The sequence below is a fragment of the Geotrypetes seraphini genome, chromosome 11, assembly GCF_902459505.1.
Source record: "Geotrypetes seraphini chromosome 11, aGeoSer1.1, whole genome shotgun sequence".
NCBI classification, from domain to species: Eukaryota; Metazoa; Chordata; class Amphibia; order Gymnophiona; family Dermophiidae; genus Geotrypetes; species Geotrypetes seraphini.
In genome coordinates, this window is record NC_047094.1 from 73,616,095 (window position 1) to 73,760,273 (window position 144,179).

The window sequence follows — 144,179 nt, forward strand, 5'->3', positions numbered from 1 at the left end:
GATTAATCAAACTATATAATAAACTTGGAAACTTGGATAAAACTTGGTAGAAAACTGGAACGCTCTTCTGGAGTCTGTCATAGGGGAAAACACCCTCCAGGGATTCAAGACAAAGTTAGACAAGTTCCTGCTGAACCGGAACGTGCGCAGGTAGGGCTAGTCTCAGTTGGGGCACTGGTCTTTGACCAGAGGGCCGCCGCGAGAGTGGACTGCTGGGCACGATGGACCACTGGTTTGACCCAGCAGCGGCAATTCTTATGTTCTTAGGCTTGATTTAGGCGCCCTTTATAGAATCAGGGCCTCCTGGCTGAAGTAAGCCAACAATTTGTGTGAGACAAATGATATGAAATAAGTTTTGTTCATATGCATCTGTGTCGTGGCTATATATCTGCTGACCTCTCCTGCCAACCCAGGTCAGCCTGCCACAGTCTAGTTAGCATCTCACTCAAAACCAGCTACTTTGAGGGTGTTCTGGGGCAAGAGTCAGCTCTTGGCCATAAGTGCCGATATTCAGCATTTAAGCAGCCAAGGTTATTGCAGAAATATGGCTGCATAATGTCAGTTCTATCTTTATCCAGTGCCCCATAGTTGGTTAAGTGTTGACTATTACACTTAAATCAGCTTGCTATGGCTGGCTCCATAGAACTGGAAATTCAATGCTATAGTGCAAACATGACCACCACTAGTGGCAGTCAGCAAAAAGCTGAGTGCTGCTGGCTGAACATTAACCCCCCTATTCAGCCAGCAGCCATCAACATTATTTTGGCTACCATGAATGGGCACCAGCATTGAATATCTGGTTATTCATAGCCAGATTATAGTTATCCAATTAAGAATGCTAGTCAGACTTAACCAGATAAAGATAGGACTGTATTTTATGTGGTTCCATTTTTCTGGTTAACTTATCCAATTAAGTGCTGAATTTCAGCACTTAAACTGGATAAATGCCAACTCTGCCCCAAGACTGCATACAAAATAGCTTAGGCACTAAGATCTGGATTCTCTAGCCAACGCCATTGCTGGCGGCCACCTTAAAAGTGGCTGCCGAACACGTGTTAATCATGCAACGATGCCGGTTAGAGAATCACACCTCCAGCAAAGGTAGGCGCCATAAATGTAGGCCAGGGTGTTCCAGGCCTACATTTCTGGTGCCTACGTTTGATCTGAATTGTACCTCTTTAGATGCTTTATGGTACCTAACATCACTTCTGGCATTAGTAGTGCCTACAATTGCGTTAGGTGCCTTGAAAATCAGTGATAAATGTTATTTAAATGGCAGTTTTCACTGAGCTTGGGTACCTTCCGGCACTGTTTAGAGAATCCAGGCCTAACCCAGTATATTCAATGGCATTATCTGGTTAACTGCCTCAAAATAATGTATTGATTAGCCCTGCACAAGTGATTTCCTGGCCATTTAAATCGCTTTGTTTACTGATTCTCCCCACTCCCCCTCCCCCACCACACACAAATTTACAAGTTGTAAATACCTAAGAAAAGAAGCCCAAGTTAGGACAGTAACTGCATATTACTGATATCTGAACAACCTTGACTTCAGCTCAAATAATTCCTCACTTTAACAGCAAAACTTTTGACAATACAGCGACCTGGTTTGGCCCCAAAAATTATATATAAATGCTCTGGAAGTTAAAAAAAAAAATTGCTACTTTTATGGTAATCACTTATTGGTAATCATAGTTCATTTTTATTTGATTACCCATAGAATTTATTTGTCTAGGTCAGACATGGGCAACTCCGATCCTCGAGGGCCAGAATCCAATCGAGTATTCAGGATTTCCGCAATGAATATGCATGAGATCTATTTGCATGCACTGATTTCAATGCTTATTCATTGGGGAAATCCTGAAAACCCAATTGGATTCCGGCCCTTGAAGACCGGAGTTGCCCATGTCTGGTCTAGCTGGTTTACAATGAAATAAATAGGAAGAGAACATTGAACGATACAAGCTGGCCAATATTCAGAAACGTGGTCAGTGCTGCAATAACCAGATAAATTGAGTTGTGTGTACTGTATATAGACTTGCATTTTCAGTATCACAAGTTAGCCAGTTACTTTCCTGAATATTCACAGCCATTTTCTGAAGAGAAAAAAAAATGACTAGAAAAATCAACCTAATTGTGATAATAAATATTGGTCTTGCCACCTTCTAACTCATTCAGTTTTGAAAACGACAGTCAAAATCGTGATATGGTGGATGGTCAGTTGTGAATACCACATAGGACAGCAATAAGCTATGTAAGTTGTGACATGATAACAAATTTGGATCCTGGATGGCCTACAGGCCAAAATTGGGGCAAGTTCTGAGGTAGATAAGGTCTCACATACCCCTATACATGGGAGCTGATGGCATGGTGCCCAAATATGATTTCCCATGTCTCCGAGTACTGTTGCCATTATAGATGGTACATGGCCATGTTGGCGTAAAACAACCAGTTCTATGCATAAACCAAGTAAATTAGCTGTGGTAGCTGCCTTTCTGCTAGGGTCCTCTGTGGCTTGGAGATCCCTAGCACAGAGATCATGTTCCAAGATACCTATTATGTCAAAGCTTTACTACATTCCCTAACTGAATGTCTGAAACATTGTGTAATAACGGTTGGTATAGAGCAGGGAAAAGAAAATAGGAGCAAAGCAATGTGCACAGTTTGGCTCATCAAATAGGCTACCCAATCTAACATAAGAACATATGAGTAGGGAGGAGTCTAACTAAGATGGCGTCCTGAAGGAGCTTGCCAGAACGCCATTGAGTCTTTTTTCCTTACCGAAGGTGAAACGGAAATCGAAGACCCAGGTCTTTCCCTCTGAACCCGGATCACAACCTCAGCTAACAGGCCCGATGGACGCTTTTGTTGAGCGAGGGCCTAAAGAAGATCCGGAGGAGAAGACCTCGGCTTGGGGGGAGAGCATGTCGGAGAGCTCTCTAACCTCTCTCGAGGCGGCCAGCCTCTCACCGGAAGAGCGGAGAACGCCGGTGCGGCCACTCCCCCGACTAGTGCTGCAGAGCAAAGGGAGCGAGGGGAGCTTAGCAGCAGCCTCCGAGGGCTGTGAAGAGGAGTTAGAAGAACTGGCAGTGCAGAGGATATCAGCTGCTTCTTTAACACAACTACCACCATGTGTTACCTTAGAATTGGCAGAAGGTACTCAGGGATCCACGACGGATATTTTACCTTCAGGTACTGTGAAAACTAAAGATTTGGAATATAAAGTTGTAAGAATTATTGATATAGAAGAATATATGAATAGCCATACTGGGACAAACTAATGGTCCATCTAGCCCAGTATCCTGCTTCCAACAGGGGCCAATCCAGGTCATAAGTACCTGGCAGAAACCCATATAGTAGCAACATTCCATGCTACCAGTCCCAAGGCATGCAGTGGCTTTCCGTATGTCTATCTCAATAGCAGATTATGGACTTTTTCTCTAGGAACTTGTCCAAACCTTTTTTAAAACCAGATACATTAATTGCTGTTACCACATTCTCTGGCAACAAGTTTTAGAGCTTAACTATACTTTGAGTGACAAAATATTTCTCCTATTTGTTTTAAAAGCATTCCATGTAATTTCCTCGAGTGTCTCGTAGATTTTATAAAAGTAAAATATTAAGAAAGGTATAATGCCAGAAAGTGTAAAATCATTTGTAAATCATAAAATGGTGCTGTTTACAGAATCACGGCTACTAACTACAAAAACCAGACCAGCTCTCTGTTCTCCAAACACCTATGGGATTTCGGGCTAACTGGACCCCTTGTACCAAGTGGTTATTCAGGTATTACATACAGAGTGTTACATCAGTAAGTGGGAACTCGTGTGAAAGATTTTATCTGAGTTCACCAGGGTTCAGCACCGTCAAATGCACATACGTGCTTGAAAGACATTACCCACTCACATCGTTTTAAAACACCCTGTGGGCTAATCTAAAAATCTGTGATTCATAATACAAACATTTTTTTCACTGCTTTTTTTCTTTTTAAGTTATAATTAATACAAAGATTATTAACAATCACCCAAACCCCTGGTGTTTATATAATGTGGAGAATTAAATTTAAATAGAATTAAAATAAATAATTCAACAATTCAATAATGCTTTTAAATGGCATGTGCTTAAGGCCCCGCCCACAGGAGGAGCCTAAGACTCCCGGGCCTATTCTGGTTGGCCCAGGTGCTGCAGGCACCACCTATGGGTGGGGGTTTCAGCCGCCTGAGCCAATCTGGCCCCAATCTGGCCCCAGCTAGCCTTCCGGACGGGCGGGCTTGGCACCCATCCGTCTGGCCAACATTTTGAGGTATGGGGAAGGGGGGGTGGGGGCTGGGGGTGGGGTGGGGGGTCATGGGGTCAACGGGGGGAGTCATGGGTTGGCGAGGGGGCGATCGGGGGTTTGGAGAGCGGTCGTTGGGGGGGTTTGTGTCGAGGGCAGGAGGGCCTGGGATCCCTCCTGCCCATATTGTAGTGGGGGTAGGGGGTCCACCTGGATAGGAAGGGTTGGGCTCCCTCCTGCCTGATTGTAATCGGGGGTGGGGGGGGGTGTGAGCATGGGCATTGGACGCCAGCGCACTCATAAAGTTGCAGATGCCAATTAAGCTGCTAGCTTTCACTCAAGGTGTGAAAAATAACAAAAATATGGAAAATGAACGCATAACGCAAGGTTTTACCAAAATATTTAATTTTATTGTGTTTATTTTTCTATCATTAAACTTAAAAGAATAAAGAATAGTTGTGTTAGCGAGAGGTCGTTATAGTTGCCAAAATGCTGGCCTTCTGATAATGAGCTCAACTCGATACTTCAAAGCTCCCCATTATATACCTTAAGTTCAGTTTGACATCATTGGCTGTGTGGGCCAATCAAAACTAACAGAGGTGGTCTTAAAAGTTAGACAAAGAAAATTCCTCTACATGTTTAAAAGTTTCAGAAATCATATTTGTTTTGTTTACATTCATTTCTGAATATACATTAACATTTTATAACACATCCAATATTCCTTTTATCCTTTTCACAAAGTGTATATTAAGAGAATCTGCATTTGTTAAAAAGAGTGCTGAGATATTCTCAGCCCTCAGAGAAAAAGGCAGCCAAGGAGAAGGAGGGGCTGTTTCACCCTCTTCCTGAAACCTAACAGCTTCATGTTACACCTACAAAGTCCTGAGCGTGGGCCTCTCCTATGTTTGAGGCTAGAACAGCAGCCTCTGACTAATTATTTCCAGATGTTGTGCTCAGGCTTCCTTTAAATTTCTTTAGGTTGCAAATATATATAATATGTTTTTTCAAAACCAATTCTTTTGTTCAATACACATCAATACACATAATCACTCATTCAGGGGCCCCTTCCATTCATAATTTCATTCATACCAAATCTCAGGTTGGGATATGTAATCTAATATACTTTTTCTAACCAGCCTGAGGCACATCTGGTATCAATTAGAACCACGATGCTAAAAGCGGGAAAACTGAACAAAGAAAAGCAGAGAGAACAAAGAAGACAGAAAGACAGAACCCAAAATGGAGTTCTTAATACAAGATGGAGTTCTTAATTCTGATTTCCTTTATGATCTAGCCTAATAGCAAAGTACAAAAAAAGAATATTATTATGCTTTTCCTTAATATTAATCTGCAGTGAGTTTTTCTGGCCTTGGCTACATCCATATTCAGATTTTTATTCACCAATTTTTCGTACGCTTCTATTGGGCATAGACTTAACTAACACATATGTTTGTATCTAACTAGAGTTACCCAGAATCATATGAAAAACAGGCTCTTTTGTAGAAACATTCCACAAAAATACTGCACTATCATGTCCTGACATCTATTCCATTACCGTCCCATAGACATCACCCCCTATTGGCCATGAGCCACTACTGCTCAGGGGCTGTGGGGCAGGAGGGCTTGGGCTCCCTCTTGCCCAGATCATAATCAGGAGGGTTGAGGATCATGGGGTAGGAGGGCTTGGGCTCCCTCCTGCCATGATCCTGTCGGGGAGTTTGGGGTGCCCGAGGCAGGAGGGCTTGGGCTCCCTCCTGCCCGATGTCGTCGGGGAGTTTGGGGGTGCCGCGGGACAAGAGGGCTTGTCTCCCTCTTGCCCTGGTCTTCATCGGGGGTTTGGGGCTGCCGCGGGGCAGGAGGGCTTGGGCTCCCTCTTGCCCCGATGTCATCGGTGGGGGGGGGGGGGGTGTTGGTGATCACAGGGCAAGAGGGCTTGGGCTCCCTTTTACCCCGATGTCATCGGGGGGGGGGGGGGTGGATTCTGTAACCGGTGTTGTTTTTGACAGACACCGGTTACAGAATCAGCTTTTAGGCAAAGGACTGGCTCCTCCTTCGCCTAAAAGCTCTTGTTTTGGACGTTTGGGTCTTAGGCTTTTTTTTGGTTGATTATAGGGTATAAGTTTAGACGTAGTGGTGGTCTGGGTGTTTAAACAGCTGAACATAGAGGCAGGCCATTATAAAAAAAAAACTTCTTTTGGACGTTTTTTTGATTATGGACATTTTCCCTACTTCTACTTTCAACGTTTAAGGCCTTAGGCCAAAAGGGGACTTAAGACGTTTTTTTTATTATGCCCCTCCTTCTGTCTGTCTTTTTTTTGCTGTCTGTCTCCTTGGCCACTGTCTGTCTGTCTTTTTTTCTGTGTGTCTCTCTCTCCTTGTCCGCTGTCTGTTGTTTTTTTTTTTTTCTTTCAATCTCTCTCCCTGGCCCCCTGTCCTGTGTGTGTCTTTCACTCCCACCTATCTGTCTTTAAGTGTGTGTGTCTCTATTTCTGTCAGTCTGTCAATGTCCCTTCTGGTTTTTTTTTTTTCTTTCAATCTTTCTCCCTGTCAGTTATCGTGCCCCATCCTACCTTTTTTTATCACGCGTTGTGTTGGGAAGGGCAACCGGCTGCTGGATTAGGTTAAACCGCCACTTGAAGCAAATCGTCATGTGCACACGCGCCACACGCTTTACAATTTCTCTGCCGGCCACGGAGCTACAGATGCACGGAGCCACAAAGATTGAAGTGCGCATGCACGCTAAGGGTATTATTATATAGGATATATATCTCTGCTACAAAGCTACAAAGGGCTAAGACAAATTTGTCATGGGAGGATTTTTGTGGTTCAGGAAGAAAACCCCTATGATCAGGTACATATTGCGGTCCAAAATCCAAAAGTCTAAAGGTGTTCAATTGAATATGTTATTTATAGATTAGCAAACCATAACTCTATCATTGTCTTGTGAAAGATAATCAAATGTTTGTGTTGCTTGCCACGTGCCAATCTATAGCTTCATTCATACCATATGAGAAGTATGATTTTAAAATGTAAATCCAATATTGTTCTCTAGCAAGAAAAAAATTACTTTTATTTCCTTGAAATCCGTTCGTGACTTGCTCAATAATAGTCCAACACATGTCTGTGAATAGATGTCCCGTTTCCATAGCATGACTCACCATGGGGGCATTTTCCCTCAAGTTTTTCATGCAACTTCTATGTTCTGTAATACGCACTCTGATGACTTGAGTAGTAATCCCTACATATAAGAAGTTGCAGATGCATTGCATATGCATATACAACATATATACTGTATGCAAGAAGTTGCAGATGCATATACAACATATGTACTGTCACAAGAAGTATTACTTATATGTCTGTTTGGTACATGGGTGCTCCCACTGATCTCCTTCCAACGTTTGTTTACATGTCCACAAGCCTTGTGACCCAGAAAGACTTGAGAGATGTTAGACCTTTCCTGGAAATTGGCCCGTACCAGCCTATCTGCCAGATTTTTCCCCCTGGAATATGCTATACAGAATCGCGGCTATATGAAAGGTAGGTGCCAAAAATATAGACTAGCCTACATTTCCGGTGCCTACTTTTCATGAGAATTGTGTCCATGGAGGTGTCTTATGACACCTAACGTCACTTCCAGCTTTAACAACAATGGCGTTAGCATCATAACGTGTTTCCGTAGATGTGATAATGATGCTCTTTTTGGAGGTGCCTTTAGGCACTCTCATTTTTTATGCCATTTTAATTGGTTTATAATTGACACAACCAATTACTGTACTGATAAACAAATTAAAATCAATTAAGTTAGGAGGCGGTACAATGCCAAGCGCCACCTAACTTAGGGTGCCATTTTTAAAATCAGGGCCAAAATATATCACACTCATACTTTCATAATACGATGATGTCAGTGATATCATAATGCTTTCAAGCAGCATAACAGTGTTCTGTCAGCTAGTAAAACAAGTAGATCACAAAAATCAAAACTCTAAAAATTTGAAATAAAAATAGGTCCCCATTGCACCTCTTTACAAAATATTTCAATTATAGCACAGATATAAATACAAAAAATATCAATAATACTAACAAATATCACAAACAAATTAAACAGCTTCAGAGAAATGCTGTCATATCAATGTCCATATTCAACCCACCAAGCGATAGGATCCCAAATTTAAAAATAAATCTCTGCTCCATCTGTAGTCGATATCTTCAGTACTGAAAGGACACAAAATTAATTCATTTTTAACATTTATTTGGATAAATGACCTTTGACACTATTGGGATTTGAGCATATAACCACAACAAGGAAGATGTTAGTTATGTTGTCAGATGCTATTGAGTTGAGTTGCTATGGTATGCTGCCATCTTGTGTTATACTTTGAGTGTTGCTATTTTTTCTCATTGTGGACCCCTTTTACAAAGCCACGTTAGCGATGCTGCTGTGGTTATATACCGAAGCCCATCCAGTTCCTATGGGCTTTGGTATATTTACCGCGGCAGGGTCTTGTTGTGTTTATCATGGCAGCATCACTACTGCAACTTTGTATAAGGGGTCCTGTATTTGTCAGATTTTTTATAGCAGTCTATCGTGCATTTTTAAAATTTTTTTCAGATACATGCCAGCTTCATAATTTTTATTGTAAAGTTTGCTGAGTATGTGACTCTCTTTCACCTCTACTATTACATTAACTAGTAACTTTGTATATATATACTGTATACATCAGTGGTCTCAAACTCGCGGCCCGGGAGCCACATGCGGCCCGCCAGGCCCTATTTTGAGGCCCTCAGTATGTTTATCATAATCACAAAAGTAAAATAAAACCATTTCTTGATCATATGTCTCTTTAGCTATAAATGACAATATTATTATAAAGACTTAAGACTTAGCCAAAAGGAAAGATTTTTAAACTATAAAGAGTTTTACCTCATGCAAAGTTGTCATTTCTTTAATAAGACATTAACTATTTTTTTCTGCGGCCCTCCAAGTATCTACAAATCCAAAATGTGGCCCTACAAAGGATTTGAGTTTGAGACCACTGGTATACATGTATGTACCACATATATAATCTTGTACATGTTCTGTTTGGTGTATATTTCATTATGATTTGAATATGAATTTTATTATGTGATTTATTATTTGAACTAACATTTATTTTATTTTGTCATTAGTTGTTTTGATAGCCCCTGACAAAGCCCTTCCATGGGCGAAACAGGACCAGTGTTGGGCTTGCTGTATCTTTAATCTTTTTTAGTGAATAAACCTAAGCCATGAGTGTTGGAGCAACATTGGAATATTTAGCGCTTTGGGCCACAGCAGAAATCTCTATTGTGGCTTAGTAAAAAGGGGCAAAGGGGGTGGATAGTTTGTTTTGCTATCATTTTTGCCATATTGGATCTTGTAACATAACATAACATAAAACTTTATTTACGGATTGCAGTCATGGATCGATGTGCTATTCGATTTACAAAAGATATAACCAGTACATTAACTGTTGAATTTACAATCAATTAAGAACATAAGAACATAAGAAGTTGCCTCCGCTGAGTCAGACCAGAGATCCATCCTGCCCAGCGGTCCGCTCCCGTGGTGGCCCATCAGGTCTAATTGCCTGAACAGTGTCCATGACTAATTTTGTAACTGCCTCTAATCCTCTGATCCTATCCCTATTACCTACCTCTACTCCTATCTGTACCCCTCAAATCCTTTGTCCTCCAGGTACCTGTCCAGACCCTCTTTGAAGCCCTGTAGCGTGCTTCTGCTTATCACATCCTCCGGTAGCGCGTTCCATGTATCCACCACCCTCTGAGTGAAAAAGAACTTCCTGGCGTTTGTTCTAAACCTTTCCCCTTTCAATTTCTCTGAGTGCCCCCTTGTACTTGTGGTTCCCCGTAATTTGAAAAATCTGTCCCTGTCTACTCTTTCATGTCTCCTCTAAGTCTCCGCTTTTCCAGGGAGAAAAGCCCCAACTTCTTCAGTCTGTCAGTATATGAGAGGTCTTCCATACCCTTTATTAGCTTAGTTGCTCTTCTCTGGACTCTCTCAAGTACCGCCATGTCCTTCTTGAGGTACGGCGACCAGTACTGGACAAAGTACTCCAGGTGCGGGCGCACCATTGCACGATACAGTGGCAGGATTACTTCCTTCGTCCTGGTCGTGATACCCTTCTTAATGATGCCCAACATTCTGTTCGCCTTCCTTGAGGCTGTGGCGCACTGCGCCGACGCCTTCAATGATGTGTCTACCATCACTCCCAGGTCTCTTTCAAGGTTACTCACCCCTAGCGGTGATTCCCCCATTTTGTAAGTGAACATTGGGTTCTTTTTCCCTACAAGCATGACCTTGCATTTCCCTATGTTGATGCTCATTTGCCACTTTTTGGCCCACTCTTCCAGCGTTGTCAGATCTTTTTGGAGGTCTTCGCAGTCCTCCATGGTTTTGACCCTGCTGTATAATTTAGTGTCATCCGTAAATTTAATAACCTCACATTTTGTTCCTGCCTCCAGGTCGTTGATAAATATATTGAACAGGAGCGGTCCCTGCACCGACCCCTGCGGAACTCCGCTCGTGACCCATTGCCAGTGTGAGTAATGGCCCTTTATTCCAACCCTCTGTTTCCTGTCCGCCAGCCAGTTTTTGATCCATCGGTGGACCTCCCCTTGCACCCAGTGGTTCCATAGCTTCCTTAGCAGTCTTTCATGTGGTACCTTGTCGAAGGCTTTTTGGAAGTCAAGTTAAATGATGTCTATAGATTCCCCTTTATCCACCTTGCTGCTTACCCCCTCAAAGAAGTATAATAAGTTAGTGAGGCATGACCTGCCCTTGCAGAAGCCATGCTGGCTCGGCTTTAGCTGCCCAGTGTTTTCGATGTGTTCCCAGATGCAGTCTTTAATCAGCGCTTCCATCATCTTTCCCGGGACCGAGGTCAAGCTCACCGGCCTGTAGTTTCCCGGGTCTCCCCTTGAGCCTTTCTTGAAGATGGGCGTGACATTTGCTATTTTCCAGTCTTCCGGAATCGCTCCAGTTTTTAAGGATAGGTTGCATATTTGTCTAAGTGGCTCAGCTATTTCGTTCCTTAGTTCCTTGAGTACCCTTGGGTGAATGCCGTCCGGACCTGGCGATTTGTCTCTCTTTAGCCTGTCTATCTGCCTAAGTACATCTACTTTGCTCACCTCTAGTTGGACCAAATTTTCATCCTGATCTCCTTTTACGATCTCTTCGGGTTCCGGAACGTTGGTTGTGTCCTCCCTCGTGAAGACTGAAGTGAAGAACTCATTTAACCTGTCAACTATCTCCTTTTCCTCTTTTACCACTCCCTTTCTGTCTCCATCATCCAAGGGTCCCACTTCCTCCCTTACTGGTTGCTTCCCCTTGACGTACCTGAAGAATGATTTGAAGTTTTTTGCTTCCCCTGCCAGTCTCTCTTCATATTCTCTTTTTGCTTTCCTAACCACTCGGTGACACTCCTTTTGGTGTTTTTTTGTGCTCCTTTTGGTTGTCCTCTGATTTGTCCTTTTTCCATTTTTTGAATGCTGCCTTCTTGTCACTTATTGCCTTTTTCACTGCATTTGTTATCCACATTGGGTTTTTTGTTCTATTTTTTTTGCACCCTTTCCTGAACTTGGGGACACACAGGTTTTGTGCTTCGTGCACCGTGCCCTTGAGTAAGGTCCAGGCTTTTTCTACGGACTCCATCTTCCTTGCGGTGTCGTCGAGTTTCTTTCCCACCATTTTCCTCATGGCATCATAATTCCCTTTCTTGAAGTTCAGTGCTGTCGTTGTAGTTCTTTTCACCTTTGATGATCTAAATTCTAGTCTGTACTGGATTGTGTTGTGATCGCTGTTTCCTAGTGGGGCTAGTACCACCACCTCTTTAGCGGGTCCCCCATGTCCGGTGAAGATTAGGTCAAGAGTGGCATCTCCCCGTGTTGGTTCCGTGACCAGTTGTTCCATGAAACAGTCCCTCGTGACCTCCAGGAATTTGGTCTCCCTCATGCAGTTTGAGTGCCCTATACTCCAGTCTATTCCCGGGTAGTTGAAGTCCCTCATCATCACCACACTTCCGCTTTTGCATACCTGCCCCAGTTCAGCCTCCAGATCCTGGTCGATTTCTTCCGTTTGTCCAGTGGGTGATAGTACAGACCCAATTTTATGTCTGTTCCAGTTCCTCCGGATAGCTTAACCCATAGTGATTCCAAGTCATCCGCCCTTGCTGTTGTTTCCATCCTGAATGTATGGAATCCTTAATATATAGCGCTATTCCTCCACCTTTTTTGTGTGGCCTATCTCTCCTGTAGAGTTTGAACCCTGGTAAAACCACATCCCATTTATTGTCATCAGTCCACCACGTTTCTGTGACTCCGTTTATGTCTAGGCCCTTCTTGTTGGCTAAGACTTCTAACTCTCCCATTTTTGCCCTTAGGCTCCTAGCATTTGTGTATAGGCAATGTAAGTCCCGGTTGTCTGCCTCTCTTGCTGGTTTTCCTCGTGGTTTGGCGCTCCTGGTGACCCCCTCGTGAGTTGCCAGTCCCCAAGCCTCGTCTCGGTCAACCTCCTCCTGTGGTGTGTCTGTTTCGTCCTCAGCCTGCTTCCCCATTTTTGGTAGACCTTTTGGATTCCGTTGTTCTCTGTTAGTCCTGTTTGCCAATTTCATTTGTGCCCTAGACCCCTGCAATTTGTCCTTTGGTCCTTCTTCAAAAAATTCCCACTCAGTCCTGAGCCCTCCTTTACAGTGTCCTTGCTCAATGTCCTTGGCCCTGGGCCCCTGTATTGCATCCTTAGGTCCTTTTTCCAAAAATTCCCACTCAGTCCCGAGCCCTCTTTTACAATGTCCTTGCTCAGTATCCTTATTTGATACTTTTGCCCGATGTGTCAGATCGACTATCGGCTTTCCCCTCGTCTTCAGTTTAAAGCCAAATCTATGGCGCTCTGGATGTTGCGTGCCAGCATCCTCGTCCCAATAATCATTTTCTGAATCTACTGAACAAATAGGTTTTCATTAATCTTCTAAAATACATGTAAGAGAATGATAGTGAAATTAACGGTTGAATTATAGACCCCAATTTGGTCACTTAGTAGGAAAGTGGATTGGTTACATATCTTTTACACTTGCATTCCTTTACTGATAGAGAAGCGAAATAAGTAATATTTTGCAAAGATCATAAGAACAAAAGAATAGCTTTACTGGGTCAGACCAATGGTCCATCTAGCCCAGCATCCCATCTTTGTGGAGGCCAATCCAAGTCACAAGTACCTGGCAAAAACCCAAATAGTAGCAGCATTCCATGCTACCATCCCATGTCTTTTCCTCCAGGAATTTGTCCAAACCTTTTTTAAAACCAGATACATTAACTGCTCTTACTACATCCGCTGGCAACGCATTCCAGAGCTTAACTATTTTCTGAGTGAAAAAATATTTCCTCCTATTGGTTTTAAAAGTATTACTCTGTACCCTAGTCTATGTAAATCTTGATGCAGTAATAAAATCGATCCACTTGTACCCATTTTGGTAAAGAAAGTGAAAGATGAGCATATAAATAAGAAGGAACTAAACCAAACATGAGCTTATAGCAAACACATCCCAATTTGAATAATACCCTAGCCTGTACTGGGAGCCAATGTAATTTGTAGTAAAAAATAAAAAACAAAAAAAAACAACCAAAAGATGATCAAATTTCTTCAAATTACATATCAGACACACTGTGGAATTCTTAATTTGTAATTTTTGGAAATTTTTATAGGAACACGTTACGTATATTATATTGCAATAATCTAGGATACTTAATAAAAGAGATTGCACCAATATTGAAATGGAGAGGGTTCAGAATAAGAATGAATGGACCTTAACTTCCATAACATTACAAATCCTTTTCAAACTTTTAAAGCTACTTGTAATTTCATTGATAAATTCCAATCTAATTGAACCCCTACAATTTTTATTGTGAATCGACTGCCCTGTTTCTTTAAGAAAAGTGCAACCTCTTTAAACATAGCATACACTCTTTTGCAAAGGGTGCACATTCTGGACAACATTTTTTCCAAGTTCTTAATTTGTTCTGGAATAAAATGAGGAACAATAACAGTATGGTAGGCCACAGATGGAAGAACGAGACTAAACGTATGCACAGAAATTCTTGCTCTTTTCTTGCCCATGCATGTTTAGGCATTTTTAAATGATCAAGTTCCCTCTTAATGTTTTTACTTTTTATCATTGTTTTTCCTTTAATTATTGTAGTTATTCCCTTTTTCCTTTGCATTTCTGTGCATTTCGTTAGTATAAATGCCTGCATTTGTAATTATGTTTATCTAATATATGTTAATAGCATTTTCCCTTTGTATATCACTTAGAATTTTTTGATAAGTGATTAATCACATTTTAAATAAAACTTGAAACTTGAACCGAGGAAGCTGATTTTATTTGAGGACACAACATGGCCTCTATTTTGGCAAAAGGCCACACCAGGGGTCCAGTAATAATCACAGCAGTGCAAAACTTCTGGTGTTAATTTCACAATCACAGTATCAAATTTCATGCAAATGAATTTGTGCATCCTCCAATTCAAGTAGTGTAGAGATAAAATGAGTTTCATTTGTATGTACTGTATTTATGTATGTATCTATGTATATAATCTTGTACATCCTCCAGTTCAAACGCTGAAGCTAAAGCTCAAGGCTTAACTATTTTATACCTAAAGCATACAGTTGAAGCACATATGCAGGGGAATTTGCCTCAGAAGCTACCGGGCAGTCATTGAACATAAGAACATAAGAAGTGTCTCTGCTGGGTCAGACCAAAGGTCCATCGTGCCCAGCAGTCTGCTCGCGCGATGGCCCAACAGGTCTAGGACCTGTGTAGTAGTCCTCTATCTGTACCCCTCTATCCCCGTTTCCTTCAGAAAATTATCCAATCCCTTCTTGAACCCTAATACCGTACTCTGTCCTATCACGCCCTCTGGAAGTGCATTCCAGGTGTCCACAACCCGTTGGGTGAAGAAAAAACTTCCTAGCATTGGTTTTGAATTTGTCCCCTTTCAACTTTTCCGAATACCCTCTCGTTCTTGTATTTTTTGAAAGAACGAGAGGGCATTCAGAAAAGGTGAAAGGGGACAGATTCAAACCAATGCTAGGAAGTTTTTCTTCACCCAAAAAGATGTGGACACCTGGAATGCACTTCCAGAGGGTGTGATAGGGCAGAGTATGGTATTAGGGTTCAAGAAGGGATTGGACAATTTTCTGAAGAAAAAGGGGATAGAGGGGTACAGATAGAGGACTACTACACAGGTCCTGGACCTGTTGGGCCGCCGCATGAGCGGACTGCTGGGCACGATGGACCTCTGGTCTGACCCAGCAGAGGCACTTCTTATGTTCTTATGTTCAATGACTGCCCGGTAGCTCCAGAGCTAGGAAGGAGAACCTGAATTCCTCATTGGTTAACCTTCAATATTCTATCATAGGCAACCCCACTGTGCCAACTATAACGGTAAGGTGATTAAATATTAATCTAACAAAGTGCAGTGCGCACTTATCTGTTGCTTCATGGTAGACACGCTTGATAATGTGGTACAGGCACTAATGAAAACTTCCTCTCCAAACAGCCGATGATGTGAGACTCACCGGTCTATAATTCTCAGCCAAACTATTGATGTGAGACTCACTGGTCTATAATTCTCAGCATCTGTCCTGCATCCCTTTTTGTGGAGTGGAATGACATTAGCCATTTTCCAATCCAACGGGACTCTTCCTGTACTTAGGGAAAGATTGAAGAGCGTGGATAACGGTTCCGCCAGGATGTCACTCAACTCCCTGAGCACCCTGGGGTGTAGTTTGTCCGGTCCCATAGCTTTGTTCACCTTGAGTCTTGATAGCAGTGTCTATGAGGAGATATCAAGACTCAAGGTGAACAAAGCTATGGGACCAGACAAACTACATCCCAGGGTGCTCAGGGAATTGAGTGACGTCCTGGCGGAACCGTTATCCGCGCTCTTCAATCTTTCCCTTAGTACAGGAAGAGTCCCGTTGGATTGAAAAATGGCTAATGTCATTCCACTCCACAAAAAGGTATGCAGGACGGAGGCTGAGAATTATAGACTGGTGAGTCTCACATCGATAGTGAGTAAACTTATGGAAACACTAATCAAACACCAATTGGATACAATCCTGAATGAGGAGAATCTACGAGGTCATAATGCCATTGTACAGATCCATGGTGAGACCCCATCTGGAATACTGTGTACAATTTTGGAGGCCGCATTATCAAAAAGATGTGCGGAGAGTTGAGTCGGTTCAGCGAATGGCCACCAGGATTGTCTCAGGACTCAAGGATCTCCCGTATGAGGAACGACTGGGTATGTTGCAGCTGTACTCACTCGAGGAATGCAGAGAGAGGGGAGACATGATCGAGACATTCAAATATGTCACAGGCCGTATCGAGGTGGAAGAGGATCTCTTTTTCCTTAAAGGACCCATGGCAACAAGAAGGCATCCGTTGAAAATCAGGAGTGGGAAATTTCATGGCGACACCAGAAAATATTTCTTCACCGAAAGGGTGGTTGATCGCTGGAATAATCTTCCACAACAGGTAATTGAGGCAAGCAGCATGCCAGATTTTAAGAAAAGATGGGATTGGCATGTCGGTTCTCTTCATGGAGGTAGTTAGGGGGTGGGCCATTAGTGTGGGCAGACTAGATGGGCCGTGGCCCTTTTCTGCCATCATGTTCTATGTTTCTATGAAGGCCTACATTTCATTATTGAAAAATCATTTCTACAGGGCTCTGCAGTTTACTAATGTTAGATTAATATTTAATCACCTTACTGTTATAGTTGGCACAGTGGGGTTGCCTATGATAGAATATTGAAGGTTAACCAATGAGGAATTAGGTTTCTCCTTCCTAGCTCTGGAGCAATGACTGCCCAGTAGCTTCTGAGGCAAATTCCCCTGCATATGTGCTTCAACTGTATGCTTTAGGTATAAAATAGTTAAGCCTTGAGCTTTAGCTTCAGCATTTGACCTGGAGGATATAAGTGTTGTGTTTATGAATTTTTGCTCCGGTTCCTCTTTATTTTTCTTTTTGGTATAATCTTGTACATGCACAAATATATATAATGGCCAGAAACTGTGCCTGCTCTATCCATAGAGTTTAGGCCTGCCCTTTAAATATTGTAATTAGAACAATATAGAAATATATAAAATGATGGCAGATAAAAATCTTATTGTCTACCCAGCCTGCCTATTTTTATCAACTGCTCATTTCTACAATCTCTTCCTTCCTTCCCCCCTGAAACATCCTCAGCGTTTGCCCCATACATTCTTGAATTCAGATACTGATCTTATCTCCACCTTTCAGTAAAGAAAGATTTCTTGAGTCCGTATTCTTTCACTCTTTTATACCCCTTTAGATTCAGATCAGATCAATTTTCATGGCAGTTACAGATCACACTTGGCATCCCCCAGTTCACACTTGAACCTCATTTCTATTGAGAGAGAACAACTTCTTTTGCATTTATATCTTAGAGCTATTTAAATGTCTGTATAATATTTCTCTTATTCTCCCTTTTCTGCAGGACAGTGTTCTTCAGTGCAAGACCTACAGTGGTGTGCAGTCAGGGCCTTCAGGAGATTCACCCCACCCACTAAAGGCCCTGAGGGCACTGCTCTGAATTTGATTGGTCGAACAGGCAACAGGCAGATGCTGCTCAGCCAATCAAATTCAGATCAATACTGTAAGAGCCTTCAGGGGGTTTGGAGAATCCCCAGACCAAGAGCTCTACTTTTCTTTTTATGGGGGGGAGTAACTTTTTGTTTGATGCATTTTGATTGATTGAGTAAACTACCTACTCAACAAATCAAACTTCATCAAGCAAAAAGTAACCAAAAAAATAAAAAAGCAGGGCTGTAGAGCTGGGAATTCACTGAATCCCCTGAAAGCCCTCACTGTACACCACTGAAGGCCTGTATGCCAATGTTGGCCACCATAAATGTATAGGGTGGTCCCATTGACCCCTCCCCCCAGACACTTCCCAGATCACCCCCTTGGATACTCTTCTGATGTTCCATTCTCCACCCACATCTAAAGGCAGAAGCAATGCTAGGGGTCATGTTCTATCATTTTGAAAGATGGTGGTGCTGGAAGCAGGAGAAATTAAGCATCACTTCTGCCTTAAGAGGAGTGTCTGGGTCAGGGTTAGGGTGTCTGGTGAGGCAGCAAGACAGGAAGAAGAGGATAAGGATCTGATTGCAAATATCTAGAAGTTGGGATAGAAAGGGGAGGTGCTATTGCTGGGTGATTTCAACCTGCTGGATATGGATTGGACAGTTCTGTCTGTGAAATTGGAAAGAAACAGAGAGATCATAGATGCCTTTCAAAGAGCTCTGCTCAGGTGACAGAACCCATGAGGGAAAAAGTGATACTGGATCTGGTGCTCACAAATGAGGAAAGTATTTCTAGCATCCGAGTTGGTGCCCAGCTGGGCAGTAGTGGTCATCAAATGGTTTGGTTTGATATAACAGCTAAAGTGGAGGGTAGCCACACAGAACTCAAAGTCCTGGATTTCAAATGTATTGACATTAGTAGTACCTGGAGCCGATAGGATGGGAGAATATAAGAGAAGTGAAAAAACAGTGTTCCAAATTAAAAGAAACAATAAAAATGGCTACCGACCTTTATGTAAGGAAAATAAATAAAAGCAAGAGAAAAAGGAAACTGATATGGCTTTCCAAAAAAGTGGCAGAGAAAATAAAGGCAAAAGAGTTGGCATTTGTGAAATACAGAAAATGCCAAGAAGAGGAGTATAGATAGGAATACCGGATGAAATTGAAAGAAGCCAAGAGAAATAGATACAGCTGACGAAAGTGCAAGCAGAAGATCAAATGGCTTGAAATATAAAAAAGGGTGACTTTTTTTCAGGTTTATTAGTGAAAGGAGGAAGACAAAAAATGGAATTGAGAGACTGAATGAAGCTACAAACTGTTATGTGGAGAGTGATTAGGATAAAGCAAACTTGCTAAACAAATATTTCTGTTTTGTGTTCACAAAAGAAAATCTTGCAGAAGAACAGCGATTGGCTGCAAAGTTACACCTAAGAAAGGAGTGGATACTGCACTGTTCACTGAAGAAAATGCATATTAACAACTTGAAAAACTGAAGGTGTTTAAAGCCATAGGACTGGACAGGATCCATCCCAGGATATTGAGAGAGCTCAGAGAGGTTCTGGTGGGTCCTATTAAAGATTTGTTCAATAACTCCTTGGAGATCGGAGAGGTTTCATGGGATTGGAGAAAAGCGGATGTGGTTCTGATTCACAAAATGTTCACAGAGATGAAGTGGGAAACTATAGGCCGGTAAGCTTCACTTTGGTTACACTGGACAACAAAGTTTTTGCTTCTTGAACACTTTTGGGTGTATCTTACAGATTTTTGGCTGCTGATCACAAAAATCATGTTTAAAATTACATATTATGTACCATTTTAACAAAAAAGTATATTTTTATAATTTCTTGTTATACTTTCAGGCTAACGTAATTAATAACTTATGCCATGATTAAGGAAGGCATTTTTGTTGGTCCACAGATCAGACACGTCATCATTGACGAGAGATTTGAAGATCCGTTAGTTGGGCCAGAGAAAATTGTCTGGAAAGCATTCAAGGATGTCATTGAGAATTTTCTTGGCAGTTACAGAGCACTAAACTATACTCAACTGTTTGACAAACTTCTTAGAGCATTACTGAAGATGCACTTTCAACATTCACACTTGGACTTCTTTCCTGCAATTCTTGGTACAGTCAAGGCAAAAGGTTTCACCAGGACATTTCCACTTTGGAAAAAAAGATATCAGGACAACTGGAATCCATCAATGCTGACACTGCAATGAGATGCACCAGACACTGAGTACAAATGAAAATCAGCAGGAAGACACTTTTAGCCATGGTGAACTATCACAGCGTGCAATAAAACATGTTATAGTCAATTAAAGATATCATCGTGTTTCTCAAAATTCCTATGTGATATAGTCAGTGGGGAATTATATTTGTGTTTATTTTAAAGGGGTCTGTCATAATCACCAGTTTGTTTTAAGGAAGCAAAACTTTTGGAAAAATTTGTTGTCCAGTGTTATTGGAAAAATAATGTAAGTATTGCTGAAGGAAATTATAATGAATTCCCTAGAATGGGTTGATCTGAGACAACATGACATTACTAAAGATAAATTGAACCAAAGAAATCTGATTTAATTCTTTAATTGGGCAACTAGAGAATTTGATTGAGGACGTGCGCTCGATGTAATTTACTTAGACTTCAGTAAAGCCTTTGACAGGGCTTCATAGCAGGCTCTTGACGGGCTGAATTTAGGTCCAAAGTGGTGAACGGGATTAGAAACTGGTTGACGGAGAGACGCCAGAGGGTGGTGTTTAATGGAATTTGCTCAGAGAAAGGAAAGGTGAGTAATAGAGTGTCTCAAGGATTGGAGTTGGAGCCGATTCTGTTCAATATATTTGTGAGCGACATTGCTGAAGGGTTAGAATGTAAGGTTTACCTTTTTCTGGATTATACCAAGATTTGTAACAAAGTGGACACTCTGGAGGGAGTGGAAAACATGAAAAAGGATCTGTAAAAGTTAAAACAATGGTCTAATGTCTTGCAACTAAATTTCAATGCAAAGAAGTGCAGAGTGATGCACTTGGAAGTAGAAATCCAAGGGAGCTGTATGTGCTAGGCGGTGAGAGGCCGATATGCATGGACAGGGAAAGGGACCTTGGGGTGATTGTGTCTGAGGATTTGATAGTGACAAAACAGTGTGACAAGATAGTGACCATAGCCAAAAGTATTCTGGGCTTATAGAGAGCAGTATAGCTAGCAGAAGAAAAGAGCCGTTGATGCCCCTGTACAGGATGTTGATGAAGCCCTCTTAGAGTACTGTGTTCAGTTTTGGAGGCCGTATTTGGCTAATGATGTAAAAAGTCTTGAAATGGTTCAGAGGAAAGCGATCAAAACGGTATGGTACTTGTGACAAAAGACATACAAGAAGAGACTGGAAGGCCTGAATATGTACAGAGGAGAGGAGGGACAGGGGAGATATGATACAGAATGTTTAAATACTTGAAAGGTATTAATATAGAAACAAATCTTTTCTGGAAAAGGGAAAAATGGTAGACATAGGAGTAATGTTAGGAAATTTTCATGGAGAGGGTGGTAGATGCCTGGAATGTCCTCCCAACAGAGGTAGTGGAGATGAAAACAGTGAAGAAAGTCAAAAAAGCTTGGGATGAACACAGAAGATATCTAATTAGATAATGAATGCTATAAAACAAACTAAGGCCAGTATTGAGCAGTCTTGCACGGTCTGTGTTCCGTAAATGATGATTCGGTTTAGGATGGGCTGGGGAGGGTTTGATGGAGCTTCAGTGATTTGGAATAGAGAATGACACAGGGACAAAATTTTCCCCGTCCCCACTGGAACTAATTTTCCCATCTCGTCCCCACCCTATTCCTGCAAGCTCAGTCCTCATCTGCACAAGCTTCAAACATTTTAAAATCATAAGTGTTCGAGGCTTGTGCAGTTAAGACACAGCTGACAGGAAAGGGGCAGGGACGGTGACAAAACTTGCAGGGAACTTGAGTTCCTGCAGGGATGGGGACAAATTTGTCCCTGTGTCATTCTCTAATTTGGAACATGAGGGCAGTGCTAGGCAGACTTTATGGTCTGTATCTTGCAAATGACAGGATGGTTAGGATAGGCTAGTGTGAGCTTCAATGGCAACACTGGTGGACTTCTATAGTCTATGGCCCAGAAATAGCAAAGAAAAAAAACACAAAACAATTCAACCATGAATATATAATGTGTGTGACTATTGGTCAGATTGGATGGACCATTTATCTGCTGTCATTTACTTTGTTAAAATCCACTTCCTTAATGCGTAGCGCCGATTTTAGCGCTGGCAGCGGCAGTAACTGCTCCGATACTCATAGAATTCCTATGAGCATCAAAGCAGTTACTGCTGCTGCTGGCGCTAAAACCCACCCTACACATTAGTAAAGGAGGGGGTATATTAGGTAGTAACACTACAAGTGTCAGCAACATCAGTATAGCTATCGGCACTTGGACGACCTGTCTTTTAGGTTGTCCAAGTGCCAATTTAGGCGGGTTTTTAGACGTATTTCTGTTTCAATTATGAACCTCTTAGCTCTTAAAGTTAAAAACATAAATCCTTTGAATATTAGGTCCAAAGCTTTTATCTGCTCAGTGTATGTTAAAGTGTCTACGTGTATGGTATGTTGATTAACAAAGCAATAACACATGAATGATAAGGACAAAAGATTATAGTCAATCATTTATTTATTTTTTCCTTTGAGTATTTAATTAACTATTGATTTTAAGGTAATTCCATACAAATCTTGAGAACTGACAAAATTAGTCAGACTCCAGGATCTAGTACTTCAACTATGGCTGAGTCCAGTTGGAATGATCATAGTAGTTAATCTTAGTTTAATCTAATCAAAACAATTGCAAAGGGAAAGAAAAGGCAGCATCTGATCAAGATATGAGATTGCAGAGATGCTTTCTGATGTGTTACATACAGGTGAAATTCTTAATTTCAGTGTACGTCATTCCTTTTAGCAATGGAAGGCAAAACTCACAGCATCCAGTTGAAACGCATCCCTGTGAGGCATGTTTTCCAAATGGAAGACCTGTTCACAGAGAGAAATTATAAGTCATTTTTACTGCTCATAGCATGTTCAAATGGAAGTGTCCTCCTACCTACTGTATTATGTTACCCATCCTCTTATTTAATCATATGACCACCATGAGCTCACTGAACCAGTCGTTTAGAAGTCTTGTCAATGTGCTTGTTCATCCAACTACTATATATTCACCCGGCCAAGCTAGTGCATATATCATAACTGAAATCGATCATTATCATCCTTTGTTCCAAGATGTACAATAATGCTTGATCTAGCTTAATTATAGACCATCACTGGTACATTTTATTTCTACCAAAAATGTAAATGTGGCTTGAACTATGACCTATGTTTATAACATATAATCACCTTGATTTTCTATATAACAATTGTAACTCCTTTAAGCTATATGTTTTAAAAAGAATTGGGGGGGGGGGGGGGGGGGGAGATCTTCACATCGGTGAATTTTTAAATCCCAAAATAAGAACACATCAGGTTAATAATGAGTGAAAATATCAAATGGCCTGTGGCTTTTGTCAAAGGTGTACAAATGCTTTAGTTGGACTAGAATGGATTCATCCAAAACCAGGAAATATATATTGAAGTAATAGAAGAACAGTTTGTGACTCAACATATATAATTTATTTAATACAACATCCTTGTAAAAAAATATATGTTTGGTGCACTATCTACAGTAGAGTCTACACGGAGAATGATATAGCTCCTTTGGACCACCATTGGCAATTAATGGGACACTCTATGACATCAAATGGTGCATATTGGGTACGGTGGAAATCAGGTGGGAGGGTGGTAACACTGAGTAAATACTTAACTGGAAAGAACAACACTGGATTTTTCTGTGAAATGCCCTAACCCCGGGGGGGGGGGGGCTGAAAGAAGAGTTGGACTGATTGTCGCTGATTTAGATATCTGATTGGTCTGCAGTTCGCTGATGTTACAAATAAGGTGATAAGTTCTGAAAAATGCTGTGGCAATTTGTAATGAGTGACATAAGCAAGTGGGCTTATGATGTCTTTTTAAGCAGCAGTGCTTGTGCCGTCTTATTTAAATGTCTATTTAAAGGGTTATTTAAAAGAACATTAAAAGAACGATTGTTAGAATGAATTTATAGAAACATAGAAAAACAGAAACATAGGAACATGATGGCAGATAAAGGCCAAATGGCCCATCTAGTCTGCCCATTCGCAGTAACCATTTTCTCTTCCTCTCTCTAAGAGATCCCACAAGCCTATCCCATGCCTTCTTGAATTCAGACACAGTCTCTGTTTCCACCACTTCTTCCGGGAGACTGTTCCACACAGCTACCACCCTTTCTGTAAAAAATGTATTTCCTTAGATTATTCCTGAGCCTATCACTAGAGAATGACACGGTGGCTGTTACCCATGGCTAGCCGCCAGTAGCCGCGGGTAACCGCCAAAACGGTAGGGAGAAAGTGCTCACCACGGGTATGGGGACAAGGCCATCCACCACCACATAGAGAGGTGAATGGCTTCGTCTCTGCAGTTAAGGGAGGGAACGCGCGTGGTCACCAATTGCATGCAGCCCCCTCCCTCCTTTCTACCTACCAATCGCCACCATATCTATCTCCTTCCCTCCTACCTACTGATCGCCTCCCTACCTACCTATCGATCGCCACCGCATCTATCTCCCTACCTCCCTTCTCCTTACCTTCGTGGCATGTTTTAATTTAATTTGTTGAAGCAGCCCATTCCTGAAGTCGTGTGCATCTGCGGAAGCTTCTCCTCTGATGCAACTTCCAGTTGCGTCAGAGGAGAAGCTTTTGCAGATGCACACGACTTCAGATTCAGACTGCTTGAACAAATTAAATTAAAATGTGCCACGAAGGTAAGAGGAAGGGAGGGAGATGCATGGACTGCGCGAGGGCTGCTGAATGGGGGTGGAGAGAGGGAAGGGGTGGAAAGGAACAGAGGCTGAAGGGAAACGGGGAACAGAGAGTGGGACTGAACATCTCTTTCTCTAGTTCAGCAACCAGAACTTTGATTTATAAATGTCAATTGTACAGAATATTGTTTCTTTTTATACTTTAAGAAAATAAGTTCAGTATAAAACTATTCAAGGCTTGTGTGTATGGGATCAGATGATTTGCGGGGATGGGGACGGGGACTGAGCTCGCGGTGCCAGGATGGAGATGGGAACAAATTTTTCCCCGTGTCATTCTCTACCTATCACCTCTTAACTTCATCCTATGCCCTCTCATTCCAGAGCTTCCTTTCAAATGAAAGAGACTCAACTCATGCGCATGCACATTTAGGAAACTACTCTAGACGCAACTATTTGTAGATGCCTTTTTCTAATCAATAATTGCCCTTCCTGGCAAAGCTGATGAACTATTTACGACCTTTATTAACATGGTTTTAGTTTGTAGATATGATTTTTGAGGATTATTTGTATGTCTATGTCATGATGATTTTGTTTTTAAATTATGCACGTAATTCTGCAAACCATTTAGTTTTAAATGGTATAGAAAACTTTAAAATAAATAAAATAATTATCTTCCCTCTCCCACTTTTCCTCTAAAGTATACATATTGAGATCTTTAAGTCTGTCCTAATACGCCTTATGATGAAGACCATTTTAGTAGCCTTCCTCTGGACCAACTCAATCCTTTCTATATCTTTTTGAAGATGCGGTCTCCATAATTCACAATATTCTCTTGGGGGGCATGGCTTGGATGCAGAGCAAGATGGACAAGTGATCTTACAGCTCTTCCCTCAAGTTCACAAGTCAGTTAATTTATCAGTGAGTTAGATTCGATTTTCCTCCTAAAAACATAAGAACTTGCTCTATAACAACTTTATAACAATTTATGGCTTCCAGGAGGTAAACCAGACTGGATGCAGCTTTTGCTGTGGCAGGCACAGCCAAACGGCCTAAGCCAGATCTGCAAACGCCTTCAAAAGTGCCTCTCCTGAAAGACTTGGCTGAAATCCTAGAGCAAATGATGGTGGAGCTGCGATCCATAAAAGAAATGCTCTAGGAGAATTCAGCGAAGTTGAACACTCTTCAAGAAGAAGTGGTTAATCCCTCACAGCAAATGACGGTATGCAAAGCTCATACGGAGCAACTAGAACATCATGTATCAGAAACTGAAAGCAGTTTAAACCAGTGCAAATCTGATCATAAAATAGTGGTGCGTCTAACAAAGGAACTTGAAGATGTCAATAATTGAAATAGAAGAAATAATATATGATTATTGGGTCTTCCAGAAGGGGTAGAGGGTCCGAACACGATACATTTCTTAGAAGAACTTTTACCTAATTTGCTCTCCCTCAAGCTGAAGTTTCTGTTGGAAATTTAGCAGGCCCACCGCATACCATCGCGTGCAACTAACAAACAAAACGACACTAGATGTATGATTTTCAGAGTTCTTCGCTTTCAACATGCTTTGGAAATTTTAACTGCTACCAAGCAAATTAAAACCCTGAAATGGCAAGAAGCTAAAATTTTGTTGTTACCTGACTTTGCTAAATTTACAGCTAATTTGAGGAAACAGTTTCTACTCCTCCATCCTCAGTTGCGGCAGCTGGGAGCTACATATGGGTTATTATACCCGACAGTCATGAGGATCAATCATAACAACAAAACTACATTACAAGACTACATAAATCAACATTTGGAACCCATGACCTGAATAAATAAATTGTAAAGTTTATCAGGGTTGATGAGGACATAAATAAAATCTACAAACTTTGTCCTGCTTTTACAATTGGATTTCTCTGTTCCTGGGAATGCTTCGTTACAGCTTTAAAGCATAGATGACAGTTGGTCAATACTCGACAAAGGCAGCGATGCCCTACTGGTCCTACTTGACCTCAGCGCTGCCTTTAACACTGTCGACCATCACCTCCTTTTATCCAGACTCTGTGACCTCTGAATCAAGGACTCAGCCCTCCAATAGTTCACCTCCTTCCTTCACCAAAGAACCCAAACAGTCCTACTAGGGCCGACCAAATCTTACCTATCAAACACGGTGTTCCCCAAGGCGTCCTTTTATCCCTCCTCCTTTTTAACCTCTATTTCAGACCTGTGCTAGATATAGCCCAGAAGTATAACATCAAAATTCACTCTTATGCCAATGACATCCAGCTTCTCCTCCCACTAGGTGAAAACTGATCATCCCAAATTGATAACCTCCAACTCTGCCTCTCTGACATGAAAACCTGGATGTCAAACAACAAACTACAGCTGAACACCTCCAAAATCGAACTCTTATGGATTAGGAAAAAAAGTACCAAATACACACACCCAGCTCTATCGTGGGACTTTACCTCACTAACAGCAGCAGATCAGGTACGCAGCCTAGGAGTAACATTAGATGGACACCTGTCCCTGTCTACCTACATATCTCAAATAGCCTCCACCTCCTTCTACTACCTCCGCCAACTGAGAAGAATCAAACCTTACATCTCCAAACCTGACCTAGCCCAACTCCTCTATGCCTATGTTCTCTCCAGGATGGATTACTGTAACTCCCTATTTAATGGAATGGCCAAAAAAGATCTCAAATGCCTCCAGTGAGTACAAAACATAGCAATCCACCTCATACACAACCTCAACTACCATGACCATATCTCCCCAGCCCCCTACGCAGAGCACTGGCTCCCGATCAACCAAAGTTGTGCTTTCAAGGCCCTGGTGATAGCACATAAAAGAATCTACGCCACCACCCCAGCATACATAGGATCCAAGCTAACCCTGTACACCCCCATCTGCCTCCTTCACTCTGAAACATAGAAATGCCTATGTACTCCCAGGAAGGTCTCTCCTGTCAGAAATCACCTGCAAACGCTCCTACAGCCACTTCATCCCCCATCTCTGGAACCAACTTCCCCCACAAATCAGACTACAGAACTCTTTGATTACCTGGAAAGCAGTAAAGACCCTCCTCTTCAACTGAAATTCTAACTGCAAACTACCCCTTGACTCCCTTATATTCCCCCTCCTTTCTGCATTCTCCTGTACTTAAGTTGCTGTGTAGTCTTTGAACTGTCCAAATTGTTCTTAAGTTGCTGTATAGTCTTGTACTGTCCAAAATGTTTTCCAATATTGGTCACCGTACCTGAAGAAGGACATGGAGATACTTGAGAGGATTCAGAGAAGAGTGACAAGAATGATAAAAGGCATGGAAAACCTTTCATACGCAGAGAGGCTTGAAAGGCTGGGGCTCTTCACCCTGAAGAAGCAAAGACTCAGAAGAGACATGACTTACAAGACTTACAAGATCATGAAGGGCATAGAGAAGGTGGAAAGGGACAGATTCTTCAGCCTATTGGGAACTACAAGAACAAGGGGGCACTCGGAGAAACTGAAAGGGGACAGGTTTAGAACCAATGCTAGGAAGTTTTTCTTCACTCAGAGGGTGATGGACACCTGGAATGCGCTTCCAGAGGATGTGATAGGACAGAGTACATTAAGGGGATTCAAAGAGGGATTGGACAAGTTCCTGAAGGATATGAGGATTGAGGGATATAGATAGAGGTAGAGATAGGACCATGAAAGGGTATAGATAGAAGAAAAATGGGGATTAAAGGGTTTTAGACAAAGGATCACTTACAGGGATAGACCTGATGGGCCGCTGCGGGAGTGGACTGCTGGGCGCGATGGACCACTGGTCTGACCCAGCAGAGGCAACTTCTTATGTTTTTATGTTCTTAACCTGTTCTGAGCTACTGGGAGGATAGGATAGAAATTGAAATAAATAAATAACTATTAGTTTCTCTTCCCAGAACGGAACAAATGCATATAAAGAGAAATTATAACGATACTGTTGAAAAGATAAGAACAAGAAGAGACGAAGGAAAGATGCTATTCGAAAGGTTATCTGATTTTAAAAAGGGGCATTCATTGAAGCTCCATGAGAATTAGAAGGATTCCTTCGTTGTACTTTGATTTATTTTATCTATATCATTTGGTTAATATCTTTTGGGTATATTATTTGAGATACTTTAGGATTGTTTTTTTATTTTATCTCAATATTCTATCGCTTTTGTTTAGTAAGATATATGTATAACAGATTAATGTCTTGAGTTTTATTTAATCTGTTCATGTTATGACAATATCTTACATCATTGTAGTATTAGTAGTTTTCTTTTAATTATTATTCCTTATCTATGATTTATGATATACTTCTTTAGTTTAACCTTTCTGCTACAATATTTTCTAAGCTATCCTGTGTGATTACTACAGCTATTTATGATTTCAAGATCTCATCCTAATAGATTAATGTCTTATGCTCATTTAATCTATTAGTAACATTGTTAGCAGTAATTTGTTATTCCAACAATTTTTTTATTCTATTTGTTTAATTTACAGGCTTTCTTCATTATCATTCCTTGCTAGCAGATTAATGTCTAGCTTATTTAATCTGTTAGCATCAATAACACCTCCATTATTTTTTTTTTACTTTTTTAGTAATTATTTATTTCTTATTTAATTAGTTGGTTAAGTTTGTTAAGTTATTGTAGTTAATAATTTTAAGATATCTTCTTAACAGATTAATGTCTTAAATTTATTTAATCTATTATTAATAATAATAATAATAATAATACCATTACTAAGATATCTTTCATTTATTCATTTTATGAATCCTTGTTTATTCTTGTTTATCCTTGTTTATTCTTCTACTTTTTGTTATTAGATTTTTCTAACAGATTGATGTCTTTAGCTTATTTAATCTGTTAGTAGTATTAACATCATTTATTTAATTTTTCCTGGTTTATAATTTAAGATATCTTCCTAACAGTTTAATATCTTTAGTTTATTTAATCTGTTAGTAACAATAACACCATTACTAAGATATTTTTCATTTATTTAATTTATGGCCCTTGATTATAATTTAATTTTTCTGGGTTTATAATTTTTGATATTTTCCTAATAGATTAATGTCTTAAGTTCATTTAATCTGTTGGTAGTAATAACACCGATACTAAAATATCTTTCATTTATTTAATTTATTGTCCTCGGTCATCCTCTCTCTTATTATTGTATTCATCCTAATGGATTAATGCCTTTAGCTTTAATTATCTGTCAGGATTAATAATACAGTTATTATTGCTTTAGGTTATTCATTCCTGTTTAGATATAACCTTTTGGTATCATTTTAGATCTTTCCATATCAGACCAAGGTCCTTAATTTCATTTAATTTCTTAATATTAGCAACATTATTATTAATATTTCTTTTTTTTAATTCATTTATTTTAATTTCTGGTTATTATGTTTTCACTTTACATCTAATCTAATTATAGAATGATGAGATTTGTTCCAAACTGATTAATGTCTTTAGCTAGATTTAAGCTATTAAGGGAATAGAGTTTTCTCCTTATTCCAAACAGATTGTGTCCTTAGCTACATCCAGTCTATTTTGGGAATAGCAGTTTGTTTTTGATCTAAATAAATTAATGTCTTTAGCTTATTTAATCCCTATATTGATAATATCATATCATTATTATTGTTAAGGTTTTTCCTTGTTACAACTGGTGTAATTGCTTATTTAATCTAGTGATATAATGGTTATCATTACTACTGTATACCATTATTTCTTCTTTTTTGATTGAAGATCTGGATGACTAAATTTTATTTGGTGTATTTTGAACTGTGTTCAATTTTGCGGTTTGTGGGAATGGCATTCATTGATTGTTATATCTTTAAGCAATGATTGAGTAGACTCAGCTCCTTAAAATTTAAAATTTAGTTTGAATTTAATTTTATGAAAAGGGCAAGATTTTTGTAGACTTCTTAAGGGAGGATTCCTGGTGTAAGGGGGAAGATGGAGAATGCGAGTCTTCATGCATGCACCAAAGTATACGGGTTATTTCAGAGGGGTGGATAAGGGTGGGAAATGGGGTTTTAAAAGGTTGGGGTCTTGGATGCGTGTGGAATTATATTTGAAGCTGGTGGGAACTAATATGCGTATTAAGATTCTAGTTCCTTTGAATCTAACTAAATGGTTTAAAAATTTTTCTCATTAAATGTTAATGGACTCAATCATCTCATCAAAAGGAAAAATATACTTACCTTTTTGAAAAAACAACAAGCTGATATATATTTTTTGCAAGAGACTCATTTGTCTGCAGGAGAAGCATTGGTTTGTTTGGGTTTTTTTGCTTCAGCTATAGAAAAAAAGGCTGGTGTGGCAATTCTGGTTAATAAGAAGATATCTCCTAATTTTGATGACATTCATGCTGATCCAATGGGTAGATGGTTCTATGTTACTATGGCTTTAGGAAATGATACTCTGATGCTTTTTAACCTTTATGCTCCTAATACTAATCAGGTGGATTTTTTCAAAAAAACTCCAAGTAATTCTTTCACTTGCTACGCTTAACTTAATTATTGCCAGATACTTCAATGCTGTAGTGGACCCATATATGGATAAGCAGCTTAGTAGACATATGAAATCTTTGGGTTTAGATCATTTTATGAATATTTGTGGTTTAAGAGATATGGCGGATTCTTAACTTTAATGCTCGAGAGTTCACATTTTGCTCTCAAGTACATAAATCATTCTCAAGAATAGATTAGATTTTTGTATCAAATCATTTAATTCATCAGGTTTTAAAAACAAATATAGACCTTATTATTATTACAGACCATGCAGGTATCTGAATCAAATATCAATTTACTAAAGAAGAGCCTCAGATACCTGTCTGGAGATTTAATAATACATTGCTTGCTGACTCAAAATTTCTTGACGAAATACAAATAAAAATTAATGAGTTTTTCAGATTAATACCTCTGTGGAGATATCTTTAGAATCCTTGTGAGATGCCTTTAGGGCAACTTTAAGAAGGCAGATCATAGCTTCTTCAGCTCATGTTAGGAAGTTCCTTAGACTTGAGTTTTCTAACTTAGAAGAGATTATTTCTGACCTAGAATCAAAATTGGCTTTACAATGGAATCAAGTAACTTTAAATGCCCTGATGGCTTCTAAATATAAATATAATACTATTAGCTCACAATTGGCTAGGAAAGATTTGTTCCTTCAACAAACAGTGTATTATAGAAGCTCAAATAAGGCGGGGAGATTGTTAGCAAACTATCTTAAGGCTAGAAAACTTAGAGAAAAGATCATGGTCATTAAAGATGAAAAGGGTAAGATTCATACAAATATTTCTGATGCTCTGAGCTCCCCCTTAAAAGGGGAGGCAACGGCTGACTAAAGAAGCAGGAGCCAGCACTAAGAGAGAAACGAGTAGGAAGCAGAGAGAGAGAGAAAGAGAGCCAGCAGTAGCGAGATAAAAGCAGGGAGCAGAGAAAGAGAGGAAAAGTAGAGAGAGATCCAGGGGCAGAGGCGAGAGTAAGCTCCGTCCACCACCACCGAGTCATCATCCGAGCTCCCCCTTAAAAAGGGAGGAGCCAACGGCTGACTAAAGAAGCAGGAGCCAGCACTAAGGGAGAAACGAGCAGAGAGCAGAGAGAGAGAGAAAGAGAGCCAGTAGTAGGGAGATAAGAGCAGGGAACAGAGAAAGAGAGGAAAAGCAGAGAAAGATCCAAGGCCAGAGGCGAGAGTAAGCTCCGCCCACCCCCACCGAGTCATCATCCGAGCTCCCCCTTAAAAGGGGAGGAGCCAATGGCACACAGCCATTTGGCACGCGGCAAAGGCGCTCATCTTAGCGAGAGCGCCTTTGCGAAGGAGCCTCAAGAAGGAACCAGGAAATCAGGCTGCCCAGCAGAGTGACCTAGAACGTAAGCTACAAGTTCTATTTTTTTCTTTTTTTTAGCTAGCTGCACAGCAGACACCACTTTTCGCACACCACACACCAAGAGAGAAACCAAGCATTCACCCATAACACAGCAGCACCAGCAGAGGAACCAAGAGAGGACAGCAAACAGGAAACCAGGTCACATCCAGCCGACAGAAACTGAAGGTTCGCAACAGATAGCCCAGACAACTCAGAAGGGGAGCAGGAAATGATAGCCTAAGGAAGTCAGAAGATGAGCTTTCCAGTCTTCTGCACCAGCTGCAATATGTATGACTACTTCCCCTCGGGGATTCGGGCATACATTTGCAGTCGGTGCATGGAGCTGGATAGCTTGAAATGGCAAGTCCAGCGGCTAGAGGAGACAGTGATGGAACTAAGAGAACTCCTCACCTTTGAAGAGGAAATCCGCGAACAGAAGTTACTAATGGAGTCCACTACCAATGAAGAGATTAATGAGCTAGAGAGATTCATTGAGGAAGCCCACCAGCAACATGTGGAGGCCCCAGGGCTGGAAAACTCTCAAGCAACCCAGGAAGAAGGCCTAGACGAGACAAGAGGAGACATCACTAGAATTACTGATGGGTCTGAACCAGAGATAGAGGGCGACCATTCACTTAGAGGAAGAAGGAGACTGCATGGGGATGTATCACAGGAGAGAGAAGATCAGCCCTTCACCATGGATGTGGACTTACGACCCCCAAGGAACCCCCAAATAAAGAAGATGGGGATCATTGTAGGAGATTCCATTATACGACATGTGGACAGCCACACCTCAGGAGGAAGAGAGGATAGATTCGTCACTTGCCTGCAAGAGTGAAAGATGTGGCCATCACCAAAATCATAGACAACGCAGGAGGAGAGGACACTTCTGTGCTTATCCACATGGGAACCAACGATGTGAACACTCGGAAGAAAACTGAAAGTCAGGGAGGTGGGGGGGCGCTATTGAACCAGAGAACAAGGTGGCTGCATAATCTCTTCTCTCCTCCGCTGATTTCTAAATCATCGACACGGAGCAAGTTTTAAACTTTACTGTTTGAGGCTATAAATATCTTTTCTTCTCGCTGAGATGTCTGCGAATAAATCTATCAAATCAGATTCGCAATCGGCACAATCATCAGGATCGAAAAGATCCAAACATGATCCTTCGACCCCAGAGAAGCTGTCGGTGAGTAAGCACCCCCAGGATTCCTCCGATATAGTGCTGGACGAGATTCGCGCTTTAAAAGACCTGATCACAAAGCAATATGACATTACCTGTGAGATGAGAGGTGAAATAAATTCACTTTCTGTCTCCTTTGCGGCATGCAAAACGCGTGTTGAAGCGCTGGAAACCAGAGCAGACATGGCGGCGCTTTCCTTTGCACAATTTGAAGAACGGGTTCAACAGCGCTTTAAAAAACTTGATCAGGAGCTGGAGGACCTTTGTAACCGCAATCGTCGAAATAATATTAGAATTATTGGTCTAGTGGAATGTGCTGAAGGGTCTGATATTATCAAATTTCTTACAGACCAATTGCCAAAACTTCTACACTTAACATCTGACTTGCCCTTGCAGTTCGAGCGTGCCCACAGGACGCCATCTTCCTTGAAGCAAGGTTTCACACGACCGAGGCCCATTGTAGCAAAATTATTGCGCTATCCTCAGGCTCTGCAAATTCTAACTGCTGCAAAGTCAATATCGGATCTGAAATTTGAAGATAAGAAATTTTTGATCGTCCCGGACCTGGCAAAAACGACCGCCCGCAAGAGAAAGTCCTTTCTAGACATGAGAGCATGACTCAAATCGATGGGAGCGAGATATGGGCTGCAATACCCTGCCCGGATGATTGTGACAATTAACAACTCAACTCGGCATTTTGAATCTCCTGAGCAACTTCAATCCTTTTTGGATGGTCTACAGTCACAGGGCATGTCCTCATCCTGAGGATTTCCAGCTTTTCTCCAGCTACATGCCTGCTCTTTCTTCTGAGGAATGAATGTCAATTTTTGAACTTGAACAGGCTTTCTGCTTATTCTGGCCTCTCCTTATCTGATGTCTTATTTAGTTACTTCATTTGACTTATTATTGCTAATCGATATCTCTGCTTTTCTTGTTTTCATTTTTATTTCTATGATTGAGACTGGTTTGATTATGGTTTAATATCCCTTGATTGCTTTCAGATTTACTGTTTCTCTCCCCCACATTGTTTTTGATACCTTGTCTATAGCAAGATGTATGTCCTCTCTATTGATAATATTGTTTTCGACATCTTATTTTATTTTCGACATCCCTGTTATTGTTAGTTATGTTTTCTCTCTGACAACATTATATGGGGGATTATGCTTCCAACATGTGAAGAAGAGAGAATGGGAGGGGTAGGAAATCAGGGAATAAATTCAAGGGTTTTATAAACATTTTTATAAACATAGTAATAATTATATATATAAATAAAAAAAAATATATATAGGGGGAACAAACCCTATCTGTATGTTCGTTTGGAAAATATTGTATGTGGATTCTGTTTCTCTCCCCCTTTTTATTTTAGACATCCCTGTTATAGTTAGTTTTATCTTCTCTCTGACAGCATTATATGGGGATTCTGCTTTCAATATGTGACGAAGAAAGAATTTAAGGGGAGGGAAATAAGGAAATAGGGGAATAAATCTTAGGGTTTTATAAATATAAATATAAATAAAAAACAGGAAAAAAAAAGTTATAAAAACAAAAATAATAAAAAAATGATATAAAAAGTAGGGAATAAATCATAGGGGATTTATAAATAAACACAAAAAATTAAGTAAAAAAATTAAAAAATAAATAAATAAATAAATAAATAAAGATAAAAATAATAAAAATTTAGAAAATTAATCACAAACATTTATTATATCATCTTAGAAAAGTAGTAAGATTAGTTATGCATACACTCATAGATAGGGCTAGGATCTCTATCGAGATGCAAATAGCTATTTCATTTTGATCTTTTGTTTTTGTATAATCCATAACATTTTTCTCATGATTGCCTTGAATTGTGCTAGTTTCCTATGGATGTTTAGCCTATTCTCATTTATAATTTTCAGCTTTTCATAAGGTTTGATTACTCACATATGCTGGTTTATTACGGTAATGTTTTAACTACTGGTTACCATTGTTCTATCTCCTTTCGAATGAATTTTATTTTTGTACACATGAAGGTTGATTAATATGTTTATGACTCCATATTCTGTTCAATTCAATGTTACTCTGTGCTCTCTTGCTCCTTTTCATACTGTTTTTCTTTAATGGAAGAGGAGATTTGTGCACCCTTGTTACTCTTTGATTAATGGCACAAATCTTCTTTCTTCTTACTGTTGGCTGGACCGTTTTGGTCCTTCATGCCTTCTTTTTTGAATTGCATTTTGCAGTTGGGTTTTTGCTTTTTACCGTTCTTTTCCTTTATGGCACTTGGCAGTACTCATATGTTATTGAGACATTAACCTATAGCTTTTTATCCCAAAACCCAGTCTTAATTTTTATAATGCGCACATATGCCTTTGGATAAGAAATTACCTGTCACTGTTGTCTCCTGGAATGTTAATGGGCTTAATAATCCTATTAAGAGAAAAAAGGTCCTAATCCACTTAAAACAGAAATCACCTGATATTATAATGTTACAAGAAACATATCTTTCCTCCACTTCTTCTTTGCTAAAGTCCTGCAACTGGATTACTTCCGGGGTTGACTCACCCACTCTAGGTAGAAGAGGAGGGGTATCTATATTATTTTCTAAATCTATACAACCAAGGATCATTAGTCAAGCTATTGATACTAATGGCAGATGGATAATATTGCAGATAACTATTCGTAATGTTCCATTTCTTCTGATAAATGTTTATGCACCTAATAGTGATTCTCCAGAGATTTTTCTGGATTTATTAACTACTATCCAGACGTTTGAATCCCTACCAATTATTATGGCAGGGGATTTCAATCTTCCTTTGGATCTTTACTTAGACAAACAATCGAATCCCAAACTGTCTCCACAAAAATCTCATGTTTCCTTTCATTCCCTCATTACACATCTACAATTATTAGATATATGGAGGCTTCAGCATCCCTCAGACAGAGATTATACATACCACTCCATTCCACACAATAGTTTCTCACGCTTAGATTACATTTTTGTTTCTCCTCCCTTCCTCAACTCAATCGTTAACACTTACATCTCCCCAATTCTCATTTCAGATCACTCGTTAGTGTCTGGTACTCTACTATGGACTACTACTCCTGCCCCTAGGTCCCCTTCATGGAGAATGCAACTTTCCCTTCTTGAGGATGATGCAATAGTAGATCGTATTAAGAAATTTATTCAAGATTTTTTTGTCACTAATACCATCTCTGATACCGATCCACTGACTACCTGGAAAGCCTTTAAGGCCTCACTAAGAGGCAAATTCATTTCTATTGCTTCTCATAAATCCAAAGCAGATAAAGCCTCTATAGCAAACTTGGAAACTCAAATTTTAACTCAGGAACATACATATATCACTACGAAAGACCCCCAGCAATATAATACTTTATGTCAACTTAAATATCAATATAACCGCCTTATATCTAAGCAGGCGGGGATGCAAATCTTCCTAAATGAGGCCAAATATTATGCGGAAGGAAACAAAAGTGGCAAAATGCTAGCTTCCTATTTGAAGAGAAAGCACCGTAAAATTCAGATCCCTGTGATTCATAATAGTAATAATACTCCTATCACTTCATATTCTGGAATTTTAGAGGTCTTTCATGAGTACTATCAGCGCTTATATCGATCTGAATCTTCATCTGATTTGACCTCTCTGAATTCCTTTTTATTGAATTTGGATTGACCAGTTTGGTCTGTATCGGATAATATTGCTTTGAATCAAACAATTACTGCAGAGGAAATTCTTACTGCATTGAAGCAGCTACATTCAAATAAATCACCAGGTGCTGATGGTCTTCCTGTAGAATTCTATAAAATTTTTAAAGACGAGCTGTTACATCATCTTTTGGAAATGTTTCGGTATATCTCCCCAGATCTAGTCCAACGGAGCCGTTTTAATGAGGCAATTATTACTGTTATCCCAAAGCCTAATAAAGATCATTTGAAAGTACAAAATTATAGACCTATATCGTTATTGAATGTAGACTAAAAGATATATAGCAACACATGCAGCTAAATTGGACCCCTCCATCACCAACCTACTGACAGCTTCAACTGACCTCAAAGCTTTTCGAAAAGAAATCAAAACCATACTATTCAAGAAATTTATCCTAATTTCCTAACCCCACTCTTCTCCCCTCTCTCCCCTTCTTAGGATCCTCCCTTCAAAATGTGATTTAGACCTAACGCCTTTAACTGTATTCCTCTTCCTGAAAACGTCCAGCTATCGTTTAGATGTATTAGGCCCAACGCCGTTAATTGTATTCCTATTCCTGGAAATGTCCAGTTATCTTTTTGTTGTAATCCGCTTAGAACTGCAAGGTACAGGCGGAATAGAAGTCATTAATGTAATGTAATGTAATGTAATATATGCTAAAATATTGGCAAGCAGAATTAAAAAGGTTATTCATAAAGTTATTCACCCTAATCAAATTGGCTTCATGCCTAGTCGACTTATTGCAGATAATTCTAGACTCTTCTTCCATCTCTCGCATGTAGCCAGAAACCTCCCAGACCCTGTTATAGCCTTATCTCTTGACGCCGAGAAGGCATTTGATAGCATTGAATGGAATTATCTTTTTCATATTTTAGACTGGTTTGGAGCTCAGTCCCCCTTTCTCCAAATGATTAGAGTGCTCTATACTACTCCATCGGCTCGTATAACAGCGAATAATTCTCTCTCCTCCACTTTTCAGCTCCACAGGGGAACCAGACAGGGCTGTCCTCTTTCCCCATATTTGTTTAACCTTGCCCTAGAACCTCTACTCATCCAAATTAGACAGAACCCAAATATTTCTGATGTTCTATGCAATTCTCTTGAAGTTAAACTTTCTGCTTACGCAGACGATGTTCTCCTCTATATGTCTAATCCGGAAACCTCGATTAGAGAACTTCTCAATACTATAGCTAGTTACTCCTCCTTTTCAGGATACAAACTTAATCAGGATAAAATGGAAGCTCTCCCATTGAATCCTTATGCTACTTCTGCTATGGTTCAACCTTATAACTTGATATGGGCCTCAAACAAATTAAAATATCTAGGTATTGAACTCACTCAGTCCCTTTCGGAAACTATTGATGTTAATACACAGAAAATACTTCAACTTGTGAAAACCTTAATTCAATCTTGGCATCCTCTATTCCTTTCATGGTAGGGACGTTTGGAAACAATAAAAATGATGTTCATGCCCAAGATAAATTATATTTTACTCATGATCCCCTGTCTTTTTCCTCCTGCTTTTTACAAAAAGATTGACTCCCTCTTGTCCTCCTTCCTCTGGAAAAACAAACAGCCCAGAATAGCACTCAAAAAACTCAAGTTAAAAAAAGAAGACGGTGGAGTTCTTTTCCCTGACTTCTATACCTACCACAAAGCTTTTATTACTCATCAGGGATTATATTGGTTCTCCGATCAAGAACTCTACTCACCAGTTTGGTTTGAGGTTGAGAAACAACTGTTGCTACCTATTCCTCCTTCTGCATATATAACTGCAACACGTAGCCCATCTATATCTCCTCTACTACAATCGACAATCAAATGCCTCTCTGACTTCGATTCATACTTCAAATTTTCTTATGCTACCTCACTATACACTTATTTATGGTTTAATCCGAATATTTTCATCGACAAAAAGCCTTTCCTATGGAAAGAATGGATAGACAAAGGAATCTTTATACTGAACGATATTGTGGATACTAATATTAAACTACTTCCTTTTCACACCCTCCGAACCACATATGCTCTTCCATCCTCGGCTTACTTTAAATGGGTACAGCTTCATCACTGTATTTCAAACACTTCTTCTCTTCATACTATTAATGCTCATCAGCCGACTATCTCTAACCTCGCTAAGGCTCTATTGGCAACAGGACACACTGCTTCCAAAATTTATAAACTTGCTCTTACCTGGGATACTCCATCTAATAACACACTTAAGGGTATATGGGAAAAAGATTGTGACCATCAATTAGATAATAAAGCATGGGCGCTTCTATGGTCTAAATCTCTGAGGTCTCTTTCATCAGCTAGTACTTTGCAGTCTATGTACTTCTTATACCATAAGGCGCTATGGACCCCCCATAAATTATCTATTGCCAGTCTCCTATCTTCTAATGTTTGTTGGATTTGCAAGACTGGTCAAGGTTCATTGATTCACATGATCTTTGAATGTTCATTTGTATTTTCCTTCTGGCAAGATGTCTGGTCTATAATGAAATCAATGTTTCGCATAGACTGTCAATTATCTCTTTCTATTGTAATGTTTAAATCACATTCTATACACGTTGAATTATTGGATACTCAAAGAAAACTGTTTGACATATTACTCATACTTGTTCAGAAATTGATTCTCTCTCATTGGAATTCTACGAACTTACTTCATGTCCATCATTGGTGGAATTTAGTTTTACAACATCACAAATTTGAAATAGCGTTCTCTGAATGTAAGGGTCAGCTTCGGTCTGCCAACTCTTGTTGGTCCCCTTTACTGACCTATTTGCAAACATCCAATGTATGACCTTGTCTGATTTGTGCTCTTTTATAGCTTTGCTTGATTTTTCTTTTTTGTACTGCCTTGTGCCTCTGTTATGCTGGTTTTACTAAAAGCAATAAAATTTTCATGGAAAAAAAAAAAAAAAAGAAAGTCAGGGAGATGAAGGTGGCCTTCTCTGAGATCCTCCCGATACCAAGAGCAGATGAGAAGAGGCAAGAGGAACTCCGAGCGATCAACGCCTGGATGAGAAGATGGTGCGAAGAAGAAGGTTTTGACTTCATGCACAACTGGACGGCGTTTTGGGGAAGAAACAGGTATTACAGAAAAGATGGATTACATCTCACCAAGGAAGGAGCAAGAGTATTGGCAGGCAACATGAAGAGGGCCATTGAAAAGGCTTTAAACTAAAGGTCAGGGGAAAGCCGACAGTCGACCACCAGTCGATGGCCCGAGCGACGAAATGCTCCAAAGAAGAAACTACGGACAACTAACATAAGAACATAAGCAATGCCTCTGCTGGGTCAGACCTGAGGTCCATTGTGCCCAGCAGTACGCTCACGCGGCGGCCCAACAGGTCCAGGACCTGTGCAGTAATCCTCTATCTATACCCCTCTATCCCCTTTTCCAGCAGGAAATTGTCCAATCCTTTCTTAAACCCCAGTACCATTCTCTGCCCTATTACGTCCTCTGGAAGCGCATTCCAGGTGTCCACCACACGTTGGGTAAAGAAGAACTTCCTGGCATTTGTTTTGAATCTTTCCCCTTTCAACTTTTCTGAATACCCTCTTGTTCTTTTATTCTTTGAAAGTTTGAAGAATCTGTCCCTCTCTACTCTCTCTATGCCCTTGGTGATCTTGTAAGTCTCTATCATATCCCCTCTAAGTCTCCTCTTCTCCAGGGAAAAGAGACCCAGTTTCTTCAATCTCTCAGCGTACGAAAGGTTTTCCATCCCTTTTATCAGACATGTCGCTCTCCTCTGAACCCTCTCGAGTAACACCATATCCTTCTTAAGGTACCGCGACCAATATTGGACGCAGTACTCCAGATGCGGACGCACCATCACCCGATACAACGGCAGGATAACTTCTTTCGTTCTGGTTGTGATACCTTTCAAGATTATACCTAGCATTCTATTCGCTCTTTTGGCGGCCGCTGCGCACTGTGCCATCGGCTTCATTGTCATGTCCACCATTACCCCCAAGTCCCTCTCTTGGGTACTCTCATTCAATATACTAAAGTTCCCTAATGGGAAATAATTAGACAAAATAATATGAATCAAACAATTCCCACATATATGAAAGAGTGCACTATATTACTAATTCAAAGTGTATATTTTCTATACAGGAAGAGGCCTCAGTACTGGAGCCTATGCACAGTCGCATTCACAGACTGGGCTTATCAGCGTAGTTGCTCTGCTCCTTTGCTCCAATCATCGGCCATGTTCCTTTAACTCTTTGATTTAAACAACTTATTTTAGCCTATTTTATTAAATAATAAATATTCTAAAAGCTCATGCTATCATTTTTTTGGCTTATTATACGTTTTACTTATTTGTATATATTTATGTATATTAATAACATGCTCTACAAATTTTTTAGCTTCATCTGCACTATTTCATATGATTGAGACATAACTGAAAAGTTTCTAATAGTCAGATAATTTCATTACCAATCAGCGAAAAACATTCTTAAAAATTTCTGTTTCATTAGGCTGTTACTGAAAGGTTGTTACTGAAAGATTACTTAACTTCAGACAGTGCTTGTGTATCAAGGAAGTACTTCCTTGATGTGTTTCTGTTTGGTTCATCATTGAGACCTAAAAGCCCAATTGATAATAATAAAGATAGACTTTTTATTATGACTGGTGTGGCCATACAACTAATTACTATAAATTTGAAAAATTGGGATAGTTTAAATTCTACATCTTTGTGGGAAACACTCTGTTTATATTACTGGAATGTTAGCAGAGCAATCAGGCAGGATCAAGAATTTTGAAGAAATTTGGAGTCCATTGGATTCATTTGTTAAATACCTTAAGGATTAGTTAATTAATTACCAGATTCAATTTGTCTTTTTATTTTTCCACACACATCCAGGACGGGAAGGGGGGGGGGGGTTGGGTAAATTGATGATTTATGATTAAGCAAGTATGCAAGTGCTGTTTATTGATTATTGAATGTAAATGTTGCACTTTTTTAAAAATTTATTCATTTATTATTATTTCAACAAAATAAACTTATTGAACAAACAAAAGCTTTTCCAAAAATAAAAATATTCAAAGAAAATGAAATTGGCTCCATCGCTTTGTCTACCTTTAATTTAGCTAGACCCTCATGAATACAACCCTCTGAAAATCGATCAGGGTCTACCACTCTTCTGTCCCTATTCTCATTTGTCTTCTGCGGTCCCGCTCTCAGCACTTCAGTCAGAACAGAAATATTTGTTAAACAATTCAGACTTTTCTTTATCAGCTTCTACATATTCCTCCGCTTCACTTTTGAGCCTCACAATGACACTTTTGCACTTCTTCCTATTACTAATATATCTAAAAAAAATCTTGTCTCCCCATTTTACCATGTCAGCTAGTTTTTCTTCCATTGGTATCTTTGTTTTCCTGACTTCTTGACCAGCCTTGCTTAACTTTTCCAGATATTTTTGCCCGTCTTCCTCTTTCTGCAATCTTTTATAGTTTATGAAAGCTAACCTCTTATTCTTTACTTTTGAGAACCAAAGCAGCTTTCTTTTCTTCTTACTTTTAATTACTTGCCTCACAAATAGGTTTGTCGCCCTTACAATAACTTCTTTCAGTTTTGCCTATTGCATTTCGACTCCTTCCAGACATTCCCATTCAGATAACAATTCCTTGATGTAATCCCCCATCTGAACAAAGTTAGTTTTTTTAAAAGTCTACAACTTTTTCTTTCGAATGATTCCTCTCTATAACCGTCTTAATATTAAGCTGTACCATGCAGTGATCACTGGATGGCAGATGATCACCCACTGTAACATCAGAAATACTTTCCTCATTTGTAAGCACTAAGGGGCTCATAATCAAAATTTTAAAAGGTCCAAAAACCAGCCTAAGTTAGCACTTAGACGTCCTAATAGTAGGGATGTCCAAATGCCGATAATCAAAATGAACTTTCTGGATGTGCAGCTGCACTTCAAAGCTGCTGTGCATCCAGAGCAGTGGTTCCCAAACCTGTCCTGGGACCCCCAGCCAGTCAGGTTTTCAAGATATCCCTAATGAATATGCATGAGAGAGATTTGCTTATAATGGAAGTGACAGGTATGCAAATCTCTCTCATGCATATTCATTAGGGATATCTTGAAAACCTGACTGGCTGGGGATCCCCCAGGACAGGTTTGGGAACCACTGATCCAGAGAGCAAAAAGGAGTGTTGGGAGGTGTGTTATGGGCGGGAATTAGGCAGACTTCAACCTGGACATACCCTAGCCATAATCAAAGCTTTCGTAGAGAGAACTTAGAAGCTGGCAGTTAGATCTGTACCTGAGCCAATCAGGGCCTTAGGCTCCTCCCTGTGCATCACAGGATGCACCAGGGCGGGTCCTAAGGCCCAGGCAGATGCATCGCTGGAGTCAGGAGGAGCAGGAAGGACTGAGCACCCCTCCTGCTCCCAACTTTTAGGTACGGACGGTGTCATGCCAGGCTAGGGCTGGGCCGTGCCAATCACAAGAGGGAGGCCTATGAAGCAGGAGGACTGAGCACCCCTCCTGTTCCCTACTTTTAAGTACGGGGGTGTCAGGTCAGGCCATGCTGGTCAGAGGATGTGCCAGTAGGGAGGCTTTTTTTTTTTTTTTTTTTTTAAATAGGCCTGATATTTTGCGGCCTATTAAAAAAAATGAAAAAAAAAAAAAGCTGGCAGAAGCCCTGACAGTAGTGACAGGAGTCTGCTTTCTAGCGATCCATGCCGTGGGTGGGGGGCGTGTCAACGATCGTCCCCATTTGCATGCAGGCATTTTGTGAATTTGTCAGCCTGCATGCAATTGGGATTGGATCGGACACGGAATCGGGGGTTAGTAAATCTAGCCCTAAGCTAGGCCGGAAGTGAGTTCCATAACAGAGGTTTGCTGACAGAAAAGATCTTGTTACGTCTGGTGCCAATGATCTTTAAAGAGGGTACAGAGAGGAGATTTTGATTGGTCGACCATAGGGATCTAGGAAGTGTATGAGGTATTAACAGTCTGTCTAAGAAAATAGGAAAGTTTGTTTGCCGAATCTTGAATGATAGTAGGGCAATTTTATAGGAGATACGGTGAGGGATTGGCAGCTAGTAGCACGAGAGGTGAGGCAGCAGTTGTTCAGAATCACTGCTCTTTCTGCTTGAAGGAAATCTTTGCTGGTGGGGCTTGCCACTTGCGTCCCTGTCAGCCATGCCAACAGAGCATTGATTTTGGGTGGGCCTGAGAAAGGCCTCATGGACCTGAACTTTGGTAGATAAACTTCTTGAAATGAGTAGAGCATAAAGTTATACAATATTTGTTTCTCATCTGAATGTGAGGACTGCAGGGATCAAGTGAGCATGTCTTCAAACCACATCCTGAAATCTGCAATACATACCTGGTCTCCTGATAGTAGCACTAAAATAGTAACATTGTTCCTCTTTCCCAGTACACTTCATGATTCCATTTGGACTACATTCATACGAACTATTAGTATAGCAAGTAGGGCACTCCAATCCATTCTCAGTGAGGTTTAAGGGTGGCACTAAGAATAAATAAAGAAACAAATTTCAGTGGATTTATGTGTTATAATATAAAGTAACTAGTGTTTAAACCTGTTACATTAACGGGTGCTAGAATAGATGTGTAAACTTTTAGTACAATGGGGCGCTGAGGCCTTTCTTTCTTTCTTTGCTTCCTTCTCCTCCTCTCCAGCATTAGCCCTTCTACCTTCCTTTTACCTCCCCCCCTGTCCAGCAGCACCCCTTCTCTGCTCACCCTGTCCAGCAGTAGCCCTTCTCTCTTCCCTGCTCCCCCTCTGCAGCATCCGCTAGCACACAGGTTTTGGCTTATTTGAGAAGTCTCCCGTGTTTCCGGAAGCAGCTCTGGCAGGGCTCGCCACAGGCTCCTTTTTCAGCTGGGGAAACCGCTGCATGCAAACCACCGCAGGCTCCTTATTTCACAAACCGCAACTGCCACAGGCTCCTTATGTTGCAACACACAAACTGCCGTAGGCTCCTTTTTCAGCTGGGGAAACCGCTGCACGCAAACCACGTCTGCCACAGGCTCCTTATGTTGCTGGAGAAACCGCCGCACGCAAATCGCCACAGGTTCCTTCTATTGCGCATGCGCGGCACAGCACTATGGAGGCACGGAGCACAGAGATTGAAGTGTGCATGCGCGCTAAGGGTTTTATTATAGTGGATATCTATCCAAAGTTTCTTAATGTGAAGGCCCAAATCTTATTTAAATGTTAAGACTATTTTTTTGTGTGTGTATTCAATATTTTTATTGTGAAAATTATTTGAAAAACAAGAAGCAGAAATAAAGAAACATCGTATAAGCGGTAAGGAACTGAAATACAGTAAAACCTTGGATTGCAAGAAACTTGGTTTGCAAGTGCTTTGCAAGACAAGCAAAACATTTTATTAAATTTTAACTTGATATACAAGCAAAGTCTTGCAATACAAGTACATACAGTATACACATGTCACAACTGAGCCGATGGTTCTTCTCTCTCTGACGCTGCAAGAGTGTAGTGACTGTTCTAAATGAACAAAGTCTTGCAATACGAGTACATACAGTATACATGCTTCACATCATCACAACTGAGCCGATGGTTCTTCTCTCTCTGACGTTGCAAGAGTGTAGTGACTGTTCTCCTAGGACAAGCAGGATGAGTCAGCCACATATGGGGTGTTGTCCCAACAGCTCCCAATTTACAGATAAGCTCTCCAATAGCTCAGAGAGATTTTTTTTTCCCCTTCTCTGAGCACGTGCAGTGCCCGGGCACCATTGGGCATGCCTGAGCCCTACCCATTCCCCCCTGCTTCCCCCTAATCCCCAGTCTTTAGTTTCCGCCCGTTCCCATCAGTCAGATTTTTTCCACAGCTCTCCACTTTTTCTACAATCAAAACTCGTTCTACTTACCATCTTAAAGATGCCAGAAACATCAAAGAAATATCCGGGATGCAGGAAAAGGATGAGTACACTGGACCCTCACGACCTCTGCGTTCGCTGCTTGGGCACAGCGCACGAGGAACAGTGTTGCGTGCACTGCGTCCGTCTGTCTCCACAGGCACGCAAGCTGAGGAAGAGGGCACTAACAGTCTTCTTGAAGAGAAGTGAGACCCGAGAATCTTCCTCCAGCAGCCATCCTCATCGGAGTGTAGCAGCGGGGGATCCACAGATGAATCCGGTAAGGAGCCTCCAGGATGCCCTGGCTCAGTCGACCCCCCCGCCTGCAACTGGCCCAGTCGAGAAATCTCTCCCGGAGCTCCTGCATGCTGCCGCTTACCGCCAGCCTCTGTAGGAAGTCGATCGGGGTTCGCCCTCCGGCCCCCCCCCCCTCCTGAAGACATCGGGAGCACCATCGGCTTCTGCCCAAGCGAGCACATCGCTGGGGGCGCCTCCCAGTCTCGCACTCACCCCCACGTGTGGACCGGAAGCAACGCCATCTCCCTGCTCCTCCACAAGTCGATCCTGCGTGAAGCCATGCCCCCAGCAACGAGGGAGCAGCGAATGGAAAGGGAGCCCGGGGAAAAACCAGCCTGCATGCAGCCACGCCTCCCACCAATGGAGGAGCAGCCAGCTACCGGCCTAACACGCCCCTTAGCAACGGAGGAGCCAATCCCCGATCGGCCATGCCTCCCAGCAACAGAAGGATCGTCGCCCAGGTCCGCCCCTCCGGCACAACCAGCCAACCAGCAGCCAGACCCGCCTCCCCGAAGAGAGAACTCGTCGGGGAACCCCTCCTGACGTCAGCAGGCCAGGAGATCGCAGGGGCACGCCTCCCCGATCAACTCAGGATGCCGGCTCAGCTACAAGTAGCCTGAGAACGGGGCACAACGAGGTGCGCTGCAGGGCTAAGAATCGGCACTCCCCCCACCAGCACACTCGGCATCGGGATGCTTCCCGATCTCCCCGGGGGGAGTTCTACCGCCACCACCACCACCAGCGCAGCCGCAGCAGGGGTGACAGAAGGCACAGTCACCACTCCCCTGCAGGACACAGATCCAGAGGGAGAGGCAGCAGGCGACCATACAGCACACTATCTCCCTCCAGCCCTTCTGCATCCTCACCATCGACCAAGCGACACAAGAACTGCACGGAGGGAATGCCCCACCTGGAGCGTCAGACGACCGGCCAAGGGGTGGAGCGTCAGACGACCGGCCAGGGGGTTGACCATGAACAACTGGTCCAGCTTCTAACCCAGCTTCTCGCTCAGCAGGGGACCCCCCAGTCACTGCAGCAGCCCAGCACCCAGATGAGCAACGCCCAAGCTCTACAAGTTAACAGAGCCACTGACATTGACACGGGGGACAAATCCGACGACAGCTTCTTGAGCGCCTACAACTCGGACCGATCCCCTGCGCCATCGCAAACACAGATGACAGTGAAGCCCCCTGCACAAGCACCAGAGGACCTAGCCTATCCCAAGTTCATCCAGAAACTCGCTGCCCTCCTTGGGATCCATGTGGGGGGACCACCAGAACCCACGCCAGAGGATGACGGCCTCCTGCAATCCCTGGACTATCCCAAACAGCCAGTAGTGATCCCAGTTCACAAGAACCTCCTTGACTGCAGAGACAAGATTTGGCGGACCCCCTCCTCAGGGCCTCCCACATCTAGGAGACTGAGCGCGAAGTACCAGGTCCTCCCGGTCCCGGGATTTCACAGACTGCAGCTGCCACACAACTCCATCGTGGTAGCCTCAGCGCTCAAGAGACACAAGATGGCGCGATCGTCCTCTAACGCTCCGCCTGTGAAGGACCTGAAAACCCTAGATTCCATGGGGAGAAAGACCTTCGAGGGCGCGATGCTTAACGCACGAATCGCCGCGCACCAGTTCCAGATGATGCTGTACCAGGAGGTCATACAAAAAAAGATAAAACAGGCTCTACAGCTCGCCTCCAAGCCGGTACAGGACTCTCTCTCATCCCTCCTCCATGAGCAAGGGAATTGCAACAAACACCTCTTCAAGGTGGTTTTTGACGTCTTCGAGACATCCAGCCGCATCGGGGGAACGGCCTAACCCTAACCCTAGCACGGCGCTTGGCTTGGATCCGTGCATCGGCGCTGCGCGAGGACCTTCATGAGCCCCTGGCGGATGCTCCATGCACAGGAGAACACCTGTTTGGCGACAAGGTCAAAGAGACAGTCGACAGCATTAAAAACGATTGCACCACCCTTCAAACCCTCGCTTCTGACGGCCTAGAATGTTGGGCCCCTCCACGAAGACAGCAGAGGAATCGCACGCCCTTCACTGCCAACAGACGCCACTCCGCAACACCACGCTGGCAGCAGTCCGGGAACCTATGCTCCCAGCCATATAAAAACTCCTACGTGGACAAGCGACGCCCAAGGGACAGGGGCATTCAAAGGCTGACTGCCCCCCCAAAGCAAAAGCAGAACCTTTGACTACCCCCCGAACCAGCAGGGGCCGGTGGGGGGCAGGATCAGATTGTTTGTGAGTGCCTGGTCCAGAATCACCACCGACCAGTGGGTCCTCAACATCATCAAACGGGGATATCGCATACGGTTCGACTCCCGCCCTCCAGAAAAACCACCGCAGCGGGCGGGGCACCCAACTTCAGACGAGTCTGTTCTCCTGCGACTAGCAGACGACCTGCTTCAGGCAGAAGCAATAGAGGTGGTGCCACCAGAGGAGAACAACATGGGGTGTTACTCCAGGTATTTTCTCGTGCCAAAGAAGGACAAGGGCAAACGCCCAATCCTGGACCTCCGTCATCTCAACAAGTGCATACACAAAGAATGCTTCCGGATGCACTCCCTGGGCACAGTCCTGCGCCTGATACAGCCCAATGACTGGCTAGCCTCGCTGGACCTACAGGACGCCTACACTCATGTTCCTATCCATCCAGCTCACAGGAAGTATCTTCGCTTCACGATCAAAGAGAGACACTTCCAGTACAAAGCCCTACCCTTTGGACTCTCGACAGCCCCAAGAGTGTTCACAAAGTGCATGGCTGAGGCAGCGGCACATCTTCGCCTGCAGGGAATATGCGTCCTTCCCTATCTAGACGACTGGCTGATAGTGGCCCGCTCACCAGGGGAGGTCCAGGCAGCCCTGACAACCACCATAACCCTCCTCCAAGAACTGGGGTTCCTCATCATCTACAAAAAATCCCACCTGATACCCACCCAGAGGATATCATTCATCGGGGCAGTCATCGATACCACACAGTCCAAGGCCTTTCTACCGGACGGACGGATCGACACCTTGACATCCCTGGCCCAGCGCATCTCTGCCAGCAGCTCATCGTCAGCACGCTCCTTTCTGCGTCTCCTGGGCCACATGGTGGCCGCGGTCTTTGTTGTCCAACACACCAAACTACACATGAGACCCCTGCAATGGCACCTCAGACGTCACTGGAACCAGCATACCCAACCACTGACCACCAAGATTCCCAATCGCCGACCCATACACAAGACGCTGCAGTGGTGGATGTCCCGAGAAAATTTAGCGAAGGAGAAACCATTCAGACCACCCCCCCACCAGCTGGTGGTCACCACGGATGCCTCCAAACATGGATGGGGGGCACACCTTCTCCATCTTCGCACAGGAGACACATGGTCTGCCCAGGTGTCCTCACTCCATATTAACCTACTGGAGCTCAGGGTCATAGGGAATGCCCTCGAAATCTTCAATCAATGGGTAACAGGCAGGACAGTCCTCATCCAAACAGACAACCAGGTGGCCATGTACTACATCAACAAGCAGGGGGGCACAGGGTCAGCCTCGCTCTGCAAGGAAGCCTGACGCATTTGGGAGTTCGCCATCGCCATTCAGTGCCCCATCCAGGCAACTTACCTCCCGGGGGAGCAGAACGACCTGGCCGATAGTCTCAGCCACCAGCTGGACCCCTACGAGTGGTCTCTCAACCCAGCGGTGCCGAAGAAGATCTTCAGCACCTGGGGCACACCGAGCATCGACCTGTTTGCAACAGAACTGAACACAAAATGCACGATCTTTTGCTCAAAGAGATCGACCCATCGCCGTCTCAGTCCCGACGGCCTGTCCCTGAGTTGGAACCACGGACTTTTATACGCCTATCCACCAACACCTCTCATACCCAAAGTCCTGCAGAAGATCCTCCAGGACAGAGCAACGGTGATCATGATTGTCCCGTTCTGGCCCCGGCAACCATGGTTCCTGTTCCTGCAACGGATAGCGGTTCACCCACCTCTCCGCCTCCCGATCAACGCAGATCTCATAACACAACACGGGAGCGCCACCCTCCACCACAACCTGCGCTCCCTAGCCCTGACCGCATGGATGTTGAGAGGATGAACCTACCACAAGACGTGGAGCACATTCTCATGGCAGCCAGAAGACCTTCAACCAGAAAATGCTACGGATTGAAATGGAGAAGGTTCCGCCACTGATGCACGAACACACAGCGAGACCCTTACAACTGCCCCATACCGGACATCCTGCAGTACCTACTGAGCCTATCTCAGATGGGCCTAAAACCTACTTCCATCAAGGTCCACCTAAGCGCGATCGCGGCGTACCACGCTGGCTTGGACAACTCACTGGTGTCGGGACACCCGGTATTCGCAAGATTCATGAAGGGACTGTCCAATCTGCACCCACCGGTCAGACCACCACCGCCCGGTTGGGACCTGAACTTGGTGCTAGATCAGCTCACCCTCGATCCCTTCGATCCCTTGGGGGAGGCAGACCCCAGATTCCTGGCTTGGAAAACCCTCTTCCTGACCGCCATTGCATCGGCCAGACGTATCAGCGAGATCCAGGCCCTGGTCCATCACCCCCCCTACACACTGCTCCATGAGGACAGGGTGGTGCTCAGAACCCACCCCCGATTCTTGCTGAAGGTGGCATCAGCATTCCACATCAACCAGTCTATCATCCTCCCTGCACTCTACATTCACTCACAGGGGGGCTCGCAGCCACTACAGCGACACCCCGTGGACTGTGTGCGGACCCTGACCACCTACATTAACAGGACACAAAAGACCAGACAAGCCTCACAACTGTTCATCTCCTACGACCATAACAGGCCAGGACGGCCGGTCACCAAACGCACGCTCTCACGCTGAATATCCCAGTGCATCTCCTTCACCTACAGAAGAGCGCAGCGTGAACCGCCAGTGGGAGCCCACGGCCACCAGCTCAGAGCCGTAGCCACCACTCTGGTTCATCTATACACCAATAGAGGACATCTGCAATGCAGCCACTTGGTCCTCCTTGCATACCTTTACCAAGCACTACTGCCTCGACATAGCATTCCACGCCCCAAATGCATTCAGCCAAACAGTCCTGCAAGTGGCCCTCCCCTCCCGGGAGGGACATCAACCACTACCACTGCCTTGACAAGCACTGATCAAATAGGGGGGCATAGATACTGATTAAGTGCCAGCCAGTACTATATGTCTAGACTAGAGGTTCAATATGCAAGTACTAATTGTTACATGCTATTACGAATTGTTACTGTTGACCAGTTGGTTTTTCTCACTGTTCTTTGACAGTTATTGACCAGTTGCACTGTTCGGCGAGTATTATTGCCCAGTTAACACAGCACTTTATTTAAAAAAAAAAAAACCTGTTTGCACAACTGAGCCTGCTTTGCCTGATTACCCTGCCCGGCTCGGCCTCTACAGCCAGGCGAGGGATGCACAGAGCGCTAAATCGTAGGTCCATTCGGTACATCCCACCCATATGTGGCTGACTCATCCTGCTTGTCCTAGGAGAAAGTGTAGTTACTTACCTGTAACGTAGGTTCTTCGTGGACAGCAGGATAGTCAGCCACACAACCCACCCGCCTTCCCATATGGCCGACCCGGCCACAGCTAGGAACATCCTGGGGATTAGGGGGAAGCAGGTGGGAAATGAGTAGGGCTCGGGCATGCCCAGTGGTGTCCGGGCACTGCACTAGCTCAGAGAAGAAAAAAAAAAAAATCTCTCTGACTCTCTGAGCTATTGGAGAGCTTATCCGTAAATTGGGAGCTGTTGGGACAACACCCCATATGTGGCTGACTATCCTGCTGTCCATGGAGAACCTACGTTACAGGTAAGTAACTACACTTTCTAAAAGAGCGATGTCTTGCAATACGAGTATATACAGTATACACTCGTCACATCATCACAACTGAGCCGATGGTTCTTCTCTCTCTGACACTGCAAGAGTGTAGTGACTGTTCTAAATGAGCGAGGTCTTTCAATACGAGTATATACAGTATACACTCGTCACATCATCACAACTGAGCCGATGGCTCTTCTCTCCAATGCTGCGGGAGTGTAGTGACTGTTCTAAATGAGTGAGGTCTTGCAATACATGTACATATAGTATTTTGTATTAAAGTTTTTGGGTTGTGGAACAAATTGTCTGAGTTTCCATTATTTCCAAAGGGGAAATTTGCTTTGATATATGAGTGCTTTGGATTACAAGCATGCTTCTGGAACAAATTATGCTCACAAAACCAAGGTTTTACTGTATACAGCAATAGTTATCTAATGTCTATCAATACAATACTAGTCAGCATTCATGCATACAAGAACACAATCAGCAGGCATATACAATCACAAATACAAATAAAAGAAACATCAGTAGAACACCCGGTGAGTAGCTAGTAAAGTCCAAAAGTCCAGCTGCTCAATATTACAGCCCCAATCTTAGTGCCTGTCTGACATACAGGGAGAATCCAGCCATGATCTTCAAAGCGGTCACGTGACCACTCAATATTACAGCCCCAATCTTAATGCATGACAAGCAAGGAGAGTCCAGCCGCAATCTTCAAAGCAGTCACGTGACCGCTCAATGTAAGCCCGGTTCGGGAGGCATTTAAAAAGGAAATTGCTCAGCAGCTGGGTTAGCAGCTTTAGTCGAGTTCTGATCGGCAGGGTGGAGGTTATAGGAGGGTGGAAACAGGTAAGTATACAAGATTTTTGCTATTAATTGTAGATCAGTAAAGAATAAAACCGCGGGCATTATTTGTTAGTAAATAAAGAGGTGGAGATTGTATGTTTTACGGAAACATGGATTAAAATAGATGAAGAAGCTTATTTATATCAAGCACTCCCGTCGAATTTTGAGCTTTTCTCTCGTTTAAGTTCATATAGGAGAGGGGGGAGGGATAGCTATTGGTTATAAATTGTCGCTACAATTGTTTGAATTGAAGGTAGAGTCTTTTTTATATAAGGAATTATTGTTGGTTCAAATTGGGAGGAGAAGGCAGACTTATTTTATTGTCCTCCGTGATTGCCAGTCAAGACATGGAAAAATATATATCAAACTATAGAGAACTTATCAGTGAGATTCAAGGTTAATGATAGTGGGAGATTTTAATATTCAGGCTGATATGGTGAATGACTGTAAAACAAAGTATTTTCAGGCCTTGTTAGTGGATTTGAAATTGGAACAATGGGTTAAGGTGGCAACACATCAAAAGGGACATATATTGGATTTAGTTTTGACTTCTCATAATATAGGAGATAATTCTATACAGGTAAAGAGTGATCTAATTTCATGGAGTGACCATTATGTAATTAGTTGGAATATAAATTTGGATATTCAACCTGATAATAGTTCTAGTTTAGAAGGGTTTAAAAAATACAGATCGATACTCTCTTGAGTTAAATGAAATTTCACCTCTCTTTCTTAAATTCCCTCCGGACTTTAAAGTAGAGAGCTGCACGGGAACGGGGATAACGGGAATCCCGCGGGACCCGCGGGTTCCCCTTCGGGTCATGGGAATCCCTTGGGGATGCCTCCGAGGGTCGCGGGGTTCCTGCAGTGTTGGATGCGAGGCTCGTCTTCTCCCTACCTGCCCTGCCGCAGCACAAGACGATCGGAACGGAAGTCTTCGACGATGTCAGCGCTGACGTCGGAGGGAGGGCTTAAGCAAAGCCCTACCTCCAACATCAGCGCTGACATCGGGGAAGACTTCCATTCCGATCGGCTGTGTGCTGCGATCGGCAGTGGCGTACCAAGGGGGAGCGGAGAGGGTGGTCCGCCCCGGGTGCAGCCATGGGGGGGGGAGGTGCACAGCCGGCCAGGTCCCCTTACCTTTGTGGCACTTCTTCCGACTGACCAACAACAGGCCCGGTCCAACAAACCTCCCTGCCCTGTAGCCGCAAATCTAAATTACTTTCTTACAGCAGCTTCAATACTCCAGCTGCTGTAAGAAGGTAATTTAGATTTGCGGCTACAGGGCAGGGAGGTTTATCGGACCGGGCCTGTTCTGTTGTCAGTCGGGCGGGGAAGCGCCACAAAGTTAATGGGCAGGGAGGCAGAAAGCGAGGAAAGGTGGAGTGGAGAGAAAAAGACGCTTAAGGTAAAACTGAGGGGTGAGAAGGACGCTGAAAGCACTGGGGAAGACAAAGGGATGGAGAAGGACGCTGAAAGGACATGGGGAAGATGGGGGGGAGAAGGACGCTGAAAGGACATGGGGAAGATGAGGGGGGAGAAGGACGCTGAAAGAACATGGGGAAGACAGAGGAGGAGAAGGATACTGAAAGGACATGGGGAAGATGGGGGAGGACGCTGAAAGGACAGGGGGAGGACAGAGGGGGGAGAAGGACGCTGAAAAGACATGGTGAAGACAGGGGGGAGAAGGACGCTGAAAGGACATGGGGAAGATGGAGGGGGAGAAGGATGCTGAAAGGACATTGGGAAGACGGAGGGAGAGGACGCTGAAAGGACATGGGGAAGACTGGGGGGAGAAGGATGCTGAAAGGACATGGGGAAGACAGAGGGGGAGAAGGACACTGAAAGTACATGGAGAAGACAGAGGGGGAGAAGGACGCTGACAGGACATGGGGAAGATGAGGGAGGGAGAAGGGCGCTTAAAGGAAATGGGGAAGAGAGAGTGGGGAGAAGACACTGGCAGGGAAGAAGACAGAGATGCCAGAATATGGAGGGAGCGGAGGGAAGAAGATGGGTGCCAGACCAATTTGGAAGGGGGGAGAAAGGGAGAGGCACAGTAACAGAGCAAATGGAAAACGCAAAGAGAAGAGAGATAGTGGATGGAAGGAATTGAATGAGAACATGAGGAAAGCAGAAACCAGGCAACAAAGGTAGGAAAAAAATTATATTTCTTTTTTTTTTTTTTTTTTGCTTTAGGACAAAGTAGTATATTAGTTGTGTTGATAAAAATTTATAAACATTAGAGGCTCTGGTAGAGAAGCCCGTTTACAAAGTATGTATTCTTCCCAATTAATATTTCCAAATTAATAAAGTCCTTTTGCTTATTTGTAAATGGGTTTCTACCAGAGCCTTTAATTCAGTAGCATAATTAAATGAAATAACTATTTCTGTAGTTTATAGGGATGGGTGGGGACGGAGGGGATTCCTCGCGGGGATGGGTGGGGACAGAGGGGACCCTTATACCTCCCCTCGCTTATACGTAATCTGATCAGAGTGAGAAAGAAGGGAGACTTGTAAGTAAGTATAACAGTTGTCAGGAACTTCCGCAAACAATGTGTAAGTTGCAGCCATCTGAAGAACTGATTGAGGGGGGGAGAGGCCATGCTGATGGCAGATATCCTGGAATGGAGTCCAAGCATTATCCTTGTAGAGCTCATCCACATGTCAAATGCTGCATCTTCTCCAGATAAGCCAAGAGATTGGCAGTTTTTGAATTCGTATCATGGGGTTATTCCATAGCAGGATAGACTAAGTGCTCGCCCATCAAATTATGGATGAGGAATGCACGTCTATGATAGCTTGAATAGTAAAGTCTAAAACAGGGGTAGGCAATTCTGATCCTCAAGAGCCGGAGCCAGGTCAGGTTTTCAGGATATCCACAATGAATATGTACGAGATGGATTTGCATGCACTGCCTCCTTGAGATGCAAATCTATCTCATGCATATTTATTGTGGATATCCTAAAACCTGACCTGGTTCCGGCTCTCGAGGACCGGAATTGCCTACCCCTTGTCTAAAATAACAGAAGGGGAAGTTGAAGCTGTTCTTTCCATGAAGGGGTGATAGCGCAATGGAATAGTGTCATTTTTTTATTCAAGCAAGGACCAGGTAGAAGACGGCACCACATGAAAAAACCATCTTGCGCCATATCTAAGTATATAGGCCAAGTGATAGGTGTAGAAGCAAAGAAAACCAATTCCCCCTTTTGATTTGTGACATTTCAGTTTATGGACACTAATTTTAGGGGTCTTGTTAGCCCAGAGGAAGGAGAGTAGTAAAGATTCCATCTGTTTATAGGTAGCAAGTAAGGTAGCATGCTGAGGACATAAGTGAATATTAGAAAGACCATCATCTTGATAGTATCAAGTCTGCCCCACCATGTGAGCTTGAGGGGAGACCATGCAGCTGTTAGACGTTTAATGTTAGACAAGTTGAATTCAACATTGTATGATACAGTCTCATCCATGGTGGCTTCAAAGAGGACACCAAGATATTTGATTCGATTAGCAGTCCAATGAAGACCAACAGATTCACAGTACTCAGGGCAAATGATAGGCATGATCTCGGTTTTAGATAAATTAATTTTATAACCGGAAACCAGCGAGTAAGCTTGGATGGTCCTTAGAATATGCTCAATTGAAGTCAGAGACCTATACTGTACATGAAAATATCATCCGCATAAGCAGAGAGCTTCACTTTGAGTGCATCCATGCGAAGTCCCACAATTTCAGGATTTGTCCTAAGGTCTATCAAAAGAGGTTCCAGGGTAAGATTGAATAAAAAAGGTGACAGAGGGCAACCCTGTCGCATGCCCCGTTCTGGGTGAAAAGGAGTCAAAAACATGCTATTGATGAAAAGTCTAGTTGTAGGTTTAGTGTACAGTACTCTCACCATAGCAATGAATTTAGAGGGAAACCCAAATCAGGCAAGTGATGAAAAAATAAATGGCCATTCAACATGATTGAAAGCTTTTTCGGCGTCGATCCCCATGACAACTAGAGGTGAGGTATCACTGGAGGAGTGCTGTACAACATTAGATAGAACTCGTGCGTTGTCGCTGGACAGGCGACCAGGCATGCAGCTGGTCTTTTCCGAGCTGATAATGTTAGACAGACATTTTTTAATCCTGGTGGCCAATAGCTTGGTGAAAATTTTTGCGTCTGTGTTGATTAAGAAAGCGGATGGTAACTTTGTACCCACAAGGGGTCCTTACCTTCCTTTGGTAGGACAATAATGAATGCTTCTGTAAAGTTGCCCTGTACTAGCCCAGTGCAGATCTTATGGGAGTAAAAAGAATGTAGTCAGGGCACTAGTCGAGATTGAAAAGCCTGGAAGAATTCAATTGATAAGCCGTCTGGGCCAGGGGCTTTGTTTTTGCCAAGGCCAGAAGGCAGTGTAAATCTCTGAGGCTTGCAAAGGTTTGGTAATATCTACAACCTCTTGGTCTGAGATGGTATCATGTGCACATCAATTTTGAGAGGTCAGTTCAATTTGAGTATAAGTTCTTGTAATATTTTTGAAAGAGATGACCATTTTCTACAGAGTCTGTAGTAATAACACCTGAATTGTCAGTGACAACAGCAACTGTGGTTTTACCATGCCATCCCTTGAGATACTGGGCCAGTTGGTGTCTGAACTTATTCACAAAATTTTACTGTACTGTTACCATTGTAGTATTTGCACTTCCATTCTCTCTTCGTCCACTGTTTCACTGCTGTACTAAGATGTTGTACATTGTTCTTTCTTTTTGTACCATACTTAAAACAATAAGAACATAAGAAATTGCCTCCACTGGGTCAGACCAGAGGTCCATCGCGCCCAGCGGTCCGCACCCACGGCAGCCCATCAGGTCCATGACCTGTTAAGTGGTCCCTGACTTTCCTATAACCTATCTCTACTTTCTATCTGTACCCCTCAATCCCCTTATCTATCTGTACCCCTCAATCCCCTCAATAAAACTTATTGAACTTAAAAAACCTGGGGGTCTTCAAACAAACTTCCTAACATTCACTTTATAAAATTCTATACTCTGAATGTCATTCCATTTCATGTTTTATTTAATTACTTTTATTTGCTAAAAGTTTTTCCAACTATGTCTACAATTTATACCTAAAATAAACAAACAAATACAATTATAAAGTGCAGATATAAGGTACAACGTGTAATCATGTGCAAAAGGAAAAGCAAGACTGAGCTGTGGTTATGGTAAATTCATACAGTTCACATAGTTCATTAGTTAGTCTTCAAATGTTCTCTCCAAAAGTCTTTTGTATCAATAAGCACTTACCTCTCTGCTTGACCAATTCAAATCCTCTTCTTCTCAAATCACCGCAGCTCAATAGCTTGTGATCAATAGTGTCCAAAACCCATGAGGTCAAACAATGTTAATGTTCACTGCAAAACGCCAGTTATATGTTCCACTCTCATTAATCGCCAAAAGCTTCCAACTCCAGATGAGTTTCAGTTTAGTCCATCATCAGGGAGGTTTAGAATGTAAATACTATCATAATGATAACATCCATAAATATTCTAAATTGCACTTCATTACTATAATTCATATGCTACAATAAAACCTATCTAACAATTTCTATAATTTAATTTAATTCATTTTACTTGACAATGCTTCTAATTCACTTCTTCGGTTGAGAGTCCCAGCTAGGTTAATTTTTGAAATGGGTAACCACCAAGGAGCTCCTTTTCAGTATAGAGACTCCCGATCATTTGATCATCAATGGACCTATCCACTACTATCATTTTTACCCTCAGGGCTGTAATCCAATGGGGTTCTAGCTTATTTTGGCAGGCCATTCAACTTCATGGTTGAGGACCCATGGTTGTATGGTGTGCCAATTAAAAGATAGCTTCTGTTCCTTATAGAGTAAAGACTGGAACACATTACCACCATGAGGTAAAATTACCTTAATCATAACTGTATAATGTAATTCACTTGACGTATGTGCAGCAGTGATCCAATGTTTAGTTAACGGAGCTTCCATTTTTCCTGTTCTAATGGTGCTTAAATGTTCTGTGATTGTACTCTTAATTTGGTGTTGGGTATGACCTACATAGTATAAGCCACAGGGGCACACTATGGTGTATACCACCCCCCCAGAGGGGTGCAATCTGTGCGTGATCTTAACTTAAATGTTTTTTGCGATCGTGGTATTTTTATCTCGGTGATATGCATAGATACTGAACACACTGAGCACCGCCAACAAGGGGCGTATCCCAGATTCTCTTCTTCTTTTAACAGTGGTGTTTTAAGTATTTCACCCAAGTTTCTAGCACGTTTATATGTGAATTTCGGATATTTATTCAAATTAGGGTGAAGGCTTATTACTCGCTGTATATGTTGAGCCTTGGTGAAATAAGGTAATACACATGTAAGGGAATTCTGTGTGCCTAATTCTCCTATCCTATTCCACTGGGCATGTGTGTATTTGGTCCTCTTATATGCATTTTTTACTGTTTGTGTGGGGTATCCTCTTTGATTGAACCGTGATGCCAAACTTATAGCATTGTACTTAAAAGAATCTTGTGTGGTGCATAATCTCTTTATCCATACTTATTATTCTCCATGTAGTAAGTAGCATGTTGAGACAAGATCCGAGCAGAGGCCCTTTTGCTCTATAGGAGGTTGTATTCCAGTTTATGAGAGCGAAGTTTTTCTAAGATCGGATAATTAAAAGGGTCATCTACGCCGGACAGAAAACAAGATGGCTGATGGACGCTGACATTTTACTTTTAAGCTCCTTGATGGTGTGGTAATTTTATTACCTGCTTTCTTCATGATGCCTCATTCTAAAAGAAAAGGAGCGGTGAGAGCGGCGATGCCACCAGTGCTCTCATCCTCCCCAATTCAAACAACTTTGCTACAATATTTGGAGCGGCAGCACACCGAGGGCACTCAGCTACAGATTCAGAGGGCAGGATCCATGGTGGAATTGAGCGAGGGAGCGCTCAATTCTCTGGAGCAAGTTTCACTCTCGCCCCTGATATTGGCCGCACCTCCTTGTCCAGCGGGGATGAAGATCATGGAGTCGAGTCCCGGATGTGAGGAGGAAGAGACCCCGGAGTAAAAGGATACAGTTCTGAAACAGGGCAAGGTCAGCACACTGATTTTCTAAGCCCCTGTGAAAGAATAATGAATCATTCTCTCTCTCCCCCTTACCTGTCACAAATTAACCCTTATCTTATTCGAGTAGTCATTATATGGGCAGCAGACAGACATTGCCTACGTGCAAAAGCAGGCCTCTGTCTTGCACTGAGCTTTAGGGTGATCACAAGGTGCATGCATTATAACCTTTAGAATGTCACGTGCGATGGTAAGCTTTTTAGAATCATTAGATGTGTAAACAAGGGAATCACTTTATTGTAACCCTTATAATGTATTCAGATGTCACGTGAGATGGTAACTTTGGTAATCACATTAGATATGTAAACAAGGGAGTTACCTTGGTATAATCCGCACTGTAAATGCATGTTGAGACTGTAACCTTGCAGGTCATTAGATAAGTAAATAAGGGAGTTAAGAATTCAATAAAAGGGTTAGAGACCTTCCATTTAGGGATGTCTCATCCCGATCTGAGTCCTGTGTGAAGCCTCATCCTTACAAGTGGCGCCGGGAACAGGGACCCTTCATCCTGCTTGCTCCGTCTGATGATAAGACTTGGTGCACCTCATCCTCCGGGATCCTCTCGAGTAAGTATGGGAAATTCCCTGTCAGATTTACAGTGTGCTCATGTGAAAGAATTGAAGTATATTCTGAGACATACAGATAAAGAGGTATCCGATTCGCAGTTACAATGTTTAGTACAAGAAATAGGAGAGCACTGCCCCTGGCATCCAGAAGAGGGATCCCTACAAGTAGAAAATTGGCTTAGAGTCGGAAAAGTTTTGTATGCTGAGCCTAGAGCATCAGCAGCCATCTTAATGTTATGGCATAAGTGCAAGTGTGCCTTGGAAATGGTAGGGACAGAGGCATCCTCCAAGGTGTCGACAGTCTCATTAACCGTTCCCCCGACTCTTCCAGTCAAAACACATACCCAAAAATCATACCTTCCACACTGTTACCTCCAGCTCCTTTAAGTGCAAAAAAGAAAGAAAGATTAGCACACCCTTTAAGTGCGTTTCAAGCAATGATGAAAAAGGCCAGAGAGGAAGGGCAATTAGAAGCCGAAGATATGAAAGATTTAATTCAAGCCTCCCCAGTCACATATGGCCGAGATCCTAATGGGCCAGGACAGATAGCTACTTATCAACCATTATCGTTTGCAATATTGCGAGAAATTCATTTCAGAGATAGGTTTAAGAAGTAATTTCACAGCTGGATTATTTGAAACCATGGCTGGGGCGCACACTTTAATACCACAAGATTGGAAAGACATTATGTGCATGGTATTGACTACGGGTCAATATGTTATGTGGGATAGTGAATACCAAAGGGAGGATTAACGGAGAGCTTTACAGTCTGGAGGGCTTTATACCCCAGATCAGTTATATGGAACAGGAAATTTCTCTACTATTCCCCAACAAGGTGTACTTTCAACAGAAACGCTGACGATAGGGAGTCAGTGTGCCTTCAGAGCATATCATAAGGTACCAGCCTCAGGAACACAAGTTAAAAGTTATGCAAGCATCAAACAGGAAGCCACTCCGTTACATTAACGGGTGCTAGAATATATGTCTGTCTGTCTTCAGCATACACCTCCCCCCCCAAATGTCTCTTCATGGCCCTCTTCTGTCTTCCCCCCCAGAGCAAAGCTGTCTGTCCCCAGCTCCCCCCAAAGCAGCCCCCTTTCCCTATCTCTCCATGGCCCCTTCTGTCTCCCCCAGCACACCCCTCCCCCCAAAGCAGCCCCCTTTCCCTCTCCCGCTGACTCTCTCTCTGGCACCCTTTCTCTGTCTGTCTTTCTGTCCCTCTCCCTGTGGCCCCCTTTCTCTGTGTCTTTCTTTCTTTCTGTCATTTTTCCCCAGTTCCCTGTGCAGCAGCATTTCCATCCCACTTCCCTATGCAGCAGCAACAGCATTTCCCTCCTGTGCAGAAGCAGTAGCAGCATTTTCCCCCCACCCTCCCTTTCCCTTCTCTTACCTTCTCTTCCGTGCTCCGTTCGGCCCCTCCCCCTTTTTTTTACTGCCGTTGTCGATCCGGCCTGCTCCTGACCCTCCCACCACCGACAAACCTCGGGGCTCCAGCCGCGTAGGCAGCACTTTAAACACGCTGCTTCGTGGCCTTCTACTGGCGATTTCCTCTGCCGCATCTGTCTCCGATGATGTCATCAGAGATGCAGCAGAGGAAATCAGTAGAGAAGGGCGCGAAGCAGCGTGTTTATAATGCTGCCTACGCCGCTGGAGCCGGGAGGCGACGGAGAGGGCTGGGGGTGCTAGCGGCCGGCAGCTGCCGCTCCGCAGGTGGAGAGCAGGGAAGGAGCAGGGAAGGGAAGCATGAGGCCAGACCGTAAGCCGCGCATGCGCACTTCCTATGGGTCGCTACAGCTCACGGAAAACCGGCGCACGCATAGGAAGTGCGCATGCGCGGCTTACCATTTTATTATATTAGATAAACAGGTTACAGGAAGCAAAACAAAGCCAAGTAGATAATAAGGAAGATCAAAGTGATTTAATGATGAAATTAGCCAAAGACAATGCCAATTTAGATTGCCATAAAGCATTGCAAGGCTTAGGCAACAGGGCAGATCTTACCTTAGCCGATATGCTCCAAGCTTGCACTGACATTGGTACTCAAACATATCAAATGAGCTTTGTAGCAGCTGCAGTACAAAAAAGTTCCACTCCAAAAGGCACTTGTTATGGCTGTGGGAAACTAGGACACTTCAAAAGAAACTGCAAGGCATATATTAATAAACTGCCCATATTGAACAGAGGGCGACCACCTAGTATTTGTTCAAAATGTAAGAAGGGATATCATTGGGCTAACCAATGTCGCTCAGAAACAGCGAGACACAATCCTTCGGGAAACTTCCCATCGAGCAGGCCTCTTGCCCTGGTACAAACAGAGACTACCCTACCATGCCCCTTGAAATTTCAAGCGCAAAGCCAACTGTGTTAAATTCAAAATCTGAAACAACTCAAAGTGCAGGCATAGACTTATATATTCAAGCAGAACAGGAATTGAAAATAGCAGGAGAAATATATCGATTGGAATCTCAGCTTTCGGGACCTTTACCTCCTAATTCTGTAGGGTTGGTATTACCCAGATCTTCTGCCTCCCTAAAGGGTATGTTTATAATTCCTGGAGTGATAGATGCTGACTACATAGGAAAAATAAAGATGCAAACTTGGACTAACATTCCCCAAACTGTGTGTTCAGGAGAATCATTTGCACAGTTAATCTTCTTGCCATTTCTCTCACCTGCAGGAGGAAAAGAGGTGTTGCGTGTGAATCAAAGATGTGGTTCAACTACAAAGCAAGTATATTATCTTACACAAATAATAGGTAACAGTCGTCCTTTTGTGAATGTCTATCTCAATAACATTTTGTTTCAAGGGTTATTAGATACTGGAGCAGATGTCATGGTAATAGCTCTGAATCAATGGCCATCAGAGTGTCCCATTGATCAAGTGAAGCAAGTGTGGGGAATTGGGGGAAGCCAGGAAGCGAGGCAAAGTAAATACTAGCTGACAGTCACGGTAGAAGGAACACAGCAGACAGCCACTGTCAGACAATATATCTTGCCAGTCCATTTAAATCTCTGGGGAAGGGATTTGTTATCACAATTCAACACTTTGCTGCAGATACACTAATGAGTCATACAACCTTGCCCTTAAAGTGGCTTGCTGAAACTCCATTGTGGATTGATCAATGGCTATTAACCCAGCCAAAGTTAGAAGTTTTACATCAATTAGTTTAAGAACAATTGAATGCTAAACATATAGAGCCTACGACAAGCCCCTGGAATTCTCCGGTGTTTGTAATAAAGAAAAAGATCAGGTAAATGGCGATTGCTGCATGATCTTAGGAAAATAAATCAGTGCATTCAGCCGATGGGCCCTTTAGAGTGTGGGATTCCAAATCATGACATAATTCTGATAAAATGGGAGGTTTTGGTAATAGATCTTAAAGATTGTTTTTTTACCATTCCTCTACATCCAGATGATAAAGAAAAATTTGCGTTCACTGTGCCTGTTCTTAATCATAGTCAACCACTTAGAGGTATCAGTGGACAGTATTACCACAAGGGATGTTAAACAGTCCCACTCTGTGTCAGATATATGTTTCACAGGCATTACAAAGCTTCAGAGCAAATACTCCCGAAGCATTAATTTATCATTTCATGGATGACATATTAATAGCAGCACCAAAAATAAAAACAGAATGGATTTCTGAATTGATTACACATTTAAAACATTACGGATTGTGCACCTGAAAAAATTCAGAAGCAGTATCCTTATATCTATTTGGGTCACAAATTACTACAATCTTATGCAGCTCCGACCATTATTACTTTAAAACTTAATTCTACAATCACGTATGTTGAACTGCAACAAATTCTGGGCACTCTTAATTGGGTATGCCCCTATTTTAATATACCTACTGATCTTCTCAGCCCCTTATTTCATCTTTTGACTAAAGGCAAACAACCTTCAGATTTGATCTATATAATACCAGATATTCAAAAAGTGATAGCAATTATTAACCAGCATTTATTAATGCAATGGGCTGATAGGATTCAGGACAATATAGCACTTTCCTTATTAATCCTTCCGCAGAAACACTAACCTATTGCGGTTTTATGCCAACTAACCCCAGATGATCATTTTCATATAGTGGAATGGATCTATTTACCACATAGGCCCCCTAAGAATATCATCTCTCCTCAATACATGTATAGTTCGTCAATTTGTAAGGCAAGAAATAGAGCCTTAGACATTATGGGATTGGACTTGGGAACGGTGATAGATACCATTTCACAAGATCAATGGGAATTTCTTTTTAAATATAATGAGGCATTGCAAATTGCATTAACAAATTACATTGACCATATTTGTCATCATTATCCTAAAGATAAATGATTAATTCTAGTTGCAGAAGGCATTTTGGATTTTCATTCTGCCCTAAGCTTAACACCTATAAATGACACTCTTACTGTCTATACAGATAGCAGCAAGACACATGGAGTTGTGCACTGGACCCAAGAAAATACTTGGCTGCAAGTCCGGGGTCGTGGCGAGAGTTAGCTCCGCCCCCCCCCCCCACCTGCGTCACAGGTTGCATCGGGCCCGGGCTCCCCCTTTAAGAAGAAGGGAGCCAGGGCACGAGGCAAACCTCGGGAAGTGCTTTTTTTTTCTTTTTGCAGGAGGAGAGGCAGAGGGGAAGGCAGGAAGAGCAGCCAGAGCAGGCTGCAAGTCCGGGGTCGCGGCGAGAGTTAGCTCTGCCCCCCCCCACCCGCGTCACAGGTTGCATCGGGCCCGGGCTCCCCCTTTAAGAAGAAGGGAGCCAGGGCACGAGGCAAACCTCGGGAAGTGCTTTTTTTTTTCTTTTTGCAGGAGGAGAGGCAGAGGGGAAGGCAGGAAGAGCAGCCAGAGCAGGCTGCAAGTCCGGGGTCACGGCGAGAGTTAGCTCCGCCCCCCCCACCCGCATCACAGGTTGCATCTGGCCCGGGCTCCCCCTTTAAGAAGAAGGGAGCCAACGGCGCCCAGCCGTTCGGCGCACGGCGAAGGCGAGCGGCAAAGGCGCTTGCCTTAGCGAGAGCGCCTTTGCGAAGAGCCTTGAGGAGAGCCAAACTACACTCAACTAGGATATCTTAGAGCAGCAACCTATCCCTTTAACCTATACCCTCCTCCTAATCTCATAAACCCTCGTACTTAACTCGCTACTCTCACACTAACTCACAAACAGCCACCCCTTCATACACCCTCAGCTCCTAACTTTTTAATCTCTCAGACAATCCAAACCTTCACAATCTCGCATTAATCTCTCAGACACCCTAATCTCTCAGACATCAATATCTCTCGCAATCTCACACTAACTCTCAGTCGGCTATTTCTAACTTTCTCTCTCTTTTTTTTTTTTTTTTTTTCTAACAGGCAGACCTAAATCACAACTTGGAAATGGCAGGGAGGACTAGAAGCGCCAAGGCTACAATCAATTCCAGCATTCCAGCCACCATGGGATCCAGGAGGAGATCACGGACGGCGTGCAGAGGGAGGAGGATCCAGGACGATGGACAGAGGTCTCCATGCAGACCGAGTCCATCCCTCGGCATTACACTACAGTCTCCACGCAGACAGAGGAGGCCGCTCAGCTGGATGGGGCCCTCATGCAGGAACTGTGGAGCCTCAGGGAGGAGGTGGAATGCCTGAGGAGCATCCGCGAGGATGAAGCCTACATCGATGGAGTCGTTCAGGAATTGTCTCAAGTCACAGAACATGCCCACGACAAGTCCATTCTCGAGACGCCCAAATCATCAGCTTTGAAACCGACATTTGGGATACATGCAATGGCCAGCGACAATGACACCTGGCAGCTGGTGACCTCTTCCACAGGCAAAGGCAAACAAAGGAGATCCCCCCCTTTTTCAATCTCTTCATCCTCTTCTTTTTCTGCCCAACAGGCCAACCCTACGTCAACCCCTCACCTCATCCTGAGGAACAGATTCCATATTCTCCAAGAAGAAGCTGCCCATGACAAACAAGAACAGACCCAACATGAAGAACAGGAGCAGACCCAACAAGCAGCTCCATCTGATGACCAACTCCCCCCCCACAACGAAAGAAGCGCAGAGTAATAGTCATTGGGGACTCCATGCTGAGAGGCACCGAGAGACCAATCTGTAGACCGGATACACTCTCGAGAGAGGTTTGCTGTCTACCTGGAGCCAAGATATGGGACGTCACCACCAACCTGGGTAAACTACTCACACCTCATGACCATTTTCCTATGCTTCTTATCCACATAGGTACGAACGACACTGCAAGGAACACCCAGGAGACCATCGCCAGAGACTTCGGAGCCTTGGGTGTGAGGCTGAAGCAGACGGGTGCGCAGGTGGTCTTCTCTTCAATCCTCCCAGTCAGAGGCAAGGGAAGAGCCAGAGATGAATGTATCCTAAGAACCAACGAATGGCTACAAGGATGGTGTCGGGATATGATCTTTGGATTCCTGAATCATGGAGAGGCATTACAAGGACTTCTGGGACCAGACGGACTCCACTTGACCAGCAGAGGTAAGAACATCTTCGAACACCGACTAGCCCGCCTGCTTCGTAGGGCTTTAAACTAGGTAAGTTGGGGGAGGGTACCTACTCATGTACTGGTGCGGAAAGGAACTATCCTGATGGGATGAGTCGACACTCTGCTTCCAAGGTAAGGGCACACATAGCAAACAGTTCTCTAGGAGCCACACAGACTCAGGTGGAAAATGCCTTACAGCGACCTAGCAAACACAATGTGTGGAGGGCCATGTATATTAATGCTCACAGTTTAGGCAATAAAATTCTAGAACTGGAAACTGAAATAAGGGATGCCAACCTAGACGTGGTGGCAATAACCGAAACATGGTTTACGAACTCACATGGGTGGGATATGACTATACCGGGGTACAATCTACTTCGTCATGACAGAGAGGGCAGGTTAGGTGGTGGGGTAGCACTATACATTAAAGAAGACATCAAAACCACCAGGATCACAGATGTCAAATACACCGGGGAGTCCCTCTGGGTTAACCTGGCAAGAGGTGGCAATAAATGCCTGTATCTTGGTGTGGTATACAGACCCCCAAGACAAATGGAAGACATGGACACAGAATTAATTGAGGACATAGAGAATATCACTCTACGGGGCGACACTGTACTGCTTGGGGACTTCAACATGCCTGATGCAGACTGGAACACATTTTCAGCAACCACCAGTAGCAGCAAGAGACTTTTGGCCTCCATAAATGGTGCACAACTAAAACAGATGGTAACGGAGCCCACTATGGCCCAGGCGATCCTTGACCTGGTACTCACCAACGGGGAAAGTGTCTCAGAGGTCTTGGTAGGAGATACGCTAGCCTCCAGCGACCATTACATGGTATGGTTCAACCTTAGGAAAGGATTCCCTAAATCAATCACAAAAACAAAGGTACTTAACTTCCGGGGCACTGACTTCACACGCATGGGAGATTTCGTCCATCAGACGCTGCAGGACCAAGCAGAGACCGGTAATGTGGAAGCTATGTGGTCGTACCTGAAATCATCCATACACGAAGCTACTAATCACTACATAAAATCGGTAGACAAACGGCAAAGAAACAATAAACCCCAATGGTTCACTGAGGAGATCTCGCACCTCATTAAGGAGAAGAAAACAGCATTTCTTTCCTATAAATGTACGCAGAGAAGGGAAACTAAAGTAAAATATAAGACCAGGTCCGCAGCAGTCAAAACAGCAGTTAGGGAAGCCAAACTTCGAGTGGAAGAAACTTTGGCAAAAAACATTAAAAAAGGGACAAATCTTTCTTCAGGTATATTAGTGATAGGAAAAGGAACACAGACGGCATAGTACGCCTTAGAAGACCGGATGGAAACTACGCGGTGGCAGATTCTGAAAAAGCCGAAATACTAAGTGAATATTTCTGCTCAGTCTTCACCTGTGAGGCACCGGGACACGGACCACAGTTGAAGGCAAAACAAATTGCGAAAGACCCGTTTCAGAATTTTAAGTTCACACCTGAAGACTGTCAGTTTCAGTTAGTGGCCCCTCCCCAATGTATGGTGGTAGGGGTTAAGTGAAATGCGCACTGACCAACACCAGGTCCCAGGTTCAGTTCCCTCACCGATGACTCACCAGGTAGTAGAATAAACGAGCACAGCCAGAGGTAATTATATAAAGAATATATTATAGAAATAGGCTTACAGAAAAGTAATATTTATAAGCATTACAATTAAGCATTACAATTAAATAGAGAGCCCAGCAGTTTCCCTGCCTTACAGAGTCCAGAAGGAATTGAGTGTGAAGTTTCAGGGAAAGGCAGAGAGAGAGAGAGAGGGGGATGGGGTGATGTTTCGTGTTCCATAGATAAAGAGAAGGATAGACAGAGAGATAGAGAGAGCTCAAGAGAGAACCAGAGTGCCAAGCCAAGAGATAGCTAGATAGATTGAGAGAGAGAGAGGGCCAAGACCCCTCTCCTGATAGCTTGATAGGAAAAGAGATATATTGATAGAGCAGAGAGCAGGCTTTTATACCTTGGCTCAATATAGAAACCTGTATGCCCCAGTATCTTTCTGTTTAGAACTTGCAAACTGTTTGAAACAATGGTTAATTTAATTGACAAAGGAGGGTGTGATACTTTCAAGCATGGTGATGGGATTAGTCTCTGGCTTCTTTGTCCCATTCAAGCAGGCCATTGTCCTAAGCACCCTCTTAATCAGACATTAACACCTTTTAGCTAGTCATGATTCAATCAGGGCTACTTGAAACTTAAAATATATCAATCAGGGCTACTTAAAACAGTTTCCCTGCACACAGAGTCTATCTGCATTCCCATGCCAGAGTCAGATTGATATAATTTCCCAGAGGCCTCGCTGACATACGTAATGCCAACTAAAAATGCTGAATGATAGCGATAGCTAGGCTGACAAAGACGTCTACAGCGAGCTGACAAGGCTCAAGGAGAACAAGGCCATGGGACCGGACAATTTACACCCAAGAGTGCTTAGAGAATTGAGAGATGTTCTGCCGTGCTCTTCAATCTCTCACTAAGCACGGGGAAAGTTCCGTTGGACTGGAAAACAGCCAACGTCATTCCTCTGCATAAAAAGGGTTGCAAGGCTGAGGCTGAGAACTATAGACCGGTGAGTCTCACTTCAATAGCGTGTAAACTCATGGAAACACTAATTAAGCATAAATTAGATACGGTCTTGAATGAGGGGAATCTCCGGGACCCCAGTCAACATGGATTCACCAAGGGTAGGTCCTGCCAGTCCAATCTTATCAGCTTCTTTGACTGGGTAACAAGAAGGATGGACTCAGGAGAGTCCTTAGACGTCGTATACCTTGACTTCAGCAAGGCTTTTGACAGCGTCCCACACCGCAGACTGCTGAACAAGATGGAATTGATGGGGTTAGGAGTAACACTAACTGCATGGGTTAAAGATTGGCTAAGTGGCAGACTTCAGAGGGTGATGGTTAACGGTACCCTCTCCAAAACATCGGAAGTGACCAGCGGAGTGCCGCAGGGCTCAGTTCTGGGTCCACTCCTCTTCAACATATTCATTAGGGATTTGACTCAAGGGCTTCAAGGTAAGGTAACCTTATTCGCTGATGATGCCAAACTATGCAATATCATAAACGGCTACAATCTGCAAAATACTATGGAACAGGACCTCCGTACTTTAGAAAGTTGGTCCTCTGTCTGGCAGCTGGGCTTCAACGCCAAGAAATGTAAGGTCATGCATCTCGGAAATGGAAATCCATACACCTTGAATGGAGAAACTTTGACCAAGACTACAGCAGAACGAGACTTGGGAGTGATCATCAGTGCAGACATGAAGATTGCTACTCAAGTGAAGAAGGCTTCATCTAAGGCACGGCAGATGATGGGTTGTATCAAGAGAAGTTTCGTCAACAGGAAGCCTGAGGTCATGATGCCATTATACAGAGCCATGGTGAGACCTCATCTAGAATACTGTGTGCAATTTTGGAGGCCACATTACCGTAAAGATGTGCTCAGAATTGAGTCGGTTCAGCGGATAGCCACCAGGATGGTCTCGGGGCTAAAGGGTCTCTCGTACGAAGAGAGACTGAACAAATTGCAGCTCTATACTCTCGAGGAGCGTAGGGAGAGGGGAGATATGATTGAGACATTTAAGTACATCACGGGACGGGTCGAGGTGGAAGATGATATCTTTCTTCTCAAAGGACCCTCGAACACAAGAGGACATCCACTCAAACTCAGGGGAGGGAAGTTTCGTGGAGACGTCAGGAAGTACTTCTTCACGGAACGAGTGATAGAGCATTGGAACAAGCTTCCAGTACAGGTGATCGAGGCCCGCAGTATCCCAGACTTCAAGAATAAATGGGATACCTATGTGGGACCACTGCGGGAGTCATACCAATGAATAGGGTCGCTAGGATATAGACTTAATAGAGCAGGTCAGTAGAGTTAAAGGGGCCAGTAGACTTAAAAGGGGGTCAATGGTATGGGCAGACTTGATGGGCTGTAGCCCTTATATGCCATCATCTTTCTATGTTTCTATGTTTCTATGTCTTATTCACTCCCCTGCAACAATCATCTCAACGATCAGAAGTAGCCTCTGTTATTCTTGCACTGCAAACCTTTTCCCACTGTCCATTGAACCTGAACACAGTCTGTACATTCGTAATTTAATTTACCAGCTTCCAAGAGCCTACATCACCCCGTCAATTGATGACAACTTGCTATCCTTGTTTCTTGAATTACGCTCGTTATTGTCGACACGTAAACACTCTTAGCGTGTTTCATATTCGTAGCCATCAAAATCTTCCTGGAGTCATTTCCACGGGAAATAATATTGCAGACGCTGCAACCAGGAAGGTTTTTGCACAATTTACTACCCCCATAGACAGTCATGCATTCTTCCACCAAAATGCTAAAGCCCTGGTAAAAATGTTTAAAATTCCCTTAAATCAAGCTACAACTATAGTTCAATCTTGCCCACAATGCTCACAGCTTCATTTGGCTGCTGAGTATGGGGTAAACCCCAGGGAACTTGCAGTAAATCAAGTATAGCAAATGGATGTCACACAATATCCCCTTTCAGGAAATGGAAATATCTACACGTTACTATTGACACCTATTCTGGTTATCTTTGGGTAACGTCACAAACTGAAGAAAAAACTAATCAAGTAATATGTTACAATGTATTGCTGTTATGGGAAAGCCGAAAACTTTAAACAGATAATGGTGCTGCATATATTTACAATGCTTTTTCTGAGTTTTGCTTACAATGGGATATCCAATTGATTCACGGTTTGCCTTATAATTCTACAGGACAAGCTATTGTAGAATGTGCAAATGGTACATTAAAATCATATTTATTAAAACAGAAACCGATGAAATATGCTGTTCCTGGGAAGAGAGATCCAAGATGGCGAAGGAGTGAGTCGCGTTTGCAAGTCACTCCTGCACTTTACCGGCAATTTACATTTCAATCAAACATTTTTACCTCTTGTTATGCCTAAGTGCAGGGGCAAACAGAGGAGTGTTCTTCCAGCCTCCTCTGCTACTTTGCTGTCGTGGCAAGTGGCAATAACATACTCCGTCCCGGTTGGAGCGGGCTTATCTGCTGACTGAGGTGGGCAGACCTTGGTCTTGGAGGGCGAGGGGATGTCGGGGATGCCGTCAGCAGCACATGAGGCACCGGAGTTGATGTCTCCGTCGGCGATGCAGATTTCACCCCTGACCCCGGATGAGGTCCACAGCTTGCCAACTTCCTTACAGCCGACAGAGGACGGAGGAACTGAAACCTGCATTGAAGCAGGGAAGGAGGAGGTGGAACCCATTGGGGTAGTTCCCGTAATATCTTTTCCTGCTCCTTTAACAAGACCTGAAGTAATCGACATGGAAGCGATCTGGAGCGGTCTGGAATCTTTACATAAGGTATGCTCTCAATTTGTTACCTCAGTACAGAACACTAATACTCAATTTAAATCTTTTGAAGAGAAATTTCAAAAACAGTCCGATAGAATGGACAATTTAGAAAAATCAATGGCCGAAGTAAAGGTTTCCATAAATTCACAATTGAAGGAAAAGTGTTTGCTTACTAGGAAAATGGAAAATTTGGAAAATGCAAATAGAAGTTTGAATCTTAGACTTTTAAATTTCCTGTCTCCAAATTTCAAACAGAGAGATTTATTTCATTCCTTCTTAAAATCAGTATTGAAATTTCCTGAAAACAACATGCCATCATTACAAAAGCTATATTATTTTAATATTCCTAAAGAAGATAAAGGCAAAGGAACTGTACCAGGAGATTTGGATCTCACTGGTATGTTGGAAACATCTCAAGAAGAAATAGTTATTATTATTATTAATAATAACTTTATTTTTTCTATACCACCACAATCTTGCGACTTCTAGGTGGTTCACAGTGAAGAGAGCTGTACAATCAGTGAATTACAGAGTACAAATAGGGAAGATGTCATTGAGCAGTCAGTGATTACAGAGTGCAAATTGGTGAGAAACATAATAATATGTTAAACATAATATTAACATGTTACAGTGAAGAGGGCTGACAACTAGCGAATTTCAGAATACAAATGGCGAAGATGTCACTGAGCAGTCAGTGAATACAGAACACAATTAGTGAGAATACGCAGTATCAATATGTTGAGTGATAGTTTTTAAAAGGGGGGAGAGGGGTTATGTGACTAGGAGAGAAATCTATCAAACAGAGCTGTCTTAATTTCTTTCCAAAAAGTGCCATAGGTTGACCTGGCTCTATCGATGAAATTGCCTAGCCAGGTTTGCTGTCTGCTAGCTTGAAACTTAAAGGTTCTGTCCAGAAAGGACCTGTATTTGCAATCAGTGATCTTTGGATAGGCAAAGAGATTGTGATTTCTGGTTGTCCTCATGGGGATGTATAGTTCGAAGTGTGGTAAGAGATAGGTAGGGGCCATTCCCCACTCCAGTTTATAGCAAAAGCAAGATAATTTGAATAATATTTGTGCCTCCATTGGCAACCAGTGTAGCAGTTTGTAGTAGGGACTAATGTGATCGCTTTTCTTTAGACCAAATATTAAGCGGACGGCCGTGTTATGCACTATTCTTAATTTTTTCACATTTTTTTTAGGTATACCCACATAAATGATGTTGCAGTAGTCTAGGGTAGATAGAATCATTGACTGTACCAGTAGTTTGAAAGATAGAGGGTCAAAATATTTTTTGATTGGTTTTAATTTCCAAAGTGTGGAGAAACACTTTTTTGTCACCAAGTTCGTGTGTTCGATCAAGGTCAAGTGGGTATCTAAGGTGACTCCTAATATAGTGTACAGTTAGGTCTTTGAATGTATGACATCATTACTTGTCAACAGATTAGACAAATTATTTTAAAGCATTGGTCAGTGTTGAAGGTTCATGAGAGCATGAAGGAAATTCCCTTGTTTGCTTACACTCGGGGCCATAATTTGGGTCAAATTCTCAAACATCGTGATCCTTCCCAGTAGGTTAGAGGGGGTCCTCATGTATGTTGCCATCAATGTGTATATTGCTCCCATGTCCTCATCACTGACCAAGTGTTAATTCCTCAATCTGGAGGTAGGAAATTTTATTTGAGAACAGGCACTAATTGTCTATCTCAAGCAGTAGTGTACTGTATTATATGCCCTTGTGGGCTATATTATATATGGCACACTCGGCGGGCAGTTAAAATTCGCATCGCCGAGCATTTGAGTAACATCAGATATAAATGGGTGTCGGCTCCTCTGGTGAGCCATTGGCTCGAGCAGCAGCACTTGATAGAGGATTTGAAGTACACTGTATTAGTGCATGCCTACAGAGAAACAGGAAATGTTACTCAGTATCTACTGTATTTGGAGCAGAAGTTCATTTTTCAGTGGCATACCTTGGCCCCCGCAGAGTTAAACAACAAAATTGATTGGTTTCAACTGTAGGGGGAGTGTCTCCCCGCTTTGACGTTGTTAGTGACGATTCAGAAGGCGGTGTGTATATTAGGCGTGGCCTGCTGGTGTGCAATCCGTTGCCAGTAGCGTGTCTGTGTGCAGTATGGAGTGCCTGTTCCGGTAAGTCGTAGAGTGAATGTTTGTAATGTGTATTTGAAGAGTTTAAAAGTATATTTAGGAGATAGTGTAAGCTGATGTGCTTAGTGTTGATTCTAGTTATTTTGTATTTCTAGCACCCCTCCTGAAGAAGCCAGCGGGTGAAACCTAGGTTGGAGGGTCAGCAGTGTATGTGCATGCAGTAATATGAATAAAGAAGGAGCCCGGAGCAGTTGTGTTAATTACCCACATCATTCAAAGCTAAGTTTGGTTTTTTGTTTTACTTCATTTTATGTTATTTAGTATTTGTATGGTGGGTGAGACTGTGAACAACAATGATGGTCTCTCATACAGCTGCTCCGTGATTTTTTCACTGGGACCTTAGCTGTGGGTCTGAGTGTTCACTAAGCAACATCAGCTGACAGTGGATTTAAGTAAATATTGTTTCATATAAAGAAACAAAGTGATCATTGAAAGAGTTTATCATTACTTGTCAGCCAATCCATTAACAGAGGCTGCCTTAGCTTTGGACAAAGGAAATTCCTTTACAAGTTTTTTCCAAACTCAAAGATGTAGAGGGGCATAATCAAAAAAAGTGTCTAAGTCCCCTTTTGGCCTAAGTCCTTAAACGTTTAACGCAGAAGCAGGGAAAGTGTCCATAACCAAACCAAACGTCCTTGTTTTGATTATGGCCTTCCTCTGCCTAAACGTCCAGCCACTACTACGTCTACACTTTTTAGCCATAATGAAACAAAAAAATGCCTAAGCCCCAAACGTCCAACAGAAGGGCTTTTAGGCGAAGGAGGAGCCAGTCCTTCGCCTAAAAGCTGGATTCTGTCAAAAACAACACCGGTTACAGAATCTCCCCCCCCCCCCCCACAACCATTCAGGCAGGAGGGTGCCCAAGCCCTCCTGCCATGTCAAACTGCGACCCCCCCCCCCCTCCTGACAACATCGGGGCAAGAGGGAGCTCAAGCCCTCTTGCCCCGGCCAACCGCGGCACCCCCGACGATATCGGGACAAGAGGGAGCACAAGCCCTCTTGCTCCGCCGATTAACATGGCGCCAGGAGAGAGCCCAAGCTCTCCTGGCCCCGGCGTCCACCCCCCCGTAAGTACAAATCATTTTCTGACATCTCATTCATTGCATCCATCATTCATTCGGGGCCCCATTCACACATCCAACATGGTATATTGCATTCATACTTAATACATGTTATACTCCATTTTGGGATACGTAATCTAATATGCTCTTCCTAACCAGCTCAAGCACATCTGTTATCAATTAGAACCACGAGGAAAATTGAACAAAGACACAGAAGGGACATAGGCCGAACACAAAATGGAGTCAAGCCAAGCAGAAGATACAGAAAGACAGAGAACCAAAATGGAGTCATTAGAGTTCTTTACCTGATTTCCTCTATGATTCTAGCCCCCTAACACCTTACACAAATAGCGAATTCCCCTTTTCCTATGCTATATATCGATTTCCTGGTCTTTTGTTAATTATCCTGATTTTTTCAAAGTTTTAAATGTGTTTGCATGTATATAAGACCCTCTGATCAGAACTAGGGATGTCTCTGTCAGGTCCTGCTAACGCTTCTGTGTAGTATGCGCCAACCCAGGCATCTTTAGAAGGTACTTACCTGTTCTTGTTTTACTTTTTCTTAAATGAGAGTCAGCTTGTGCAATATAACAAGTTTTAATAAACTATAAATAAACCAGTAGGTTTTTAGGTGTTTGTGGAAGGCTCACAAAACAAAATAAGGGTGTTGAAGTGGGATTTGTACCTGGATCCCTTTATGTGAAGTCCACTACACTGACCACTAATCTGCCCCTCTGCTCTGCTGGATGTCTGTGGCCAGTTTACTAGGATAGTGCCACACAGTTATCCCTATGGTTTAATTTTGTGTTTCTTTTCTTATAAAAAAAATTTTTGGGGGGAGGAGGGGGTTGAAAATGATACCTAATGAAATACGTATGGAACATAAAAATATCTGGAAAATGGCAATTTTTGAAACATAAAAGACATTTTTCTGATTCAATAATTGCTATGTTCAGGATGAGAATTTTAGATGTTTTCAGCAAAATGTCTTCAATTAGACTTAAATGTCATTTCAAAAATGTTCCTCAGCAATAAAAAACAAAATTACTGAACACGAAGACAAACATGGTTTAAAGGGACAGAGTCAAAATAGATTTAGGTAAGGGAAGTTTGCCTCAATCAACATTTGTTCGAAGGTATGAGTAAACACCTCAATAAAAGTGAGCCAGATGATGCAGTTTATCTAGATTTTCAGAAAGCTTTTGACAAAGATCCTCATGAGACTCCTGCGACAATCAAAAAGTTGTGGTATAAAGGGCAATGTCTCATTGTGGATTGAAAAATGATTAAAATAGAAAAAACAGAAGGAAGACTTAAATGGACAATTCTTTCAATGATGGAAGATATGTAATGGACTATCACAGGGATCTTTACTGGGATTGGTGCTTTTTAATATACAGTACAGCCCATTTTCTGTATTATTGACCTTTAAAATCCGACAATCAAATACACCTTTATTTCTCGACTGTCTTCTTATACCATATATCCCAGTTAGGACACTCAGATCAACAGATCAGCATCTTTTGATGATCCCCTCCCTAAAAGTCATAGGCACTAGGAGATCTTCCATTTTTTCAGTTATAGCTCCTCAGCTCTGGAACAACTTACATAGTAACATAGTAGATGACGGCAGATAAAGACCCTAATGGTACATCCAGTCTGTCCAACCTGATTCAATTTAAATTTTTTAAATTTTTTTCTTTTTAGCTATTTCTGGGCAAGAATCCAAAGCTCTACCCAGTATTGTGCTTGGGTTCCAACTGCCAAAATCTCTGTCAAAACCTACTCTAGCCCATCTACACCCTCCCAGCCATTAAAGCCCTCTCCAGCCCATCCTCCCCCAAACAGCCATATACAGACACAGACGGTACAAGTCTGCCCAGTACTGGCCTTAGTTCAATATTTAATACTATTTTTCGATTCTAGATCCTGTGTTCATCCCATGCTTCTTTGAACTCAGTCACCGTTTTCTTCTTCACCACCTCTTTCAGGAGCGCATTCCAGCCATCCACCACCCTCTCCATTAAGTAGAATTTCCTACCATTGCTCTTGAATCTACCACCACTCAACCTCAAATTATGTCCTCTGGTTTTACCATTTTCTTTTCTCTGGAAAAGATTTTGTTCTACGTTAATACCCTTCAAGTATTTGAATGTCTGAATCATATCTCCCCTGTCCCTCCTTTCCTCTAGGACAGTGGTCTCAAACTCGAACCCTTAGTGGGGCCACCTTTTGGATTTGTAGGTACTTGGAGGGCCGCAGAAAAAATAGTTAATGTCTTATTAATGAAATGACAACTTTGCATGAGGTAAAACTCTTTATAATTTATAAATCTTTCCTTTAACAGTTAAAGGAAAGATTTATAAACTATAAAGAGTTTTACATTATGCAAAATTGTCATTAACTATTTTTTCTGCGGCCCTCCAAGTACCCTATTTTTTCTGCAGCCCTCACATTTAAAGTTTAATATCTTTCCTTTCTCAAAACTGACACATTTCAATCACTATATTGATAATAAAATCATTTTCTCTACCTTTGTTGTCTGGTGACTTTATTTTTCTGTGCATTTAACTATGTTTCCAGGGTCTTCTTGTCCTTTGACTGATTTTCTCTCCATCTTCACTTTCTGCCTTGCATCCATCTTTGGCATTAACTTAATATTCAGTTTTTCTGCTTTCTTTTCAAAATCTACGTTTCCATATCTTACCTTCCCTTCTATCTCTCTCTTCTTCTGTCCCTATTTCCATGGTCTGACATCTCTTTCTTTCCTTTCTCTCCCTCCTTCCTTCCTTCTTTTCCCCTGATCTGGCATCTTTCTCCTTCCCTCCCCCAACTTTTTATTTCTTTCACCCTGCCCCCTTCTTTCTTTCTCTCTCTCCATGCCCCCTTTCTTTCTGTCTTTCTGTCTCCATGCCCCTTTCTGTCTGTGTCCCGTCTCCCTTCTTTCTTTCTGTCTCCCTGTCCCCCCTTTCTTTCTTTACTTCTCCCTGCCCTCCCCAAGCCACTGCCATCGAGGAACAGGCCACCACCGCCGCAATCGGGGAACAGGCCGCCATCGCCGCAATTGGGGAACAGGTTGCGCAGAGGTCTTAACTCTCCCTGCTTATCTTCCCCAGAGCGGGGCCGACCAATTCTCGCCACCCGACGTCAATTCTAACGTCGGAGAGGATCTTTCGGGCCAGCCAGGCAGTGAATGGCTGGCCCGGAACTTCCTCCATGACGTTAGAATTGATGTCGGGTGGCGAGAATTGGTCAGCTCCGAGCTGGGGAAGATAAGCAGGGAGAGTTAAGACCTCAGCGCGACCTGTTCCCCCATTGCGGTGGCTTGGGGGAGGGCAGTTGGAAGGGAAGTAGATTGGAGACCCCTGCTTTAGTCAAGGACAGATTGCGGGCCACAAAATAGTCCCTGGGGAGCCACATGCGGCCCGTGGGCCGCGTGTTTGAGACCGCTGCTCTAGGGTATGCATATTCAGGGCTTCTAGTCTCTCCTTATACTTCTTCTGGCGCAAGCCTCCTATCATTTTCATCACCCTCCTCTGGACCGCTTCAAGTCTTCTTATGTCCTTCACCAGATATGGTCTCCAAAACTGAACACAATAGTCCAAGTGGGGCATCACCAATAACCTGTAAGGGGGCATCAACACCTTCTTCCTTCTACTGGCTACGCCTCTCTTTATACAGCCCAGCATCCTTCTGGCAGCAGCCACTGCCTTGTCATACTGTTTTTTCACCTTTAGATCGTTGGACACTATCACCCCAAGGTCCCCTTCCCCATCTGTGCACATCAGCTTCTCACCTCCCAGCATATATGGTTCCTTCCGATTATTAATCCCCAAATGCATTACTCTGCATTTCATTTTAGTTGCCAGGCATTAGACCATTCCTCTAACTTTTGCAGTTCTTTTTTCATATTTTTCACTCCCTCTTCGGTGTGTACTCTGTTACTAATCTTGGTAACATCTGCAAAAAGGCACACTTTTCCTTCTAACCCTTCAGCAATGTCACTCAAACATATTGAACAGGATCAGCCCCAGCACCGAACCCTGAGGGACTCCACTTTCCTTCCTCCGAGTGACTTCCATTAACCACCACCCTCTGGCGTCTGTCCGACAGCCAGTTTCTAACCCAGTTCACCACTTTGGGTCCTAACTTTAGCCCTTCAAGTTTGTTCAAGAGCCTCCTATGAGGAACCTTCCTGAAATCTAAGTAAATCACATCTAACATATATCTTCGATCCAGCTCTCCGGACACCCAATCAAAAAATTCAATCAGGTTCGTTTGGCACAATTTACCTTTTGTAAACCCATGTTGCCTCGGATCATGTAACCCATTAGATTCAAGGAAGTACACTATCCTGTCTTTCGGCAACACTTCCATTATTTTTCCTACAATTGAAGTGAGGCTCACCGGCCTGGGGAACCTCGTTAGAAAAATTTAAAGGCTGTTTAAAAAGTTTCCTTTATAAGGATGCATTTGAAGCATAGACAAGACAATCAGTTTGTGTAAAACCTTATCTTATATTCTAATCAACTAATTCTAATCAGTCCTTACTTATAGGACTCAATCTTCCTCTTATTCTTCTTTTCATTTCTCTCTTTATGTTTATTTTCTTTTTTAATTCAATCTTCCTTTTCATTCTTTGCCCCCTAATGTGTTACTCGTATATGTCCTCTTTCTACTTTAATAATTGTAGTTCACCCCCCTTTCCTTTTGTGTCTGTATTGAATTTTGTATGTATATATTACTTGGTAATAAATTGTTGTAAAGTTTATCCCCTATTTTAATCTGTAATACGCTTTGAAATATTTGACATTGCACACACATCAAATTTTAGTAAAACTTGAAAACTTGAAACTTTGCCTGTTCCTGATTTGCGATTTCACTTATCTGCAATTAGAATGTTCAAGTGCTGATTTAGGACAATTTTTTTCATTTATGTTTTGATTATAAGCTCCATAGTTGTTGGTGTTCTGTTATAGAATTTTCCTCCTTAAGCCACAGGCCCTAAGGCCCTAAGGCAGGTGAGATACAATAATTGTACTAATGCAGACTAGCTGTTGGTAAATGACCCCAGACTTCCCAGTGTTTTTCCAGTGTTTTCCTTTCTACTACTCTCTTTGTTTCTTTTTCCCACCTATAGATGGCCAGATCACAGCAGTCAAAAAAGTTGTATAGTGGAGCTGATAGGAAGAAAAAGAAAGTGAAAGCCTAGTATTTTCTGCAGCTGATGAACTGACTGCACAACATGTGTTAATTATACATGCCATTTTATGCATATAAATAGGATCTTATATAATTATCATATAAACTTGCATGTAGGATGCAAAATATTTCACCATTTCTAAGGTCAAAAATCAGATGGGTGGCCAATACACAAGTCTACTGGCCTTACCCACCCCCCTACCCACTCATGGTAGTTTCAGTATCTTCCCTTCACATTCCTGATCCTGCAGGGTCTCCACTGATCCTGCTGGCAACAGCCACAAGCACAGTATCCTTCTCCCTTCCCCACACCATTTTTTTCATCTATACCTATTCCTGGAACTCCCATGATGCATTTCCTTTTGAAAAGAGCTCATAGCCTGACAGTACGTCTGAGCACGTGCCTGTATGGAAAGGGCCACAGTGGTGCTGACACTGCTTTGCAGCACCAGGAAAAGGTATGAAAGCAATAGTGAAGGGAAGGGTGGGCATAATATTGCCAGTGGCATCGGGGTAGTCTCTTGGGGGAAAGGGAAGAGGAGATGCTGGAAATGGCAGGGGAGAGTTGAGAAGGGAAGGAAGAGCACAACCCAGTAGTATAGCGAGAGAGGGAAGCACCCGGGGCTTCACTGTGCCATGCACCCTTCCCACTCTTCCCTGCCACTCGAGTGCCCCACCCTCCACATACCTCTTGAAATGTTCACCGGCATGAGAAGCATCTTTCACCTCCTGCTTCCACCAGCCTCGGCTCGAGTGCCCCACCCTCCACATACCTCTTGAAATGTTCACTGGCATGAGTAGCATCTTCCACCTCCTGCTTCCACCAGCCTTGGCTCCTTTCTGATATCACGTCCTGGGCCTGCTACCAGGAAGTGATGTCAGAAGGGAGCCGAGAAATGCAAGAGATGAAAGATGCTGCTCGCACAGGCAAACATTTCAAGAGGTACATTGTGGGGCGGAGAGGAGGATCCAGCAGCACTGGGACCCCCACTGAGACAGTGGCTGGGTGGGGGACCCCCCCCACCAAGACAGCGGCAGGGTGGTCCACCCCCTACCCTACCCACCCCTTGCTACATCACTGGTATAATCTATTTGAAAGTCATCACAAGGCTATAGAAATTAAGGGGGAACATAGTGATGTGTCCTATGCCTGTGAGTAAAAGGTTATGCCTAAAACTACATATCATGCAAACTAGTGAATAATTGTATACAGGGGAGGAGTTTAGGTAGAGTGTAATTAGAATTTTTATTTATGTGTTCACAGTGGCGTACCTAGGGGGGAGGTCCGGCCCAGGTGCACGCCCCAAGGGGGTGCACAGGAGAGAGCTGGACGGGGGACCCGCAAAGTTAAATACATCTCGAGCCGCGAGGCTCGTCTTCTATTCCTACCTGCCCTGCCACTCACATATAGCCGATTGGAAGTCTTCCCCGATGTCAGCGCTGACGTCGGAGGGAGGGCTTAAGCAAAGCCTGCCTTCCGATGTCAGCGCTGACATCGGAGAATACTTCTGGTCGGCTATTTGTGTGCGGCAGGGCAGGAAAGAAACAGAAGACAAGCCTCGCGGCTCGAGCTCCGTTTTGCTGAGAAAGTTGCAAAGATGGGCTGGGAGGCAAACACGGAACACAAAACGGGGGAGGGAGTGCGTTTTGGACATAAGGCATGAACTTGGGAGAGAGGAAGGAAGGGAAAGAGATGCTGAGGTGGGGGATGGAATGGGTTTTTGGACACAGAAGGCATGGGAGAGAAGACGGGAGGGAAAGAGATGCTGAGGTGGGGAAGGGAATGGGTTTTTGGACACAGAAGGCATGGACTTGGGAGAGAGGAAGGGAGGGAAAGAGATGCTGAGGTGGGGAGGGAATAGGTTTTTGGACACAGAAGGCATGGACTTGGGAGAGAGGAAGGGAGGGAATGAGATGCTGAGGTGGGGGAGGGAATGGGTTTTTGGACACAGAAGGCATGGACTTGGGAGAGGGAAAGAGATGGTTGTGTACATGGGGAATAGAAGAAAGGAGAATTTTTGATCATAAGGAGTGAGTGAGGTACAGATAGTGGCATACCAAGGTAGGGGGGTGGTGGAGTCAGTACGCCCCGGGTTTATGTCTCAAGGGGGTGCACAGCTGGCCACCTTCCAGTGTTCTCCCTAGGCCGGCAAACTGCGGCTCTTTAGCCACTTGAGTGCCACCGCCGCCATCGGGAACAGGCCGGCGCCGAGTTCTCCCTGCTTTTCCCTGTGGGGCTGACCAACTCTCACCACCCGCGTCAATTCTGCCATCGGAGAGGACATTCTGAGCCAGCCAATCGCTGCCTGGCTGGCCTAGAACGTCCTCTCCGACGTTAGAATTAACGTCGGGTGGCGAGAGTTGGTCAGCCCCGTGGGGAAAAGCAAGGCGAACTTGGCACCAGCCTGTTCCCGATGGCGGCAGTGGCAGCCTATTCCCCAGTGGTGGTGGCATAGGGGAGGGCAGGGAGAAAGAAAGAAAGGGGGGACAGGGAGCCAGAAAGAAAGAAAGGGGGCAGGGTGAAACAAAGAAAAATGGGGCACGGAGAGAGAGAGAGAAAGACAGACATACAGAACGAAAGAGGGTATGGAGAGAGAAAGAAAGAAGGGGGCAGGGTGAAATAAAGAAAGAAATGGGGCATAGAGAGAGAGAGAAAAACAGACATACAGAAAGAAAGGGGGTATGGAGAGAGAGAGAAAAAAAGAAGGGACAGGGTGAAACAAAGAAAAAGTTTGGGGAGGGAATGAGGTCTGGAGGAGAGGAAGCATACAGGAGGCTGAAAGAAGAAATATTGCACAGTCAGAAGAATAAAGTGCAACCAGAGACTGATGAAATTACCAAAGATAGGAAAAATGATTTTATTTCCAATTTAGTGATCAAAATGTGTCTGCTTTGAGAATTTATATATGCTGTCTATATTTTGCACTATGGCCCCCTTTTACTAAACCGCAATAGCGTTTTTTAGCGCAGGGAGCCTATGAGCATTGAGAGCAGCATGGGGCATTCAGCGCAGCTCCCTGTGCTAAAAACCGCTATCGCGTTTTAGTAAAAAGTGAGGGGGAATATTTGTCTATTTTTGTATAGTTGTCACTGAGGTGGCATTGCATAAAGTCATCTGCCTTGACCTCTTTGAAAACCCGCGGAATATAAATGATAATTAACATTTTCTCTGCGCACAGCGTGCTTTGTGTTTTTAAAATTTTATTGTTGGTAGATCATTTTGACTTGGCCACAAAGGTAAGGGGGAGGGAGGGAGGGGAGCTGCTGAAAGACATCTAGTATTCCTTGCAGGGACTGTGCAGGGAATTATTTTTGTAAAATCATGTTTTGTTATGTGACTGGCATTATTTAGACTTTAATTTCTATGAATGAATAGAATGAAAATGATTTCAATTACTTGCTTGTTTTTATGTGCGTGCGCTGAAGGAAAGTGGAGAGAGAGTGGGCTGAGGATGCTGAAGGGAAATGGGGAAGAGAGAGTGGGGAGAAGACACTGATTTATAAATTGACAATTGTACAGAATATTATTTCTTTTTATACTTTAATATAAACAATTCAAGGCTTGTGTGGATGGAATCAGGTGGTTTGTGGGGATGGGGACCGAGCTTACGGGGATTAGTCCAATAAAATGGTATTTTTTTATTTCTCATTATTTGTTTTATTTTTATTTGTTAATTTGTAAAGTGGTGATTGTTATGTATCAGTTTTTTCAAATTTACATTTACTGTCTTTATATTTTGCACTGTATTAGAGGACATGTGTTACTGTTTTTGTGGTGTTGCATTATATCCAGGGTCTGGTTTCTTGGCGGTTCAGTTTAACTTTTGTCTACATATTTCTATTTTTAGTTTGTGATTATTTCATATTGGGTGAGGGTGTATCTCTGTTCTGTGTGTATGAAAAGAACATAGTTTTCAGTTGGCATTGACTACAGGATCAATTGACTGTGCGGGATCTGGCTTGTTTAGTTTTACAATGTATGTGTTGGTGTTCTAGTGCTCACTGAAGTGTTTAAGATGCTGCCTTTTCCTAGGTACACTCTTGTTGTGCGATATGTGGATTGTTACTAAAAATCATATTTTTCATATAGATGGGGGGGGGGGGGGTCAAAAAATGTTGGGCCCCGGGTGCCACATACCCTAGGTACGCCATTGTGTGTTCAAATATATTTTATTGAGCTCAACAAGAAAACAAGCAAATACACAGGGTGAATCAAAAACAAGCTCAAGTTACAGCAAAATCCCCACAACACCACCCCCCCTATCCAACCACCCAGCCCCCAAACAATCCCCCCACCTCCCGTTCCTCCTTACACTTACAACCCCTAAAATGAACTATAGTACAGTACAAAAATACTTAGACTTACATAATATATAAGAACAAGATATCAGCAGTTAAGCAAATTGCTTCGAGCCAAGGGAGTCATGGTGGTCCAAAAGGGTTCACAAGTGCGCTGAAAAGAGCGCCCTGGGAGGGAGGAAAAGTCCAGCACATCCCATCGTTCCCATATCAGGAGAGTAATCATCCGGCATCGCCAAAGAGAGTAGTCCAGCGCCTCCCCCTCAAGCCATTTAAGTAAGATACATTTCAAGGCAAGGAGGACTGTCCACTTGAGGAAGGCAGCAGCCCCCCTTTTACAGGGGGAATAATGGGGGACAGCTCGAAAGAGAAACAAGGGAGAACGTTGAATAATAATGTTCCAAATACGCTCCACAAAGAGAAATATGGCATCCCAAAGGAGCGAACAGGGCAGGTCCAGAACATGTGTCCCAAGCCCGCCTCAGGGGTCCGACATCTAAGACAAGCTACTGATTCATGAAACCCAGAAAGGTAAGCTCTCCTAGGAGAAGTGTACAAACGGAGGACCAGCTTATATTGTTCCCAAAAAGTAGTATATTTACGAAAAGCAGGCAGATTGCAGACAGCTTGTAAAATCACATCTTCAGGTAATTCTACAGCAAGGTCCCAAGCCCAGGCATCCCTTAATCTAGAATGGTCAAACAAGGGGGACTCATCTTTCAAGTGACGATAATGGAATTTGAGAGGAACAGGAAGCTGGGAGCCAATGGTAAAGGCCATGGATAACAACTCTTGACAAGAAGTTGTTAAAGAACCAGAGGGTAGAGAATTAAGGTAATGTTGAATTTGCATATAAGCAAATTGAGAGAAAGACCAGAATAAAATCCAAATTCAGAAATGAGGTATAACGCCATCGGCAAGGAATCTTCAGGCCTAGTAAGAATCAGAAACATATCATCAATGAAGGCCAAAGTCTTCAATTCTACCCCATCAACTATAAGGCCCTGCATCTCTCCAAACCTACCAAGAGTGCAGAGTAAAGGTTCCAAAGAAAGGAGAAAGAGTAAAGGCGAGAGGGGCACCCCTGTCGAGTGCCCCTAAGAATAGGAAAGGAGTCCGTACACGTCCCATTAACCAGCAAAGAGGCCCTCGGATTAGAGTACAAAGAACAAACTGCATTAAGATAGAAGCCTCCTCCAGCCCAACATATTTGAGGGTGCGAAACAAAAAGGACCAATGGACACTATCAAAGGCCTTAGAGGCATCCAAGCTGACAAGCAAAGCTGGAATACGGTGATATTGACAGTGAGCTAATGCAAAGAGGACCTTACGGACATTAGACGGATTGGCGACCATGGACAAATCCTACTTGGTCCTCGTGAATAAGCATGGGGAGATGAGGAGCAAGACGATCGGCTAACAGACGAAATAGAAGCTTAAGATCAACATTAATCAAAGAGATAGGGCGATAAGAACTGGGAGCCTCTTTACCAGGTTTCAGCAATAAAGTAATAAGCGCCTCATTAGCATAATGAGGAAATGAGCCTCGAGTAATAGCTGCGTTGAAATAAGCCAGCAAAGGACCACAAAGACGAGAGGAAAGAATGCGGTAAAATTCCCCTGAAAAACCATCCGGGCCCGGGGCCTTACCGAAGCGAAGAGCTTTAATAGCAGATTCTAATTCCACCGTCCAGAAGGGACTATTGAGAGAAGACACGACATCCTCTGGGAGGCGAGGGAGTCCAGAAGACTGGAGATAGTCCGCCAACAATTCCGGAGAAGCATCATCAGGAGCTCCATACAACTGCTGAAAAAAATCAAATAAGACCCCCAGAAACTTCTGACGTATGGGTCACCCTACCCCCACCCGGGGCCCGGAGAATCAAAATTGGTTTCCTATTGGTCTCAGCTTGCACTAATCGCACCATAAGGCGCCCTGGCTTATTACCAAAGCGGTGGAAGCAATGTTTGTGATAGGCCACCCATTTCTGAGAATGCGAGTGAATAAGCGTATTGAGAGCATCCTGGGTAGACAAATAACGTTCCCGAGTTTCCCTCAACGGAGCCGAGTGGAATGATCGCTTAGCAACACGAAAGGCCCGTTCCAAGGTGATAGTTCCTCTATGGAGACACTTATTTCTTGCGCACAAGAAAGAAATAATGACCCCGAATCACCATCTTAGCCTCCCAGAACAAAATGGGATCATCCATATGAGGAGCAATATTGGTGGAATAATCATCCCACTGGGTCTGCAAAAAAAAGTTTGAAAATCCACATCCTGAGCAAGATAGAATGGAAAGCGCCAAGGCGGTGAGCGGAAATAGACGGCTTCCAAATGAACATCTACCCATATCGGGGTATGATCTAAAATATTCAAAGGGCCAATCTCTGCTGATACAATGGAAGGAAAATGCCGAGGACATAAAAATATGATCAATCCGAGACCAAGTATTGTGAGCCCGAGAAAGATGAGTGTAGTCTCGAACCTCAGGATGGAAAAGGCACCAAGGGTCCACCACAGAAAGAGTATCACAAAAATTTGAAAGGAGATGACCTTGGGCCCCCAAAGAAGTAGAGAAAGTACCTGACTTATCAGAGGCAGGATCTAAAACCAAATTAAAATCTCCTAAGAGAAGAAGCAGGTCCCCAGAGTAATGAGAGCAAAGCTGAGTCAGCTTCTGCAGAAAAGAAGAATCCCACGAGTTGACCACTAGTAGAAGGTAGCACTGGTCACCCAACGTCAGGCGCAAAAGAAGATATCTACCATCAGTAGCTTTATCAAGGACCTGAACTCCAAGCGGTGAAGATTTGCAGACCAACAAGGCAATGCCACCATGATGGCCCAGTGAAGAAGCAAAATAGACCTCCCCCTCCCAAGAGCGACACAACTTAAGATGTTCTGCGTCCATTAAACGAGACTCTTGTAAACAGGCAATATCCGAACAATATCGCTGTAAAGCTGCTAAAATTTTAGACCGCTTAACCAGTGAAGTTATGCCCCCTACATTCCAAGAGGTAAGTCTAAAAGGAGTTCTCAGGTTGGAAAATCAGGGAAAATATGGAAAAAAGAATGCAGAAAAGAGACAGAACAGTAACCCCAGGAGCCCAGCCTCCAGCCGGGTAATACGTCCATGTAAAATGTACAACCAAAAAAGTATTTAAAACAGTTCAATATACCAAGAAGCCAAACACTAGAACTAAAGGAGGACTGCCCACCCCCCACCCAGCATCCCAACCTACCAACCCATCCCCCACAATACTACCCCCCCCAAACCTATACTTTGGAAACTCGCTCCGCACCAAAGTAGCACGAAGTGAGGGAGTCACTACATCGTGAACGGGGCCCCCAGTTCCTCCCACCCAACACACACAGTGTAAGTAAATACAAAAACAGCAATAGCAATTCCCCAACACTTTAGTAACACACCACACTGAAAACACCCAGCTGGCCCCCCTCCTTGTCACAAAGGAACATAGGGGGGCGCCCAAAAAATAGAAAAAGGCATTCCCAATGCCTTAAATGCAGCCAAAAGCCACTGTCGGTAATCAAGTCAGGCCAACCCATACTGAATCTAAGCAGACCCACACAAAGCACCAAGCATATAGAGCCCAAAGCACAGCTGGGGAGATAAAGACAAAGGAACCAAAAGCTATATACTTAAAAGCAACCAAAATCCAAACAAACCACTGTCACTCCCCACCCCTACATACATACCAGTAATGCCAAAAAGAAATATACCCTGAAGAGACCCAAGATAGACTACAAACACACAAGACACACACATACGCCCTCCCCCTCTCCCCCCCCAGCATACAAGCCACCAGATCCAGGAAGAGGTATAACCCAAAAAGACCCAAACTAGAGTAAACACACACAAATTTCTATTTATAAGAACTGCCGCTGCTGAGTCAGAACAGTACCTAATCCATCATGCCAAGCAGTCCTCTCAAGCAGTGGCCCTCTGGTCAAAGACCAGCACCCTAACTGAGAGTAGCCCTACCTGCGTATGTTCTGGTTCAGCAGGAACTTGTCTAACTATGTCTTGAATCCCTGGAGGGTGTTTTCCCCTATGACAGACTCCGGAAGAGCGTTCCAGTTTTCTACCACTCTCTGGGTGAAGAAGAACTTCCTTATGTTCGTACAGAATCTATCCCCTTTCAATTTTGCGGAGTGCCCTCTCGTTTTCCCTACCTTGGAGAGGGTAAACAACCTGTCCTTATCTACTAAGTCTATTCCCTTCAGTACCTTGCATGTTTCGATCATATCCCCTCTCAATCTCCTCTGTTCTAAGGAGAAAAGGCCCAGTTACTCTAATCTTTCACTGTATGGAAACTCCTTCGGCCCCTTAACCATCTTAGTCACTCTTCTCTGTATATATTTTATAAAATATGCTTATTTGCAGAAAAAGCTTCTGCTAGTATTTACATTTCTCTTGAGCAGGCATGTTTCTACTTTGAATGCAGACATTGTTGTTAGATATTCACAAATATGTGATCATGAAGCTCATTTTCAAAAAAGAAAAAACATCCAAGAAATGGCAAATGGATTTTCTCTTCAAACCCTTCCAATTTGTTGTTTTCAAAACCTATTTTCTACACTAATTTTAATGCTGTTCATCTGCAGTGTGTATAAATCTCAAGGGGCGTGTTAGAGCCAAGAACTGGGCAGGAATAGGATGAGTTTATGAGGGACATTTTTAAGCAATAATTGAACATTTTAGAATATATCCAGGGCGCAATTTGTAAATCATTCCCTGTTTATTTAATTGCTGTAAACCGAGTCGAGCCTTCTCAGAATGATGACTCGGTATACAAAGTTAAGCTTTAGTTTAGTTTAGTTTGGGGGCTAGACCCGTTTTAATAACAAGTGCCAAAAAGGTGACCAAACTGACCAGATGACCACTGGAGGGATGTAAGCATCACCCCCTGTACTCCCCCAGTGGTCACTGACCCTCCCACCCCCAAAAGAAATGAATAAAACAGTACATACCTGCCTATATGACAGCTTCAGATGTTATGGCCAGAACTATTAAAGTATAAAACAGGTTCCTGGAGTAGCCTAGAGTGCAGTGTAGTGAACCACAGAGATGGGGACTCTGGCCCATACCCCACTCTACTACAATTATGGTGGAATATATGAGCCTTCCACAACCCACCTAAATCCAATTGTTCCAACATATAGGTGACATCTGCAGGTATAAAGTACAGTTAGGCCCAGTATGTTATGGGTGGGTTTTGGAAGGCTCACCATACATTATAAGGGGGTTATGTTGATATATACCTGGGACTTTTTTTATGTGAAATTTACTGCAGTGCCCCCTAGGATTCCCCACTGCTCTGCTAGGATATCTTTGTAGCCAGTCTACTAAAAATTCTGGCCCCTCCTATATTCCAATGGCTTGTTTTGTACAATTTTCTTTAGGAATTTTTTTTTTAATATATATATATATATAATGGTTCAAAAAGAAAGATAGATGCACTGAGGACAAGTGGCCATTTTGTAACCCAAAAGATGGATGTTTTCTTGTTTTGAAAATGGTTATTATTTGCTATTGGATTTTTCTGCATGTTCCGCAAAATGTCTAACTCAGATATAGAAATCAAATCGAAAATGCCCCTTCACCTCTGTCAAAAGTTAACTAAAGTCACCAGAAACAGTAAATTAGGTTTTAATTAATTCTGTTAGAGCAAGCAATTTGTAATATCCTTCATTTTTATGAGAAAAAAAACCCCAAGATACAGATGTTCAAACATGTAACTTTTTCAGACTGTTTATGGACCTATGTCATGAAAAATTGGCCATTAACATTTTGGATTTGCTACTTTAATCACATTTTTCTAGAAATGGTCACTTATTTTATAGTCATATATATGGGGCCGCTGAAAAGTTCTCAGCCCAACCAAGAAGAGAATGATGTGGAGCCAGGAAACCTACAAGTTATTCCACACTTTTGATACTTTTCATATCATTGAAACAAAATGTGTCAAGAATAACTTGTAAATTTCTTGGCTCAACATCATTCTCTTCTTGGTTGGGCTGAGAACTTTTCAGTGGCCCCTAGTAGGTGCCTTTGTGTCTATATATCATAGTGCCAAAATAGGCATCTTCTTCCCAGTTAAATCTGGCACATACCTGTAGTTATAAACCTACTACTACTATTTATAATTTCTATAGCACTGAAAGGCTTACAATCTAATTTGGAAAGACAGGATATATAGGGCTGGGACGTTTCTTAGAGAGAATGATAGGATAGACATAGGTGAGTGGGAGTTAGGAGTTTAAAGCAGCTGTGAAAAAATGGGATTTTAGCTTGGATTGAATACTGCTAGAGACGGAGCTTGATGTGTTGACTCGGGCAGTCTGTTCCAGACATACAGCTCAGCAAGATAGAAGGGACAGAGTCTGGAGATGGCAGTGGAGGAGAAGGGTACAGATAAGAGGGCCTTACCCAATACACAGAGGGAGGTGAGATATTTGGGGTTGCAGAGTGGATGGACTTGTAAGTCAGTAAAAATAGTTTTAACAGTATACAGAAATGGATGGGGAGCCACTGAAGTGACTTGAGGAGAGAGGTAACGTAAGTATGGTGACTCTGGTGGAATATGTCGTGCAGCAGAATTTTGAATAGATTGAAGGGGGGGAAGAGATGGTTGAGTGGAAAACCTGAGAAAAGCAAATTGCAGTAGTCTAAGCAAGAGGTGATAAGAGTGTGGATCAGGGTTTTGGTTGTATGCTCGGAAAGGAGCTGCTGGATTTTGGTAATATTATAGAGGAAGCAGCAACAGGATTTAGCAGTTTGTTGGATCTCTGAGTGGAGAAGGAGAGAGGAGTCAAAGATGACCCCGAGGTTGCAATCTGATAGGACAAGGAAGAGGAGCGTGTTGTCCAGAGACAGAGAACAGGAATAGTAGGGATGTGGGTTTAGGTAGAAATATAAGGAGCTTGGTCTTATCCATATCTAATCTAATCTTTAGTCTTATATACCGATTCATCCCTACAAGAGGGCTTGACTCAGTTAACAACATTTTAATAAAATATACAAGAGATTAGAGAAAAAAACTTAAACTTTTATGCCTGAAATTTTATTTTATAGTTGTTAGTTTGAAGAGGAAGAGCCATTAATACATTTCTGAAATATGTATGTCTTCAATACTTTAAGGAAAGTTGATAGATGAGGGAGAACTATAGAAGGAAGGTCATTCCAAATTTTTACAAACAAAAAGGAAAAAGTTCAACAGAAATTGGCCATAGTATTTATTCTCTTTACAAGTGGGAAAGCCAAGTTTAAATTTCTGAGAACTCCTAAAGTTAGAGTTTTCATGAATTAAACGAAACAGACCAAAGGAAAGAAAATCCTATGTAGGATTTTAAAAATTACAGTTGCACACTTAAATTGGATTCTCCAATAGACAGGAAGCCAGTGAGACATCCAGGTGGCAATATTGGACAGGCAGGTTGAGATTTGTGCCTAGATTTCTGTAGAGATGTCTGGTGTGAAGGGGTAGATCTGGCAGTCATCAGCATAGAGATGATATTGGAAGTTATTGGAGGAGATCAATGCACCGAGGAAGTAAGTATATATGGAGAAAAGCAGAGGGTCCAAGACAGAGCCTTGAGGTACACTAATAAAGAGTGGGATAGCAGTGTAGGATCCACATATGCAAACAGTGAAAGTGTGTTGGGAGAGCTGGGAAGAAAACCAGGAGACAGCAGAATCCTGGAATCCCAGCAAGGGCAGCTTATCGAGGAGTAGGTGGTGATCAACAGCATCAAAGTCAACAGATAGATTGAGAAGGATGAGGACAGAGTACAGAATCTCGCCAGGAACAGGTCATAAGAGACTTTAGTAAGGGTAATTTCTGTGGAATGGAGTGATTCAAGTGGATCAAGAATAGCTTGAGATGAAAGGAAGTCCAGGCAACGGGATGAACACATTCAAGTTGCTTGGAGAAGAAGAGGAAGAGGGAGATAGGGTAATAGTTGGAGGGGGCTATGGGATCTAGTGAGGGTTTTTTGAGGAGAGGTGAGACTACGGCATGTATGCAGACATCAGAACAGTTGCAGTGGAGAATGATAAGTTGAGGATGTGACAGATAGGAGGGATGACAATGAGAGAGAAAGCACTGAGTAAGTTGATGGGAATTTGGTCAGAGGAGTAGGTAGTGGGCTTGCAGGAGAAGGGAAGATGTGCAGTTTCTTCTTCAATGATTTATGAAAAGGAGGAAAAGATAGCAGGAGTTGGAGTGGCTCACAGAGTGGATAGCTGGAAATAGAGATGGGAGGGAGGTGACCTGGTTGAGAATGCAAGGTGAATCTTGTGAATCTTGTCATAGAAAAACTCTGCCATCATTTGGGTGGAAAGTGAAGGGGGATTAGAGTAGACAGTTGATTATGCCAAAGAGATGGTGAGCCTTAAACAGATGGAGACCCTTAAAATATGCAAAAACAGTATGCGCTGAGGATACTGGGTTGATGCTGTTTATTTAATGAGCACCAAATCAGTAGTATTGTTATTGTTTTGCACTGGTGTGTTTTCTTGGTGTCTACCAGTTAGTCTAAAAGGGAAGCCCAAATATAAACAGGCTTCACTGGTTTCCCCTCTAGTAGAGGGCTATAAATAGTCTCCCTAGCAGGAATCATAATATCCCTCTGACCTGGAGTATCCTGCATGGTTTGATAGACAGAAACAGATATCCTACCTGTGAAACTTTCTCTGTTGCAGTTGTCTTCCTTGCAACACTTATTGTACATCATATTTTGAAATCTATCATTACCGCCATGTAAAATCGTGTCACAGATATTGGGGTCATACTTCATACACCCTTTGAACATTGACAAACGCGAATCATTTTCTATGAAAGTAAGAAGATATTAATAAGAATTACACATAGAGAAATTCTGAAGATATATGAACAGAGGTCAGCATTTCATCTTGCGGGGATCTTTAGTTGAGTCTATAACATTTATATTTGAGGATTTTATTTTTTTTTTTTTTAACAAGGCAGAAAACTGGAACCAATCAGTAATGGAATGGCCTCTGATCTATCAGCATCTCCCTGGAAAGACAGAACTCACCTATTGTGGTGTTTTCTCTTCTGCTAACACAAACTGCCTCATCTTCTTTGCACTTAACAGAGGCTCCTGAGCATGAACCACCATGAATGTTCAGGCAATGCTCACAATTCAGACAGAGTCCTGAGGAAAGGGAGAAACCACGTGATATACACACTACTGAATTTCTGTCATAGTTCTTTTTCCTCCTTGTTTGCATATCTACTATAGCTCTATCTCTTCTCCCCATCTTACTTTTGTCACTTTGTTCTCTCTCATTCATCCTATTCTTCTTCCATGTCCCCACACCTTGTTTCCTGTACCCTGCTGTTTAGTGTTCTACCACAGATGTTGTTGAGGGCTTTGCAGGTTACTCAAAATGCTGCAATGCGAGTCATTAGGGATTATCAAAGATGGAGCATATAAGTCCCTTGCAATCTAAGCTTCATTGATTGCCAGCTGTTTTGTTTTACATTTTGTCCTACATGAACATTGTGTTCTCATTGTAGAGTATGGGGCAAATTCTTTAAACGGCGTCCTGACTGTAGGCAGCGGTAGATGTCCTATTGTTGTCTAAGCAGCCAATCAGGGCACATGTTTTCCAAACACCCCCCCCCCCCCCAAGGAAGGCTGCCTATACTATAGGCATCTTTTGAGGGTGCAGGGAGGCACCTAGGGATGCTTAAGCTCACCCAAGGCTGGGAATGGGCATAATTATGCCCGGAAGTGGCCTTGGGCGAGCTTAAGCAGCCCTAGGTATCTTAAGCACCTGACATGTAGGCCAACATACCCTAACATACCCTAACAACACCCTCCCAACACTCACCCGACATTACTTAACACTCACCTGACATTCCCTAACACCCAACTGACACTCCCCAACATTTCTCAACACCCACATGACATTCACATGACATTTCCCAACACCCACCGACAGTCCCTCACACCCCAACACTCCCCCCCCCCAACATCTTCTGACCCCTGAAACCTTTAGAAGATGACCGGCAAAAGTGATGCACATTCCTTCCTACTGACAGACCTGCCTCTTCCAAAATGTTGGGCCTTCCCTTTCCCATGGGTTGGGCATGTGTCCTTAGCGCACATGCGATTCTGTGTAGGACACCGATGTGCAATTCTCAGTCGCTTCTTAGGTGCTTGCAGAAACAGGCGTCCTATACAGTATTTCCCCCTAAATGTCTTTTGGAGATTCCCTCATTTCAAGAAATTCATTTTTGGCCGGTCTATCTATGTGGAATGAATTGCCTTTGCTGTGAAGGATGCGATGATTATGGAGGAAGGGGGTGACAAAGAGGAAAGAAGGGAGAGGAGAAGGAGAGGAAATACTGTGTACAATGGGGGGGGAGAGGGGAGAGAGAGAAAGAGAGAAAAGATTATAAAGAAGGGAGGGAGAGGCGGGGAGAGGAAGAAAAATGTTGCATCCAGTTGGGGAGAGGGAAGGAAGGAAGGAAGGAAGAGCAATGAAAGGAGAGGAAAAGGAGATGCTAGGCCATGGGGAGGGAAGGAAGGAAGGATGAACAGGGAATGGAGAGGAAAAAGAGATGCTAGGTCAAGGGGAGGGAGGGAGGGAAGGAAGAACAGGGAAGGGAGAGGAAAAAGAGATGCCAGGCCATGGAGAAGGAAGGGAGGAGAGGAGATGGGGAGAGGGAGGGAAGGAAGGAAGAGCAGGGAAAGGAGAGGAAAAGGAGATGCTAGGCCATGGGGAGGGAAGGAAGGAATGAAGAACAGGGAAGGGAGAGGAAAAAGAGATGCCAGGCCATGGGGAGGGAGGGAAGGAAGCAAGAACTGATGCCAGGCCATGGGGAAGGAAGGAAGGGAGAAGAGGAGAGAGATGCCAGGGCATGGGGGGTAGGGGAGTGAAGGAGATAGATGCTAGACCAGAGGGAAAGGAAGGACAGGAGATGCCAGAGTAGGAAGGGGAAGATGGAAGGGAAGGAGAGAGATGCCAAGGCATGGGGGTGGGGGATGGAAGGAGCTTAAGCATGCCACACCATGGGGTCGGGTGGGTTGGAAATGAAGGAAAGGAGAAGAGATGCCATAGCAATGGAGAGGAGGTGAAGCAGTGGCATACCTAGCATATGTGACACCCGGGGCCCATCATTTTTTGACCCCCCCCTCCCCCCATGTATATGAAAAATATGATTTTTAGTAACAATCCATATATCGCACAAGAGTGTACCTAGGAAAAGGCAGCATTTTAAACACTGCAGTGAACATTAGAACACCAACACATACATTTTAAAACTAAACAAGCCTGATCCCGCACAGTCAATTGATCCTGCATTCAATGCCAACTGAAAACTATGTTCTTTTCATACACACAGAACAGAGATACACCCTCGCCCAATATGGAATAATCACAAAATAAATATAGAAATATGTAGACAAAAGTTAAACTGAACCACCAAGAAACCAGACTCTGCATAGAATGCAACACCACAACACCACGAAAACAGTAACACATGTCCTCTAATATTGTGCAAAATATAAAGACAGTAGATGTAAATTCAAAAAAACTGATACATAGTCACCACTTTACAAATTACCAAATAAAAATAAAACAAATAATGAGAAATAAGAAAATACCATTTTATTAGACTAATCCCCATAAGCTTGGTCCCCATCCCCGCAAACCACCTGATTCCATCCACACAAGCCTTGAATTGTTTTATATTGAACTTATTATATTAAAGTATAAAAAGAATCAATATAGGGGGGTGCTGTTGAGCCCGACTAAGATGGTCGTCTGAGCACTCAGCTCTGGCAACCCTTACTATTTTCTTTATCTTTTGCTGCACTCTACTCGATTTCGACTCCTGAATTCTACACTAACTACTATATAAACGATGGCTACAGCCAAAACGGGCAAAAGACATAAGCCCGAACCTCAATCACCGGCAAAAGGATCGACATCAGAGAAACCAGAGAAACCTGAAGCTCCTTCCATGATGGACCTCTGAGAAGCTATTAAAATGGTCCAGGACATAATGACAGACACCAAAGATGCCGTGTCTGAAATAAAAGATGAATTAGCCACGATCCACACAGATCTCACTACTTTCAAGTCCAAAGTCGCCGACTTGGAAATTAAAGCGGCAACTGCAGAGATCAACATGAAGGCGCTGCAGAGCCACGTGAAACGCATGCTGGCAATCGAAAAGGAGCTGGAAGATGCGAGTAACCGTTCTCGGCGGAACAATGTACGTCTTTTGGGGGTCCTGGAGGGTCAGGAGGGAAATAATATGATTGCCTTCCTAGAGACTTTCATCCCTACTCTACTGGATTTTCACTTTAAGAAGGACTTTGAAATTGAACGAGCGCATAGATCGCCATCTTCGCGCCAACCTCATGATCGGCACCCGAGACCCATCGTACTCAAAATCCTCCACTACCCTCAAGTACTAGAAATTATGCAAAAAGCACAATCCCTCGCACCTCTCACTCATGAGGGCAACAAGATTCTTTTCCTTCCGGACCTGCACAAAACAACGGTAAAAGCTCGATAACAACTTCTCGCCTTCCGCCCGCAACTGAAGAAAATGTGTGCCCGCTTCAGCATCTATCTGGCACGGATGCGGATCACCTATATGAATCAAACTAGAGACTTCACAGATCCAGAGCTTCTAGCCTCGTACATCGAAGACAAATCTCCGACCCCGATCGACTCAGTCTGACCTTTTCCACTTCTTCTCCATCTGACTCTTCAATGCAAACAGCTAAAAATTACCAAGTGTGACTATTCTGCCATTGTGCACGTCAGCTTAATCACAATCAAAACTGATTCCTTTTCTTTCCTCGATTGTTTCTATATCCTTCTCACTCTTATTTACTAACTGTTTCCCCATTGATTGATTGTGTACTGTGCTGTTTATTCTACATTCATTAGTCATGCTTTATCGCTCTTTTGGCCTGTTTGTGTTGTGGGATCACCTTCCACTCAGCCATTGTTTGCTCAGTTGTTTACTTTAAACCTCACCACTTGACTCCGTTGAACTTGTTGCTTGTTATACCTAATTGAGTGTGTAGTAGGAGCTACTTTATTACAATCTTTTTTTTTTTGTTAGGTTGCTGGTATGCTGCTTTTTCACTCGACGGTCTGGTTTTTTTGCTCTCCAGCCACCCATAGTTCCTGCCTATTGCTGCTTTTTTGCAGTCAGCTTTTCTCATTTGTTCTTAATATATCTTATTACTTCTGTAGTGTTTTACCTCTCATGATGTATACAGCATTCACCTTCCGTTCGACTGATTTAATTAATGATGTTTGTTTAACCCTAATAATGTTTATTTTTTCAGGTATACCATTGTACATTCAGATCAGTTTTCAATCCTTGAAATGTCCCTCTCCATACCTTCACTTAATGTCAATGGTCTTAACAATATAATTAAGAAGCGCAAGATCCTATCTTATATAGATGATCTCAAATCTGATATAATCCTCTTAACGATGCTGATTCAGCTAAATTTATTAAGCAAGGATATTGCGCTCCTTTATTTTCCCCCGCCCTCAATGGGAAAAATGGTGTTCTCATATTTATCAGACAACATCCATCCCTATCTGTTATGTTCAGCTCTCATGACACATTTGGCAGATGGATTAGTGTCAAATTCACAATTTCAAATCATATACTACGCATTAATAATTTTTATGCACCCAAGTTGGATTCCCCTGAATTTTTTTATCACCTAGCTAATCATATACTCCAAGACACGGATACCCCCCTTATTATAGGAGGTAATTTTAACCTCATTTTGGATCCCCTCAAAGATAGGAAGTCCCATGCTTCTTTCAAAAAAACAAAAGTGTGGTTTACCTTACATGATATCATAGCTCAACTACAACTTATTGATCCATGGAGACTCCAACATATCGATGCAGATCAATTTACTTTCTTTTCAACCCCTCACTCTACCTTCTCCAGGATTAACTACTTCCTCACCAGTTCATCCCTTTTGGAACACATCACCACAACTGACATCAAATCCATTACCATCTCTGATCATGCTGCCATCACATTATCCTGTAAACATTTTTCTCTTGAGCCTCGCATTAAATAATGGCGATTTAACTCCTCCCTCCTTGACGAAACCCAGTTTAAAGATTGTATCAATAATGCTATTGCAGAATTTTTAAACTTTAACATCCCCGATCACAGTGATTGGACTATCACCTCGGATGCCTTCAAAGCATTTATATGAGGCACTATTATTCAATTCTCCACCCGTCTCCACTCCTCTCGGAAAAAACTACAACAAGATCTAGAACATCGCATTCAAGAAGCGGAATCCCAGCACTTATCTGATGCATCCAATATTTCCACCCTTCTTCATCTACGCAATCTACGCCTGCAATACAACTCCCTTCTCAGTTCCTCAGCTGCTAAGTCTGTCTTTATTCACGCTTCCACCTATTATGCAGATAATAATAAACCCGGACATCTTTTAGCGAACTATCTTTAAAAAATTCAGGATAAAACCACTATATCTACCATAAAAGATGCCTCAGATAAACTGGTTATGGTTTCCTCTGCAATTTCATCATCCTTTCTTTCTTTTTATAAAAATTTATACTCTTCTGAATCACCTTTCTCAGCTCCCCTCAATTCTTTCTTATCTTTTCCTCATCCCTCTCTCTCGCCAGCAGAGACCCTCCCACTTGATACACCCTTCACTGCACAAGAACTCACTGATGCAATTATCTCACTTGCTTCTAATAAATCCCCTGGTCTGGATGGTCTCACTACTGAATTTTATAAAGCCTTTCTTCCTGCGTTACTTCCACATATGCTACTCTTCTTTCATTCTCTCTGTTATCAAGGCCAATCTACTGGATCCTTCACGGAAGCTACCTTGGTCGTTTCCCTAAACTGGGTAAGGACCCCCAAGATGTCAAAAATTATAGACCCATATCATTAATCAATGTCAATGCTAAAATCTTTGCAAAGATTTTGGCAACCTGACTATAGTCCGTCCTTCCCAAATTTATTTCCCCAGATCAATCAGGCTTTCTAAATCATCGATATTCTTCTAATAATACTAGATTATTATCCCACATTATACATCATACAACCTCTCATACTGATAAGACTCTTGATTATGGCCCTTGATGCCGAAAAAGCTTTTGATCGTATGGAATGGCATTTTCTCTTTCATATTCTAAAATGGTATGGATTCTCAGACTCTTTCCTAAATATGGTTAAAGTTCTTTACTCTCATCCAATGACAAGGATCATGATTAATGGACACCTATCACAACCTTTTTTCCCGACCCGAGGAACAAGACAGGGATGTCCTTTATCCCCCTTACTCTTTAATCTCGCCCTTGAGCCTCTCTTAACTGCTATCAGACATGATACTAGAATTCATGGCTTCCACTCGGGTTCCTTCTCGGTCAAATTATCAGCATATGTTGATGATGTCCTTCTATACGTTAATCTTGACTCCCTCATTTATGTTCTTGAACAAATTCATCTCTATTCCGCCATATCGGGCTATAAATTAAATATCAATAAATCCGAACTTCTACCTTTAAACTGTATTGATGTTCAAACTGACTCATCCAATCACGGCTTTCTTTGGTCTCCTACAAAAATTATATAACTTGGTTTATATTTTGAACCTTCTCTTGACTCCACCCTTCAACTTAACTCTGACTATATTTTCTCTATTATCCAAACATGTACAAATAAATGGTCTCCCTTTAACCTTTCCTGGTGGGGCAGACTCTCCACCATCCACATGATGATCACCCCTAAGATTAATTATATTCTTAGTATGCTACCCTTTCTTTTTCCCCATTATGTTTACTCTCATATTGAAAAACTTTTGGTAGACTTTTTATGGCGAGGAAAACAACCCCGAATCGCACTACGCAAATTGAAATGTCCTTGAGATCAAGGAGGCTCTAACTTTCCCAGTTTTCGCGAGTATCATTTAGCCTTTTTGATGTCACAAGGGTCTCTTTGGTTGAATTTGTATTCTACACTTACACTTCCCACTTGGCTTCATTTGGAACACTCTATCATGGACCATTTTTACTACAATATGCCCCCGCCTTACCTCTCCCTTCATCAGCCAAATCAAATCCTATTATGCTCAGTACCTGGCAAGCAATCAATCAATCATATTGACTCCATCTTGGATAAAAAATGGACAGACTCGATCTTAGCTCCGATATGGAACAATCCCAAACTCAAAATTAATAAAGAAATAGTTATATGGAAATCTTGGCAACGTCAGGGAATCTGGAACCTTACACACCTAATACAGGCAGACAAGTGGATCTCTTTCTCTGATACTATGGCCAAATTTCACATCCCTCCATCCCAATACTTTAAATGGATACAACTACACCTTTGTCTCCAGGCGACTTTTCCTTCTCCCTCTTCTTTACATACATCTCCGGACCTGCAGTCCATGACACTATCCTTCTCAACATCCAAAGGGCAAGCTTCCAAGTGATATAAATTTATGCAATCCAAATGCTTTCAATTCTTACCAGACTCCATAACTAAATGGGACCCGATGCTACAATCCCCCCTCACTACTCATACTTGGATGACCATCTGGTCTAGAATACAAAAATCTCTTCGCTCTGCTTCCCATATGCAAACGGCCTTATTTCTCTTTCACAGAGCTTTTTGGACACCTAATAAAATGGCCAAATTGACAAGGTCCTCTGATGGTTGTTGTTAGACCTGTAAATCCGGTGATGGCTCTTTACGTCATATGCTATATGATTGACCCCATGTCATGGCCTTTTGGTCTCCTATTTGGCATATGATTACCAAAATTTTCCATATATCTGACCCTTTTTCATTTGATGTTTTAATCACTGGCCCAATGGCCCTTACAATGCCTTTCTCCATATATCAAGATCGCCTACTAACATTATTGATATTTCTTGCTATTCAAATCATACTTCAAAATTGGAAAGACTCCATGAAACTTGAATTCAATCACTGGTGGAACTCTGTTTGTTTGCATATCAAGTATGAACGTCATATTGCGTCATATTGCATCATATTGCGTCATATTATACCCTCTTATAATAAAACTTGGTCAATGCTGTTGGAACACTGTAAACTAGACCTTTGATAATGGAATGATCAACCATATTTGCAATATTCTGTTTTATATTTTAATAGACCTTTTTATTTTGATAGACCTACCTGACTGTGTAAAGACCCTTCTTCCAAAGGGTATACCTCTCTTAACTCATACTTCTCTCCACTACAGATGTTATTTTCTTTATCTGAAATATTTATTAAATCTTCATACCATATGTACCTAAATTTGCTGTACTTTTCAATACCTTCAACCTTTTATATGTATAATTACTCTTTATCTGTAATTTGATATACTTGACAAGTGTTATTTCCATTTGTTTTGCGCTTCTGCGGAAGCCTATGTTGTATCACTGTTTTCATAACCATAAAACCAATAAAATGTTGTGAACAAAAACAAAAAAAGAATCAATATTCTGTATAATTGTCAATTTATAAATAAGCGTCTTCGCCCCATTCTCTCTTCCCCATTTCCCTTCAGCGTCCTCAGCCCACTCTCTCTCCACTTTCCTTCAGCACAAGCACATAAAAACAAGCAAGTAATTTTATATCATTTTCATTCATAGAAATTAAAGTCTAAATAATGCCAGTCACATAACAAAACATGATTTTACAAAAATAATTCCCTGCACAGTCAAGCCTGCAAGGATTACTAGATGTCTTTCAGCAGCAACCCTCCCTACCTCCCCCTTACCTTTGTGGCCAAGTCAAAATGATCTACCAACAATAACATTTTTAAAACTCAAAGCACACTGTACGCAGAGAAAATGTTAATCATCATTTATATTCTGCGGGTTTTCAAAGAGGTCAAGGCAGATGACTTTATGCAATGCCACCTCAGTAACAACTATACAAAAATAGACAAATATACCCCCTTCCTTTTTACTAAACTGCGATAGTGGTTTTTAGCGCAGGGGGCATGCTGCTCTCGATGCTCATAGGCTTCCTGCACTAAAAACCGCTATTGCGGTTTAGTAAAAGGGGGCCATAGTGCAAAATATAGACAGCATATATAAATTCTTAAAACGGACACATTTTGATCACTAAATTGAAAATAAAATCATTTTTCCTACCTTTGGTAATTTCATCAGTCTCTGGTTGCACTTTAGTCTTCTGACTGTGCATCCAATATTTCTTCCCTTCTTTCAGCCTCCTGTATGCTTCCTCTCCTCCAGACCTCATTCCCTCCCCAAACATTTTCTTTGTTTCACCCTGCCCCTTCTTTCTTTCTCTCTCCATGCCCCCTTTCTTTCTCTATGTCTCTCTTTCTTTCTCTCTCCATGCCCCCTTTCTTTCTCTATGTCTGTCTTTCTTTCTCTCTCCATGCCCCCTTTCTTTTTCTATGTCTGTCTTTCTCTCTCTCCATGCCCCATTTCTTTCTTTCACTCTGCCCCCTTCTTTCTTTCTCTCTCCATGCTCCCTTTCTTTCTGTATGTCTGTCTTTCTCTCTCTCTCCGTGCCCCATTTCTTTTTCTATGTCTGTCTTTCTCTCTCTCCATGCCCCATTTCTTTCTTTCACTCTGCCCCCTTCTTTCTTTCTCTCTCCATGCTCCCTATCTTTCTGTATGTCTGTCTTTCTCTCTCTCTCCGTGCCCCATTTCTTTTTCTATGTCTGTCTTTCTCTCTCTCCATGCCCCATTTCTTTCTTTCACTCTGCCCCCTTCTTTCTTTCTCTCTCCATGCCCCTTTTCTTTCTGTATGTCTCTCTCTCTCTCTCTCTCTCTCTCTGTCCGTGCACCATTTTTTTTTCTTTCTTTGTTTCACCCTGCCCCCTTTCTTTCTTTCTGGCTCCCTGCCCCCCCTTTCTTTCTTTCTTTCTCCCTGCCCTACCCCATACCACCGCCATTGGGAAACATGCTGCTACAACCGCCGCTTGGGAAAGGCTGCCACTGCCGCCATTGGGAACAGGCCGGAGCTGAGTTCTCCCTCCCTGCTTTTCTTTCCCGTGGGGCTGACCAACTCTCGCCACCCAATGTCAATTCTAATGTCGGAGAGGACATTCCGGGCCAGCCAGTTGCCAGAACGTCCTCTCCAACGCTGATGCTTTCAATGTTGTGTCCACCATCACCCCCAGGTCTCTTTCAAGGTTGCTTACCCCTAGCAATGATCCCCCCATTTTGTAGCTGAACATCGGGTTCTTTTTCCCTACATGCATGACCTTGCATTTCTCTGTTAAAGCTCATTTGCCACTTTTTTGCCAACTCTTCCAGCCTCGTCAGGTCCTTTTGCAGGTCTTCGCAGTCTTCCGCGGTTCTAACCCTGCTGCAGGGTTTGGTGTCATCCGCAAATTTAATAACCTCACATTGTGTTCCCGCCTCCAGGTCGTTAATAAATATATTGAACAGGAGCGGTCCAAGCACCGATCCCTGTGGAACTCCGCTCGTGACCCATTGCCAGTCTGAGTAATGGCCCATTACTCCAACCCTCTGTTTCCTGCCTGTCAGCCAGTGTTTGATCCATCGGTGGACATCCCCTTGCACCCCATGGTTCCACAGCTTCTTAAGCAGTCGTTCGTGAGGTACCTTGTCGAAGGCTTTTTGGAAGTCAAGGTAAATGTCAGTTGTACAAAAAACACACCGCTCAACAACAGTTCAGGTGTTAATTACTGAGTATGAAATTTCAAAGTCAATCTCTTCTCATTTTCCGAGACAAAAAAAAAAATATATATATATATACTAGTCTTTAAGCCCGTTACATTAACGGGTGCTAGAACATATGTGTGTGTGTCTGTCTTTCTTTCTCTCTCTCTCCTTAGCCGCTTTCTTTCTTTCTGCCTTTCTTTTTCCTTGGCTGTCCATCACCACCCCTTGCCTGCTCCCCCTGTCCATTTTCCCTTCCTTTTATCTCCACTGTGTCCACCACCACCCCTTCACTGCTCTCCTTATGCAGCAGCAGCCCTTCTCCCTTTGTTTTACCTCCCCCCTGTCCAGCAGCACCTCTTTCCTTCTCCCCCTGTCCAACATTAGTCCTCCGTTCCTTTTTCTTCACCTCCCCTGTCCATCAGCATCTCTTTCCTTCTCCCCCTGTCCAGCAGTAGGCATCCCTTCCTTTTTTTATCCTCCCTCCTCCTTCTTATCCCTATGATACACTTACCTTGCTCTGCCCCTGATCAGAGGTTCCCGACAGCTGACCAGTTGCACCCATTGGAAAAGTTCCCACTGCCGCATCCCGCACCCTCCTGACGCGGCTCCCGCTGTCCTTTCTGTCTGTCTCTGTCCCGGCCCCCTTTGCCTGTCTGTCTTTCTGTGTATCTCCCTGACCCTGTGTCTTTCTTCTTTCCTTTCTGTCTCCCTTCCTCCCTCTGTCTGTCTGTCCAAAGCAGCATTCCATCCCCCTCCATTTCCCTCCCCCCACACCAGTTCCCTGTGCACCTGCCCCTATGTCTTTCTTATTTTCTTTGTGTTTACCTTCCTCTCTCTGTCTGTCTGTCCAAAGCAGCATTCCCTTCCCCTCCATTTCCCTCCCCCCCAAAGCAGCATTCCATCCCCCTCCATTTCCCACCCCCCACACCAGTTCCCTGTGCACCTGCCCCTGTGTCTTTCTTATTTTCTTTGTGTTTCCCTTCCTCTCTCTCTCTGTCTGTCTGTCCAAAGCAGCATTCCATCCCCTTCCATTTCCCTCCCCCCACACCAGTTCCCTGTGCACCTGCCCCTGTGTCTTTCTTATTTTCTTTGTGTTTCCCTTCCTCTCTCTGTCTGTCTGTCCAAAGCAGCATTCCCTTCCCCTCCATTTCCCTCCCCCCCACCAGTTCCCTGTGCAGCAGCATTAGCGTTTCCTCTACACCCCCCCCCTTTCCCTTCCCGCGGTCCGGACTACAAAGGTGGTGATTCCAGCAGCGCTTGCATCAGTCTCCACACGCTGCTTCGGGCCCTTCTACTGCCCTGATTTACTCTGGCACATCCCTGATGACATGCTGGGATCGCTGTATACATTCTCAAGGGAACTACTTCGAAGGAGATTGTAGAAACTAGGAATTTCAGTTAAGCAATTTTTTTTTTTTTTTTTAATTGAATTCCTCAAACTTTTGGGTAGCACCTCGTAAGTTGAGACTTTGAACAACGCACATGAAGAATGTATACAAGTTAAGACTTTGGTGAACGTATACAAGTTGTGACGTTTTTGGCAACAAGCACTATTAGAGCACTATTACCTTACAGATTTGAAACAGTACCATTGGGCAGGACCTGAATTGGAATACTGCATTGCTGAAAGAACGTTGTCCCAGATAAGTAATCACATATATTCCTTTCACATTATTTGAAAACATTGTTGATGCTTCTAGCAGTACAGGAGAATGCTGTGTATTTAAATAAAAATTTCCCCAAGTATTTGATATAGTATAAATATATTAGGTATGCCACTGGAAGTAAGAAGATGGGTTGTGAATAGAGATCATCCTGTGAACAGTGGCAGAAAGATTGCAGGGAAGAGCCTTACCTGTGGCTGTCAAAGCAAAGATGATGCATAAGCTGGTGAGAAAAGCCCTCATGATGCTGGAGAGGATGGAGCTAGCTGCAGAATATGACAGTCTGAGCTTACACTCTGGTCCCTACAATCCTTCATACTCAGGATGCAGTATTTATACCCTGGTATATAAAAACACCTGTTCCAACCAGGACATTTGCTTGTGAGAAATATCTACTGTTGAATATGCAGTCAGGCAATGTCACGCCAGAAGCTCTAGGTCAAGTAAAATGGTCCCTGTGAAGTGGTTTTAAATTTTCCTTAAGTGAAGACATTGAGGAGGAGGAAGATCCTCCACATGACATGATAAATTTTCTCACATATTAATTATGTATATGTTTGTTAAGAGCAGAATATTTATACAGCACATATTTCAGATCTTTTAAAATCCCAACCCATCCAGAATCTGATTAAACAAATTCCTGTGTTTTAATTATGAGAATATGAGATGATGCTTTCCCAGAAAATCATTACTCCATATTCATGTATTATCAGCCTTGTGACCACACTATCCCTCTCCAAAGCTTGAGTAAAGAAAGACTGACTTGCTAAAGAATGCTATTTCAGAATTATTTATTTTTATACTTTATTAATTGCTTACAAGTCGTTTAGGGATTCATTAATAAGACTAGCAATACAAAATAATGTAAAGATCATCATTAACTGGATATATAATAATTTATTTTTAGGATAGCTATTTTTTGTGATGTACTTATCCTTTTAGGCAGCCTCAAAGTACTACTAGAGTTCACGACAGCCATTTTTTTGGAAGGATCCACACCAGGCAAGAGCAAGTAGGTATTGGTCCTGCCCATAGGATTTCATTAATCTAATCAGAAATCTTATATTACACTGCTTTTCAATTCAGATTCAAAGTAGATTACAACAAGAGAAACCCTACATTAAGGGGAGCGCATATGAGGGCTGTTCAAAAAGTATCCGGCCTTTATTCATAAAAAAATACTCATATTCAGATTCAACAATCTTATACTAATCTCATTCAAAGTAGTCCCCTTGGGCTGCCACACACTTCTTCCAATGGTTCTACCACTGTCAGAAGCAGTGCTGGAACACCTCTTTTGATATTGCTCACAACTTCTCTTGACTGAAATCTGGTCCCTTTCAGGGTCGTACTCATAAACCCAGGACTCATCGCCAGTGATCACTGTGCTGAGGAAGTTGGGATCACTGTTCAGTCTCCAGCATGTCCTGTGCTATCTCCAAACGGAGTTGCTTCTACTCGATCGTTAGCAGTTTTGACACAAATTTCGCTGAAATGCTCCTGAAGCCCAAATCCTCAGTCAAAATGGAATGAACGGATCCAATGCTGATGCTTGCCTCGTCTGCAGGTTCTCTGATCACAATTCAATGATCCTGCATCACCAGGGTCTTCACTTGGTCAATGATCTCATTTCTGGATGTTGAGGGCCTACCAGAACGTGCTTCACTCTCCACTGATGTGCAGCCATCTCTGAAGCGGTTGTACCACTTCTTTATCTGTGTGGTGCCCATTGCTTCATCCCCAAAGGCCTGTTGAATCTAGCAGATCGTTTCCACTTGGGAATTGCTAAGCTTTACACAAAATTTAATGCAGTAGCGTTCAAGTTTTTCTGTCATTTTGTCAAAAATGAAAATCAGACGTCGCTCACTTACACTTCCTCACTCATTGGTGATCTGCCGGTGACTGACAGCTTCTATAGATGGGAAAAATTCAAGCATGTGCATTAGGGTCGCCTACATACGTACACCAAACATGACTCCCTAGCTATTTGTTTACGCAAGAAAAATTATGCTCTGATACTTTGATTGAAAAATTGGTAAAAAAACCCCCAAAAAACCCTTTTGTACCCAACACAAGGATGACACCTGCAATAAAATTTCAATGATTAAACAAGGGGATTTCAGTATGGGCTCATTTATCCCTACGAATGACCAAAAGCCCCGAGCAGGTGTTCATAGATGACTAGCACCAGACCCGAAGGTCTAAATCAGGGGTGTCCAATATGCGGCCCCGCAAGGAGTTTTATGCGGCCCAAGCTTCTTCCTCCCTCCCTTCTGTGTCTCCTTCCAGCAGGTATTTAGTTTTCTTCCCAGATCCTCGTGATCGATTCGCGGCTGCTTTAAAAAACCTTCTCACATTCCCTTACCTCTCCCTTACTTCTTTGTCTCATGGTGAGTGTTTATTTTAAGGTTGGCTCCCTTGCTGCAATCCTCTGCGTGCAGCGTTGACTACTCATGCACGATCTACGGCTGTGTCAGAAGCGTTCCTCTGACATTACGACATCAGAGAGAAGGCTTTGGAATCATGCGCGAAGAGCCGACGCCGCATGCAGAGGACTGCATCAAGGGAGCCGACCTTAAAATAATACTTGCCGGGAGACAAAGAAGTAAGGGAATGTGAGAAGGCTTTTTGAAGCAACCGTGAATTTGCTCGAGCCGACGATGCAGGCAGAGGACTGCAGCAAGGGAGCAGGCCATAAAGTAAACAGTCGCTGGGAGGCAAAGAAGGAAGGGAACGCTTCTAGTTCAGGCGCGGATCGCTGACGGCCATAAAATAAACACTCGCCGAGGCACAGAAGGAAGCCGCCGATTGTGTGAGGATCCAGCAACCACCGCTCGCAGCTTTGACCAGAAAAATTATTGCATCAAGGGAGCTGGCCAGAAGGTAAATACTCGCCGGAGGGAGGCACAGAAGGGAGGGAGGGGGCATGAACTTGGGACATAGAATGAAGGGAAGGAGGTAGGGGAGCATGGCCATAGGATGGAAGAATGGAGGGAGTGAGGGAATAGAAATTGAGAATTGGGTGTCAGAGAGGGAAAAAGAAATGGTGGGGAGATGAAAAAAGAGGAGAATTGTTGGACATAGGGAGGGAGAGAGAATTATTGGGGGAAGGGGTAAAACGTGGCCCTCAGGGACCTCAAGCTACCAAAGTAGCCTGGAGGTTAGGGTAGCTGTCTTGAGCCCTGCTGATCTGTGTTCAAGAACTACTATTACTAGTAAATATTTCTATAGTGCTACCAGATGCACGCAGCGCTGCACAGTCACAAAGAGTAAGAAAACAGTCCCTGCTCAAAAGAGCTTACAATCTAAAAAGGCAAGACAGACAATCAGGATTTCATGGATACAGTTAAGGGGAAGGTTTAATCAGTTGGCTGGGTTGGAGAGCAGAGGAGTAGGGTTAAGGATTGAAAGCTATATCAAAAAGGTGGGGTTTCAGTCTGCTTTTAAACAAGGGAAGGGTAGGGGCTTGACATAGGGGGCAGCTAGCTGAAAGGAACGAAAGTCTGGAATTGGCAATGGAGGAGAAGGGTAACGCTAAGAGTGATTTAACTAAGGAATGGAGTTCTCTGAGAGGTGTATAAGGTGAGAGAAGTGAGGAGAGATATTGAGGGGCAGCAGAATGAACACACTTGTAGGTCAGCAATAAGATCTTGAACTGTATGTGATGACAGATAGGGTGCCAGTGAAGTAACTTAAGGAGAGGGGTGACATGAGCATAGCGAGGTTGGTAGAAGATGAGACACGCAGAGTTTTGCACAGATTGCAAGGGGTAGAGGCGACACTGTGGTATATCAGTTAGGCATAGATTGCAGTAATCTAAGCGTGAGGTTACAAGAGCTTGGATAAGGGTCCGGGTAGTGTGCTCAGAGAGGACGGGGGCGACTGGCTTAAACCAAGCAGAAATACATTTTCTGGCTGTAGCTCTGGGGTAAAAGGCAGACTTCCCTTAGCTGAAGTGTGTCCTCAAATTCATTATTATTAAGACCGTCAGCACAGATTTACAGCGGTGGAATGAGGGGCTAAAACGCGGACCCGCAGACATGAAATCTGAAATCTCAGCTGTCAATAAATGAAGTTAAGGTCCGTGAGGTCTACATTTTACCCCTTCTGAATTATTGAACATGGTGGTGAGAGGAGTGAGGTAAAGATATATGGGAAAGAGAGATGAGAGGCAGTAATGTTGGATGTGGTGGGAACAGTAGGATGGATGGAAAGGGATGCAAGAGGGGCCTCAAGGATGTGGAGAAGGTGGGAAGAATACTAGGATCAGAGTTACATACAAATTCAACTTAAGAATGGTTTAAAAATTGGAACCCGTTCCTAACCCGGGGATTGCTTGTACTATGCATGTGTGGTCGGTGATGTAAAATTATTCTTGATTGCCCCTCACTCAGGCCCACATTTAGAATGACTAATCTTCTTAAAGTGGACCAGTATCCTGACTTTTAAATATTGCTCTTTCTGTCTCGTGCTGAATTGGCAGCCAAGGTGTGGAAGGGCCCAAAACCTATCTTTTATCTTAAGTTAATTTTTTTTTCCCAGCATGACTTCCACATCGCAAAAGAAAACAGAACACAAAAAAAGGAAAATTGCAGATGAAGGAAGAATGTTTCATGAAAAGTGAACAGATGAGTACTTTTTTGTTGAGGCAACTGTAAGGCGCTCTGCTTAATTTGTGGTGAATTAATTCAAGTTTTAAAGACTATAATTTGAAAAGGCATTATATGCAAAAACATGATGACAAATTCAGCACATATCAAGGAATGTGTCGTAAGGACAGAATAGCGGAACTGAAGAAAAGTCTGTCTTCTCAAAGTCTGTCTGATTTATCACTTTAAAAAAAGTGATAAATCAGACAGAATCTGTTGTAAAAGCTAGTTATGTGGTTGCATATTTAATAACAAAAAATTCAAAACCATTTAGTGAAGGTGAATTTATTAAGCAATGTATGGAAAATGTGGCAGATATAATTTGCCCTGAAAAAAAAAGGGGATTTTTTTTTTAAATCAACTTATCTCATCAGACTATAGCTGGGCGAACTGAAGAAATTGGAAAATCTGTCAAAAAATGTTTGAAGAGTAAAGCTGCTAATTTTAAATATTATGCTTTGGCAGTGGATGACAGCACTGATGCTACAGACACAGCTCAACTTGCCATTTTTATTAGAGGTATTAATGACAAATATAATGTCACTGAAAAAAATGGCTTCTTTAGTGCCATTAAAAGACACAATCAAATCAAGAGATTTATATGAAGCAGCAAAAAATATGTTAAAGTGATTTTCTTTGTCCATTGTCAACATATCTGGTATAGTTACTGACGGTGCCCCGGCAATGGTAGGTAAAAGAGAGGGTCTTGTAAAATTAATAGAAGACGATGCAATTGCTGCCCAAAATTCACATTTGATGAAGTATCATTGCATATTACATCAAGAAAATTTACGCGGAAAAGCTTTAAAAATGGATACCATCATGCAAATCGTCATCAAGGCTGTGAATTTCATAAGGGCCAAGGGATTGAGTCATCGCCAGTTCCAGGAATTCCTTAAAAGTATGGATGCTGACTATGGCGACATCATTTACTTTTCGGAAGTAAGATGGTTAAGTTGAGGCCAAATGTTGAAAAGATTTTATGATCTGCGACATGAAATCAAGTCATTTATGGTATCAAAAGCAAAATTTGTGCCAGAACTTGACAATGAAAACTGGCTTACAGATTTAGCATTTTTAGTAGATTTGACCGCTCATTTGAATGAGTTAAACATACGTCTTAAAGGAAAAAACCAACTCATCAATACAATGTTTCAAACCATAACAGCATTCCAAATGAAACTGAAATTATGGCAAGATCAAATAAAGGCAAATAATTTTATGTATTTCAACATGTTGGCTAAATACAGTCCTGTCAACAACGAAAAATATGCAGCCTTGCTTTTTGATTTGAAAGAAGAATTTGAAAACAGATTTCAAGATTTCCGGGATAATAATAAATATTTTGGTTTATTTGCGACTCCATTTTCAGTCATTAATGTGTTACCTGCCAATTTTCAGATGGAATGCATAGAGTTACAATCTGACATTCAACTGAAAGAAAAATTTGATCACATGTCTTTAATGGACTTTTATAGGTCCTATCTTCCCAGGGAGAAATATCCCTCGCTTCACAATCACGCCTTATTCATGTCATCGTTTTTTGGCAGCATCTACATTTGTGAGCAACTATTTTCAAGAATGAAGCACACTAAAAGTAAAATTAGAATCAAGATATCTGATGAGCACCTTGAGCACTCACTGAGAATTGCAACTACTTCCATCGAACCAGAATACTTGAAGCGGTCCAGAGGAGGGCGACGAAAATGATAGGAGGCTTGCGCCAGAAAACGTATGAGGAGAGACTGGAAGCCCTGAATATGTATACCCTAGAGGAAAGGAGAGACAGGGGAGATATGATTCAGACGTTCAAATACTTGAAGGGTATTAACTTAGAACAAAATCTTTTCCAGAGAAAGGAAAATGGTAAAACCAGAGGACATAATTTGAGGTTGAGGGGTGGTAGATTCAGGGGCAATGTTAGGAAATTCTACTTTACGGAGAGGGTAGTGGATGCCTGGAATGCACTCCCGAGAGAGGTGGTGGAGAGAAAAACTGTGACTGAGTTCAAAGAAGCGTGGGATGAACACAGAGGATTTAGAATCAGAAAATAATATTAAATATTGAAATAAGGCCAGTACTGGGCAGACTTGCATGGTCTGTGTCTGTGTATGGCCGTTTGGTGGAGGATGGGCTGGGGAGGGCTTCAATGGCTGGGAGGGTGTAGATGGGCTGGAGTAAGTCTTAACAGAGATTTCGGCAGTTGGAACTCAAGCACAGTACAGGGTAAAGCTTTGGATTCTTGTCCAGAAATAGCTAATTAGAAAAATTAAAAAAATTAAATTGAATCAGTTTGGGCAGACTGGATGGGCCATTCGGGTCTTTATCTGCCGTCATCTACTATGTTACTATGTTACTATCAAACTCAGTGTCAAAAATCCCACTGGTTTTGTTGCCCTCTATTCTATTACTTAGACTGGGACAATTTATTGACAAGGGTGTGAGAGCTGAGTTTGGAGAGCCTTGGTGAAACTAATACTCAATAAAGTGCAAAAAGTCATTTATAATAAAAACAAATCTCCTGCAGCTGATTGTGATTTGTGATGGGGCAGTTCTACAGGTGAGGGGTAGATTTGTTTCAGTGAGATTAAGGTTTTGTTTTACAAATTTGTAAATAACAGCAGCCTATGAGATATTCAGTAACATGGAGCCATCATCATGTTGACCCTAAACATGTTAATGAATATCTCATTGAAAGAATCTACTCCTCACCTGCAGAACTACCCCATCACAAATCACAATCAGCTGCAGGAGATTTTTTTTATTATAAATAACTTTTTTGCTCTTTATTGGATGTTAAGTTCACCAAGGCTCTCCAAACTCAGCTCTCACACCCTCTTCAAATCTTAATAAATTATGAGTGAGCTAGGAAGGGTCATGGAAGTGACTGAATCTGATTTTTGGAACCTCTGCTATGTGCAATTAATGACAAGTGAGGACCCATTCAACACAGCAGTGTAATTAAAAACTTCCCAGTTCAAGGAAAACCAAAAGCAGCAAGTAAATTTTCTGGCATGGGAGCTAAAATTTACAGACGGAAAGAGACAGAAAGATGGGTGGTTGATTTTCCACATTTTGGATGGCTGCAGACTGAGAAGGAAAGGTAATTTTTAATAACACCTCAGTTATGTATGTTATATCTGTTTTTAAAGGAGACATTACTTTAAAAAAAAGTAAAAAATATCAAAAACAATTTTAAATGGACACTGTGGAGAGGAACACAAAAAAGCAGTAATACCCCGATCCTCCACGTGCGCAGTTGACAGCTGCTTCAGCATCCCTGCTCTGATGAGGCTTGCCTCTGAAGAGGCTCACTGTAGCTGTTAAAGTGAATGGAAGAACCAGGCTTATGCTGTCAGCTGAACATGAGGAGGATCGCTCAGTCAGGGTAAGTATTACTGCTTTTTTGGGTTCCTCTCCACAGTGTCCCTTTAATGAAGGTTTATTATTCGATATGTACATCTTGTATATTAGTAATTGCTAATTTAGGACCTGCTTGGCCTTTTTTTTTTTTGTTCATCAGCTAGCGTTAGTGTTTGTGCGGCCCCAGACAAATTTTTTTCTTCCAATGCGGCCCAGGGAAACCAGAAGGTTGGACACCCATGGTGTAAATAAACCCTGCCCTGTACATCATGATTACCCTTATTTCAAAACGTTTGACTAATAGCATTAAATGAATATCTTATATATAAAACCCTAAGCTGCGCATGCGCACTTCCATTTGCGTGTTCCGTATGTCTGTGGCAGGCAGGAGTGCACATGCGCGCTTAGCTGTGGCAGTGGCCAATTGACGGAGGCAGGAATAACGCCGCTACTCCTCCATCGCCAAAGAAACGTCGCTATGGCTGGCTACATTGCACCACGGGGAGCTCGTTGGGAAGCGGGCAGGTGCTGACAGCAACGAATTGGCGCTCGGGGGCAAGGAAAATGGGAGACGGCCCTTAATGGCCTTTCACGAGCTAAGGTGGCCGAATTCTAATTTAGAAACCGGCGGCAGGCAACACGCCGGCAACTCCCCCCTTACTCACTCTAAGCCAGTTCGTCCCCCTCCCCCCGGCGCACCCAAACCCCCATTGAGCCTTCCATCCAACCCTCCCACCACGAGACAAACACCAACCGGGCTGCAGCAGCTCCACAACACTCTAAGCATTCTGCTTCGCTGCCTTCTACTATCTTGATTTTCTCTGCCGCGTCCCTAATGACATCATCAGAGACGCGGCAGAGGAAATCAGGACAGTAGAAGGCCGCAAAGCAGAATGTTTTGAGTGCTGTGGAGCTGCTGCAGCCCGGAGGTTTGTGTTTGTCTCGCAATGGGGGAGGGGGGGTCGGCTGCATGGCAGCGGTAGCGTCGTGGGGGGGGGGGAGATAGAAACATGCTGCAAATGCCAAATTCTACTGTACGGGAGAAGGGGGGGGTTAGAAATGAAAGGTTCTACTGCACAGGGGGATGGGAGGGAGGCAGGCAGGCTGGCTTTGGGGGGGAGGGTGTGGGTGGAACAAAGTCTAAAAGGCATTGAGGGGGGCATTGGAAAGAGGCACTGGGGGCACTAAGAACATAGGAAGGGGCACTAAGGACACAGGAAGGAGGCACTGGGGGCACTTAGGACATAGAAAGGGGCACTGAGGGCACTAAAGACATAGGAAGGGGCACTGAGGGCACTAAGGACACGGGAAGGAGGCACTGGGGGCACTAAGGACAGCACAGAGGTACTGGGGACACTAAGGACATGGGAAGGAGGCACTGGGGGCACTAAGGACATAGGAAGGGGCATTGAGGGTACTAAGGACATAGGAGACACTGAGGGCACTAAGGACATAAAATGGGACACTAAAGGACACGGAAGGCGGCACTGGGGGCACTAAGGACATAGGATGGGACAAAGAAAAAAAAACCCAGACAGACAGACATCTACTCTAGCACCCGTTAATGTAACGGGCTTAAACACTAGTATAAATATAAAGTGCAAAATGCATCCAGCATGGGAAAAAAAGGAGGGGAAGGTATGTTTGAAATCCCCACGAAAATCAATCACAAAAAATCAAAAATCAGTGAAGAAACAATCATTTGGATTCAATCTTCATAAGTTCATATCACCACAATGTCTCCGTTCGCCAATCAATGAAAGATAAATAGTAAAAATCATAAGAAAACGCCTAAGGAATCGATAAATTTAGCTGAATCATCCAGTTCATAAGTTCATGTTGCCACCATATCTCCACTCGACAAGGCCCTGTTTCGGTATCTTCTTCAGGAGAGGGGATTAATAAAGGGACAGCTTTGCGAGTTTTATTTGTTTTGTTCTGTTTCTCTGCCGTTGGAAATACCACCATTCAGTTCATCAAGACAGAGCTAAGTACATGTTAAGTTTTTACTATTTGTACTTAGCATATGTGATTGTGTGGGCGGTGGTCCCGGGTGCAACCCGTACTAAAATGGTAAAACCAGAGGGCATAATTTGAGGTTGAGGGGTGGCCCAGAAATATCTAAGAAAAAGAACTAAAACTAAATTAATTTATGGAGCATGTATGTTTGGGCAGACTGGATGGACCATTCTGGTCTTTATCTACTGTCTGTTATTTACTATGTTACTATGTATGTTATGTACTGGTATCTATCACGTTTAGCACAAGGTTGTGGGTCTGAGCACTTCACTTCATAATTTTAGATAATTTGATTAACAGAGAGTTACTGAGTAGAAAAAATAGAAATTGTGATTTGAGTGAAGTATTGCTTAAAATTTTCCTGGCAAGTCCTAACCATAAACTTACAAACACCTCCCTGAAATTGAACGGCCTAGACTATCCTATCAACCTCACCATAAAAATCCTTGGAGTCCTCCTAGACAGATGCTTGACCTTCGAAGATCATACCAGTGCCCAGGTCAAAAAATGTTTCTACTCCCTCTGGAAACTTCGCACCATTAAACGCTATTTCGACCACCTCTCCTTCCGTCTTCTGGTCCAGTCACTAATCTTAAGTATACTGGACTATTGTAACATCATATACCTGGGATCCTATAAAAACACCATCAAACGCTTAAGAATAGTTCAAAATGCTGCTGTCCGCCTCATCTTTGGCCTCAAAAAATATGACCACGTTAGCCCCTATTATGCTAAACTCCACTGGCTGCCGGTGGAGGCAAGGATCATCTTCAAATTCGCCTGCCTCTGCTTCAAAACCCTAGCAGGCTCTTCTCCAATCTACCTATCCGAGCACCTTGAAATCACTGGCCCCTCTCGTACACGAAACACCTACCTGTTCTCCTTTCCTTCCCTGAAAGGCTGCCTCTACAAGAAATTTCTTGACAGATCCCTCGCATTCCAAGCGGGCAAATGGAACAAATGCCTCACAGCACTCATCTCCAATTCCCCCCCCCCTACCAAATGTTCAGGAAGACAATCAAAACCTACCTTTTTGATAAATTCCTCTAACTTCTCCCCCCCCCTCTTCCTTGCCTCCCCTCGGACCTTGACTTACCTCAGTCTCTCGTCTCTTCCAATCCTGTCAGCCACCAAACGGCTTAACAAAATGGATCACCATATCCAACTAATCACCCCTTCTTCGTTACCCCCCTTATTTAATGCCTCTGCTCGGCTTTTCGAACTCCGCAGTATATATCACCGCTGTATGTAACACTACTGTATGAACTCCGCTATATATATGCAACTTACAACAAATGTAACTTCTCTGCAATAGTAACCGACCTGAAAAATAACATCACCGCAAATGTAGCGTCGCCGAAAATGTAAATTTAGCTATGCCAAAAATAAAAAATAAAAAATGTGTAACTTCGCTGTAATGTACAGTCTCTTCATCTGTTAACCGCATAGAACTTTCATGGTAATGCGGTACACAAAAATAAAGTTATTATTATTATTATTATTATCATAGAGGTCATTGATTATCTCCCATATAATTGAAGAATTAAAATTCAGTGCAAAGAACTGCAGAGTGATGTATTTGAGGATTAGAAACCCAAGAGGGCCATATGTGCTGGGATGTGAGAGGCTGATATGCACGGATGGGGAGAGGGGCCTTGGGGTGATAGTGTCCAAAGATCTAAAGGCAAAGAAACAAGTGTGACAGTGCAGTGGCTATTACCAGAAGGATGCTAGGCTGTATATAGAGAGGCATAACCAGTAGAAGAAAGAAGATGTCAATGCCCCTATACATCATTGGTGAAGCTCCACTTGGGGTATTATATTCAATTTTACAGACTGTATCTGGCAAAGGATATAAGAAGACTTGAAGCAGTCCAGAGAAAGGTGCTGAAAATGGTAGGGGGTTTGCACCAAAAGAAGTATGAGGAGAGACTGGAAGTCTTGAATATTGTGACGGGGTCCACCATGTCACGCACACACGCACGCTCAGATCTAGTCCCCACAGAGTGCCAATGAGGTGTGTAGGTTTCACAAAATAAACAGTCGGGAGGTTTTTTTCTTCCTTTTTGCAATTTCAAAACCCAAAAAATTATTTTCCCTGATATTTCTTTATACAGGAAAACTAGCAGCAAAATCCCGTTTGCTGCTTTCAACACAGTCTATGCTTCAAAAATACAGCAAACTTTCCAAATATCTCCCACAGTTCAGGATTTCTATATTCTTCAGTCAAAACAGCAAACTTATTTCACAGCTTTTGTCCCCTGGGCTGCTGCTCTAACACAGTCCAAGCAGTCTTTGCAAATAGGACCAAAGTTTGCTGCTTCTTGCCCACAGGCAACTCCAGGCAACGCTCCTGCCAGCCCTCATTTCTCAGGCTGCTACTATGATCCACAGTCAAATAAAAGACACTCTCTTGCTCTCTCAACTTACTGCCTGACTCTCTCTAGCTGGGCCAGTAGGTGTGGGAACAAGCTCCACCCAATTACAGAAAAATGGACCCTATACACCTCCCGTGTTCCCAATTAATCAGTGTCTAAGGAAAGGGACAAACTTTGCGAACTTGAAACAGCCTTGGTTTTAAACCTGGCTTTCTCTTCAATAAGAAGAAAACAAAAGGAATTGACCCCAAAATATCCACAAAGAAGAAAATCCAGAGAAAACCAAAAAAACTCTGTGGAGTGACGATGTTCCTAAATGGACTTTATTTGAAAGTATCAAAGTTCCAAAGGTACACTAAAATCATCCACATAAAATAATTCCATACACATAAAAGTAAATCATCCACATAAGAGCCTTAAAGGACCTAGTCCACTAGGGATACAGGACCCAACACGGTCCGCGTTTCGACAAAAAGTCTTCTTCAGGGGTCCCTGGGGGTCCTATAAAGGTGTGTACGTGGGAAACAATTGTGTGGTGAACCGGAAGTGAGACACGGCTTGCATTTGTCTCACTTCCGGTTCACCACACAATTGTTTCCCACGTACACACCTTTATAGGACCCCCAGGGACCCCTGAAGAAGACTTTTTGTCGAAACGCGGACCGTGTTGGGTCCTGTATCCCTAACAGACTAGGTCCTTTAAGGCTCTTATGTGGATGATTTACTTTTATGTGGATGGAATTATTTTATGTGGATGATTTTAGTGTACCTTTGGAACTTTGATACTTTCAAATAAAGTCCATTTAGGAACATCGTCACTCCACAGAGTTTTTTTGGTTTTCTCTTCAATAATACTGGACTTTCCTCCTCCCCCCCCCCCCCCCCCCCACTGCACCAAAGCTCATTCGCACACCTGTCCCCACACTCAGACAAATCTCCGTTTCAAATCCCTTTAGCAACACGATCCTTGCTCCACTTTTAAACAGGAAAGTTTCTTATTTAAATCAGGTTTATTCACACATGCTTTCATCACACATGAGAGAGATCTGCATATAATGGAGGTGACAGGCATGCAACTTTGCTCCATGCATATTCATTAGGGCTATCCTGAAAACCCGACTAGCCAGGTGGTCCTCCAGGACAGGATTGGGAACCGCTGCTCTAGAGCAGTTTTCTTCAACCACCGGTCCATGGACCAGTGCCGGTCCACAGAAATTTCCTGCCGGTCCACAGGGCAGCACATACATCAGGCCCAAAACAGTGTTCTTCAACCACCAGTCCACGGTGCGATCGATGCGGCGTTATCTTCGAGCCAGCTCTTTCTAACTGATTCAGTGCACAAAGCCATGGCCAGTGGCTCCTACAGGCGTCCTGCGTCTGAACCGGAAGCCTTTTCTCTGACGTTGCAATGTCAGAGGGAAGGCTTCCAGATGAGGCACGGGACGTGCAAGGTGCAATTAGTACTATTATGGGGGTTGGGTCTGGGGTGGAGATTGGGTAGAGATGGGCGGGGTCTGGCCCACGACTTAGCCCAGTGTTCCTCAACCGCCGGACTACGGACCGATGCCGGTCCACAGAATAATTATTTTATTTTATTTCTGCCGGTCCATAGGTGTAAAAAGGTTGAAAAACACTGCTCTAGAGGACAGGAGGGACAGGGGAGATATGATTCAGAAATTCAAATACTTGAAAGGTATTAACATAGACACAAAAAGGAAAATGGTAAAAACAGAGGACATAATTTGAGGATGAAGGAGAGGATGAAGTAGAGAGGATAAAGTAGAGAGGAAAATGGTGACAGAATTCAAAAAAGTGTGGGATGAACACCGAGGATCTCTAATAAGAAAATAATAGGCATTTATTGAAGAACTAAGGCCGATACTGGTTGAACTTGCAAAGTCTGTGTCTCATATATTGGGAATATCTCTACCAGCACAAATTAAAATTGACAATACTCCTCTGGAAATGGTCCCTAGCATCAAAAATCTTGGTATCATTTTAGATCCCAAACTATCTTACTGTGATCAAATAAGCTCAGTAGCAAGAAACTGTTTTTACAGACTTCATATGATAAGATCAATCACGAAGGTCTTACACCCTCATTCACTCTCTTATCATTTCCAGACTGGATTACTGTAACTCATTATATAAAAACATCACCCAGATTCAACTAAGATGATTACAGTTAATCCAGAATGCATCTATAAAACTCATCACAAACTCCCAAAAATTTGACCAAAATGCACACTGGTTGCCAATTTCCCATCGAATGACATATAAAATCATTCTGCTTTGTTTTAAAACACGACAGTCAAATTTATCAGCATTCCTTGACAAACTCTTAATCCCATACACACCATTCAGGACCTTACGATCCGCAGACCAAAATTTGCTTGCAATCCCCTCTTTAGAAATAATTAGTACTAGAAGAAATGAAATATTTATAATATACGCTCCGCAGTTATGGAATACTTTTCCCTCTTTTCTCAGAGAAGAATGAAATCTTGATAGATTCAAGAGCTCCCTGAAGTCCTTCCTATACAAAGACACCTTTCAAAATTAAATCTTTAATTGAATAGCGTTTCTCTCTAAAGAAACATAAATCACAGGAGGCTCCAGACATTTCCCTTGTTAACCCTGTTTGTATTTCCCATGCCTGTTTCTTTCCTATAATTATTGTAGTTCTACCCCTGACCTTTCTATATCATGTTGGTCCTTATTTGATCTTGTCTATGTTCTTAAACTTGTAATATTGTATACCTGCTTGTAAAATGTACATCGCTTAGAAGTATTATAAGCGATATTATCAAATTTTAAATAAACCTGAAATATTCAGTTCAGGATAACATAGTAACATAGTAACATAGTAACATAGTAGATGACGGCAGATAAAGACCCGAATGGTCCATCCAGTCTGCCCAACCTGATTCAATTTAAATTTTTTAATTTTTCTTCTTAGCTATTTCTGGGCAAGAATCCAAAGCTTTACCCGGTACTATGCTTGGGTTCCAACTGCCGAAATCTCTGTTAAGACTTACTCCAGCCCATCTACACCCTCCCAGCCATTGAAGCCCTCCCCTGCCCATCCTCCACCAAACGGCCATACACAGACACAGACCGTGCAAGTCTGCCCAGTAACTGGCCTTAGTTCAATATTTAATATTATTTTCTGATTCTAAATCTTCTGTGTTCATCCCACGCTTCTTTGAACTCAGTCACAGTTTTACTCTCCACCACCTCTCTCGGGAGCGCATTCCAGGCATCCACCACCCTCTCCTTAAGATAGAATTTCCTAACATTGCCCCTGAATCTACCACCCCTCAACCTCAAATTATGTCCTCTGGTTTTACCATTTTCCTTTCTCTGGAAAAGATTTTGTTCTACGTTAATACCCTTTAAGTATTTGAACGTCTGAATCATATCTCCCCTGTCTCTCCTTTCCTCTAGGGTATACATATTCAGGGCTTCCAGTCTCTCCTCATACGTCTTCTGGCGCAAGCCTCCTATCATTTTCGTCGCCCTCCTCTGGACCGCCTCAAGTCTTCTTACGTCTTTCGCCAGATACGGTCTCCAAAACTGAACACAATACTCCAAGTGGGGCCTCACCAATGACCTGTACAGGGGCATCAACACCTTCTTCCTTCTACTGACTACGCCTCTCTTTATACAGCCCAGCATCCTTCTGGCAGCAGCCACTGCCTTGTTACACTGTTTTTTCGCCTTTAGATCTTCGGACACTATCACCCCAAGGTCCCTCTCCCCGTCCGTGCATATCAGCTTCTCTCCTCCCAGCATATACGGTTCCTTCCTATTATTAATCCCCAAATGCATTACTCTGCATTTCTTTGCATTGAATTTTAGTTGCCAGGCATTAGACCATTCCTCTAACTTTTGCAGATCCTTTTTCATATTCTCCACTCCCTCTTCGGTGTCTACTCTGTTACAAATCTTGGTATCATCTGCAAAATGGCACACTTTTCCTTCTAACCCTTCAGCAATGTCACTTACATACATATTGAACAGGATTGGCCCCAGCACCGAACCCTGAGGGACTCCACTAGTCACCTTTCCTTCCTTCGAGCGACTTCCATTAATCATCACCCTCTGGCGTCTGTCCGACAGCCAGTTTCTGACCCAGTTCACCACTTTGGGTCCTAACTTCAGCCCTTCAGGATGGGCTGGGGAGGGCTTTGACAACTGGGATGATTTAGATTGGCTAGCGTGAGCTTCGACAGAGACTCCAGTAGCTGGAACTTAAGCACAGAACTGGTCTCTGGGCCAGAAATATCTAAGAAAATAGATAATATAATTTAGATCATGAATTTTAATACATGTACAGTTGGGCAAACTAGATGGACCATTCAGGTCTTTATATGCTGTCATTTACTATGTTGCTGAGTATCATTCTATTACCTTAAGCTCTTTAAAAGTTCAGGTATTTCCAGATGTTGCAAAAGCATACAAAGTGGAGTAAGCAATTTCTTTTGATGAGACCCAGGGTGTTAGCCTTGTGTATACTTCTCTTTTGAAATAATTTCCTTGCAAATGTGTGCTCAGATATCAAATTCAAACATATATTCTTTGATCTTGGGTGCAGAGCCTAGCAGGGCACTTGAATATTAAGCCGCCCAACTTATATTTGGGTCAACCATTTTTCCCCCTTTTTTGTGGGAAAATAAGGGGTCTTGACATATTTGGATTAACTTATATTTGAGTATATATGATATTTCCTTCCTTCCCCCCCTAGCAGGACCCTGCCAAACAACCTTTTTCTTCAGTTTTCAACTCTTGACTTGCATGTAGTACAACCCCCAGTGAAATAGAAACAAATGCATTTCTTCCTGTATAGTGCAAAATATAGACAGCAGATGTAATTTTTCAAAACTAATTCAATCCAATCACTAAATTGAAAATAAAATAATTTCCCCTACCTTTGTTGTCTGGTGATTTTGGTTTTCAAGCCATCTTTCCTAGTCTCTGGCTGCACGTCCTTCTGTCTGTGCTCTTAACAGTGTATCCAGGGCCAGCTTATCCATTTGTTGTCTCCTGAAGCAGGAATCGAAACGGGGCCACATTGGTACCCCATAAACCCTGTCTATGAGCTAAGTGCAAATCTCATCAATCTTAAAGTGCAGTGACGGTTGCATGATATAAGAAGGAAAAAATAACTGAAATGCTTCAAGAATTAGATTGTATTTAATCAATAGCCTTTGAGCATGTGATCAAAGATCTTTTATGAAATGACAATGACTGGAAGGTAAACTCTTCATCTAAGGGAGGTTTTTCAGCCTTCCCTTCAGAGTTTCACATCTCTGAGCATTTTTATACATTTTTTTTTTCATCACTCTCTATATAGGCTAGTTACCTTTAACAGGTCAGTTGTGCTCTATATCAAATATAAACTTCTTTTTGACCTTGTCCTTATATCTCAGTATCTCTGAAATTATTATAGGAAATTAAAGATGGATGTATGGCAGAAAGTGAAGTAGAGAAAAACAACAAATGGATAAGGTGGCCCTGGATACACTGTTAAGAGCACAGACAGAAGGAAGTGCAGCCAGAGACTAGGAAAGATGGCTTGAAAACCAAAATCACCAGACAACAAAGGTAGGGGAAATTATTTTATTTTCAATTTAGTGATTGAATTGAATCAGTTTTGAAAAATTACTTTTGCTGTCTATATTTTGCACTGTACAGGAAGAAATGCATTTGTTTCTATTTCACTGGGGGTTGTACTGCATGCAGAGTCTTGCATCTTAGGATTTTGTTTGTATATATTAGTACTTTTAGTTTGTGGTCCTGTATTGGCATAGGGATTATCTGTGTTCTGCATGTGTGACCAAGGCCAAGTGTTCTGGTAGAAATGAATGTTGAGAAACATACAGTGTGCTTTGCATAGTTTAATTTTGTAGTTTACCATTATATATTGTTAACTAGTGTTTAAGCCCCTTACATTAACGGGTGCTAGAATTATATGCCTGTCTGTCTTTCTTTATTTATGTCTCTCTCGCTGCTCCTGTCTCTTTCTTCCTTTCTTTCTGTCTCTCTTCCTCCTGCTATTTTTTTCTCTCTCTCTCCCTGGCACCCTTTGTCGGTCTCTCTGGTCCCTTTCTGTCTTTATTTCTGTCTGTCTCTCTCCCTGGCCTCCTTTGTCTGTCTGTATTTCTTTCTGTCTCCCCCCCCCCACTTTCCTTTGCAGAAGCAGCAGCGGTATTTCCCTTCCCCTCCAGGTCCCTGTGAAGTAGTAGCAGCATTTTCCCCCACCCCCCATTCCCTTCTCTCCCCCTCCACTTTCCTTTGCAGAAGCAGCAGTGATATTTCCCTTCCCCTCCAGATCCCTGTGAAGTAGTAGCAGCATTTTCCCCCACCCTCCCATTCCCTTATCCCCCCCCACACTTTCCTTTGCAGAAGCAGCAGTGGTATTTCCCTTCCCCTCCAGGTCCCTGTGAAGTAGTAGCAGCATTTTCCCCCACCCACCCATTCCCTTCTCTCCCCCCCCCCACTTTCCTTTGCAGAAGCAGCAGCGGTATTTCCCTTCCCCTCCAGGTCCCTGTGAAGCAATTCCCTTCTCTTACTTGAGCTGTCCTGCTCCGTTCGGCCCCTCCCTGCGATCTGGCCTGCTCCGTTCGGCCCCTTCCCCTTTCCTTCCCACAGGCTGGCCTGCTACGGCCGAAGGTTTTTGTTTTAAGCTTTAAAAGTGCTAGCGGCAGCTCCTCTCACGCTGCTGATCCTCCTGTAAAAAGCAGCCTGCGATGGTGGCTGGCTTTAGCGAACCTCGCAGGCCGCTCTCCAGCCTCGGTAGCACTTTCCCTCTGATGCACGGCATCGCGTCAGAGGGAACATGCTACCGAGTTGGAGAGCGGCCTGCGAGGTTCGCTAAAGCCGGCCACCATCGCAGGCTGCTCTTTACAGGAGGATCAGCAGCAGCGGCAGCGGCGGCGAGTGAGGGCTGAGGTGTGTTCCCTGCCGAAGACGCGGGCAGGGAGAGAGCTTGCCTGGCTTCCAGGGTGAGTGAGGGCGGGATGAGGGGAGTGGCCAGAATGTTCCCTGCCGCTGGGTTGGCTGCCACAGATCACACACCACAGCGGCAGGCAACACGAAATCCTAAGTGCGCATGTGCACTTAGTCTTTTATTATATAGGATAAGATTATATTGTGTGTATATATGAAAAATGAATGGTATTACAATTATGGGGGCGGGGTCTGGGGCAGACATTGGGCGGGATCTGGGGCGGAGCTTGCAGAGCCTCCAAACAAAAAAGCGTTCAGCTGCCTATGAGGCCAATAACCATCTTTTCTCCTCTGGAGCATTATGGACTTGTTTACAAGACGTGTGTGTTCACAGCCAAGGTCATCTACCAGCACTGGGCCCCTCTTGCAATGGAAAGATGTGTGTTGTGCAGGCAATGCTATGGACTGGGTCTTGTTCTCTTATCACCTTGGCAAAACATGCAGTCTGACCAGTGAATTCTACATGATGCCTATTCATTATTATTCTGTCTGACAATATTATTATTAAGACAGCTCAAAGGAAAGATTTATAAACTATAAAGAGTTTTACCTCATATAAAATTGTCATTTCTTTAATAAGACATTAACTATTTTTTTCTGCGGCCCTCCAAGTACCTACAAATCCAAAATGTGGCCCTGCAAAGGGGTTGAGTTTGAGACCACTGCTCTAGATAGAGAATCCAGGCAAACTGGACTCGGTCAAGTTTGAGCTTGGAGAAGTTTGTGTCTGAACTTGGAATTTTCCTATGCATTATAGGAGAAACAAAACAAACAAGAGAAGAATCTTCTGGAGTTGTGCCTCCCATCGGCTGATGGGCAGAGACTGTGCCTGGGCACTAATGAATTTTATCTCTGGACTACGACCTGTTCCCTGGAGAATCTGCAGCTGAGTGCTGTGGCTGTTATAAATTGCTATCTCAATTATCTCCATTCTACCTTTTTCCTCACTTCAAAATTTTTAGTCCATTTATTTTAAGTCTACTCATTGCTCTGGTTTATTTACTTTTCCCAATCCCAAAAATTGCCGTTATAAAAAGCTTTTTGATAGGACCTTGGCCTATCAAGCAGGTAAAGTCCAGGCTTGGTTAGATGATATGATTCAACAAACTGCATCCTATTGCACTTTCAGGAAATTAGTAAAGACCTATTTGTTCAAGAAATTTGTTACTTGATTGGTGATTACATCATAGTATTCATACTATATTGTACTGTTGCTTCTCATATGTTCTCTATTTCATCACTGAATTGTCCAATTCTCATATTTTGTGAACCGCCTAGAACTCTTTGGGTGTTGGCAGTATAGAAAAATAAAGCTATTATTATTTTACTGTGGCTGAACTGGGATTCTACCATCTTTCCTGATAGAATGTCAGTGCTTGCTGAAAAAGCTTGTAGCCTTGAAGGGAAATCCTTTCCACCGTCTGTTGCTGACATCAGCTGCAGAAAAAAACAGGGGAAAACAACACCACAAACACAAAATTGCACAAATCAGAGTGGAATTGTCAAAAAGAGAATGATGTGCACTAAAGAAGTATCCTCCAATATGTCTGATAATTTGAAGATCTTTATTGTTCAAACATCAATAAAACACATTCATCGACTCGACATGTACATGTTTCGGCCATCAAGGCTTGCCTCAGGAGTCTAAAAAGTATGGATGATGCTGTGAGAAGTATGCTCGTACTCAGGGAAGATCCAGCAGTTATGTGGCTGAAAGCAATTTGCAGTGATGATGCAGATAGGAGGGCATCAGAAGCAATTGTAACTATGCACAGTTAGCTTTACAGGTTCCAGCAGAGCATATCAGCTAGTATCTGCATTAGCTTCCAGTTTCCTGCCTATATTTTACATTGTTCTGCCCTCTTCCTCAATTCCCTTCCAAGCAGACTCTATCCACATCCTGGATTCTTCCAAAGCATCAGAGCCCCCTCCCTAACATCATTCAATTCCCTTGAAACAGTCAAGCATTGCCCCACATGACTCAATCATCCCTCTTACCTCCTCCAAACTAGTCATGTACTCCCTCTCACAACTTGATCCCTCTGACCCTTCACCCCCCAACTAGTCAAGCACATTCCAATCCCACCCAACTAAAGATACCCATTCTAAATCCATGGTGGTCTAGTGATTAAGGTGGACAAATGTGAACCCCATTTGCTCCTGACCCTAGTGGCTTCAGAAACAAAATGGCTTCCATGAATTCTAGTGGTAGTTTCATGGTTTTATGCAGGTTGCAAATGAATATTGGCTGAGACCCACATAAGATTTGATAGTGAAGACATGTTTGGTCATACCCAAATATTCAGTGCCAGTGCCTGGATATGGCCCAGCATTGACTATCTGAACTTAAGTTTCTCTTTTACAAAGACATTTAACATAGGCTGCTGTGGTATTGCCATGAAGTCCATAGTGATTTAAAGGGTTTCAGGACAATTGCTGCAAGGCTGCTGTTAGTGCAGATTTGTAAAAGGGGGGTTAGCTAGCAAAGGTCACTGGTTAAAAAACACACAGAGTGACATAGGCTGAATATTGATTAGTCACTTTTAATGTTCCTGAAATTAGGAATTTACTGAAATTCTGAGGATAACTTTAGGGACTAATCTCTGCTATATTTTCAGAGACTAATTTAAGAGCTTAGCTCTTAAAGTTAAAAACATAAATCCTTTGAATATTAGGCCCAAAGCTTTTATCTTCTCAGTGTATGTTATAGTGTCTGCATGTATGGTATGCTGATTAACAAAGCAATAACACATGAATGATAAGGACAAAGGATTATAGTCAATCATTTATTTATTTTTTCCTTTGAGTATTTAATTAACTATTGATTTTAAGGTAATTTCATACAAATCTTGAGAACTGACAAAATTAGTCAGACTCCAGGATTCAGGACTTCAACTATGCCTGAGTCCAGTTAGAATGATCATAGTAGTTAATCTTAGAATCTGATCAAGATATGAGATTACAGTGATGCTTTCTGATGTGTTACATACAGTTCAGTTTCTTAACATAACGGATTGTCATTCCTTTTAGCAATTCAGGGCCAAATTCACAGGATCCACTTACAATGCATCCCCGTGAAGCAAGCTGATGAAATGGACGACCTGGGCATTATCAAAAAAGGTATCACTACCAGAACGAAGGAGGTTATCCTACCATTGTATCGAGCAATGGTGCGACCACATCTGGAATACTGTGTCCAATACTGGTCACCGTACCTTAGGAAAGACATGGCGATACTTGAGAGGGTCCAGAGGAGAGCAACTAGGATGATAAAAGGAATGGAAAACCTTTCATATGCCGAAAGGTTAGACAAACTGGGGCTCTTTACACTGGAAAAGCGGAGACTGAGAGGAGACATGATACAGACATATAAAATCATGAAAGGCATAGAGAGGGTGGAGAGAGACAGATTCTGCAGACTAGCGGGGACAACAAAAACAAGAGGTCACTCTGAAAAACTGAGAGGGGACAGATTCAAAACGAATGCAAGGAAGTTTTTCTTCACTCAGAGGGTGGTGGACACCTGGAACACGCTTCCAAAGGAGGTAATAGGACAGAGTACAATACTGGGTTTCAAAAAGGGACTGGATGACTTCCTGGAAGCCAAGGGGATTGCAGGGTATAGATAGAAGGTTACTCTACAGGACAAAAGTGAAAAGCGTATGTGAGTTTTAGGGTAGGAGCACTATCAGCTCCTGGACCTGAGGGGCCGCCGCGTGAGCGGACTGCCGGGCACGATGGACCTCCGGTCTGACCCGATAGAGGCAAGTCTTATGTTCTTATGAGAGAAATTATAGGTCATTTTTACTGCTCGTAGCATGTTCAAATGGAAGTTTCCTCCTACCTATTGTATTATGTTACCCATCCTCTTATTTAATCATATGACCACCATGAGTTCACTGAACCAGCCATTCAGAAGTCTTGCAAATGTGCTTGTTCATCCAATTACTATATACTCACCCGGCCAAGCTAGTGCATATATCATAACTGAAATCGATCATTATCATCCTTTGTCCCAAGATGTACAATAATGCTTGATCTAGCTTCATTATAGACCATCACTGGTACATTTTATTTCTACCAAAAATGTAAATGTGGCTTGAACTATGACTTATGTTAGTTAACAAATAATCACCTTGATTTGGAGCACCGGTGTCTATATAACAATTATAACTTCTTTAAGCTCTATGTTTTTAAAGAATTTGGGGGGAGGGGGGCGCTGCTGAGCCCGTGGAGAATGGCAGCTTGAGAACGGAGCTCCTGCACTCACATTTGAGAATCGATAAACTACTATCTTCATTTCACATACCGGCAAATAGCGCCTGCAGAACTCGATATTTAAAGACCTGCTTTATCATCGGGTGCGAGTAAAAACGATCGAGATGGCGGATAAGAAGCTGAACAAACGACACAAGCCAGAGCCGACATCACCGTCCAAGACGCCATTACCTGACACGGTTGCTGATAGTAACCGCGAAATTCTGGCAGAATTAAAAGAAATTAAAGATTTAATGACAGAAACTAAAACGGAAACGACTGAAATAAATGAGAAGCTGACAAACCTCACCACGGAGTTCTCTGCATTGCAGACGCGTGTGACCACGCTGGAATCCAAAATGGACGTCAACACGAACAACGTGGCAGAGCTAAATAAACAAACACACAGAATCGCGATGCTTGAAAGAGAACTTGAAGACAGCAACAACAGATCTCGCCGAAGCAATTTTAGGATCCTTGGGCTTTCGGAGAATATTCCTGATAGAGATCTCATCACCCATCTTGAGACCTGGATACCGAAACTGCTGGATTTAAAGTTTAAGAAAGATTTTGAGATTGAAAGAGCGCATCGTGTGCCTTCTCACCGAATCTCTAACGATAAATATCCAAGGCCGGTTGTGGTAAAGCTGCTGCGATACCAACAGGTACTAGAAATTATGCAACGTGCTAAAATAAAAGCACCACTGAAATATGAGGGTGACAACATCCTCTTTGTGCCTGATCTTAGCAAAACAACAGCAGCTAAGCGTAAACTGCTGCTTTCATACAGACCTAAACTTAAGATGCTGAATGCTAAATATGGCTTGCTTTACCCTGCCAGAATGAGGGTGACCCTCAACAACCAAACAAAAGATTTTCTCAATCCTGAGGATCTGGCATCATACATAGAGCAGCATGCTCCGACGCCAATTCACCAGGTTTGAGTAGTGTGTGATTCACTTTGCATGCTGCTCACAAACCACAAACCATGCATGCCTGTTTGAATGCTATTTCTGGACTTGTGCTTTTCACTGTGCACCACTATAAATTCTCGCATGTACTATTGCATAAAGTATAAGTAGTTTATCACTGGTAGAATTAAACTTTAGGGTGCTTCTTCCCTGCCGTTCTTTGCATGTTACCCAGCTGCACTCCCGAAAGTCTTTTAGAGATGTTTTCATCACCTTTCCACTGTGTTTTTTCTTTGCATGCTGATATATATCACATTTGTTGTATTATTTGCTTTTCAATGCATCAATCCTATGCTAGGTGCATATGGGTGACCAGTGTTTCAATATATTTGCTTGTATTATGTACAAATTCATATTTAGGTCTTGCTGATGTCACTTAAAATTGTATCCTTAAATGCAAAAGGGCTAAATAATAATATCAAAGCAAAAAAAGTAATGTCTTATCTAGAAGGATTATCCCCAGACATCATACTGATCCAAGAGACACATCTAGATGAACATGCATCACGGAAAATCAAGCTTCCTTGGACACTTACACCAGTCTTCTCTCCAGCGATTGAAAAAAAAGGTGGAGTATTAACACTCATTAGAAAGAGTCCTGACATCAAACTTCTATCCTCTTCGTCAGACATGAATGGCAGATGGGTAAGTGTGTCACTCTCTTGCGGATCTTCAAATTATAATGTTTACAATATATACGCACCCAATGCTGATAAACCTGAATTTTTTCATGAACTGTCTGCTTCGATCCTCACATCCTCTACTTCAAATATTGTCATTGGTGGTGACCTTAATATAGTTATGGATCCTGACAAAGATCGTAAATCTCAAGTCAAATACAAAAAACCGAGAGCATGGTTTGCACTACACCAAATGTCTGAATCCTTGAAGTTGACGGATTCATGGAGACTTTTACATCCGGCTCAGAATGAATATACCTTTTTCTCACACCCACACCTGTCTTACTCTAGGATTGATTACCTATTAGTAAATCATTCCATAAGCCCTGATATATTAGATACAAGTATTCAACCGATCATTATTTCAGATCATGCTGCCATCACACTAACACTTAAAGTACATACCCCTCCTGCTCCGCCTAAACAATGGAGATTCAATTCTGCACTCCTTAAGGATTCTAACTTTATAGAACATACCAGAACAGCCATAACAGATTATTTTCTTTTTAATTTACCGGAACATACTTCCTGGTCCACATGGTGGGATGCTTTCAAAGCATACATACGAGGGGTTATTATCTCCTATGTTGCACACCAACATAAGGTTAGAAGAACTACACTAAATGAGATGGAATCAGAAATACAACGTCTGGAATCATTACACCAACAGTCTCCTTTGGATATTACATTATTGTCTGAGTTGGGAAAATTAAAACTTAAATATAACTTACAGCTAAGTTCCTCAGCAGCCAACACCATCTTTCAACAATCGGCATCATATTTTGCGGATAATAATAAATGTGGTCATCTCCTTGCAACTTACCTCAAACATAAAGAACAAAAAGTTGCTATCTCTAGCATAATAAAGGATGATACTTCCATACTGACCAATCCAGTAAATATCTCCCAAGCCTTTAAGGATTATTATAATACCTTGTACACGTCTGAAATGGTTTCGGATACATCATCAACATCTGATTTTCTAATAGATTTACCTCATCCTACCCTAGATGAGTCAGATGTGTCATTGCTAGATTTACCTATTACACTAGAAGAACTGTATACTGCTCTTAATTCCATGGCAATCGGCAAATCACCTGGACCAGATGGTTTAACAGTGGAATTTTACAAAACATTTCAAGATACTTTGCTTCCTTTTTACAAAAATTATATTGACCACCTTATTGAATCTGGCGAGGTTACTGGATCCTTCACAGAAGCAACAATAATTGTATTACCCAAACCTGACAAAGATACCAAATTCATACCAAATTATAGACCACTATCTTTAATAAACGTGGACGCCAAGTTATTTGCTAAATTGCTTTCTCTTAGAATGCAACCAATTATCACTAAAATCATAGATCCTGACCAATGCGGATTCATAAATGGCAGATATTCGTCAGACCACACATACACATTCTCCACTGTTATTTCACAATTACATACTATCCATAATTCTCAGAAACAACAGATTTTGGCTATTGGTCTAGATGCCAAAAAGGCGTTCGACCGTGTTGAATGGCCTTTTATGTTTCAGGTATTACATTGGTTTGGTTTTCCTGATAATTTCATTCAAAAAATTAAAGTGCTATACACCTCTCCTACTACAAAAACTTGTATAAATGGCATTTTATCTTCCAAATTTACACCTAGTAGAGGGACAAGACAAGGTTGTCCACTTTCACCACTCCTGTTTGATATAGCATTAGAACCTCTACTAATTGCTATTCGTGCAAATACCATGATTCAGGGATTTAATTTAAATGATAAAATAATTAAAGTCGCTGCTTATGCGGATGATATTTTGTTATACATTACACCATCTTCATTGTCTTCCTTATTATCCACAATAGAACAATACTCACGGGAGTCAGGATATAAGTTGAACACGAACAAGTCTGTAATCATGCCGCTCAATTGTCCTGAGGTTAAACATGACATTTCTCAATATGGGTTTCAATGGACAGATACCAAAATGAGATATCTGGGAATTCTTTTAGGTCCGACCATTGAGGAAATGATACAACATAACAGTGAATATGTACTAGAAATTGTGTCAAAATGCACTACCAAATGGTCCCCTCTCCTACTATCATGGTGGGGAAGATTAGAGTCCATTCGCATGGTCATCTCACCAAAAATAACATATATACTTAGTATGCTTCCTTTCATTTTCCAAAGTTCAATATATAAGAAAATGGATTCTATACTTACCCAGTTCATATGGAACAAAAAACACTCCCGTATTGCCTTGTCTAAGCTGAAAGTTTGTAGAACTAATGGAGGTGTAAATTTTCCACATTTTATACAATATCATTACGCATTCCTGCTGAGGCGATGGTCATATTTTTTGTCAACATCTTCTGAGGTCACCTCTCCTACCTGGGTTCAACTAGAAAATGCAATATATGGTAACTCCAAACTACAAGGAATTGCTAGTGTTTTGCTCTCTAAATCAGATAAATTGGACCATATCTTATCATCTACAAAGACAGCGGTTGTTGCCATAGATTCAATCCTTCCGATTCCCTGGTCTGAATCTCGCATGATACCTATATGGAATAACCCACTATTCACCATACAAGGAAAATCGATTTACTGGCCTGCTTGGCACCGTAAAGGTATTCAGTTCCTTCAAGACCTTATGGACACTGATCAATGGTTGTCTTTTCAGGATCTCACCAATAGATTTAACCTTAATCCTACTCAATACTTCCAATGGATGCAATTAAAGCACTGTTTATCAAATACTCTTCCAAATGCTCTTAAAAATGACTTACAACCTTCTTTACTTACACATGTTTCTCAAATTTCCAACATGGGTGGTTCAGCTTCTTTATGGTATCGATTGTTTCAAACGATAAATACGGAAACAACCTCCAAAGCTGAAAGCAAATGGGCTTACGAACTGTCACTGCCCTCGGATGCCATAGATTGGAAATCTTTTTGGTTTCTTATATTCAAATCCATAAGAGCAGCATCATTACTACAATCAATATATTTCTTGTTTCATAGAGCTACATGGACGCCCATCCTTTCTCACAAGATCGATCCTTTAGTCTCACCTAACTGTTGGTCATGCCAAAGGTATATAGGTACACTACCACATCTCATATTTCATTGTGACCAACTTATAGACTATTGGGCCAATGTTTGGAAAACCATATGTACTATTATGGGGTTGTCAGATAATTTATCAATCTCTATTATAATTTTGATGTCAAAAGGTCTTTCCACACCGTTAGACCTATATGAATCCAAATTATTTACAATTCTTATGGCATTAGCATTACAAAATATTCTGTATAATTGGAAAGATCTTTCTAAAACTGAATACCATGCTTGGTGGAATTCTGTCTGTTTGACTGGAAAATATGAGAAAGTATTAGCTGAGAGAACTAATTCTTATTCTACTTATAATCTTATTTGGGCTCCTCTTTTGAGATATTGTGATAAATGATTTAGCCCGATTTTGCTAAATGGTTTATATTTAGTTTTACATAGTATACTCCATAAATACATTTGCTTCTCCTGTATGTACATTTAATTTTTTAGTTTAATTACTCATTTTGATTTATGCATTGATAACAACCTTTATTTCTTCTTACCTAAGATAACACAGTGTTATTGTTTGTAACCCTTCCCTTGAACATGTACCCTACTTATTTGATATATAATAAAAACATTTGAACTTAAAAAAAAAAAAAAAAGAATTTGGGGGGGATCTTCACAACGGTGGATTTTTAAATACCAAAATAAGAACACATCAGGTTAATAATGTGTGAAAATATCAAATGACCTGTGGCTTTTGCCAATGGTGTACAAATGCTTTAGTTGGACCAGAATGGATTCATCCAAAACCAGGAAAGATCTATTGCAGTAATAGAAGAACAGGTTGTGACTCAACATATATAATGTATTTAATACAACATCCTTGTCAAAAAATATGTTGGGCGCACTATTCGTTCAATAAAATCAGATTACCTGAACATAAATCTACAGTAGAGTGTTGCACGGAGAATGATATAGCTCACTTGGTCCACCATTGGCATATCCCCTCTAAGTCTCCTCTTCTCCAGGGAAAGGAGTCCCAGTTTCTCCAATCTCTCAGCGTATGAAAGATTTTCCATACCTTTTATCAGATGTGTCGCTCTCCTCTGAACCCTCTCGAGTAACGCCATATCCTTCTTAAGGTACGGCGACCAATATTGGACGCACCATCGCCCGATACAACGGCAGGATAACTTCTTTCATTCTGGTAGTAATACCCTTCTTGATTATACCTAGCATTCTATTTGCTCTCTTAGTGGCCGCTGCACACTGTGCCGTCGGTTTCATTGTCATGTCACCATTACTCCCAAGTCCCTTTCTTGGGTACTCTCCTTCAATAATATCCCTCCCATCGTATAGCTGTACTTCGGGTTTCTGCTTCCAACATGTAGTATTTTACATTTCTCAACGTTGAACTTCATCTGCCATCTCGTCGCCCATTCCCCTAGTTTGTTCAAGTCTCTTTGCAATTCTTCGCAGTCCTCTTTAGTCCGACTCCACTAAATAGTTTGGTGTCATCCGCGAATTTTATTATCTCACACTTCGTCCCTGTTTCTAGATCATTTATAAATATATTAAATAGCAGCGGCCCAAGCACCGAGCCCTGTGGGACACCACTCGTGCAGTCCGAGTAGTGGCCCTTCACTCCTACTCTCTGTTTTCTACCCACCAACCAGTTTCTGATCCATCTATGTACGTCTCCTTGCACCCCATGGTTCTTTAGTTTCCGAAGTAGGCATTCATGGGGTACCTTGTCAAAGGCTTTTTGGAAATCTAGATATATGATGTCTATGGGGTCACCTCTGTCCATCCGTTTGTTAATTCCTTCGAAGAAGTGCAATAAGTTCGTTAGGCACGATTTCCCCTTGCAGAAACCATGTTGTCTGGTTATCAGAAGTTTGTTTCTTTCAAAATGTTCATCGATGTTGTCTTTTATCAATGCTTCCGCCATTTCTGCTGTGGCCATTTGTAATGAATGACATGCACAAGGGGGCATCTTATGTCTTTGTAAGAGGCAGTGCTTGTGCCGTCTTATTTAAAAGTCTATTTAAAGGGTTATTTAAAAGAACATTAAAAGAACGATTGTTAGAATGAATTTAGAGAAACATAGAAACATGATGGCAGATAAAGGCCAAATGGCCTATCTAGTCTGCCCATTCGCAGTAACCATTATCTCTTCCATAGGCAGTGGAATGCTTTTCTGTTTGGGGGGCCCAAAATCTCCGCCCTAGACCCCACCCCAGAACTGACCAAGCTCTGCCCCAGACCCCGCCCCCATAATAATAGTACTAATTCTAAAAGCCATTTCTTCCATTCATTTTTCATATACACACAATATAATCTATCATAATAAAACCCTTAGCCTTAGGGCACATCTGTTCACCCTCTCCCACCCACAGCCAGCCCTGTGGAGGCGGGTTTGGGGGTCCATATAGCCCGTTCCTATACAATTTAAACAAATTTTTAAAAATCACCAACAGCGTCCCTTTTCCGGGGCCCTGCCTTCTTCTGACACAACTTCCTACTTCCGTAAAGGTGGAACACATCAGAGAGTTGTGTGAAAGGGGACCGGTAATCAGACAAGGAAGCTGCAGGCTGCTGGTAGGTGACCAGTTATGAGGATGAGGTGAGGTGCCAGATTGTAGATAGGGAATAGAGTGGAGACATGCTGGCATGTGGACAATGGAAGAGAGATGGAAGACCACGGGAATATCAATCAGATCGGTCCTTTCGTCTCCAAATGAATCTGGAAGGGAGGGAGACAGGCAGACAAACAGAGAGCGGCCAAGGACAGAGAGAAAGACAGACAGACAGACACACACACACACAGACAGCGGTCAAGGAGAGAGACAGACAGACAGCGGCCAAGGAAAGAGAGAGACAGACAGACAGACAGATAGCAGCCAACGAGAGAGAGAGAGAAAGAGACAGAAATACAGGCAGACACACAGACAGTGACCAAGGAGAGAGAGAGACAGAAAGACAGACACACAGCGGCCAAAGAGAGAGACAGAAAGACAGACAGACACAACAGCGGCTAAGGAGAGAGAGAGAGAGACAGAAAGACAGACAGACAGCGACCAAAGAGAGAAAAAGAGACAGAAAGACAGACAGACACACAGACAGCGGCCAAAGATAGAGAGACAGAAAGACAGACAGACACAGACAGCGGCCAAGGAGAGAGCGACAGACAGAAAGGCAGACAGACAAACAGACAGTGGTCAAGGAGAGAGACACACAGACAGCAGCCAAGGAAACAGAAAGTAGGCAGGACCCAGTCACGAGGAAGACCCGAAGCAAGTAAAAGCAGCAAGTTGTAAGCTTCCCTCTGGGGCTCTAACGTGTGCGTGCCAGCTTCCTTTCTCTTCTCTCACCCCCACGGGACGTAACTTCCAGTTTTGGAGGGAAGAGAAGGGAAGCCGGCATGCACACGTTAGGGCCCCGGAGCGTGGGTTCAATTCGTATGCTGGCAAAAAGAAAGGCAGGAGTCAAACAATTTTCGGCGGCGAGTCAACCCGGGAAGGATCATCGGCGGCAGCAGCAGGATTCACTGGGCACAGAGAACACTGCGGGGGTTTAATTTGGTGCTGGAGGGAGGGGAAGCGATCGCCTGTCCCATTGTCCCTGCACACAGATTTAGGATGCTGTCCCTGAAAACGGGACATTTTGGAGTCCCAAAGCAGTGGGTCGGGACAATGGGACGGTCGGTTTAATAACTGGATGGTCCCATTGAAAACGGGACATATCGTCACCTTAGACATAACTGACAGAGCTCAGCAAGGAAAGCAGTACCCCAGCTACTTTTCTCTAGAAGCCTTTGGATATGCTCACTGCTCAGGCACGTCTGTTCCCATCTGCCAATGTCATGCAGGACCTCCTCAGTCTAAACATTTTCGTGGAGCAGACTGGACTTGTTTTTTTTTTTTTCTCAGTCGCCTCAGTGCCAAATATTTTTTCATCTTGTAAGTCCTGTTGATGTCTTACAGTTCTCTTTCATGAGTTTTCTGTTACTTCCTTAGGCAGGATTTCCATCACGCTTCAAGTTTTATTTCTTTGTTCTGTTAGCTTGATGCAGGCCATTTATAGATCTCGATCTCTTTGCTGAGGCATTTTTGTACCGGTTCTGCCTCTCTTGCCCACCTGCCAGCACCTTGCTACCGGACAGCGTGCCTACTGGTTGGCAGTCTTTGCCGCACCCCTTCGCCGGCATCCACTTCTCCAGCCCGCCACGTGTCTACCTTTAATTTTTTAGAAAAGCACTGTGGCTCCAGTGTCTGCTCTCCATCCAAGCAGAAACATGAAGTCTTCAGAGAAGGCAGGCTTCAGTGGTCTCATGTCCATCCACTTTGTTTTCCAGGCTAGATAGCCTATTTTTCAAATCCAAATTTTCTGAAACAATAGTAGTGTAACGTTCTGTAAGTTGCTGCATTTCGGTCCCCAAGGAGAGTTGTAAGTTAGATATTGCTTCCCAAAGTGTTTCCATATTAAAGACCTTGGGTCTCTGCATAGGTGTAAATTCTAAACCCAGACCCACTGGTGCAATTAAAGTACCTGCAACCTCAGGTGAAGGTAAATTCAACTTGAGGAAATCCTGAGGGATCCGCTGTTTCTTTTTTTCAGTTCAAATGTTTTATTGAGTTTATAATAAAGCAAAAAAGCATACTACAAGATCAAAGGATGCATAATACAAATACAGTTGAGAAATACATACACTGAAATCGATTACATCCAAAGATCAAGGAACAAGACAAAATATAAGGGAAAGAAATCGTATAGAAAAAGAAGTAAAGAGTCATAGCTCATCAATCATATAGAAATATTAACAATTTATAACAAAGAGCCATGAGTGTAACAAGAACCTTGGTAGTCCAAACTGGATGTCAATAGAAAGAAACAGACAGCAAGTATCAGTAGGAAAAGCAGCTGAAAAAGAAGTAAGGTAGCAGTGACTCAAGTGGTTGATCATAGTGCGTGATTAATTAACCATTGGTTTGACATGGCAATAAAGAGTTAAATCGGACAAGTGCATGAGAGCGTTCTGCAGCTACCCGTTCAAATTTAGCTATCAAGCATACTGAATTCTACCAGACGCTACGTTCCGGTTTAGCTAAATTTTTCCAATTAGATAGAATAATTTTAATAGCTATCAGGAGTAACAAATGGAGTAAGTTATTTGCATCATCAGAAAGCCCTAAATGACCTAATTCATCTCCAAGTATAAGTATGGAAAAAGTGAGGGGCGACGTTATTGATAATATCGTGCAGATGTCCATCCAAATTGCCTTCCAAAAGTCATGCAACAACGGGCATTCTAGTAGCATATGACGTAGAGAACCAGTGTCTTGGTTGCAGGACCAACATTTGTTCTCCACATTAATATTGAGTTTGGATAGTTTCTGAGGAGTCCAATACGCTCTATGCATCAGAAAGAAGAACGTCTGCCTGTATGTGGAAGAGCGACATATTTTCGAAATCCTGGTCCAGATGGTAGGCCACACCTCAGTAGCAATCTCTATGTCCACATTCCGTGACCAACTGGACTCCAGAGTTGTTAATTGCTGGATTTTCTTGGATCTTATCCACTTATACCACTGAGATGCTGCTTTACGATGTTGCGACACAGTGGAACTAACTTGGAGAATATCAGGAATTGTACTCAACAAGGTCTTATTTTTTAAAACCAATTTTAATGAATGTTGTAATTTAAGCCATTGGAAGTAACACGTAGGTGGTAACTTGTAGAGCAATGTCAATGTATGAAAAGGAATCCACTCATCTCCATCCAATAATTGATGAATTCTCCACACACCCGCTTGCTGCCACCGTTTCCAAGCAATGGAGGCATTCTGTATTTTAATATCAGGATTGTGCCAGATGGGATAATGAAGAGTCGACAACAAAGGAACTTGTAATGAACTTTCAATGATATGAACAACTGGTTTCATAGAGGTGAAGATATGATCATTAGCACATACTGACTTATCTTTCTTGATAAAAGGTAGTGAGGGCAAGGAGAAAAGGCCATAATTCTCTTCTTCAAATTGACACCAGATAGTATTGAGGTCAGACGAAACATCATGTAGTAACCAACGAACAGCTTGTCGCATGAGAAAGGCACAATGATAGTCGTAAAAGTCCGGAAAATTCACTCCACCGTCAGCTTTATTATTCTTCAACTTCTTCAAGGCAATCCGCGGGGTACTTTTTTCCAAAGAAACTGAGATAGAGCCGTATCTATCTTTTTGTAGAAGGAAATTGGCAGGAAGAACGGAAGCATGCTTAGAGTGTAATTAATCTTTGGTGTGAGGGTCATCTTAATGGCTTCCAATCTCCCCTACCAAGTTAGATTCAAAGGCGACCATTGAAGAGTGAACGACTGAATCAGTTTCAATATGTGGGACATGCTTAGTTCAATAGTTTAGTCTATAGTGCTTCCAAATTGAACACCAAGGTATTTCAGCTTATGAGGCGACCACTGAAAATTGAAAGCAGCAACATCCGACTTTAGGATGAGGTTACTCAAGGGCATAAGTTCCGTTTTAGAAGTGTTGAGCTTATAGCCAGACTCCTGTGCATAGCTCTCTATGGTTGACATCAAGGGTATCAAAGAAGCAGGAGTTGTGTATACTAGAACATCGTCCGCATATGCGGATAATTTAACTTCAGTTGACCCACACTTAATTCCTTCAATATCAGAATTGTGACGTAGAGAGAGTAGGAGAGGTTCTAGAGCCAGATTAAAAAGTAATGGTGATAATGGGCAACCTTGTCTCGTGCCTCTCGTAGGATGGAATGAAGTGGAATAAGTCCCATTGATTCGCACATTAGTAGTAGGGGCAGTATGTAGAACTCTGATCATTTTAATGAACTCCGGTCCAAATCCAAACCATTGTAGAGTATCAAACATAAAGTCCCATTCTACTCTGTCAAATGCTTTCTCTGCATCTAGGGCTAAGGCAAACATCGGTATATTGTTGTGGGCAGCATATTGAATTACATTGGCGAACATCCTAGTATTATCACTTGAAAGTCTGCCTGTCATGAAGCCATTTTGTTCTATCCCAATCAATTTATGCAACACATGTTGTATTCTAGTAGCCAGTATCTTAGCATATATCTTCGAATCCACGTTGATTAGTGATAGAGGACGATAGTTGGATATACATAGCGGGTCTTTTCCAGGCTTAGGGAGGACAATTATACTCGCTTCTGTGAATGAGCCGGCCACCCGACCTGACTCTATAAGGTAGTCATGTAGGGCAAGTAGATGAGGAATCAACAAATCTTGAAAAGCGCTATAGAATTCCGAGGTTAGGCCATCCGGTCCAGGTGATTTCTTTTTAGCCATGGATTTGAGTGCAAGCTGGATGTCGTCCATCGAGATGGGCCCAGAAAGAGCGCTGTTATCCTCCGTCGTGATAGTAGGATGCGGCAGGCTATCATTCAACATGGTCTTTGATGGCACAGAAGTTCTCTCAGAGGTATAAAGGCATTGATAAAATTGCTGAAAACAGGATGGTATTCGATTCGGATCAGAGGTTGTATGTCCATCAGGGTCAACAATCGTGTGTACATTCAATCTGTCTTCCCTAATCTTTAAGTAGTTTGCTAAAGCATGTCCATTCTGGTTATTATCACAATAATAGCTAGCCATTTTCATGAAGATTACATTGCCAGCTTTTCTGCTGAGGATCAAATTATAATTCAGACGAGCTTGTTGTAATTTTGTTAGAGTTTGCATGTCCGATGGGTTAGCTTGGTGACATATTTCTAGATCCTTAATCAGTTTGACACAATCATTAAGTTGTTTATCCAGATCTTTTTTTTTGGATGCCTGAAATGATATGATGATGCCTCTGATATAGGCTTTAAACGCGTCCCACAAACACGTCCAAGATGTATCCTCAGGCTTATTGAAGGTAAAGAATTCAGGAATAGCCTTGCGTATACGTTCCTTAAAGGTAGTATCCAGCAAAAGAGAGTTATTAAATCTCCAAGTATTTTTTTTGTTGCTAACATTAAGATCCGACAAGGATAATTCAATATAAGCATGGTCAGATACCGATATTTCACCAATGTCAGAGTGTGCTAAATTATTGATAAGGTTGTTGCTGATCAGAAAAAAGTCAATTCTAGAATAAGAGTTGTGAGGGGGGAGTAGAAAGTATATTGTCGTTCATCACTATGCATCAATCGCCAAGCATCGACCATCTTCAGTTAAGTTATCATGTTATGTAAACTGTGCCAAGCATTCGTTGGTTTGTGTGCAGCCAATGATTTTCTATCAGCTACAGGATCTAACACTAAGTTAAAGTCACCAACCACTATTTGTGTCTGAGATTTATCTTCGAGCAGAGCCATTTGAATCTCAGTGAAAAAGTCAGGTTTGTCCAAGTTGGGAGCATAGACATTTACTAACGAAAGTGAGGTGTGGCCTATCAGCAATTTAATTTTGATCCAGCGACCTTCAGCGTCATTAGATTGAGACAGTAATTGGATATCAGGATGTGAACGTAATAGAATTGCTGTACCATTCCTTTTCTGTGAAGCAGGCGAGAATATGACTGGTAAAGACCATCCAGTTTTCAGTTTAGCCGACTCAGAGGCATTAAGATGCGTTTCTTGGAAACAGACAATATCAGGAGATTTCTTCGAAATACAGTCCAGTATTTTTTTGCTCTTTA

General features: G+C 42.6%; 1 protein-coding gene across 1 annotated transcript; it reads right to left on the bottom strand.

Annotated features, from left to right (window-relative positions):
• Positions 1–22,599: 22,599 nt before the first annotated feature.
• Positions 22,600–107,405, bottom strand: LOC117368931 (phospholipase A2 inhibitor and Ly6/PLAUR domain-containing protein-like). Its single transcript, XM_033962715.1, has 5 exons — positions 107,305–107,405; positions 94,811–94,930; positions 94,435–94,587; positions 44,915–45,061; positions 22,600–22,952 (listed from the first exon to the last, which is right to left on the bottom strand). Exons 1-5 carry the CDS (start codon positions 107,354–107,356, stop codon positions 22,834–22,836), a joined length of 591 nt encoding a protein of 196 aa, XP_033818606.1. The 5' UTR covers positions 107,357–107,405; the 3' UTR covers positions 22,600–22,833.
• Between the last annotated feature and the right edge of the window lie 36,774 nt (positions 107,406–144,179).

Bases quoted from the DNA above. Each gene is read 5' to 3' on its own strand.
- LOC117368931 (XM_033962715.1), bottom strand. From the start codon at position 107,356: ATGAGGGCTTTTCTCACCAGCTTATGCATCATCTTTGCTTTGACAGCC. The intron at 94,931-107,304 runs GTAAGGCTCTTC...CCCTTTCCTCAG, and splicing joins CTTTGCTTTGACAGCCACAG to GACTCTGTCTGAATTGTGAG. The intron at 94,588-94,810 runs GTGAGTTCTGTC...TTACTTTCATAG, and splicing joins AAGAGAAAACACCACAATAG to AAAATGATTCGCGTTTGTCA.